The sequence below is a fragment of the Cygnus olor genome, chromosome 13 (genome assembly GCF_009769625.2).
Source record: "Cygnus olor isolate bCygOlo1 chromosome 13, bCygOlo1.pri.v2, whole genome shotgun sequence".
NCBI lineage: Eukaryota > Metazoa > Chordata > Aves > Anseriformes > Anatidae > Cygnus > Cygnus olor.
In genome coordinates, this window is record NC_049181.1 from 1,231,075 (window position 1) to 1,355,686 (window position 124,612).

The window sequence follows — 124,612 nt, forward strand, 5'->3', positions numbered from 1 at the left end:
CAGCAGCACAACTGTGTGTGTTCCTGCAGCCCCGTGTCAGCCCTGCTCCCCGCCGAGCCAGCAGCAGATGTTCGGGGCAGCGCTAGCCAGCACTGGGCCAGCTTTCCATGCTGGGAAGGAGACTCCTTCCTCTGCCAAAGTCGGGACGAAGCTTCCCCCAAGATAGGGTTAGCCAGCAATACGGAGATAATGGGAAGATGTTAAGGCAACACAGCTGGCAACCATCAGCACGCTGCTCTGCGTCGGCTGCTGCAGCCCGTTGCTCCATTGTTCTGGAGGGAAGAGAAATGCCGACCTCTGGCCGGCCGCAGAGCCAAGTTCGCTGGGAGGGTAGGGAACAGGAACAGGACAGGCTTCAGAACGAAGACCAAAACACAGCCCGGATGGGTCACAGATGATTAATCTCGCAGGGAGCCGCTCTCCCAGCTCCAAGAGCTACATGAGTCCCAGCACTAATGAGCCGGTGGGTGAATTCCCCCACGCAGACTTTAACGATGAGCTGGATGTGAGCCAGCCCTTCCTCTCGCCGTTCCCACAGCCACCCCTACCAAACCCTACCGACCCCTGCCTGGCCATCAAATCCCACCTCGCTTCAGCACCAGACTTGGGAAACGAGGGGGAAGGTGACAGGGCTAGGAGGGAGTTACCGGGGTGGCAATGGGTGGCTGGGCTCCCTCTCCTTTGTCCCCTGGGCAGCCCTCCATCAGCCAAGCCTCGAGCAGAGCTGGTGGCACTGCATGTCCCCAGCATCCCTGTCTCCAGCTCATCACCCTTTGCCTGCCCACGTGCTGCAGGTGCCCCTGGGCACTTTGGGTGCCACCGACCCAGCAGGCACACCTGCATCTGCCATCCCTGGGCTGCCCTGGGCTTGAAACCCCCCCAGATCTGCCCTTCTGCAGCAGGCAGGACAGAGCTCAGCCCTTGCTCGCTGCACGCAGGGAGGCCACGGAGATGAGCGTAATTCTTGGCTGCAGCCACAGAGGAGGAGGGAGAAGCGCTGCTACCCGGCCACCTGGCACGAGGAGCCCGCTGCAACGATGCTGCGCTCAGCGCTCTCGCCCGCGCTCCCAACCGGAGCAGGGGAACTTGGACAGGGTTCAGAAAAGAGCTGGGAGTGAGTCAAGACAGCGGAAAATATGCATTACAGTGACAGAGCGAAGAAGCTCCGGCTGTTTAGTTTATTGAGGAGACCAAGAGGTGGCTTGCTCACGGTCTATGAGCATATGCATGGGGAAGAGATTTCTGATAGCAGACGGCTCTTTAATCTAGCAGGAAAAGGCATTACAACATCCCTCGTTGGAAGCCGAAACAAGACAAATCCAGATTAGAAATAAGAAGCACATTTTTAGCAGTCAGAGCAATTAAGGGTTGGATTGTATCCCTGGGGACAGAGTGGGATCTCCATCACTCGAAGTCTCTTAATGGAGACCAAGTATCTTTCTAAAAAATATGTTTCAGCTTGAGCAAAAGTTGGGAGGTTTCTGCCAAGGCAGCGGCCTGTGGAATGCAGGAGGTCAGCCCAGCCGGTCGCAAAGGGCCCTTCTGGCCTGAACATCCATGAATTGTGCTCAAATTTTCTGATATGGGCAAAAAATTACCCAGGCTGGAGCATTTACCGCCCTGGGCATTGGGTTTTGCAGGTCCTCAGATGCTGGAGCCCATTCTGCTGCCCATGCTGGACAGGCGAGGACAAGGCAGAGCTCGGAGCCCCGAGGCCACCACGGCAGGTCTCTGCCCTGCCATGTCCCCATGCCCAGCAGCCACGAGAAGTCCCCACATCGGGGGACAGTAGCTGTCCTCCCAGGGGGACATCCCCAGCCATAGCTGAGAGATCTGGGCTCACAACCCAGCCGCCTGCCCACGGAGAGGTAAACCCAGGCAGAAAACCCGTCACGGCTAGAGGAAAGCCAATGTTGAATGGTTTCCTTCTTAATTAATTTAAATCTGGTTTTAATGGCTGTTCTAAGGCAGCTTTTAAGCCCAAACAAAAGGAGCTTTAAAGTCTCAAGGAGTGGTGACTGTTATAAAAGGGGCAGGAGAAGGTGGGAAGCCCATGGGACTTCGTTAGGAATACGAAGCCTGATCGCAAAGCTGCTGCTCAGCACGGCTCAGAGCGAAGCCTGGCAATTAGCACGATCCTCAAAAAAAAAAAAACAAAAAAAAAACATTCCCATTGTATACCCTCAGTAATGCTGAAGGAGCAGGGAAAGGAGATAGGGGGGCACAGAGCCACCCTACCCAGGGCAGTGCTCCGCTGGGACCCAGCACCTTGGTCCTACACAGCACCAACACTGGCCACGGCCACTGCTCAGGCGAGGGACGTCTTTGGCCGGGCACTGTGCATGGGAAGCTCTCGGCAGGGCTCTGGGCTCTGCATCTCACCCCCGTCGGACCCCACTCAGGCTCCGGGGGTTCAGGGACACCAATGCCCAAGGCAGCTGGTGGCTGGAGGGGCTGCCAGGGCCAAGGACGTCCACTGGCTGCAGCACGTCCTGCCACCAGCTGGGCCCTGCAGCTGCCGTGGGGACCACAGCGAGGTGGCACACGTCCATATACCCTTCCTCAGAGCGGGGGGACACCAAGGGGACTCGGTGGCACCTCGTGCTGAGCATCTGTGCCCAGGCAGCGGTGTGCCCCAAAGCATCCGTCTCTGTGGCAGGATCTGCCGAGCTGCGGCACGGCGGGCAGCAGACAGACGGCAGGACAGGACGGCAGCCCGGTGGGTGGAAGCTGAGCCTGGAACACCTGCCACTTGGCCACGGAAACCCAAGAGATGGTTATGACCCCATCAGCTAAGAATCTTCAAGCATTTGATACTTTATTTAATTTAATGCTCCTCTCTCTCATCCTTAATTGCATTTATCGTCATTAAAATATCAACAGAAGAACCTGGCTCGAGCCCAGGCTTGCTGGTGCTCGTAGGAAATTTCCCATTTATTTGATGGATTTAGCTGATGCCCTGCCACCTGCTCTTGGCTCTGCCCTGCTCTGTTTGCAGAGGGCAAAACTTAGTCAGGGGTGAAGTAAGAGCCAAAAAATAGAAGCAAATCAACACGGGCTCAGAAATTCAGCCATTTTGGAACAGTCTGAGCAGTCGCGGGGCAGGATGCAAACAGGCTTTCATGATCCCGAGCCTGGCTGAACAAGGGATTTCTGGTGGCTTCTGTCCATCTGAGCTGCTAATGCCCAGCGTTCACAGAGCCATTTTTCTCCCTCAAAAGGAGTAATAAATATGATTAAGTCTCCTGACCACTTTGGCACGACTCAGATCTTGCAAGAGGCAGAAATTAGAAGCAGAGCAGAAAGTGGCACGATCCCCTTGCTGGTCACAGCAGGAGCTGAAGAAGAGGCAGGTGAGCTCCAGCTTCCCTCCCTGCCCCGAGCCATGACTTCCCCATGCCTCTTCTGCCAGGGGAGGAAGGTGCAGAAAATACCCCTCTGTCCTTAAAGCCCAAGGGCTGAGCTGGAGCTCTCCCGGCAGACCACGAGCAGTGGTGGTGGCAGGGAGCGCGCCACGGAGAGGACACCCCAGCCACAGGCGTGTGTGCATGCACAGCACCGGTGCTCATCATGGGATGCCTTTTTCACCCATCCATATCCAGGCACCCTGCGGAGGATGACTTTTTTGGGAAGAAAGAGTATGCCCAGCCAGGGAGCAGAGACGCAGCTGTGGAACCACCGTGCCTGGGGATGGGGGAGTGCAGGGGAGAGGAGGAGATAATGAGAGCCACGGTACCTGCCCTGAAATATTAACAATTATCCAATGTGATGGGGATGCAGGTTCAGGTTTCCATCACTCCTTTAGCACACGATGCTGGAGGCATCCTCCATCCAGCCTCGCACCAGGAGGGACACCCAAGCAGAGAGCAGGCAGGGTGCTGAGGAAAGCAGCGCACCACGGCACGCGGCGCGGGGCTGCCAGCATGCCCCCGGGTGAGGTTACACCAAAAGGATCCTCCCCAAATGGGGCACCAGATCCCCAAGGACATACATCATGTGCTGCGAGGACACTGGCAGCGGCAGTGGAAAAATCCTGCACCTCGCCTGTGATGTCTGTGGGGCCCCTGAGATGGGACAAGAGACGTGGGGATGACACAGAGAGGGAAGGAGAGCCAGCACAGCTCGCCCCTTCCCTTCGGATAGGGCTTTGATTTCCTCCACATTACGAGTCAGCGGGTCCCCTCTGTTTTCTTCCCAGAAGAAAGACAATACATGTCTTCAGATTTCAGGCTTCTGCCCAGGGCAGCTCTGTTAACCAGAAAATAGGAGGCATGAAGCTACTTTGGGCTCTGAAATGGAAGCGAAAACCAGACATATTTGCATGTGAACATTTTTGCTGTCTCTGGAGCAGCAGAAATGCCTCTCTGCGGACTTCTGTGGTTTCTTTCTGTTTTTGTGATGAAATATGTGGCATGGGGAGGGGTTCATTAGCAAAGCCCCGGGAAGGTCTTGCAAAGCCCTCAAGTTCTCCAGCGCGCTCTTACCGCAGGGAGAGCCAAAGAAAACTCCCTGGCCCCATTTCAGGATTGCCTCTCTTGCAGCGGGCCTCGAAACCGCGCAGGGAGGCCCGAGCCTCCCCCATCCTGCAGAAATGCGCAGTTCTGCCAGCCCCACGTCCTGCCCCCGGGGTGGGACACCCACAGAGTGCTACCACCCGGGGCACAGCCCGCCCAGTCGTGCCAGGGAAGGATGAAGTCAGCTGGAGATGTAGGCCGCAGAGGACATGGTCTGCACCCCATAACTCACGGCCCCTCTGGATGGCGTTTGTCTTCCTTGCATCTCCAAAGCCCTTTTGTTCCTCCCCCTGAAAGGAAAGCTTTCAGGTTTTTGTATGGGTGATGTTCGTCAGACAAATCCCCTCCCGAGGAGTCCTCTGAGGGAAATCAGCATCCCAGGTTCCTGGCTCACCTCCCCGCTCCCCCGGGGCTCTCAGGCACACCGACAATTGCTCTTGTGCTCCAAAAACGCCCGTCCTTAAGCCAAGCCTCCCCTGGAGCTCACAGAAGGCTTCAGGGAGATGGGAGCCTTCGCCTGGCCGAGGAGAGGGCACGGAGAAGCAGGGGCCAGGCAGGCCACATGCCCCATGGCATCTCTCGAGCAGAGGCAGGATGGAGACCCAGCCATGCAGAAACGACCAGCTTTAAAATCGTGGCACGGCACGTAATTCACGCAGCACGGCTCTCTTCAATAATTCAGGCACCCTGCGCCACGGATGGGCCCACGGGTGCGCTCTCCCTTGGCAGCCTGGCAGAATAAGCCCAGGAGAGCGGGAGCTGAGGCAGCGGGTGGGGGTCTCCCTGTGCTCAGGGTAGGGAGATGTGAACAGTGTGGGGATGCCAGAGGAGAGGTGGGCTCCGGCGAGAGCGTCCTGCCCGTGGCATGGGGCAGAGGAGCCCTGGGGAGAGCCAGGGGTGGCCAGGGCCACCCCACAGACAGCCACTTGCCTCACAGGCAGATTCAGCCCTCCAGATGGTAGGGAGATAACTAATTACCCGCTAATTATTAATCAATTCCCTGTGATTTTATCTTAATTGGGCTCTTGCCTACCCAGCCTCGTGCAGCATCTCCCTGGCTTTGCGCGAGCGGCGCGGAGCCGCGGTCCCCTCGCTGCTGGGGTGTCCCCGTGCCCAAGCTGTGCCCCCCGGGTGGGGGGCGATGGGGCTGGCAGTGGCAACACTGGGACACGGGCAGTTGACATCGGGTCCCTCCTGGGAATACGGTGCCCTGGGGCATGGCCACCAGCTTTGTTTGCCTAAAAGAGTCCTCAAGCCCTTCTGCTGCAGAATGAATAATAAATACGTCTGAATAATCGATACCTGGAGGCTAGGTCAGGGCTGCCGGGGGGATGCGACAGCATCGTGCCTCTCCTCCCCACACAATTCCCCCCCAGGTCAAGGCAGGACATCACCTCTCCACCCAGGGCAGGGCTGGCACTGCTCTGCCACCCGCGTATGTTGGCAGCCCCCTGTGCCAGATCCCAGGAGGAGTCCGGGGGGGCTGAGGGACCCCGGACATGTGCAGGTGACACAGGCCGAGCACACACGAAGCACCTCACTGTGTCCCCACGGCGCCGAGGGAAAGGAACCCAGCCAGGGACTGCTGCTGGGATTTCCTCCCAGGAAAGAAACGAGGGCTGCAATTAGCACGCGCAGGCTCTAATGATCCCCTGCAACAACTGCGGGCAGGGAAGAGGTGTGTGGAGGTGGGTGCTGAGCGCAGCAGGGCTGGGGGCTGCCCAGCACCGCCGTGTTTTGGGGGCTGCGGCGGCTGGGCCGGTCCCCCCCAGGGCCCCGTGTGTGGTGGGGAGAGCTGGGGGACAGCGGGAATCCCTGGGAAAATCTTTTACATGATTTATTCATATTCCAGGTATTTCACTGCGTTGGCTGTAATTAAAGTTCAACATCTGAGGCAAAATAAGAGCAAAAATCTTCCAACCACTTTAAAGAGAGACTTTGAGAGAGGAAAGCAATAAAACATGCCATGCTTAAACAAATCCTCTTTACCTTTCATCATTTCCCTTCACAGCCCTGGCTAATTATCAAAGCTATCTGTGTTTTGGGAATGGGCCCCGCTCCTCCAGGTCCCTGCCCTCGCCTGGTCCTGCCTCTCACTCCCAGTCCCTCCTCCAGCATGTCCCAGTGCTCCCCAGTACAGCACCAGCCATGCCAGGCGCCTGCCACGAATAACGGAGCCCTTATAGTCTGCTCCCCGGCCCGGCTGCCATTGTTCGCCGGCAAGAAATTCGCCCCCAAAATGATTTATTTTGAAAAATGTGAACAAAGATGGGGCTCTGACTTGGCTGCGGGGCACGGCGGGACGGGAAGGGGAGGAAGGGCTGAAAGCCCCCATTGAGCGGGCCGATCCGGGCCGGCGCTGGGCTGCTGGCTTTGTGCGAGCCCCGTTCCCAGGCTGCCGGCCCCGCGTGGCCGCAGGCGCTTTCCCAGGACAGCAGCACCCAGAGTGTGAAGCAGCTCTTGTGGCAGCCACCGTCACCAGGACCCCCCGTGGGGCCACCACCGGGCAGGGCCGCCGAGCCCCGCCGCAGTTTGCAGGGGTCGGAGGCGGTGGCAGCGCTGGGAGCACGCGCATAGTTCTGCAGGAAAGGAGGTCTGGGGTGACAACGCTGGGCAGAGGGAACCACCGTCCTCCGAGGGGCTGTGCAGGTGTTGCTGGATCCAGTGGTCCGTGCTTCAAAGCATCCACCCGATTCCCAGCAGCACGGGAAAACCTATCTCCCGCACCTGCTCGGAGCACTGATTTATCTCCTTGCGCTTCCACTATGGCCTGGCAGGGAAACAAAGAGGGGGAAATATGAGAACGATCACTAAAATAACGATCGTTTTAGTGCATTATCAAGTGAAATGGTTTCCTAGTGGCGAAGGGATGACGGAGTGAGGCCAGCGGGGTTTGCGGGAAGGCGGTGTGGTGTTCCCAAGAGGCTGGGGGGGCCCAGCCAAAGGAGAATGAAGGTGCGAGTGGGAGATGCCAGGCAGGAGGGGAGCGTGCAGTGCCACCCCCCTGCGTGACACGTCCCATCTGTGATGGGCAGGGTGTCCCGTGCCCCAGCTCTGTCCCCCCCTTGTTTGCCTGCTGCACTTTTCTCCTCCTCTGTGGGGAAAGGTGATCGGGGAAAACTCTGGAGTGAGATTTCCCTTTGATCCTGAAAGCAGAACCAGCTGCCTGCTTTGGGGTGCAGGGAGGCTGTGCTGCAGGGGGGGGGCACGTGGGACACAAATCAGAGTCAGGATACCCCTGGGAAGGGGGAACGTGGGCAGAGGTGCTCCTGTCCTGGAAAGCCGCCTTCCCCTTCACGCAGAAGGGCTCCCAAATCCATCACTGTCTCTTGGCTTGCTCGCCGGCAGATGATGGGGAAAAAGCAGAGAGAAGAGAAAATACATGCAAGCCCTCGAGTGCAGAGTTCACAGAGTTTCAGCAGCATCCGCAGCAGCCTGCCAGAGTCTGGGGATTTCCCTTCCCGTTTCAAAGCCAACTGCTCAAGTTGCTGATCCCAGCCGAAGCGCCTGCTCCCTGGGGAACGCTGGCTGCGCTCCACTCCGGCGCGGCCGGGCAGTGCGCGTGGTGGGGGGGAGATGCTGCTCGCCCCCCAATAGTTCCCCGAGACCCACGGCATGCCGAGCAGGCTGCCAGAGCTGCTGGTGGTGTGCGCCCCGCTGGCTCGTTCACCCTCTGGAGCCCCTCAGCCCTGCCAGGAGCCAGAAAAGGAGCTGAAAAGGTAAAACAGGCAGAAAGGGAGGGGAAAGGGGGCCAGATGCAGAAAGAGAGACTGTTTTAGGGTGGGAACCCGCTCCCGATGGTGCTGCCGTCATCACCCATCCTGTGGGGTCCCCAGTGTCCCCAGGACACTCCTCAGACAACCCCTGGCCACCCTCTGGCAACTTGGGGCGGGTGTGCAGGCAGTATCCCGTGCTGGGTCCCGCTCGCAGGCTTGCCTTGGGGGCTGAAAAAACAGCCTGCACCCTGCAGCTCTCGTCACCCACCCCATGGCCCCCACCCTGTGCCCATCCCCAAATCCCCCACCAGCCAGCTCCGTGCCCACGTTACTGGGACACGCTGGGACCGCTCGCTGTGCCGTGGCGTAGGAGGGCTCCCAGCCGGCACGGAGCGGAAAGAGGAGAGGGATGCTGCTCTCCAAGTCAGCACGTTCTTTGGTTTGGGTTTCTTTTTTTTTTTTTTTTTTTTTATCCAGCACTGAGAGGCTTTTGGCAGGTCAGTTCTGTGGCCATGCCAGCACGGCGAGCCGCTTGCCAGCTGCGTGCTTGCCACTGGCTGCCTTCTGGTTTGAGTTACCCGGGCTGGTCACATTCCAGTGTAAAGTGCATTTTTTCCCCCTCTCTTCCCCTTCCCCCTAGCCCCCCTCGCAGGAGCCCCCTTTGATTTAGTGCTTGTGAAAAGTTGCAGGACATGGCCCCAAGCTGCGGTTCAGGTAAAGAGCAGTGGAGCGGAGCACAAATTGCTGGGGATTAACCCCCCTGGGGAAATGGGGCCTGAGCATCCCCGCCATGGGAAGCTCACACCCGGGATGGGAGCAGGAGCGCCGACTTCCAGCCATCCCAAGAGGGGCTGAGCCCAAGTCCCATCGAGATGTGCCGGGGAGAGCAGCGGGGTTCAGCACTTTTTTGGTCTCACCTCAAAGCATTTTCTTCTCTGCCCCCAACCCCAGAAGTGCAGGGTTTCCTCCTTTGGGACTGAAAGCCCCACAGAGGTGTGGGGCAGCAGCTTTTCTTCTGCACTGCAGGAGCAAAGTGCTCCCCATGATACCCACGGGAGAAAGGCGCTGGTGGGGCTGCACCAGGAGCCTCTGCCGGGCTCACAGGACCTCTCCCCAGTCTCTCCTCATCTTTTCAAGTTCCCCAAGTTACCTGCTAGTTGAAAAATTTCACAGAGACTGTGCACATGCAGAAGCCAAGAAAAATAAAGCCATCTACAGCTGCGCTGAGGAGGGCGGAGGGCACTGCGCAACCTTAACCCAACCACCTTTACAATGGATGCAAAGTGGTATTAAACCATTTTCAGGATCCGTTTTGGATTGGTAAGGAAACCCAGGAAAGCTGCAGCACCGGGCCCAGGAGCGCTGCACTGGGTGTGCCCCAGCAGGGCTGGGAGACCTGAGCAGGGAGGCAGGCGTGCAGGAGCATCTCTGCCACGCCGAGCCAGTTCCTGCGCCGCTTGCAGCCCAGCTCTGCAGCTCTGAGAGGTCGGGATCCTCCCAAGATGCAGCCACACATCGGGATGATGCTTCAGAGTGTTTAAAATTTGACCACCGCTAAGGAAAAGATGAGGAAACTGAACAAAAAATAAAAAGGGCTAATGTGAAAATAATAAATTGCAAACATTCCTGTGGTGGAAGTGGATTCTCTGCCTCCTTTTATCCCTGCATATTGTCTTCGCAGCAGCCGTCTGTGAAATTGCACTGTTATTGAAGTAATTCTGGGGGTAATTAGAGTTAATAATTCAGTATTTTATTTCTATTCTCCAGTTACTGCAGGGGGAAAAACATACATATATATAATCCAGGGAGCAAAGGCGTGGTTCTCCTTTTCATGGCAAAAAATAGCCCTGTCTGGGTCCAATCCTTCCCGCGCCCACCCACGTCCCGCAGTGCCGGCCTCCTGCCTGCTGCTGCCCGTGAGCATCGAGCATCACATCGAGCATCGCATCACGTCGAGCATTGCATCGCCTGGACCCATTGCCCCTAGAGCCACCAGGACTGAGCCCCAGGGCCACATCCATGTCCCATGGGGGATTTGGGCTGCAGAAGGACAAGAGGACAGGGCCAGGCTGGGGCTGCTCCGTGCCATTCGCAAAATGCCCTGGGCTAGCCGCGGTCTTGGTGCACTTACCCCCTTGAAACATTAAGGAACTTTTCTGTTAAATTATTTGGAATTAAGTTTGGCAGCCGAGCCCGTTGGGAGGGATCGGATTGATTTCCTCAGTGAAATGAGTTTGGAGAGGACTCAGGCTGGCTCCTCGTGCTAATTATCCCCTGCAATAATTAAGCCGTCAGCAGTTTGGGGGCTGCAGGGCTGTCTGGGGAGCAAAGGGGAAGGTGAGCCCCCCCAGGGGCTGCGCTCCGGCCCGGGGCTGGGCTCAGCCCTCAGAACAGGATTAGGGCAAGAGACAGAGAGAGCGCAGGAGTTATTAGAGCAGGAAATTTCAAATGATATGGAAATAATCTTCTGAGTGAGAGTTTATTTTGGAACTTTAGACTTAATAATTCAGCACTTCTGGGATTTGGCATGCGGAGTGACAAAGATTAAAGGCACATCCCCGGGCTCGCGATTCCCTGTTTTCAAACCTCGCGCCTCCTCACCTGGGCTGTAACGCTGCGGGACGCCCCCGGGACCCGGCTCGGTGGCCAGCACGGTGCCGGAGCAAGGGCTCGGGTTACCGAGGCTGAAATGTTCCTCAGAACATGTGCTAGCGCATTATGAAGCATAATCATAAATAATTAAAACTCTGCTACACTTGTCAAATAAATGAACAAAGTACATTTTGTGATGTATTATCCCCGCTTTCTCTTGACTGTGTTTGTCACTCGCTCGTCGAACTGGGCAAACTATTTATAGCTAGCGATTTATTCAAAGCATTTTGCCCTTTCTTCTTTCTTCCTGCTTGTGAATTGTTCATGAACAGACTCCGATTCTTTACTAATTTCTTCACTCTTCCTAATTGCCCAAAATATGTTTCATGTGCATCGACTCCAGCGTGTGGGCTGATTGCAAACAGCTTCCATTACATCCAGCCACTATTTTTGTTGCTTCCAGCCTTGGGATTGCCACTTTAGCCGCATTTTGTCCCTAGTGCAACGCAAAGGGACCAGAGTGTGGGTTTACCCGGACGCCGGAGGGAAGACGGAGCTCTGTTTTCCCACCAGCAAGGCAGCCAAGGACACAACTTCGATACGGGTCCCTCTTGGAGCTGCATTTGGTTCAGCCTCTGCAGGAGAAGGAGCCTTCCTCAGCCAGCACAGCCCGCAGGAGCGATGGGTGCAGGCTCCAGCCCCCAGCCCCTTTCCCTGCCCTGCGGGAGCTGGGGCGAAACTCAAGGTGCGCCCGGCCGGGGAGCCGCGGCGTCTGGGGGAACAGTGCTCGAGGGCATCCCTGCTTGGGCTTTGGCTACTGGGGCAGGATTTTACATGACCAAACAGTTCCTCTTTGCGGCTGGTTTCGGAGCAAATATGCAGAACGAGTTACTTGGGGAGGGAAAAAGAGAGTTCAGAGCAAGCTTTTAGCATTCAGGTAGTTCCTCTTTCATTGGTTGGGCTATTTTCATACGGAAATACATTGCTTTGTTGTGTGTGGTTTTGTTTGTTGGTTGTGTTTTTTTTTTTTTTCTTATAAAAGAGAAATCACCTTCAAAGTGGCATTTCCGTTAACCCCTCGCTGCCTGTGAGTCCCAGCACTGCGGGTAAATCTCTGGTGCAAAAGGCAACAGGGCAGCAATGATGGCTTCTGGCAGGCAATGATGAGTGAGGAGACAGAAGCACAGGCTCCCAAAATCCAGGGGAATCCCCGTAGCCTCCAGGCTGGTTTCTGCTGCTGGGGGACCCATGATATCAGCAAGGGGAGCTGTGGCCATGCAAGGCTGCGATGGGCTCCATGGGGACCCCATCAGCAGGTGTCAGTGGGGCGAGACAGAGCAGTGGGTTGACTCCGGGGACGGCCACCATGCAGCCACCAAGCCCAGAAAGCCATCAGCCACCAGCCCTGAGAGCGCATCTGGGGGTGGAGGAGATGAAAGCGGGCGGCCGGGAAGACACCCGCAGACATCAGGATGCCGACACGCCCGGTGCCGTGGTTTCCGACTCGGGTCCGCGCCCAGGAGAAGACAAAGAGCCAGGGAAGGAATTTGACTGCAGGCTGCTGTCTCGTCAGGGCATCGTCATGCCGGCCTCATCTGGGGCTCCTGGGAGACGTGTGTGCCTCCCGGGGAGCCCGCCGGCACCCGGCCCCTTCCTCGCCCACCCTACGGATGCTCCACGCCCGTCCCTCCTCATGGGCTTTCCCAACACCTTTCCCCTTCTCCTCCGCTCCAGACACGCAAATCCCAGAGGCAGCCGTCATGCTCCTGGTATTTCTGGTGCGTCTTTGCCCCGAGGGAGCTGGGGACCTTCCAGCTCTCCTGTTCCGATGCGGTTAGTCAGGAAATTCAGCCCAGTCATCGCAGCCTCCGTGCAGCCACCGAGCAGGATTCCCGGGAGCACCCGCTGCGGTGGGGCTGGTGCATGGGGGGACTCTGTTGGAAGGAGAAAGCAGGGTGTGAGGCTCCATGAGTGCTCAGCCACCTCGGTTCCCACTCTCGGTGTCCAAGAGGAAGGACACCACCAAAAAGCTGAGGTTCACCCCTCTGGGGCATGGCCAGGTGGCTCTTGCAGGCGCTAAGCACCCAGCTTTCCACCCAGCAAGACCATCGCAATGTGCAGCGAGGCTTGGCCCATCTTTGCTCAGGGCCGCAATAATGCTAAGGGATTTGGGAGGATTTTAGGCCTTTCTGTGTCTTTCACAAATGCAGAAAATGAAGAGGTACTTAAGAATCTGCTGTTTATATTGAAAGCTAAAATCCCTTCAGAATTTAATCTCCCAGTGATGGATTTAAAACTGTTACAGGCAGTTGAGTTCTTTTTTTATCTCAGGAGTCGTGGCAACTCTTTGAAGCGGGGTTTTGTTGCAAGCACAGTATTTGTCTCCGAGGCCCCATCACGGTGATGTCCATGTCTGGCTCTGGTCACAGGCACTGTGACAGCCCCAGGAGGGGACAGCAGGGACATTCCTGCACCGTGACACAGCAAGGGCACGAGGCCCAACCTGGGGGTGCCAGCCGAGCATCGCTGCAAGGACCAGACTTTTCCCTTGCCAGGGGCCTCAGAGAGCATCTGGACCCCAAGGGGACAGGAGCCTGCAGGACATGGGGTCAGCAGGGTGCGAGCTGCCCAGCACCCAGAGAGGAGCGGCTGGACACAGGAGCAGCATGGCCAGACCCTCCCTCTCCAACATGAAAGCAACCCGCTTGCTTTAACCGGGTACAATTAGCCAAAACCCTCTTCGTTTCCAAGAAGAGGCGATGCCCAAAAGACGGTGCCCGCAGCAGCTCAGCGCCTGGCACGGCTGAATCAGCCCTGACTCAGAGGAGGCAGCCTCACCCCGAACCGCGGCCCCACTGCCCGCCAGCGCCTGCTCCCACCGTGCCGCGCGGCTGACCCAGTTCCCACTTAGCATGTAGAAGCTGGTGAGATTATCCACCTCGGTCAGCACGCCACAGACACCCTGCGTGCCCGCAGGGGAGGAAGGACTGAGATCATTTTGACGTAACGAGAAATAAGGCGAAAAGGGAGAGATGGAGCCGCGGCTGCGTGGGGATGGAGAGGGAGCCCGCTCAGCCAGGCCCACAGCAGCAGGGCAGACGAAGCACGCAGCTGTCCTGCAGGATGCGTCCAGCTCCTGCAGCAAGGAACGGAGCTCCAGACAGCCCCGGGCAGCTGCAGGGTGCTGGTCTCCAGGTAGCATCAGCGCTTGTAGGGTTTCCCCCGCTGACAGCCCCAGTCCCCTGCAATAGTTAGTGCTGTCACTCGGTGCCTGCAGCATGATACAGCAGTAAAAAAGCCCACATGGACTCTAAATCAGGCATTGGGTGCTACCCCTGATTACCACGGTGTCCCCACCTCTCTGCTGTGCCCCCACAGCCCCACCGCTGTGAGTGCAGCAGCTGCAGAGGGCAGGAAGGTGCAGGGGTCAGCAGCTCAGGCAGCGTTAGCAGCACAGAAACACACGGCTGGAGAGCAGCCCTCACTCCTCCCCAGCAAGAAAACTGCCGTCAGGAGTCACCGACCTTGTCCCCATCTTCCAGATGCTGTTCCAGGAGCTCACAGGGACACACAGGGTCAGTGTTTCTGCCCCGAGGCGGCCGAGCGGCCGTTTCATTGCCGCGGAGAGGCTGGTGCTGAAGCATGGCTTGGCCCGGGGCAAGGAGCTGACAGATGGGTGCTGTGCAGGCAGGGCCAGGGAGAGACGACCGCAGCGCTTCCCAGAGGCTTCCACCTGGATTTAGGCAGCTCTTCATTTCACTCAGCAGCTCGTCCATTGCCCCCACCCAAGAGGTGGGACACGCTGTGCCCTGCGCAATGCTATTTCCCATGGGGAAGCTGCAGAGGTGTCTCCTTTTGGTGGCAGCAGTTGGACTCAGCTGCTCTGTTGCCCACATGCTTTGAAAAAGCTGCTCTAACCCCAAGCCCCTCATAACACTTAGGGGGCCTGGTCCAGAGCTTCCCACCACAAAGGAGGCAGATGTGAGGCCCAGACAGTGCCATGTGCCATCCCTGGCTGCTGCCGCAACATGCAGGCACTGAGCATCGTCCCTGCCCTGGCCGGGCACCTGATACAGGGCTCCCGACCCTCCAGACCCTGCAATCTCCTCTGACCCCAAACTGCTGCCTCGCTGTTATGCATCTGTCTCATAGGAAACTTGCTGGAATGACGTGCTTGAGAGAGCTGTCAGGTCTGCTTAAAATTAGCCCATGGACTCGGCGTTATTACCGGGGGACAGATGGACGCTGGTGCGCACACAGAGCGTGGCTGCCTGTGCCCAGTACCTCTAGGAAACCACGCTCACGTAACCACTGAGAGCCTGTCCCTTGGGAGCAGAGCCTGCGAGACACATCGGGTGGGCTTGGCGGATGGTGGAGGGATGGAAATTGGGCTAAAACCTGGGCTGGGGAGGACTGGCCCCGAGCCTGCCCAGCAGCGTGCTGTGCTGCTGCTTTCCCCAGCTTGTGGAAAACCACAGATAAGCACATCCGCGTAAGGCGCTCCTGAAACCCTCTATAAAAGAGCAGGAGGGGGCAAGCAGCCACCACCCAGCCTGGCAGTCTTTCAGCAGCTGTCATCAAGGAGAGACAGAAACACTCAGCAGAAAAACCTGTCATCTGAAAACGACCGTGAGGGACGACAACTCCCTCCTGGTTCCCCTGCCCGGGCCCTGCTCGCTCTGCCCCGCCATGGGTGACGCTCGGGGTGCTGAGAGGCTGGGCAGGCAAACTGTGCAGAGGCTATACAAGCTGGAAAGCCCATTTCTGTGTACAGGGGTTGGCGAAAATCCCAGACATCCTCCCTGACACCACCTGCCATCAGCGTGGGGATGTCCCAGGTGGGGTGAGCCAGAGGAGCTCCCATCATTTGCCCCATGCCGACTGCCCGAAGCCTGCCCAGCACAGGCTGCAAGGTGTCAGCATCCCAGGATACAGGCCAGGCCCTGCTTAGCCCCACCCAGGCCACTTTTACAAGCCAGGGTGGTTTGTGTAAAACCTCTCCGTGCTGCGGCTGTGTTCATGGGCAGTGATTACAAGCCTTGCTGCAGGGCTCCCACAGCACTGCCCTCGTCTCGTCCTACCTGCCAATGAGCAAGCACACGGCCAATCTTCTTTTCTCTCCCAAAAAGAAAGGCCTCAGATGGGGAATTACCTCCCTTGCCAGTCCCTCACGGTCTCTCCGTGCTGGCCAGTCACAGAGCCTCCACCCACCCTTGCCCAGTGACTCTATGGGTACCTGCTGTCAGCACCGTGGCATCTCGAGCCAGCCCGTGCCATTCCCACCCCCTGGCCCCGGTCCCTTGCAGGCAGATAATTACCATCTCCTGGCCTGGGTAGTCATAATGAGGCCAGGTGCTCATTTCCCATCCAAGCAATTTACTTGGCAGATCCTCCAGCGAACGAGGAGTCCCACCGAAGGGCCTCGGAGAACGGCTGCGCCTGTGATAAATGCGTAGGACATCTGAGCAAAATTACCTCCTCGAGGGAGGAAGTGAAACAAAAGATAAGAAAAAAGGCTGGAGAGCCTGGGAAGGGGGGAAGGAAGAGACAAAGAAAAGAATGGGAAAAATGCAGCCGAGGTAGCGAAGGAAAGAGAGGCTCTGATAGATGTTGTTCTGTGCCTTCCCTGTGCCCAAGCCCTCCAGCACCTTAGCAAATACAGTCCAAAAATCCTGGTAAACACAGGCCTTACGACTACAGACATAGCAAGAGCCAGCAAGCTCCAAACAGTATAAAAACACAAACACAGGAACTCGAAGGAAAACAAAAACATCCTGCTCAGCACCAGAGGCATGTGCTGGGCAAGGGCTGGGCGCCGGGGAGGGGGCGAGGGAAGGGGGAGAGCGGACGGGAGCTGCCTGGTGCTCTGCGCCCTGCGTCCAAGGGCTGGGACCACTGCCAGGAGGTTATTTCGGTTATTTCCAGCGTTATTTCAGCCAGGCAGGTAGATTTGTGCACAGCCCCTCGCTGCCCATCCGTGCTCAGACCGACAGCAAAGCGCCTGCTGCTGTGGGTAGGGCGGGGGGATCGAGCTCGGCCAGCACCCAGCTGAATCTCTTGCTCCTCAGGTGCCCTCAGACCGGGCCTTGGCAGGGCAGGGTTTGGCAGGGCAGGATTATTTCACTGACATCTGTGAGCTCTGCAAGACACTCCGTGGGGCAGGCGCTCTGGCAGCAACAGCGCGTCTGCAAAGGTGAGTAGAGGGGAAATATTATTTAAAAATAGCACCCAGCTTCACCTTGACACCTTTCCCCTGAGAATCCCAAACTGCTTTTCTCATGCTCCATCCTTCCTTCATGCATTGCAGGGTAGGAGATCTTCCCGTGTCGCAGTGTCTGTTCGCTTGGCTCTGGGCTCCTGGGTGGTGCTCAGCGTGCCACGTTTAATGCGGATGCATCTGTATGGATGTGCGCAGGGGTCCACGCCTGACTGCCACAGGTAGAGGGTAAGGTTAATGTCATGGAAGTCAGCTTACACACAAGGAGCAAATCACTTCCTTTGGATGCTTCGATCTAGCAGATCTGATGCGTGTATTCCCGTTTAACTTCCCTGTGCGTGGTGGGCACAAACTCCCCATGAAGCTGCTGAGCTCCTCCTGGGCCCAGCTGGTCCCTGGCCAGAGCATCCCGCTCCCAGACACTGCTCCGGACTCACCCCTCAGCTGGTCAGAAACCCTTTTTCGATACCTAGCCTAAATTTATTCATGACTAATTCACAGCCATTTGATCTTGTGCTGATATTATCACTTAATGTAAATGGTTTGTCTCCCTCCTTGGCAAGTGCTCCTCCAAATTTGTTTATTGAGAGTCATTACATCTGCTCTCCAGCTCCGTTTGGCCAGGCTGAACAAATCACCTCTTTTCATCTCTCGGCATGGGGCAGATAAGGCAGATCCTCTTCCCCAGCCATCCTCTCGGGGTGCCAGCCTGCGTCAGCAGCCGACACGATGCTGCCTGGGTCTGCAGCAAGGGACACCTTGGGCTTTGGCCTGGCTCCGGGGAAGGCACCCAGTCCGAGGGAAGGCACCCAGCATGAGCAAGGTCAAGTCAAAAGATGCTCTGCCCTTCACACTTCGATTTGCAAATGCAGGTGTACCCAAAAGAGACTTTTTCCCCACGACCACATTGCAGAATCGGGAAGTCTGTTAACAGGGCAGCCAGCAGTAGCTGGGGAGGCCTAGGCAGAGATAAAGCACTATTAAAAAAAAAAAAAAAAAAGAAAGAAAGAAAAACAACAAATGATCTAAATGTTAAGGGAGGAAAAACTTAATAAATTAAATGTAAATCTATTTTTGTTGCATCTGTTCGGATCCTTTAAGGAGCTTTAGGACAGATGTTTCTATATCCCATTTAATCTTGATGTTATTGTAATGAGCTAGGGCCTGGGGTCTGCGCTGGTTGTCTCCCCGGGCACATTCCTGAGCACCAGCGAGCGCACCGCCCCCAGCCCCGTGGTGCCACCGGGACCCCAGGCAGCCCCGGGTGCAGACCCTGAGAAGGGGCCGTGGGGCTGCTGGAGGCAGGGAGCAGCCCTGGGGCGGGGGGGGCGCACCCCAAACTCATCCGGGGGCAGCCCTCGCCCCCTCCCACTGCCCCCCCCATCACCCTCCGGGCCCGCCAGGCAGCCGCGCGTTGTCACGTCCCCCCTTTGCGCTCCATCTCTCCCCCCTGTTTGCTGGCGTGGTTATTACTCTGGCATTAGAGGCTTTGTTTTTAATTTCCTAAATTACAGCATAATTTAGGCTAATTATTGCTTTGTCCCTCTGATCTTATTAAACCTTTAATCCCTCGGTGATTCCCCACCCAGAGCAAAGTCTGCTTTTCTCACATTCAGTTCTGCACTGGGTCTGCTCTTGCCTCTCGCCCCAGGCAGCCTCACCTCCGAAACGCATTGCAGATGCCCCTGGATCTTCCCTCCCCGCTTCCCTCCTCTTTGGTGCCGCAGGAAGCCCTCCCGCAGGCCGGGCAGGACTCAGTGTGAATGTTTTTACCCTCCTTTTACCTTGCACCATTTGCTCCAGCTGCCTCTGGCTCCCGGGGGCTCTCCAGCAGCCGTCCCGCAGCGAGGAGGGCGCAGCTCGCTGCCATCGCCCTGAGCTTTCTACCTGTGGAGGTCTGCCCCATCCCTTCCTGCCAAAATCGATACGGCCAAGGCGCCAGGCGCAGAACGCCCGTGTTAATTTGCTTGGGCAAAACAGATTGCAGAAATGTACTTTTTATAGCTATGAAGTTGAAGGATTTTCTGACCACAGGCTGCAAAAATCCCCTTAATGAAGCCCCACAGTTCTCCGGGGCTTTAGGAAGAGCTCTGGCCCTTGGCCCCCCTTTTCCACTTGAAGTATTGTTTCTGTCTTCAGCCTCCTGCCAAGAATCTCTTCAGCTCTGCAGCTGGATTTGATACAGGGGTGGGGAGAGGAGCTTAATCACAGCAATAAAGAGAGCGGGAGAGAAGCTGCTCTGGGGGAGTCTTTCAAGGAGCAGGGTTTAAAGCATCCCCACGAGCAAAGGGGGCTCCCAGATGCACTGCCCAAAGCCGGAGGAGGAAAAAGAAGGAACAAAAATGCCAAACAAAACCTCTCCTGGGCCTTCTCTGCCTCTGATTGATCCCAGTCCCTGGCTGAAGTAGGTCACTGAAGTGGCGGCAGGGAAAGGGGTAAGGGCAGCGCTGCTGGTGTCGGCGAAGGGACAGCAAATCGCGGCCCCTGCCTTGGGGAGAGCTGCGGGCACCCATCACGGGGCAAGGGGACACGTGGGGCTGTGCTGGCTTGGAGCGAGGGGAGCAAGACAGGGGCACCGGGACCCATTTTTGAGGAGGGAGCTTCCCGCTGAGCGGGGCGAGTGGGGGCCATGGCCAGCCCGTGCCGTTCCGTGCCGTGCCGTGCCGTGCCGTGCCGTGCCGGCCCCACAACTGCTTCCAATTACCTCCTGGGGAGCGCTGGCGAGCGCCCTACACCTGCAATTACCGGGCAAAGCGCCGCCGAGCGCGGGGGGCAGCGGAGCTCGTGCTGCTCCCGGCTCAGCACAAAGGGGCCCTTACATCAACTCGGCAGCCGGCATGCGCTGGAGAGGGGGACAATTATATTTTTATTCTCTCGTTTCGGCACTTATTAACATTCCTTCACACGGCAGCCGAGGGCCGGGCCAGAACAGACGGGAGCCGCAGCGAGGCCAGGCGTGGAGGCGGATGTCCCCAAGGCACGCTTGAGCCCGGCATCTGCCAGCAGCCCCGGTCCTCGGCGAGCAAGCGCCAGCATCCCCGGCAGCTCGGCCGTCCTGAGGCGGGCAGCATCGCACGGAGCTGGGAGAGAGGGGAGCCGGGGCTCGGCCGCGGCTGGCTGCTATAAATAATAGTAAGAAACCTGCTTGCCTCGGCCTTAAAAGGAAGTGCAAGTTGGAAGCCATCAGCTGCGGATCACGGAGCCCAGACACGCTTCGCAGAGCAGCGGGGAGCGGAGGAGAGGTTGAAATCCCCAGTAACACTAATTACACCAAGCACGAAACTGCATGGGGCCTGGGAGCTGTCACCGTCTGCCAGGGGCTCCTCCAGGTCTCAGCCTGCTCGCTGCACGCCGCGGCGTGCTCTCGCCCCAGGCTTCCCGGGGAGCCTGGAGATTTGCCGGGAAGCGCCAGGCTGGGAGGCTCGGCCGGTGCTGCGGGCACAGCTGGGGCTGGGGGCCCAGCAGAAGGACCGAGGGCCCCACGGCACGGGCAGGACTCCGGGCACAGCCGGGGCTGGGGGCTCAGCAGCAGGACCGAGAGCCCCACGGCATAGGAGGGACCCTGCCGTGAGACGTGCGGCCGGGAGCATCCTGCGCCCCGCCTCGCCCGAGGGACGTTGGCCAGGGCGAGCAGAGGCTGGCTCCTACGGCAGAGGTGGGGTGGCCCTGTCCTGGGGCACCCAAAGCTGGCAGGCTGGAGCTGGGCCCGGCTCCGTGCCACGGCGTGATGCGCGTGCAGGGGTGGGACAGGGCAACCCGCTCCAAGCCAGGCTGACTGCCGGCGCCTTCCAGGTGGCCCCGGTGGCTCCTTCTAGCCGCTCCGAACTGCCAGCCAGGGAGGATGCTGAGAGCTGCGGGATCCTCCTGCTCCTCCCGGAAAGAAGATGCAATTTCACACCAGGTGCGAGCATTTGGAAGCTGGAGTGAAGGAGATGGGGGGGCTCTCCGTGCCCCCAGCCCTCAGTGCCGTCCCATTGTCCCCGCAGTGACACAGCCTGTCCCACCTCCATCCCCATCCCGCGCCAGCTGAGGGCTCCTCCCCTGGCCAGTGGGACAGAGCCGCACTGCTGCCTCCAATTCATGTTTTGTGCCTGCAGCTTGGCCAGGCCCGAGCGGGTGTTTGAATGAGAGACCTTCAGCTGCCCACGAGCATCTCCCCAACTCCCCCAGCTCCTCACATTCCCCTCTTGGCTCCTGCCTGCAGTGGGGCAGGGGGAGATTGCACGGGGACAGAGGGGGCAGAAAGGGCTGGGAACGCCTCCCTGCACCTGGAATGACTCGGAAGCATCCTGGCTCCCAGTGCCCTGGCACCCCAGCCCGAGGGCTGTCCCCTCTCCTCTCCGCCTGCCTCTGGGGCCCCTGGGGACCCTCCCGGCCGGTGCCTGTGGCTCGGCGAGACCCAGCGCTGTCAGCGCTAACAATAGCGAGGAAGAGCTGGCTCTCGCTGGCGCCACGAATCCTGGGCAGCCAGGCTCACCACCCACAGCACAAAAGCAATTAAAAGTTGCACACAGAGGCCACTGTAAAGAATGAGGGCACGTAGCCATGTCGCTGCCGCGGCGTTCACGCCTGTCACACCAGCGGAGCCGGTCCCGGGGGACGCGGCCGGCCGGGGGATGCTGCTGGAGCGGTGCTGGGGCAGTCCCCAGGGGCTGGGGAGCAGGGGCCCGACCGCAGCCAAGGCGCTTGCGGAGGACCAGGGAGCCGCCGGCGGGTGCAGGGGCTTTCCCAGAGCAGCCGCCTCCCACGGCTGCCGTGTCCCCGGGGATAAATAAATCACCTCCTGGTGCTGTCTCCAGCCTCCGCTCGTGCCAGGCTGCCTCTGCTGCAGGCTGCGAGGGGTCACGATGGGCACCTCTTCGCCCGCCCGCATACCCCCGCCACGCAGCCGGCTCTGCCGCAGCTCCAGCCCATGCTCGACCCATCCGGGGCCATCCACGGAGGGGGGGCCCGGTGCCTGCAGCCCCCCGCCTCCCGCCGCAGCCCATTGTATAACATGGCCGGGCCGTCAGGATGCATCTCGTCAGGCTGCGCGGCCCCTCGCCCCCGGGGAGCCGGCGGCAGCAGCTGCCAGCACGCATTAGGCAGCGCCGCCTGCACCCAACGGGGTGGGGGCACAGCGCAGAGAAGGGGCTCGGCTCCCGGGGGGCCCTCGGCTGCTCCCCGCAGAGCAGCCCCTCCGTGGGTGCGGGGCACGAGGAGCGAGGTGAGCCCGTGTCGGAGCCTGGCCCTGGAGGCCACATCCTTGCGAAGCAGCCCAAAAAGATCAGCGAGGGGGAAGCAGCGCGCCGAGCCACTCATCCTGCCGGCACATGAAGGCAGGCGGTGAGAAACCATTGCGGCAGAAAGTGGAAGAAAAACCGAGGGCAATGATAGCTGTGAAAATGACTGACTTTGTTTTCCGTTCAGCCACCAAACAATAATAAGAATACGAGAGAGAAATCTGTTTGAGCAGACCCGGAGCAAACGAGAAATAACCACAAAAGTGAATGCCTTTGTCTCCGCGAGGGTAAACAAACAACGCACGTTGTGTACAGCTGACGAAAAAGTCAAGTTTATTTGGGGAAGGGAGAGTTATCTTTAAAAAAATGTTCCCTATAGCTTAACCTGAGCTCCAACAAGTCTCCAAAGGCAAAGCCAAAATATTGTGCTTAAAAAACGTCAAAGTGAGACATTTTTGTATTTTTGAAAATCCGTTATTTTGGCCACGAATCCAGAATGCATGAATAGTTCAGGCCCATCCAACGCTGCATATTTCTGTCGAGCAAAGCATTCGTCGGAAATGTTTCACCAGGCTCCTCCAGAAACAAAAGTGCAGCCCGCGAAGCCTCTCTCATCACCCAAGCTGCGAAAGAGTGACAGGCTGGGCAGGGAGCGTAAACACGGGGAAGAAAATCAGCTGCTTCCAGCTCCTTTCGCCTTCCTGAGCGGGGAGGTGCCCCTTCGTGGCACAGCGAAGGGGGCTGGGGAAGTTTCGCTCCAAGAGCCCGAACACCCATCCCGGCGGCTCTTTGCAGCGGGCTCACAATGGGATTTTGGCCCCAGCTGTAGGGAGGCAGGCAGTGACCCCGTGGCCCTGCAGCGGGATGGAGCTGAGCACCGCACCCGCTGTGGGGACAGCCTGGGCACCGGGATGGCTCCCAGCCCTCAGGGTGCTGCAAGGCATCCCACTAACCCCCACCAGCAGCAATTCCTGGGCCTCCATCTGTCCTTGCTCTGCAGATTTTTCTCACCCTGGGGGTAAGGAAATCCCCCTGTGCATGCAGCTATGGTGCAGCAGAAGGGGAAAGGGGTGGCAGCATCCCCCTCCCTGCACACATCGCTCGGGGTTTTGGGGCCAGCCCCCGGCAGAGCAGCGTGCATGGCTGCACTCCCTGAAAGGCCTTTTCTCTCCCATTCACGCTGGCCACGTCAGGATTTGCCCAGTTACCACCGCGCATGCATCCCATCCAGGCTTGCACGCATGCCCGGAGGGTGCTGGGCACAGGCACGGCCGGCGGGGCACAGCCGGAGCAGCTCACCAAGGCAGAGCAGGGCTCGGGGCCGGAGGGAGCAAAACCCCACCTCTGGCAGCACATAAACCTTGCGGGACGTGGAGCAAAATGCTGCCCTTGTTGTGTTCCCTGGAGCATGGCACTTGACTGCCTTTGCTGGAGCTGCAAGAAGCTCGCTGCCTGGGCTGTTACGGGGGTGCAGGATGTGACCCCGGCCCTTGGCTGCCTTCTGGCTCTCACGGACACCCGCCCCTGCGCGCAGCTCAGCAGCTCTGCCAAGGATGGCAGGGCTCGTCTTTCCCTTTTATTAAGAACTAATTACCCCTCTATTAGTTTGGGGAAGGATGGTGTCGATGTTTGTAAAATCAGCATTCATTAACCCTTTCACCCCAGCCTGGGATTAATTTCCTGCTGACCCCGCTGGGCGATGCGCGCCCGACGGGAGCGCGGGCCGGGGCGCAGACAGTGGGGCTTTGTTCGGCCGGGTTGTTGGGGCAGGATCTCCTTACGTGCGGGCGCTGCAGCCCCACCGAGGCTGCCAGGAGCAGCAGAGCCCAGCAGGCACCAGGATCATTTCTGGAAGTCCGGGGAGGGCGAGGAGCAGGGGGTGGGAGGAGGCACCCCGTCCCACGCGCTCCCCAAACCCCGGTCCCCCTGTCCCCGGGGAGCCACCTCCCTGCAGCTCAACCCTCTGCAGGAGCTGCCGGCCCGCTCCTCCAGCTTCCTCCCCAGGCTTGCCTGTTAAGCACATAATTAATGGCCGACACCTTATTACATTAAGCAGCAGGAAGCCAAAGATCGCCACGCATCGTTCTCGCGCGCTGCTTTTTCATTTAGAGCGAGACCAAAGCGAGGGACGGGGCTGCCTGCGAGCCCGCGGGTCCCATCCTCACCAGGCACCGCTGCCCAGCACGGGGCGGGCAGGTGGAGCGAGCTGGCATCACCCAGGGCATGGGAATGGGGAAAAGAGGCTCTGGGTGCTCCCACACGAGCATCGTCCTGCGGCACCCAGGGCAATGGTGCCTTCTTTCCGAGGAGGACACACGTGCCCGGACCCACCACCCAGCCCACCCGTGGCCGAGGGCCACCGCGCGGTGTGGCACGAGCCACTTGCCAGCAGCAGGGGGAGGAAGGCCCCAGCTCCTTCCTCTCATTAATGCGAAGGGAAATAAACCCCGCAGCCACCTGCCTTCCTGCGCCTGGCTCCACGGCCCCGTCTCTGCCAGGCTTTGCCCTGCCCCGGTGCCCACCCAAGCCTTCCCTTCGGCTTTAACCCAGCAAGGACACGGACCCCGGGTCACCAGAGCCCTGCTGGGGGGGAAGAAAAGCCCAGCCCCAACATGGGCACAGCCCGGGGGCAGAGAGAGGCCAGGCACCAGCGGGGACACTTCCTCACCTGGGTCCCCCGGCCGGCGGAGGGGAGAGCGAAGCCCCCCCCAAGCCCACTTCCCTTGGAATCGCCGTCTCCCTTTTCTTTCTGGCTCAGCTGCCTTACGCAGACCCCAGAGCCGCAGCAAGAGCCAATTTCCAGCAAGAACCTGGCGCTGGGCTCGCTCGGGAGGATTACACCAGGCTGCAGGAATTGGGAGGGGGAAAGCCCGGCTGAAACCGAAGCCTCGGCCGGCCCTTCCCAGCCGGGGCAGGGCTGGAGGCAGCCCAGCACCCTCCTCCAGCCTCGGGGCAGGACGGGGGCTGCAGGATGGGTGCAGGGCTCATGCCGCATCCCCCAGGACATGCCCACCCCGCGGTCCTGGTGTCCCTGTGCCCCGTGCCCTGGGGACAGGGCACTCAGTGCAGCCTGAGGTGCGGAGCAGCCGAGCACAGCCCGCAGAGCACCCTGCCACGGCTGCACCTGGCCCAGGCAGGACCCTGCCCCGGTGGCCGCAGCGCTGACATTTCCCGTTTACCTCTCATCCTCCGTCACGGTCAGAGAAAGGAAAAGCTTTCTGTTTCCTTCAGGCCCTACTCCAGCAGCCAGGGGACCCTCTCCAAGTGTTTTGTTTCAATAACATTAAAACCTTGCACATAATTAATTTACATTTGCTGCAGAGCAATACTTGCATTTCGTTCATTTTTTTTACCAATGAAAAACTACTGAACTTGTCCTGGAGCTCCCTGTTTCGCTGGGCCTCACCTCCCTGGAAGAAATCTCTCTCCCTCCTCCACTTTCCAGTTCCTTTTCTAGGCTGCCTCACTCTTCTTCCAGCCTCGCACTCTCCCCACACCAGCCTACAATTTTCCCTCAGCTCTTGCACCCCAGGGTGCTTGCAGCCGGGCTGCTCACACGTGCGAGCCTCCACGTGGTGCCTGGTGCCCGCTGCCCAGCCGCCAGCAGCAGCAGGACACACGGACACAGGCTTGGGGATGGCAGCCTGGGGGACAAACCTGCAGAAATCAGCCAGGATGAGCGTTCCCATCCCACCCCACGCAGAGCATCGCAGGCACAGAGCGAGCCAAGGGCGGTGGCCAGCGCTGGCACGGGGACGGTCCCCAGCCCCAGGGCAGCGCAGCCCCACGGGAGGCATCCCGCTGCTGTCCGGCAGCCTCCACGATGGGCCTGTGATGAACGGCCCGCCGGTGCATTGCAGTTATTGCTCTAATTACGGAGCCCGTGGGACTCGTTGCATACCACGACAGCCTAATGGATCTTCCAGGCTCCTCTTCGTGCGCGCGGAGACCAGGTGCAGCCGAGGTGGTGCGCGCTGCGAGAGCCCGCGGTGTGGGAAAAGCCCATCGCCTCGACCAGGAGAACCTGTTAGCTATTTCGGATATCCTACAGGGAAAACGAGGATAAACTTCCCAATCCTCGTTGCAGCAGCTGGCCCGGCCAAGGCTTACTGCGAGGGATCGCTGCTCTGTGGCCTCTCGCAGGCTGGCCGGACTCTCCCCACGGAGGGGATGCTGCGCACCGCGGCGGGCAGGGAGCGGTGATGCTGCAGCCGCACGCAGAGGAGCAGCACCCCAGCATCCAGCCACGTCTCCAGCACCCAGGGCATCCCAGCAGCTGCAGCATCCCTGCCTTCCCCTGGGTGCTGATGCTCTGCGGCTCCCCGAGCACGATGTCTGTCTCTGGTCGGTCCCATCTCAGCCCGGAGCTGGGCAGACGGTTTTGCCCTCGCCCACCCGCTGAGCTCAGCCCCCTGCCCGTGGCCATGGCTCAGGGCACGCAGCCTTCACAAACACCGCCGGGCCCGCTGGGCTGGCAGCTGCCTCAGCTTTGAGCGGGATCTGGCCAAGGGCGAGTTAATAAACTCGACAGAAAGCTCCTTTTACGTTAAATAATTAAAATAACTTAGCCGGTCCTGACGGACGTCCAAAAGCATCGACGGCTTTAACGAACTTTGCAGACCCGCAGGCTCCTTGGTGAGATCCCGCCGATCCCCCCAGTGACAGCCGGCCCCGGGGAGCTGAGCCCCACAGCTCGCTGTCCTCCTGTGCCCCAGCCAGGGCCGGGGATGCTCGGAGCAAAGCCTTTCCCGTGGCCAGGGCAGCGAACAGGGCGAGGTGTGGTGGCTCCCCCGAGCCCCTGCAATGGGGGCGATGCACCAGGGACCCCCCCCCCCGGGGCTGGCCTTGCTCTGTGCCATGCCCCAGGACGCACAGAGGGAGGAAAACCCCGGGGTCCGATGTGCTCCATCCCACCAGGTGCTTTTGGGGGTGCCCCACACCCGTGCTGGGAGGGACCCATGGCGCTGCTGCTCCCCGGCTCAGCGCTGGGCTCTGGGAACCAGTTGAAGTGCTTTCCTCCTCCTCTGGCAGGTCCGAGCAAGTTTGGCACTTAGAGTTTTACCCTTCGGGCATCGGGGACCAGCAAAGCTGTTTGAAATTAAAAGCATTATTTAATTCGCCCTGGGATCAAAGCATGCAGAGGAGAGGGATTTTTCAGCCCAGCAAACCACATACAAGCAGGGCTGTCACACCCAAAGGCCCGCTCCCCCCGCCCTGACCCCGATCCCAAGCAGCCCCTGCTCGCTCCTGCAGATGCCTTGGCACCGTCCCTGCGTCTCGGGCTGCTCCCCAAGCACCCCAGGACCAGCCTGCCTCGTTTGATCTCCTCACCCCACCTCGCCTCCCACCCCCTGCTCGTTGGCCCAGAAGAAGTTCCTCCTCCACCCTCTCTCAGTGCCTTGGCCTCATTTTTCCCCTGAGACCCCGGGAACCCAGCCCATCCCAGCACCGTACTCAGCACCACAGCCCCTTACCGGGCAGCCTGGCTTGAGGCAGGCGGGGGCTGCACCACGCAGGGCCCTGAGTCTCCCCCCCGCCCAGAGCACGTCCCGCATCCCATATCCTGCATCCCGTACCCTGCATCCTGCACCCGCACACCCCTGCTGGCCTCTGCTCACCGGCAGGCTCCCCCCCCTAAAAAGACCCCCAAAAGCCCACTGCCCCCCAGGTCCTTTGTGCCCCTATGGGGTGCTGGCCGTGGCACCTCCTCCTCTGGCATTAAGTCCATGGTGGGTTTAGAGGAAACATGCTCATTTGCTGTCCATCCTATCGCAAAAAGGACTTCATCGCCCCTGACGGCAGCTTCCTACTTCATAAAACATTTTAGGCTAGGCAAGTCCTTCTCCCGGTTCTCACCAGTGACGAGGATTATTTGTAACCTCTCCACCAGGGCTTTCCCCCGGGACCTTTCTTCCTGAGCATCCCCAGGCTCCCTGCGTGCTACCCCTGGAGCAAGCCCAAAGCCTGGTCCTGTCCCCTAGGGAGCCCACAGAGCCGAAATGCGGGCCCCAGGCTGAGCACCTCGGGTGACCAGCCTCACCGGGCGCTTCCCTCCCACCTCCCACATCCCTCGCTCCGAATTTATCGCCGTGCAGTGATGCAAAGTGCCACATTAAAGCTGGTTATAAAGAGCAAGAATGATGACTACGGTGGAGCCCATTTCGGAGCCGGTTAAAGCGCCATCTGTTAAGGATTTATTGCCATCCCATTTCCTAAAACGACTTTTTAATAACTTATTAAATGAAGGTACGCTGAGGAATGACTAAATAAATATCGGTCACCAGGAGGGATGGATGTTCCTGCCCCGAGCCATCCACAAAGTGGCTCGGGTGCTCCCCAGCCTGGAAGCAGACCCCAAACCCTGTCCCCATCCCCTGCCACCCTGCTCCCTGGCTGGGGAGTGAGCACCCTGCAGCTCAGCACGCACCCAGCCGCAGGTAGGGTGCCAAGGGGGGGTGTAAGGCTCACTCCAGCACACGAACAGCTCCCCCCACGCTGTGATGAGCTGCCCTGTCCCCGGCCTCCTTGGAGCCAAGGCTGTGGCTTCAAAGGACGACCCGGGGCAGCAAAAAAGCACACGGGAGACAGCCAGGGTTTCCATAGGAAAAAAACCTTTTATTTAACAATATATCAGGTTCCATCACGGCTCCATGGGGTTCAGATGCCACAGAGCTGGTTACCGATGGCGATGATATGCTACTGGGCGGGAGAGCTGGGGCGAGGGCGAAAGGAACCGAAAGGAGGAGGAACAATGACGAGAAGAAACAAAAGCCCCCAGCGCTGGGGGCGGCGCGGCTGGTGGGGCCGGAGTCGACGGACGCTGAGCGGTGAAGGATGCTGAGCCCCGACCCCAGGCTGCTGGCATCGCCCCACGCCACGCGGCCCCCCCCCGGGGCAGGGGGTCCTGGGCACCTCCACGCCACGGCCGCCCCAAGCCCCCGCGGCCCCCCGGGGCTGCGCCAGCCGAGCCCCCTCTTGCGTGGCACCGGGCGAGGGATGCGCGCGTGGTGGCAGCACTGAAATGTGGGAGCGGGCACGGGGGTGCTGGTGTGCGGGGCGGCGGGGGCACGGCCCTGCTGGGGGCTCCCCGAGCAGCAGGGGCTGCCGCAGCCCCCCGGTACCCTGCTGATATAATGCGGATTTAATGCATGGGCTGCTGGGGGCATCTGGGACCGCGGAGCGCGCCCAGGTGCCGGGTGTGACAGTGGCACCGAGATGGCTGCAGCGGGGACGGCCGCCTCCAGCCTGCCGGGGGGGCACCAAGCAGAGAGCGGGCTGCAGCCTGCAGCTGGAAAACAGGGCAGGGGGAGAAGGGCTCTGCGACAGAGCAGATCCACAGGTCTGGAAAAAGCAGATCTCAAGATGCTGCATGGAGTTACGTGTCTTGAGGTTTTGGTTTTGCTTTGTGTTGTTTTATATTTTTTTTCTTTTTTTTTTTTTTTCTGTTAAATGAATAAAAGGAGATCAACTTGCTGCTGCTTGCATTTACTTTGTGTTAACAGGTCCGTGCCCAGCAGCTCCGCTTGGACCCAGCAAGGAGCTTTCCACGCACCAGGTCCAGCTCCCCCTGAGCACCGCGGGGTCCGGAGCTGTGCCCAGGGGCAGAGGGGCACCAGCCCCACACCACAGCGGGGGGGGGGTGGGACGTCCTCTCTGCTTGGGGCCCGGCACATCCTGCATTATACCGAGGGTACAGATCCCAATCCTGCCCCAGCACGGGCGGCTCGGGTGCCAGGAGCACTCCTGGACAGCAGCACCCAGCACCCCTCCCCTCACCGAGGGGCGTTTTGGGGCTGGGGGCTCCTGTGGCGACCCCAGGACTGGCCCCCGGGACCCCCGCACACCAGCACAGATCCCGCAGTGCGGCTCCTGGATTTGATCGCAGTATGACAATGTTTTACACCCGTTCTCGTGGTTAATTTTTTTTTTTTTTTTTTTTTTTTTAGTTCTCATTTGTTTTTCTAAGAAAAAGCAACCAGAAAATAATTCGGAGTTTATACAAAACATCTTTACATTATTTCTCCCAAAAAAGACTAGTATTTACACAAACAAAACGAAACAAAACAACAACAAAAAAAAAAGAACTTCAACGCTTCCGATGAAAAGAACAGAAGGGACACTCAGTTTCAGGACCCAGCAGACCGAGGTGCTCAGCAAAAATCAAGAGTTCAGATTTCACCCTTTCTGCACATATTTACAAGTTTTTTTTCAGCTGCCCGCCGCAGAAGGAGCTGGGCTGCCCGGGGCCAGCGGCCACCCCGGAGCGCCAGCAGGGCCAGCCACAAGGACTCACTGCTTGGCTTTTGGCACGCTGCGTGGCCAGACCCTCGGCAAATCAACCCAAAACCTGCCCCCCCCCCCCCCCACACTGCCCCAGCCTCGCCACGTGAAACTCCTGCCCCGAACCCACCCCGGCTCCTGCCCGCTGGGCTCTGCTCCCTTGGGGACCTCCAGGTCGGAATTTGGGGGAAAATTTTTTTTTTTTTTTTTAAGACACAATTTTCCGTGATGGAGAGCAGACCCCGTCCCCTTTGGCAGCGCCAGCACAGCGCAGCATCTGCATAGACACCCCGAGGGGAAGGCAAGGGGCTGGGGGCGGGGAGGAGGGGGTCCGAAAGGTGCTGGGGGGGGGGGAGCAAGGAGAAGGGCTGGGCAGGGCAGCCCCCGCTCCCGGCTCCCCTCTGCCACAGGCAGCGACTGCGTTACTGCCCCGGGGCTGCAGCCGTCCCCCCGCAGGGATGCCCAGGCCGGGGAGGGGAGCTGGGGCAGCCCACGCTGCTCCATCCCGAACTCCCACCTTTCCAAAAAATAAAAATAAAAATAACTAAAGCAACACGAACAAACGCTCTGCTCGGGCCCACAGGCGGCGCAGAGCCGAGCACGCTCCTGCCCCAGCTGCCCCGAGCGAGGGCAGACCCCGCGGGGCTGTCCCCTCCGGGGCCCCCCAAGCTCCAGCCCTGCCCTCCTGCCACCCCCGGCCCTCTCCTCATCAAGGCACTTTTGCAGAGCAGCTCTCTCGCTCTTCGGGTACGTCCCAGCCCAGCACCCAGGGCCGCCGGCGCCGGACGCGTGCCCGGGGCAAGGCGAGGAGAAGCCGGGCAGGGGGGCGCACCGCGGTGGGCAGCAGCAGCCCCTTCCTGCCCCGCGCTTGCTCCCTGAGCAAAAGCAGCTACTTCTGAAAGGAAAAGAAAGCGAGGAAGGCGCACGCAGCCGCCAGCCCCGGGCTGGGACAGGCAGGGTGGCAGGGCTGTCACCTCCAACCTCACCGCGCATCAGCTACGGCGGCGGCAGGCCCTCCCGGGCAGAGGAAGCCAGGAGCGAGCCTGCCAGAAGAGCCCAAGGCTCCAACCCTTCCAGTTTCGGGCACAAGGCGAGCCAGACCATAGCAGAGCACGGCCAGGCTGGTGACCCCCTGCAGGAGCCGGTGGGGCTGGGTGGGCTCCTGCACCCAGAGCATCACCCAGGGGAGCTCCAGGCTCGGGTCGGGCCCGGAGGCAGGGCACAGGGGGGCACCAGGGGGTCCTGGCACAGCGGGAGGACAAAGGAGAGCCTCCAGCTCAGCTCCCAGCCAGGAGGAGGAGGAGGAGGAGAAAAGAGAGGAGGAGAAGGAGAAGGAGAAGGAGAAGGAGAAGGAGAAGGAGAAGGAGAAGGAGAAGGAGGAGCAGGGTTGAGCAGACCTGTCTGGGTGGATGGTGGAGACCCAAGAGCACCGTCTCCCAAACGTTGGCTTCCTCCTGGCACCGCCGCCCCGGCCCCGAGCCCAGCACCATCGTTTTCCAGTTTCCTTTCCAAGGAGAAGCGCCGCAGGGCTGCACCCCGGGGCAGCCAACTGCAGCACCGCCCCAGCACCAGCCGCGGGACGGGACCGGTGACACGGGTGACACGGGACGTGCAGCCAGCCCTGCCCTCCCTCCTCCCCAGGCTGCCCCACGCTTCACTTCCAGCAGTCCCGGCCCGACGGGAAGCAGCAGCAGAGGCTTCCCCTGCTCCTCGCTGCCGCGGAGCCCCGGGCGGGAGGACGCCCTGGGGAGGTCCGGGATCGCCGCCGAGGCTGCAGCCTCCGCAGGGCAGGAGGAGCGCTCGGACTCTCGCGCGCTGAATGCTTGAGACATCATATATATTTTTTTTTTCTTTCTTTCTTTTTATAAAGAGACTAAAACAAGAGTCAACAGCTACGAACACAAAAGTTTAAAACGGCAGCGGCGGGCGACGGCGGGTCTGCCCCGCGGCCGGCGGGACGGCGTGCTGGAAGGAGGCGGCGGCGTGTGCCCGGAGGCGGCGGGCGGCGGGCCGGAGTCCCGCCCGGGATTCACAAAAATAAAAATGTTACAAAAAAAATTAAAATAATTATAATAATAATAATAGTAGTAGTAGTAAATCGGGTTTGCCAGCTTCCTCCCTGCACAGTTCTCTGCATCTTGGCACCTAGGCGAAGCATCCTCCTCCTCCCCCCAAGGCCGCTCGCTCCTCGTCGGCCCCAGCTCCTCTCCGCGGCCCCGGCGTCCGTCCGGGCGCCCGGGACCCTCCGGGCCCGAAGCGGCGGCCGCTGCAGCACCAGGTGCACGGGCACTTAACACAAGGACGTGGAGGTGACGAGGGGAAATCCCAAAAACATAAAAGGGGAGGCAGAGTCTGCGGGGGCGCCGGCGGTGTCCGAGCGGGCGCGGAAAGGCAGGGTGCCCGCCACGGCGGGCGCTTGGCTCGCGCCCCGGCCGGCCGCAGTCTGGAGCAGGAGAGGAGGACGCTGGCGGCTCACCCTCGAAGTCCTGGGATTACAAAAGCTGAGAACTACAAAACTAAATACAAAGGGGGAGAGACGGCGCGCGAGCGAGCGGCGCGCTGCCGGGCGCCAGCCCCCTGCGCTCCCCGCGCCGTGCCGCGGGGCCGGGGTCGCTGCCTCCCCCGGAGCCGGACCCGGCGGCCGCTCGGCGCTCCCCTGCTTGGCGGCGTGCCCAGGCTGCTCCTCACACCTTGTAGTAAATGTTGGCTGGGCTCTGCGGGGGCATCTCCTGGACGATGTAGACGGGGTGCCCGTAGTCCCCGCTCACCTTCTCGTAGTGCGGGCAGTAGTTGTTCTCTGTAGTCCGTAAGGGGATGATGATGTCGCTGGGCTCCGAGCCCGCGTTCCCGCTGCATTTGGGGCTGGCCAAGGTGCTGAGTGACAAGGCTGCGGCCCGCTGCTGCGTGTGCTTCCGGTGCCGCTTGCGGATCTTGATCAGGAGGACGACGAGGAAGATGATGATGAGGATGAAGATGACGCAGCCGGCGCCGATCGCCGCAAAAACGGCGACCTTGGAGCTCAAGAACCCGTCGCTGGGACCTTGGGTTTCCTGGCCATTTTGGTTGACGGAACCTGCAAGGCAAGGGGAGACGGGCGTCAGCGTGCACGGGTGGCCTACCCCACCTTCCTGCCCTGCTTAGCCCCTCGCGTGCCTTCACCCCTGCCTCCATGGCCAGGCACAACGTGACGGAGCCCTGGGGACCCATGTCGGAGGTGCCAGCCCATCCCCTCCTGGCTGGCTGGACCCAAATCTGGGCTGGACCAGCACACGCCCCAGGAGCCTCTGCTCTCCACAGCTGACCTGAACGGCGTAATGAAAGTGGGGCCTGGTACCCGGAGCCCTGCAATATCCGATTACTGACCCCCACCTCCTCCTGACCCCGGCCCGGGCAGCTCCAGGCCCCCGAGGGGAGGCCACTTGGCTGGCTGCACCGCGGGAGAAGAAAAGAGCAACTTTTCCCGACTTCATCTGATTTCACTTTTCTCTCAGCAGGGTCAGGAACTCAGGAAACCACCTTCAAAGGGCTTTCACACTGGCTCAGCTCAAAAACCCAAGGACCTCAACTCCTCCAAGCCCTCTCAGATGCACACGGAGGAACAGATGGGCAGCAGAGGGAGGAGGAGGAGCGGCGTGCTGAACCAGCACTTCTCCGCAACGCTGCTGCCAGCACAGCCCGGCGCTGGGAGAAGGAGCCCAGGAGCCCGAGCTGCTCTGCTCAGCAGCCTCGCGGCCGGCTCCCTGCCCCAGCACAGCCCAGCAGCGCCTTGCCCATAACACCCAGACCTGGGCGAGGAGATGCTGGGGGACAGGGGTGCAGCTGGCACAGGGGCGCAGCGCCCAGCACCGCCCGGCTCCGCGGCTCCCAGCCCCTCTCCGGGACGCCGTGGCCACGCTACCTGGCTTGCCGGGCTCCTCCACCGCGGGGACCTTGTGGCGCGGGCTCTGCGTGACGATTTTCACCGTGTTGTCGGACTCCTTGCTGGGCCGACTCGTCGTCAGCTGCTCGGGGATGACCGCATTCGGATCTGGGCGGGCAGAGAGGCAACGGATGAGAAACCTCGACTGAACCTCAACAAAGGCAGCTCCCACCCCTATAAGTAACCCCTTTCCCCATCCCTACTGGCCACCCTGCATCCAAAAAGGCTCTCAGCCTGCCATCCACCCCGGTGCCGCAGGAGGAGCAGCTGTAGCACACCGATGGAAAAACTGCCCTCCCCTGTTTAGGCCAGTCCGTCCCTAGTGTAGCACCAGCCCAGACAACCATGCTGTTTCCAAAAGCTGCCAAGAAGAGCAAAGCCCTGTGGAGCCACACGTGGGGAGACGGCGGAGAGGAGGCAGGTGCAGAAGGCAGCACGAGCACCCCGCGGCGCAGTGCCAGGAGCCGGGGGTTTCAGACAGATCGCAGCCACCAGGCGCCCCGAGGGGCAAAGCCAGCAACGCGTGGTGCACGGAGCAGAAAGCACAGGGCCCGTCTGCACAAAGCTGGGAAGGCATCGGGGGGACGGAGGAAGGGGCACAGGGCCATCAGCGGCAGACCTGAGCGGGACACAAGACTCTCTGCAGAACAAGATGCCAGCCCATGGCCAACAACAAGCCTTAGATGATGACCGAGTTGTGTAGCTCCATAAATAACAAAGCTCCATGAAAACCCCCAGTGCTGGTAGCAAGGGATGGACCCAATCACACCACAACAGAAGCCTCCATCCTCAAACCTCTGACATCCCTGGCAAACCCTGTGTTCAAAGCTCTGATTTGCTTTGCAAGCCATGGGACGCAGCCCTGCTCCTGCTCCCAGGTGCTCTGCGCCCTCCGCCACAACCCAAAAAATCACGGTGGCTTTTTGGGAAGCAAGAGGGATCCTGCCCTCTGCCGTGTCTTAAACGTGTGAGAACTGGGGCGAGCCCAATGGTAAGAGCTAGGAAAAAAGATGCAGCAGCATCACCCCAGGCTGGGCTGCCCTGGCTGCCTCCTCCCTCCTGGAAGAGACAGGAGGACGGAGGGAAGCGGCGTCCCCACCCTAATCCCGCACCCCGACGCCTTTTCATGTTTTCTGAACTCCTGCGCGTGGGCTGGAGCGAGTTTCTTGCAGGGGCAGCAGGAGGAACACGAAGGGAAGGGAGGCTGCCAAGGCTGCAGCGCTGCTTCTTTTGTTTATTATAAATACTGGCCCCAGAGTGAAAACAAAATAATGAGAAGCAGGCACCAGGAGCTCCACAGCCGAGAGGGGGCCGAAACAAGCCCAGGGCATGGCTGGGGCCAGGAGGCACTCGACAGCCCAGGAAGGGAGGTTTTGGGGGGTGATCTCCAGCAGCGGAGCCCACCCCACTGGGCAGAGGGGCAGGGGCACGGGCTCGTGGGCAGTGTCTGGCACGGAGGCCTCGGTGCTGGATGCTGTGCACAAGCCGTGGGTGTACCAGGGAGTTGCTCCTGCCTCAGTGCCCTTGCAGCACGCATGGGTCTTGTGCTCTGCTAGCTTCCAGCCTGGGCAAAAAACACCAGGCACTGCGGAACTGGCAATTACGCAGTCCTAATCCTAATGCACTAAACATGTGCCAGTGTTGGCCAAAGAAAAAAGAAAGAAAGGAAGGAAGAAAGGACGAACCTAACAATGAAACCCTGCTGAACTTACTCAGGAAGCCATCCTGGCTCCCAACAGCCATTGGCCTGGCCTCAGTTTCCCCAGGATCCCGAAACAACCACATGCCAGGACACGGGCATACATGGCTCAGATTCCCCACCGAAAAGAGGGGCTGCCGTAACACGGAGCATCGCGGCAGCGAAGCAGTTTGAGGGTGACCTGCAGCCCTGCCCTGCCTCGCACACTGCTTTTCCTCCTCGCTCCCCTGCAGCAAAGTCAGGCTGATGGGAACGTTTTGGAGGGCCAAGGAGACGCTTGGCCTGCATCAGGATCCGGAGTCTCGCCCGGTCATTCAACTGCAGTGACCGAGCACTGCTCAATACCTAGCTGGCACTAAGCTTTTTTTGGATGGAGGAGTCTGGGGAGACTAGAAATGGTGTGTAAAAGGCAGGTCTGAGATGGTGCTTGGGCAGAGAAGGATTTGGGAGGGTTTCTCTGCTCCTCTGGTAGGCATGGAGGAAAGATGGGGCATGCCGGGAATGGTGTCCCGCAGCTGGCTGCGAGCTGGGGGCTTTGGGCACTTATTGTTGAGGGGAAAAAAAATCAAATAGATAACGTTATCAAGAAATGAAACCAGCTCCTCACTCCTCTTCTCATTGCCCTGGGATAACACGAAGCCAAAAGGAAGCCCTCCTCCCTCCCGGCGTTTCAGTGCCCGGGCACAGGACACTCCCCCTGTCCCACTCCCATGCCCACAGCACACTCCCCCTGCCCCACGTTCACACCCACAGCACACTCCCCCTGCCCCACGTTCACACCCACAGCACACTCACCCTGCCCCACGTTCACACCCACAGCACACTCACCCTGCCCCACTTTCATGACGATCTTCATGGAGCGCGTCTGGCAGACCCCCCCCTCTCGGTTCTCCAGGCCATCCAGCGTCCCGTTAGAGGTGGCTGTAAGGGAAGGAGACGGGCGGTTAAGAACTCTGCAGGAAACGCAAGAGCACTGTCAAGGCTTTTTTTAGCTCTCCCATCCGTGGCTAGTCCCTTTGGGCTAGCTTAGAAAAATCCCGAGGAGCAGAGGAAAAAAAAATTATGAGTGCTTCCTCGCGTTCCCCAGCCTGAAGACCCTCGCCCCAAATGGCACCAGCGATGCTGCATTCACACGGGGCAGGTTTGTTCCCCCACGCCAGGGGGAACAAAATTCAGAGAGTTTTTACCAATAAGGCTCCATTTTTTTGGATTGCAAAGCAGCTCCTATCGGGTACAGGCAGGAGAGCACGCAAGGGTTACTCCCCACTCTGGCACGCGGAGCAGCGTGCTGCCAGCAGGCCCCAGCAGCACGGGCGCGCCTCTTCAGAAGATGTTTGCAGTGGTGAAGAAGTGATACCTCCAGCTTCCCCTCGCCGCCACATCCACACAAGCGAGCCATTCTCAGTGCCTGCGTGCTCCTCCCCCTTTAATTCCTGGATAATTTCCTTTGCTCCTCGGTGTATAATAGGAACACATGCATATGCACAGTTTAAATTATACATATATAATTACACACTGTGCCTCAGTAAAGAATGTAAACTCAGAGCCCCAATGGGCTTGAATGGCTTTAATTGCAGGGCAGAAGTCAGTTAAATTCACATTAACTTTTTTCTTTAGCCGGCACGAATTTTTTCAGGCTCTCTCTCCCGCGGGAGCGCAGCGCGCCGCCCCCCCCGATGCTGCCACGCGGGCAGCCCCCCACCCACACACCCGGCCGCCCGATCCCATGCCGGGGCAGGGGGCACGAGTGGGCAGGGGATGAGAAAACACATGGCAAAACGAGGCATTACGGGATCAAAAAATGGCTTCTGGCCCCAAAAGGGCCCCCCGGTGCCAGGTGGCAGTGAGCGCCCAGTAGGTGCTGCGCGGGGAGGAAGGGTGCTGGGCTGGGTGCCAATGGGTGCCAATGGGTGCAGGGGGGCTCTGGCTCATGGCCCCTACCGAACTGAATTGACCCCCATCCAGCCCAGCATCGCCCACCAGAACCAGGCGCGAGGATTTATTCACGCAGGGGAGCCCCAAAACCCGGGGGGAGCACGGGGACGGCGCGAGGGGGCTCAGGGGGGATGCGCAACGCAGGACCGCAAAGCCGCCTGGAGAATTCAACCGAGACAAGGCAGCGAAGCCAGGCAGGATCCGGCCACCACCTTCCCCAAGCCTCGGTGCCAAAACTCAGCCCCGGAGTTTCGGGTTACCGCAGAGCTCCGGCCTCGGCCGGCGGCACAAGCGCTGTGCCGGGGAGCGGGGCGATGACTGACGGTCGGCTGGGACAAATCCAGCAGACAGCCCTCGCTGGCTGTCAGCTCGCAGGTTAGGGGAGGAGGCCAGCTACGAAGCGAGGTCTTTGCTTTCCTTCTGGGCTCCCCTTCCAGCATCGGGGACCTCGGGGCGTTCGGTTGGTGCCGCGGCGAGGAATGGGAAATTTTTGCTTGGCGGCAAGGCGCAGGCTCGCGGAGCCAAAGCAGGTCTGGAAGGCTGTGCAGGGAGGGCTGGCGCTGCCCCTCCACGGGGCTGGATTCACCAAGAGCAGGGCATGGGCTCGGGAGCACCACGTCGCTCCCCGGCATCGCCCCTGCCTTGCCTGCGGGTGACGGTGAGCCTGGAGCAGGGCAGGGCGGGGGCTCCAAGCATGTCGGCTCCGTCTCTGCGATCCAGCCTCTCGCATGAGACCCCAGCAAATGTTTTCCTAATCAGAGAGCTGCTCGGGCGGCTGCGGAGTTATCGCCTCTCCAGCGACAGCAGCTTCGTTTGCCAGCAGCTCACCGGAGAAAGTCATATATCCACACGCTTGGGATTCGCCGGCCTCGGCTTTGACAGGAGCACTGTCAGCATAAATCCCAGTGCAAATGCAGGGGGAAACGGGAGAAACATCCCCTCAGTGCCTGCACAGGCTCTTCCCAACTCGAGCCGGAGGTAGGGCCCGAGCTCAAACGCCATAAAATCATCTTAGGGAGCTAATTCCTGCAACACAAACAGCAGCTCTGTTCTCCCAGACCAGAAGCGCCTTTTTCGGGATAAAATAAGTCAAAATAAGCAGTTTCATGAACAGCCTCCCAGCCCAGCACCATGCCACATGGAATGGGGCCACAGGCAGCACACACACATCTGGGGGCTGCTCCATCTCTGACAGACTTCACCCATTCCTGTTGCAGCCCGGAAAGCTGTAGCATCTCTCTGGGACGGACCCATTTATGCTTGCTTTCACCCCAAACTGCAGCCTACCTGCACGTCTCGCTGCCCGGAGCATCGCAGCTCCCTGCTCCACGTGGCAGCAGCTTCTCTGCAGCCAGGAGCCAGCCCAGCAGGGCCAGGGAAAACATCAGTCAGCAACAACCGGCTCCAGCAGACCTTACAGAGGTGTATTTACAAGGTAATACCCAAATAATACCAAAACGATGTACAGAGAAAGTAGGGCTTCGGTGCACGGGACCGCTGGAGATGTTGCAAAGGTGGAGCACGTGGCGGTACCGGGAGACATCTCCTCCAAAATAACTCCCGAGACATCGCATTCAGATACGACAAAAATATGAAGTGTTCAAACAATATAAAAGAATGCCAGCTGGAGAATCACATGGCCGGACTAAAGAGGACACAGCTGAGCGTCCTTTCTCCCAAGCAGCACACAAGACTTTGTTGAAGAAGCCTCTCCTCATTCTGATCATAATAATTATGAGGAGAAAAAGTAGCTCTGAAAGGGGAGCCACATAAAAAAAAATGAAGAAGCTACTTGAGGGAACATAAAAGGGACAGCTAAAAGGGTAAAACGCTTGCAAAAACCATGGCGATCGTCTCCAGTACAGCCTCTTGAAACAGGCTTGAAACAAGGACGTGAAGGGCCCAGCTCTCTCCAGGCCCGAAATAGGCCACGACCGAAGCAAAGCGAGCTACTCCTCATGCTGCAGAAAGCCGGGGCCACATCCAGACGACGAGGAGAGCACAGCTTCTGACAGGCTTTATGTAAACACCCGGCAGGGCCTCAGATGGCCCCGCAGGCGGGTGCGGGAAGGGGTGGTGGGAGCTGGTGCCTGCTGCGGGCAGCAGGGCTCCTGCGGGGAGCCACGCACAAAGCTGTTCCCGTTGAAAACGTTCCTTTTGCCCAAAAATGCAGCTGGAATGAAAAGGAAAGGGCATCTCGGGGGCACGTAACCAGCTCACGATGGACACCTGAGCTGTGCACTTTGTTTCTTGTTTTCATGGTGGAAGAAGATTTAGCAGCAGCACCTGCCCACAACCTGGGAATCGCATTGCAAGCAGTGAAACGAAAGCTCACGAGCGATCCCGAAGTACCTGTGATAACAACTGCTAGGCCAAGTGGAGAGCTGTGGCGGCACTGGGTAGCACAGAGCAACCGATTTTAAATGGCAGATGAAATCCAGTGTCACCAAACGCAAGGTGACACACAGGAGAGGAAGGCTAAATAGACAATCGTAGGCTCAGATGAGAAAACTATTGCTCGGGCACGATGCAGGAGACAGGAAGGATCGTTTTCCAAACGACACCTCGGTGTCAGTAGGGGTGGACGCTGTTAGAAACGATGCAGAGGTGACGCATGGCACCGGGCAGGTCCAGCCCGCTGGGCTCCGTCCATCGGCGGGGACTCAGGGCGGGTGGCCGATGGGGGCACTCAGCAACGGCGGGTGCAGGGCCCCGTGCCCGCACCCCCTTCGATTTCAGAGGGACTAGCACCGTCTTGTAGGAGCAGGAGAACAAAAGCAGCCTCTGGACAAACGACTTCGACACAGGCTTAACGCAGCGCAGCTCCCAGCCCGGAGAGCTATTAGATGCCTTTGCCTTAATGAAGCATTAAGCCCCAGGCTGCCGAGTGATGAGGATTTAACATTGATACTATTAACCATGTAATTGCTTGTCAACTCAGAGGAGATGCTCAGGCGGCGTGGAAGCAGAGGCAGGACCTGAGCTTGCTGGCGCCGCTCACCCCAACCCTCGTGCAGGCGCCCCCCAGGTGGCCACGCGGCAGCCCAGCCCCGGTGCCAACCAGCTGGCACGGCCCCTCTGCGGGGAATGGGGGCGAGCCATGCTTGTTCTCGTGCTCATGCTCATGTTCATGCTCATGCTCTGCTCTGCTCTGCTCCAAGGCAGCAAGCAGTACCGGCAGCTTTCTGTCGGCGCCCGCCCGCCCGCAGCTGCGCACCCGATTCATCACACCCTGCCTTCCCACCGCTACGACTTAGAGCTGCACCATCGTTTTTCTTCCTCCACTAAAAATATTTCAAACAAGAACTTGGTTTTGGCAGATTGGAAACTCTGGAAGTAATACCTGGCAGCAGATAAAGGCAAGGGTCTCTTAAACGGTCAGCTTTGGACAGAGCGAGACGTTTGGTTTCTCTTCTGGATTCCCTCTAGCAGGACTCCGTTATGATTTGGGCCCCAAAGCACAATTAATGTGCTGAGACTGTAGCGAATCCAAGTCTCTTTCCTTTTATTATTCTTAATTACTCTTCCATCTGTGTACAGCGGCCCTGCTCCAGGCTCAGCCAAGCGCCGCATGGATCCAGCATGGACGCTGGCCCCGCAACCCTTCCCTCGCCCCCGAAGTGTCAAAGACTCAAGTTTCCCTATTTTATCTCACAGCCCGCTGCAGGGCCCGTGCTCGCAGAGGATTTCCCTTCCTTTCCTCATGCCGGGGCTCTGCCGCCAGCTCCCACCTCCGGAAGGCTGCGGGAGGCCCGGGCGCAGGAGCACCGTGCCCTGCGGTGACAAGTGGCCTCGCAGCCCGTGGTGACGGCACTTCGGGCACAGAGAAGGGGCGGTGGGGAGGCACAGGCCAGCAGCACTCTGTGCATTGCATCTTCAAGCCTGCTAAGGGGCAGCTGGCATAGAGCAGCCTCGACACACGGCTCAGATCCAGCACAGCTCACCCAGGACACCCAAACCAGGCCGAAAGCCCTGTCCACTCGGGTCACCTGTGACCCCGAGCACGTTCCTCGTACACCTCCGATGTGCTCAGACACCACGCCAGCATCCTCCTGTGCAGATCTGCAAACTCTAGGAGGATTTAAAATAAAAACCTAGCTCGTGCCATCCTCCCTGTCCTCCCAGTCTTTCAAGTTGTTTTCTGCACCCTCAAAGACCACAGTGCAGGTGTTGCATCGCTGCAGGTGGGTGCCGCATCCGTGCAGGTGTTGCAGCAGCACTCAGCCCCGTCACGGAGCACCCAGCTTCTTCCTCCCAGCGGGGCCAGCGCACCCCTCCCCGTGCCCTGGAGGACCCGCAGGGACACTTCCAGGCCCCCGGGCAGCAGCACCGTGTGCTCGGCTGCACGTGAACACTCTGCGAGCGCCTGGCTGGTCGCAGCCCCATCCCTGCTGAAGCACCGGCACGCAGCCACGCGGCACCAGCCCACGCTCCCGCTGCTGCTCTGATTATTTGTGTTTCCTTCCCGGGCCGTGCTGGAGGGCGGTGAGCCCGACGCCCTCTCCCCGCACACGTCACCCCAGCACGCTTCCCATCGGCTCCGGCACACCGGCGGGTCGGCTGCCAGAGCCCCGAGCTGTCACGCTGCCAGCAGGGCCGGGAGCCGCCTCCGACCCGATCCCAGCAGCAGCTGCGCTGGGAAGGGGCCCCGCAGCCCCAGAAACGCCTGTGCAAGCCAGGCCGGCCCCGTCCCCTCCCCAGGCTCCTGCAGGAGGTGCGGGGCTAGGATTTCACACACCCTCCTGGCAGCCGGCGAGCCGCTCCAGCCCTGCTTTCTGCTTGGGAGAGAAGGAGCAGAGCAGCCCATGCTGCCCCGCACCGCCAAGCCCCCACGGTGCCAGGGTCTGCGCCTCCTCGCTCCCGGCATTGCGGCTCCCCTGGGCACCCTCAGAGCACGGGCAGCCCCAGCACCGTCCTAACCCCAAGCTTGCGTTTCACATCAAGCACTCCCCGTCCGCTCTCTGCCTCCTCCTCTTCACTCCTCGGGGTCCCCCAAATGCAAACAGTTCAGAAACCTGCGGGTGTTGGCTGGAAAACGCCATCCCAGGAGCGCAGAAGCTGGGAATTTAACAGCCAGGAATCGCGACTCCTTCTCAGTTCCCAGCAGCTGGTTTCACGTTCCCTCTGCCTGGAGTCTGTCACCCACAGCTCCTTCGTGGGCCGGGCACGGAGCTGAGGGCGAAACCCTCAGGGCAGGCTTGCGAGCGAGGAAGGAGCCTCCCAGCGCCCCCACCTCCCGCGCACACCACAGCCGTGGGCACCCCGCGTCCCCGCAGCTCCTGTTTGGAAGCGCTCGGCTTTTGCTGACGGCATCAACCTCGAGCAACAGCTGGGAGCCGCGAGCAAAGGCGGCTTTTATGGCTTCACCTGGCGTGGTGAGAGCCCCGAGACGAGGAGCATGCTGCAGACACAGTGCCCGCCGGCACAGCCACGTCTGCTGGGGACCCTCACCCCAGCCAGCGCCACGCTGCGGGGACGGAGCCGGTGCCGGCGATGGCCACATGGCTCCAGCTGTCCGGGGAGCGGGGGCAAGCGGAGAGGCCGGGCAGGGCGCGAGGCGAAGCCAGTTGCCGGCCGACACAAAGGCACCATTTATCGCAGCGGTGCTCGCGGGGGATTTGGGCGGGCAGGAGCACCACGTCCTCCCGGGGAGCACGGGCCGGCAGGGAGGGAGCTGCTGACGCCCACCAGCAGCACGCGCCCAGCCCTGGACGTACCCGGTTAAATAAATACATGTTATATAAATAAATGCATGAATGTACATTTAAAAATGAAACGCATAAACAAATAAACAAGCTTATCTATAAATAAATAACCTTTGAACCAACAAAGCCCTATATAGCGCCGGGGAGGGAAATGCAAGCCCGGACCTCCTCCTGCCCGCCGCAGCGTGGGGCCGAGCCCTCGCAGCACCACGGCCAGCCTCCGCTCGGCCTCACGCACGGCATGAGGAAATGACCTGACGGTGCTGATTCCAGCCCGGGTCGGCTGCAGTCAGCATTTCGTGGTTTTGCACTGAATTTCCCGGCTGGCGGGAGCCCTGCTCGGATTCACCCCTTCAGCAGGGCCAGGGCACGCGGCCCCCTTGGGGCAGAGGGCACCGGGGGCTCGCAGCAGCCTCGATGCCGGGTGCCCCGACCCCACCACACGCTCTCCCTGCTTCTCGTACAGCAGGGACAGGCAGCCAGAGCCACTGTCCAAAACGGAGCCTATGCTGGACGCCGGCAGGAACTTGGGACTTTCCAGGCTGCCTTTTCTGCTGCCGCAAACTGCCAGCAAACACCTGGTGAAAATCAGAAGGCTGAAAGACGCTTTGAACAACTCTAATCAAAATGGTTGCGCGGGGTCTGGCTGGGCAGAGTTTACTTCCTGCCGGCCGGGGTCAAACCACCGCAAAGATCAATAAAGGGGCACAAACGGGAGGGGAAAACCGAGGGGAAAACAGAGGGTAAAACTGAGGGTAAAACCGAGGGACCGGCGTCAGCCTGCAAACCGGGCACGTGGTGCCGCAGCCGCGCCGGGCTCCCACCTCCACCCCCCAACTCGTTCCACGTCTGTATGCAAACCACAAAGCGGGCGGTGTGCTCGATGTGGCAGAGGCAATTCTACAACAAAACATTAGTTTTTTTTAATGTTCTGGCTTGCACATTTACCTCCTCAACCGTAACGCTGCCTAGCGCTCTGCCTGCCCCCTGGGAGCGGCAGCTCCGGTGCTTTCGGACCCCCCGGCCGGGCAGCGACCCGCTGTGCCCTGCGGTCTCGGGGCGGGGGGAGAGAGCAGCAGGCCCCCCCCACACCTCGTGTGCCCCGCACTGGTCTGGGACTGCCCTGGGTGCTCTGGGGCAATGGGCAAGCGGCACTCCTATTGCACAAAGGAAGATGCTTTAACGCGGGGAATGACATCAAGAGCCTAATTTCCCATAAAAACAGCTTTTTGATGGAAAAAAATATAATCAGCCCTAATTAGCACTGCAATTAAGAGTCACAGCCACATGGCAGGTAAGCTCATCAAGGCCGGAAAGCGCTTCTCGGCTGCAAGACCACTGCTTGCTTACTCAGCCGCATGCCCTTCAGCATCAAACTCTACTGAGACGTCCACGTGGGATCAGGTCACAAAATGAAGCCTTTCACTTAAGGTCGATCCGCCCCCTTCCAAAAAAAGACAGCAGCAGCAGGAGAGAAAGGTTATTTGCAACGTCTCCGTGGCAGCCCCAAGCAGCCAGCTACATGTCAGAAAGGAAAAAAAAAAAGTGCCACGTAATTCTCCACCTGATGCTCTGCCAGAGTCATTTGTGGGCCCCGCTGGGACCCGGGGAGGAGGAAAGCACTTATTGAGTTTTAACAGGGTGTAAATCTCCTCGGTTAGGTAGCAAAACATCTGTGACTCTGCCGGGGCAATCTGCCGTCGCGGGGACGGGGAGCGGCTGGCGGGGGAGAGTGCGGGTCCCTGGCGAGCAGGAAGGTGGCACGGAAGGACAGAAGGACAGAGGGACGGAGGGATGGAGGGACAGAGGGACGGGGACGTGCAGAGCAGCGCTCCCCTCCCGGCTGCAGCTGCAGCAGCGGGGTTAGCCAGGGCTGCGTCATCGCTACCCGGATGCCGAACTGGAGGCGGTTCAGAGAAAAAAATCAAAGTTATCAGGGACCGGAGCGGCTGATTTATGTGCAAATGTCCTGGAAGTGGAATCCGCCTGGCTTGGCGGAGCCACAAGCGAGGGAGAGCGCTCGGAGACGTGGAAGGCGTAAGGCGGCCGGGGGGGAGACGAGCTCAGGGTGCGCTGCGGGACAGCCGGGAGGAAACCCGCCTGCAATTACGGGCACACTTTGCATAAGCATCAGGAACCTGCCGGCAGCGGGGAAGTTTACACGGGTGCGCAGAGGCAAACAACCCCACGGCGGGGATGGGACGCGGCCCCGGCCGCCCTCCTGCAGGTCTCAGTGCTGCTGCTGGGCGCTGCCACATGGACCTGGCGTCCCCCGAGCCACAGCACCCGGGCATTCCCAGGAGACACCGAGTCCCCCCAGCTACCCAGTGGAGGACGTGCCCGCTCGCTGGTCCTACAGCCGCAGAGATATGGGAAGGATGGAGAAGGGCCCCCTGTGCCCCCCAGGGCAGGGCCGGCCCCGTGGCAGCGGGGAGCAGGCACCCGCTGCCGTCCCCCCGCAGCCCCGCGCCGGCTGCAATTACCTGTGCCAACACCCGCGTAGCGCCGCGGGATCAAAGAGCGGCGGCGTTACACAGCAGCAGCAGCAAAATCATCACTCCTAGGGCAAAGAAACTTCAAATAGCAACTCAAAGTCCTTCTCCCCGGAAAGGCGAGCTTCCAGAGGTGCAGCACGCAACCTGGGGAGCCTCCACCGGCACAGGCAAGCCGGCCAAGAGGATTTCAAAACACAGATCATTAGAAATTAAAAAAAGATGGAAAAGAGCTACGTATCGCAACTCATTACTGCCGGAGCCAAGCTGGCTTGCAGGATGCACGTCTCGCAGCCCAAGCATTGCAATGCTCCCCGCAGCCCCAGCGTGCTCTCGCTCCACAGAATTGCAGAATCCAAATTCCAGTTGGATCTGCAGCTCCCCACCACTGCACAGCCAAGCGCCTACAGCTCCCATGCGAGCCCCCAGTGTTCCACCGCGCAGCAGAAGATACAAGTCACGGTATTTCCGTGTGAGGACAGGCCAGGTCACAGCTGAGGAGATGTTTGCAAGCCCATGAAAATGCAAAGAGGGAGAAAGCTCCGGCGGAGGCGAGCCCCGCTCCCACGCAGAGGTGAGCTCCTCCGGCAGCCTCGTCCCGGCTCCCCGGGGACAAGAAAGCACTGCAGGTGCACAGGCAACAAAGAGAAAAGCAGCAAGAGGGTCTCGAGGCAGGAGCAGTTATTTTAAAAATACACCAAGCAAGTGGTTGCCGGCGCTTATCAGCTGCACACCCTTCCCAGACGTGCCTACATGCTGTGAGTTTTTTTCAAGCCATCTTCAAGCTGAAGGCTTCTTCAGCCTTTCAAGTGTCTTAGCAAAAATTTACTCAAATCGCAGTCATGTTTTAATCTTTTCCAGCGCTGCAGAGGAAGCCCTCAGCACTGCACACCGTTGAAGAGCAGGGTCCCTCCTGACACCGCCTGCACCGCTGAATTTCTGCACCACGGAGCATCCCCCAGCTGCTGGACGAAGACCGCAGGGCTCAGCCCAAAGCCCGGTGTCACAGCCCTGCCACCTGTGAGACCTCCCGGGATCCCCGTGCCCCGGGCAGAGCCGGCTCCAGCTCCCGTGGCCACGCAGGAGGTCGGGCAGGGGCCGGGCTGGCAGCGCGCACCGGGCACGGCCCCGCGGGGCCCCCGGCCAGCAGCAGATCAAAGCTCTGGGTATTTACCTCCTGGCCGGGCGCAGGGACACTGGCCCTTTCTGATAGGGCTTTTCATCCCTATTAGCGCCATGAAAGGCTGAGCCATGAGATCAGCTGCCAGGGGCTGCGCGGGGACAACGCTGAGCCGAAAAGGTCAGGAGGGAGGAGGAGAAGAGAAAAGAGGCAGAGGCTTAAGGGACAGGGCTCAACAAAATCGCATTTACTGTGGTCACGGTCTTCAGACAAGCCCCCGAGACAAGTAACCGCGTGTTGTCTAAGGGCCATTATTTGGGTTTGACATGTCCAGCACAGGGACTTTGAAGTTCCGAGGCGGGCACCGCTAGAGCCCGTTTGTCCCCAGCACCAGCCCGACGGCTCCCACACCGCCCAGCGCCTCTCGTGGGTTGCCCCATGGCCGGGGCATCTCCTCCCCACCAAAACCACCTCCGCCACCCCTTCGCCCCCAGCCCCATCGGCCCCGGCGATGTCCCGGAGCTCGGCTCTGCTCGTGCGCCCCCGCCACCACGGCGCAAGGACGCGGAGGCTGCGCACCCGCAGCGCGCCAGCCCATTTGGGTGAAGAATGAGGAAGCTGGTTAACCGGGTTTTGTATCAGCAGAAGTTCACAGCTCTCATCGCGGCATCAAACAGCACTTTTGCTTTCAACTCATCTTCACCAAACAAGTCGTGGGACGGGAGCTGAGGAGTACATGAAAGTGGCCACATTCAAATGCAGTCAGCAAAGAAACCTGGCGGAGAGCTTGGCCGGCGGGCACCCGGCACGGCACCCACCACACACGGCACCCACCACACACGGCACCCACCACACGGCCGATGGGGAGGGAGGGAGGAGGGCTCAGTGTCCATGGGGACAGCAGGGGTGAGGGAGGAAACAGTCGGGCTGCAGAAAGGCCGAGGCTCCTGGAGCAGCTCCGCGGACACCCTCGCGCACGCTGCGACTCCCAGCTGGCTCTCAGGCCTCCTAAACCCATGGCAGCTATTTCGGGAGTCAGGGTGCAGCCAGAAAAACAAGTATGGCAGCGTGTCTCAAAGACAAAAAAAAAGAAAAAAAAAAAAAAAGAAAAAGAAAAAAAATAATAAAAAAGAAATTAAAAGAAGAAATAAAAAAAAGGAAATGAAAACAAAAAAAAAAGGAAAAGAAAGGAAAAAAGAAAACAGAGAAAAAGAGGAAAAAAGAGAAAAAGGAGAAAAAAGGAAAGAAAAGAGGAGTCTGGCACTTGGCAGTACACAGGTGACCCCCTTCTCCACATTAAAATTCCAACTAGAATAGAAATAGAAAAATGCTGAGGAAGAAAGGGCCAGGGATGAAACCCGCGTCGCAGAGGCAGCGATGGCCTACAACAATAGTTCTTGCCAGGTTGGGCCTAATTGCTTCTAAAAACAGAAATGCAAGACAAGGGGTTTAAAGGAACAGTCGGTGTAATATATCAGGGCTCTCTGGATCCCGCTGCCAAAAACTGTTAGATTGGATTACGAACATCATTACATCAAAAATGGATTGAAGGGCTTAAAGACTAACAATCAACAGGAAACGCGTGAGATTTATGGGGCAAGCGTCTACTGCAGCCTCGCCTCTGCTTTAGCGTTTTCTGCAAACGAACTGGAGGAGAAGGACGGCTAGTTATGAGTTGTTTTCCCCGCCGCTCTCCTTGGGGGTACAGGTTGGGCACCACGAGCGTGCCCGGGGTCCCCACGGGGTACCCCAGAGATGCCACCTGGAACCCAGGCGGTGCCGCAGGGACAGGGCGCTGCCCGCCCCGTGTGCCAGCGGGGACTGGGCGGGACTGGAGGGACTTGGCTCTTCTGGAGCACTGGGTCCCCACCAGACCACAACCACGGCAACGGCAGAGAACAAATTGGGCAGGCGTGCCCGAGGGTACGGCCAGCGCCGGGCTGAAGGCACTCGGCATCCGAGGCATCCCCCTGCCAGGCACCGGCGGCAGCTGGGGCACTGCTGGGCTGCGGCCAGGGCTCCTGCCCCGGAGCTGCCAGGACAGCTGGATCCACATATCTCTATCTAGGCACCTCATTACCAGAGATAGCAAAACTGGAGCAGGTTCAAAGAATAGCAGCAAACGCAATTAAGAGCTGGAGAGAATTACGGAGGGGGGTGAGGAGAGCTAAACCTGTATGGCTGGCTCGGGGACGGGGAAGCCGGCGCTGCCCACAAGCATCCCGAGAGCGCAGCCACCAGGGAGGGGGGAGGAAGGTGATTCGCGTGGGACAAGGACGCGGCGGAAGCAGAGCAAACCACAGGAAATTGGGAAAAGTTAAGGCTGAGGAGCAATGTGGTTATGGACAGGCTCCGGGACCCCGCAGCAGGTGACCTGCGGGCGAGAAGCAGGACCCACAGCGACACAGCGGAGCCCCCCCGAGAGTCCTCCTCTACCTTCCCAGCAGCCTGCCCACGGGCTTGGCTTCGCGCCTCGCAGAGGAAGCCCCGAATGGACTCTGCTAGGGGGCAAAAAGCAAAGACTCGTTCACCTTCCCACACAGCAATGCGGGAACCCCACAGGAGAGAACCCTCTCCCCTTCCCCGTCCCTCCCAGCACCGACCAGACACCCACGGCAGCGAGGGAGCCTGCAGGGGACCAAAGGCACACGAAACCGAGGATCGCCTGAACCTCCATCGGCCACGGAGCAAACAGAGGAGCAAAGCGCCCCGCTCCCAAACCGCCAGCCCTCCTCCTCCCCACGCCCCGCCGCAGCCCCAGCAGCCGGCAGCAGCCCCACCGAGCCTTTGTCTGCGGCACGGACGTGCAGCCAGGAGCTCCCGCATCTTTTTCTTTATGAAAAGGCTTAGGAAGAGGAATCACCTTCTCCTGTCCAGCCGCAGGAGAAAAGATGCTTTTAATGAAAGCCTCCAGCTGGCATTGAGGGGCTCGGCGCGAGGGTTCGGAGGATGGGGAGAGGTTACGTTTGCTTTCAAAAGCCTTTTTCATCGCTAAAGCAGCCTAAGCCGAGGGCTGAGTGTCCCTCGGTGATAAAAGTGGCCCTAAACAAGGCTTGGCATATCCAACGTGATGGCGGGGGAGCGGGGGGGGCGGCCCTGAATGAGGAGGGACGGGGCCGTGCGGTGGCCGCGGGCTCTCGCAGCGGGGCTGGGGACGGCACCGACCCGCGGCCGCCCGCTCCCGGCTGCGGCAGCGCCGCTTCCCCCGGCTTAGGGCTGCCGGCGAAAGAAAAGGAAGAAAAGAAAAAACCTTTTGTGTGTCCAGGCGAGCTTGGGGAGAGGGGAATAACAAAAAAAAAAAAAAAAAAAAAAAGACAACACGTGGGTGGTCTGCTCGGGAGACTTTTGACTTTGTTTTTTTGGCTATTTTCTTTCTTGGCAGAAAGGGTTCCTGGGGCTGCCGGGCAGAGGCTACGGGCAGATCACAGGAGCATCCCCGGCCCACCCAGGGGCCAAAGTTCAGCGCACAGCGGCCGCCCGGTCCCAGCGCCGCCGAGGCTCGCTTCAAAGCGCGGAGCAGTCAAGAGAAATTAAAGTCAGAAACGGTCCGAGACGGGGGCAGAGCAGCGGCGAGCAGGGGGCACCGCCGGGGGCAGCGGGGCCGGGGGGAGCCCGTGGGGGGACGGGGACGGCACCTGGGCACCGGGACGCGGAGGTTGTGCTGGGTTTTGTGGCGGCCTCCAGGGAGACTCCCCAGGCTGGAGTGAGAACTGGATTTTGTTATGGATATAGAGAAAATTTGTCCGTATGGGACAGGATTCAGGTTTCTGGTAGCGGAATCAAGAGTGCAGTTCCAGCTTTCTCCCTCTGCAAGGGGAGAGGAAAAGCAGGGTGGGAGGTGCGCTTGCAAAGCAAGGTGGGGGGGGAAATAAATAAAAGTGCATTCACAAGGCAGAAACTACAGTTAGATGAAACAAATGCGAGGAGTTTAAGAGGCTCGGCCAGGCCCCCGACGGGACGCACGGTGGGGACGGTGTGAGCCCCGGAGCCGGCGCGATGGCGACCCAGGTGCGCCCGCGGCTGGCCCAGCTCAAAGCCACCGGCCCGTGGGAGCCGCGCTCGCCCGCCGCAGCGCTGCCGGCTGCTTGTGAAAACACCACCGAGAGCCCCGGGCAGCTGAGGAAGCCGAGCAGCAGCTTTGGTAGGACGTGCAACGCTGCTCCGCCACCTGGGAAAGGCAGAGCCTGGCAAAGCCTCCGCCCACCCGGCCTTGCCCTCCGCTGGCACCAGGGCTTTTCCTATGGGGTGGCAAAGAGGAAACCCGTGCTCTTCTCCTCCCCGGGGCTTCCTTAGGCTCCCGAGTTCGTTCTGGAGCACGTGTTTGTCCCGGAGGGCTGCTGACCCTGCGTGCAGAGCAGCCGCTGCCCGAGCGCTTCAAGATGTTTGCCCTAAATACAAAAGGCAGATCTGCGGCGGTGCCTTGAGCCCCTCTCCCTCCTCTTCTCCTCTGCCTACTGAAGGGAAAGCTCGCAGCTGAATTAAGCCTTGCTTCAGCTGGCGAGCTGCAGGAAGGGCTGACCTTTCCGAGCCCAGAGCCACCGGGCTGCAGCCAGCCCTGGTCACTTGCAGCGAGCGAGACGGGACCGCGGGGACCTGCAAGAGGCAGCAGGAGCCGGGCAGGAGGCGAGCGGGCAGCACAGGGGGAGCCCCGGGGGAATGGGGCACAGGGCGGCTGTTGGCAGCCCCGCCTCTACCCCAAAAGCAGCAAAGATGGGGACCCCCTGCTACACGGTGCTGGGAGCAGATGACCAGAAGGGACATTTTGTTTAGAAGCTGCTGCAGCCCCTTTTCCACCATCCCATGCTCAAGCCAAGCGTTAGAGCTGAGCAACGTGTACGCTACGGATCCAAGGGCGGGCTGAAATCTGACCTGCAGGAGCCCATTTGGCTGCTTTCTCAGGACCAGGCACGCTCAAATTGTGCTGCGGTGAAAAGAAAGCCATCTCCAACACCAGACGGGGCTCACGAGGGAGCACCCAGGCTGGCAGCCTCGTGCTGCCCCACAGCCAAGCACCTCCTGCCCCTCAGCCCCGAGCCAGAGGCTGCCTGTAGGATCCTCACCACCCCCTCCAACGGCAAAGATCTCAGGCTAAAAATACCGTGTTTACTGACCCCAGTGCACCAGCCCCCACGTCTCGGCGCTGGCCTCCCACGCGGCCGGCTGACCCCTGCACTGGGCCACTTGCTGGCGAGCCCGCGGCGTGTGACAACAAGCAAGTAGGGGACAGCAGAGCCACACCGTGCCCTTTCCCTGCTGCTCACACACACCGAGCAGAAACAGCGTGACACGGGGCAAAGCTGGCAGGGAGCTGGCAGGCATCGCCCAGCCCCAGCACCAACCCCACGGCCACGAGGGAGGATGGAGATGTCCCGGCCGGCACCCACGGACGCACCCCGTGTGCACCATCTGCACACACGAACCATGGGCTCAGAGAAAATTCAGCCTCCTTCCTCCTACAAAGCCGAGTTGTACAGAGAAACAACAGCACCCGGCCCGCGTGCTGACAGCCATTTCACACTGCAACAAGTTCTGGGAGCATCTCTCCAGGCTGCTTCCCACGGCGGTCAGCGAGGACGGCCGAGCTGGTAGCATTTGCCACTATCGCTCCCAATCCCTGACTTTATACCGGGAGCGTCCCAGCTCCAGGGCAGCCCTACGAGAACGGCCCCACAGCACCTCCGGCCCCGCAGCACCAAGCTCCAGCTGCGAAACCGCTCCAGACACAAACCCACTCGGCCGTGGGCAGGTCTCACCCCTGCTGGAGGGACCACTCCTGCTCCCAGCTCTGCTCAGTGGCCAGATAAGGGCCGGGACCCCTCGGCCTGCAGCGCATTCCTCCCCTTCTCCCATCCAGCGGGAAATATTTTCCGTGCGTGTCAGCCCTGAGCAGGAGCCAAGTCCCAAAGCAGCGCCTGGCAACACTGTCCAGGCCCCCGCAGCCCCCAGCCTGCGGCGCGGGGTCCGGCCGGCGGCGAGGAAGAGTGTGGCGACTCACATGTGATGAAGTAATCCTGCTGCCGCTTGAACTCCAGGCCCATGTAGTTGGGGCTGAACTCCTGGAACTTGATCGTGAAGCGGATCTCCTGCTCGGGCCGGTTGCACGTCACCAGCACGTTGGGGTCCATGACGGTGCTGCAGGCATCAGCCTGGTCCTTCTTCACCAGGTACAGCTTGTAGTACTCGTAAGGCTTGGACGGCTCCGCCTTGGGGCAGATAATGTCCAGTTTGTCCCCGATCTCCGGGTAGATGACCAGTCCCTTCCCAGTCATGAACCTGCAAGGAGAGGAGAGGGCGAGACGTTAGCGACGCTCGTGCCCAGGCGTTCCACCCCGCGCGCAGCCCCGCTCCCCCACAATTTATTTCAGCCATAAACTCAGCTGTTCTCCCTCCACAAAACGCCTTTTTATTTGTCACCAAGTTCTCCTCTTCCTTCACCATCACTGCACAAAGAACCAGCACATCAGCCACCAGAACCAGAGGCTCGCCCGGTCCAGCCCTGCTCCAGTATGGCACCACCACGCACCAGTGAGCAGCGTGGCCGGAGAGGGAGCCGAGCCGCCCCCCCGCTGCCCTTCCTAGCGCAGCCGGCTGCAGACACCGCGGCTCTGCCCATGCGGCCGTGCCCCAGGGCCAGGCAGCGAGCTTCCTGCGGGACAGCAGGTAATTAGGGACAGCAGGTAATTAGGCACGGGAGCAGTCGTCAGGACGGGGCGCGGGGAGGGATCCCTTCCACGCCCCGGTTACGGAGGAATTCCTGTCCTTACATGGCAGGGAAGGAAGCATCTCGCAGGACAACTTCTACCCACCCGGCGGTTGCCACAGCTCAACGGCGTGCCCAGGAGCGTGGGAGGACCGGGTGGAGAGGAGCAAGGAGGGAGGAAAGCTATTTGGGGCTGGAAGGCAGGGCATTGTGAAGGGAAGGGAGGGAAGGTAATGTGCTGATAATTAACATTCAGATTTCATTATTGCAGAGCAATACTCTGACTTTTTTTTTTTTCACCGTGAAGTAGAGGATTAGGGCAACTAGGAGGGAAGCAGCAGAGCATCCACTTTGATGTAGGCAACATAATGCGTTCCTGATGGAAGATAACGTGGGAATGGATGTTCCTGCAAAGCTATCTCTGCTGCAACTCCCTCGCACAATTTAGGCACGGTGAAAAGCAGAGCACGTGCTCCGACGGGCTGCACGTCCACGGCTTCCCCTGCCTTCCTCCTGGCGCTGCCAGCCCCTGCCTATCCCCCTCCTGTGGCAGCGGGGCCGGAGCCTTGGGGCTGCCTCCTCCCAGCGTCAGCAGCGCAGGCTGAGACTGCAGGCACCAGGGAACAGGATCAAGCATACAGGACCAACCTGCTCCGTGGCTCCTGTGCAAGTCAGAGCAAGAAGCCAAGGAGCTGAAACCAGAGCCCCAGCAGCCCAGGCTCCAAGCCTCTCGCCGTGCGAGCTCCGGCACATTTCCACGCCGGCCGGGCTCGGAGAAGGCAGGCGGAGCCCGAGCCCACACACACCCCGGTGCCCTTGGCGAGGGCTCCCAGGCCAGGTTTCAGCTGTAGGGCAGCCAGGAGAGGCACCCGCCACCGGCACCTCTCCACGGGCAGAGGCCCAGCAGGTAGCATCGCCTTCCGTCCACGCTGCCCCCAGCCCCAGGGGGCTGCATTACGGGGTGCTGCCTGCCCCATCCCTCCTGCCCATCAGGGGAGCTCCGGCTCAGACCGAGGAGCTGAGGTTCTCCACCAGCAGCAGGAGAGCTGCCATGGCACCAGACATGGGGACGACCGGGACCATCCCAACCCCGGCACCACGGCGGCTCCACCGGCCATGTAAGCTTGCAGGAAGCAATTACAACTCCTGGAACCAGGCTCTCCTGCAGCAGCCCCAAAACAGAGCAGGGACCTCAAGCCCTGCGAGGCCCCGCTGCCGCCGGGAAGGTCGAGCGCAGGCAGCGCCGCTCCAGCCCCGGCTGCCGGCAGGTGAGCTACCAAGTAGGTCAGCTGGCCCCCGGCCAGCAGCGCGCTTCCAAAGCGTTACACGCGATAAAGGCTTCCCCCACCCACTGCCTGCGCCCTGATGCAATCCCCGGAGACGTTTAGTCAAAGATGCAAAGAAGCCCCGGCCCCACCCGCCCCTTGCTCACCATCCCCACCCTCTGCGAGGCCACAGACATGCAACACAAGTAAACACTTGCATGCTCACTCACAGGTTCCCACCCTAAGAGGCAGCTGGATCCCACATTCATTTCTCCGCAGTTGGGCTGAGTCAGACGTTTTCTGGCAAAGGGCTCCCAAGTGACTCAAATTCCCTCCTTCAGCCTCTGCCAGCTCCCTCCTGCCCCAAAGATGCCAAACAGGAAGCCACAAACGAGTCAAGCAGATGTCTCGCAACTCCCGAGTGAGAGCAGAGAGCTCCTATCCGCCTCCCATCTCCGCACCAGGAGGGCCGATCACACCCCCTGGGCCAGCGGGGGCATCTGCAGCGCCCGCCAGCCCGGCAGCCCGCGTGCCTTCCACCCGCGCTCACGGCGGGTCACGCTGGTTTTCAAGCACGGCGGGGCTGGAGCGACGCGGGGAGGGGAGAGCCGCTAAAGGCATCAAGACAACGCGGCTGAGAACATCCAGACGCGACGTCCCGTTGGCATTCCCTCATCTCCCAGAACTCAGCAACGAGGCCAGGGCGCGCTTTATTTGTTTTAAGGACAAAGCGATAAACCAATTTTTCTACATCGGCGCTCAGCTTCAACTTCAGCAGCGCGGAGCTTCTGCCTGGGGATTAGCCTAGGAAGGCTTTCCAGACTTCCTACGTGAGAATCAAGCACGAACGAGCTGCCGGCCGCAGTGGCCACGGAGCCCGGGGGCTCTCGCACGCCCCGGGGCCGCAGCAATCCCCGCAGCAATCCCCGCAGCTCCCCCTGGGGAGAGGCCAGGCGGGTATCTGCTTTGCATGGGTATCTGCTTTGCATCACGGCCCACCGCGGCTCAGACAATGCGCACCCTCCAACTGCTGCTTCCTGCCAGCAGCATTCCTGCGCGCGTACACATTTTGCCCTTTGTCCTTCAATTTCCCTGGTTTTTTCTCCTCCATTTCCCCCTTAGTGCACTCCCTCTCTTCGCTAAAACTAGGGCTGTTTCCAAGCTAAAAGGCTGTTCAGCATTAGCGATGATAAGAAACCCCTGAAACTGCCTTCCCAACACCTCCCTTGTCGTGCTTTGAACTCTTAACTCTACGTCAAGATTTTTTCCCCCTATTTTTTTTTTTTTTGTCACAAGCCACGGCTGGTGACAGTCATTCTAGGGAAGACTGAAAATGGCTCCCATTAGGTAAGAGGCCAGTTCTCCAGGAAAGTCTCCTGTGCAATAGCGAGGGTGAAAAGCAACGTTCATCACCAGAACCGCAGAGGGAAAGGCATCCAAACAGGCTGGGGAGTCGCCTCCGCACGTTATTACAGCAAGTTTTGCATTTGAGAAATTTTACTTCATAAGGGCCAAACCAGGCTTAGCCTCTTGGCACACGGGGACTTGTCTTTACAAGGACACATCTCCAAACTCAGGTTAACTGGGAGGAATGAGCAGATTACTTTTAAATTAAAAGGGAAACTCGCTGAGCCCTGAGAGCACACGCTGTAATTTTGGGGAGGATCTGCTGTATTCCTCATACAGACAGAGCTTGATTTCCCTGCTCTAAGGTGTGGGGGGAAATCAAATTCAATTCGACCTTAACGACGAAACTGTGACTGACATCTGCATAATAAAGCACTCTGGGATGCTCTTCGAGACATGCAGTGTATTAGACAACTTAAATTAGGATACGGCAGACTGGCGAAGCACTGAGAAGGAGGATGGCTGTTGCTCACAGCAATAACCTACTTACGTCCCAACCTCAGATGGCTCCAGCCAGCGCGAGCCAGCTCCGGGGACACGCGCGGACCCTGCGGCCACCCGCACCAGCACTGCAGGAGCAGGGATGGAGCGGGCAGCACGCAGCTGGCCAAAGCAGGCGGCCTGGCACGGCACGGCACGGCACGGCACGGCACGGCACGGCACAGCACGGCACGGCACGGCACGGCTCCCGCAAGCAGAGCAAGGCTGGCAGGAGATGGACACGCAGCCGCTGCCCCACCAGCGAGCGCGTGGTGTCCCTCTGGGGGCTAATCCTGCACCGTGCGCGCTGGCACCGGTGTTCCCCTGCCAAGCCATGGAAACCGTGAATGGGCAAGCCCAGCAGGCCTTCGCTTGCTCCTGCTCCTACAAATGTGACAGCGAGCACATCCACGTGTCTTCAGCGGGCACCCCTGGCCAGACGCACGCAGCACCTTCCCCGACACCCCCAGCCTCCCAAAGCCCCCAGCCCTCTTGGCTCTTCCACGCGAACTGCGGCACGATGGCTTGGGGTGAGTGGTGCTGAGCTGCCCGGCCACCCTGTGCCCCCCTCTCCTCTCCCAGCGCCCCGCGGGGATGCTCTCGTGCCGGGGACAAGGGGAGCGCACACAGCGCCTGTCCTGCAGCAAGGTCTGCCCGTGCCACCACGGACGCCAGGTACGCAGCAGAGGAAGCAAAAGCTTTGCAAGGCAGGAGAAGCCCGGGCTGCCGCACATGCCAAGACGTGTCTTCCCCAAGGACCTCCCAAGTCTAAAGGCTGTAGCCGTCCAAGTCGCTACAAAACCAGAGGCAGGCACTTGAAGCCGATGCGAATCGGGAAGCGTGCTCTGCTCAGCTGGGCCTCCTTTTTATCTGGAAATCTCAAGTGCTTCATGAGATCGAGCCTCGCAGCCACAGGAGACGGTTGAAGGACTTTGTCACCCCCAAGTGCACCACTGCTGTGACCGGGCAGCAGGCCACGCAGCCGACTCGAGCTCAGCTCCGTCTGTACCTGCCAGCAGGCACCTCTCCGGGCAGCATGCTGCCTGCCCACCGCAAGGCTCCTCTTCCCCGCTGCCCCCCTGTGCCCCCCCAAGGAGGAGGAGGACATTTCTGCTTTGATTCACTCGCCGTTTGTACCATCGCCGGTTAAGAGCTCAGAGAAAACATCTCAGCACCTTTTCTTTTGGTGTCAAAGGTGGGAAGGATTAACTGCAGCCATTCCAGCTCGAAAAATAAAAATAATGTACCAGTGCTGCAAGCATGTGCTGGAACAGAGCTGTTACCAGCAGGCTCATGATGTGAAGGCCCCCGGGGTGATTTGGGGGGCACCGGGAGCTGCCACCCGCAGACCCGCCAGGGCTCCCCGTGCCGCCGAGGAGCATCCCGGTGAGGCGGCCCCGCGCACCGGCCGGCCCCGCGGCCCCGCAAATTCCTGGCCCTGCAGGTTCCTTGGGAGCTATCAGGTGGCAGCGTCCAATTTCCTCATTGTTTCGGGAGGTGTTTTCTGATGGGAAAGGTGAAAAGGGTATTTGTGAGCCTTGTAAACCGATTCCTCCGAGTTGGGTAAACAAGGGGAGCTCTGTTGGCAGCCAGCCTCTGCGAGCCGGAGATGCCTGAGCAGAGAAACCCAACCAAGGGGCAGCCCCCCCGGCCCCAGCCAGGGGCTCAGGGGTCACTGGGAGAGCCCCCAGCCCCCCCGCAGCTGGAACCCAAGGGGCAAGCCCATGGGCAAGTCCCTCCAAGGGGCAAGTCCACTGGAAGCCCATGGCTTCCAGCCCAGGCTCTCCCAGGGCTACCCCCTCTCTGTGCAGGGGCTTGGGCTCCAAAAAGCTTCGGTGGGACCTCATGGAGTGACACGGGTGTGACAAGTGGGACCCGATGGAGTGACACGGGTGATGTGCTCCCCGCCTTGGAGTGTCTGGTGTCAGGTGTAGCCACGCTTGTATCGCAGAGGAGATTTAACAGGAGAGGAAGAGGACTAGGGTGATAAGGGATAATCCCTCAAAATATGCCGCTGGGCTACCTGGGGGGATTTCAGTGGCCTTTGTTTCACTACCCAAGCGAGAGTTTACACAACACTGTGCAGCCCCAGCAGCTTCCCCAAGCGAAGGAAGGGGCCTGCTACCTCCTCCCCCTTGGGTCCACACCAAGGCATCCCAGCCCCCAGCCCTGCCTGCCTGTGCCAGAACGGCACAGACCCAGCATGATGACAGGCAGGAGGGGGCATCCCAGCCGCACTCCCACCAAGGGAGGACACCTCCACCAGCAGCTGAGATGCTCAAACCTCAGCCTCAAGGAGAAGCAGCCCCACAGGAGGCTGGTGGGGCTCCTGACACGGCACCTGCAAGACCACAAGTCACACCAGCCACATCAGCCAGCCCAGGAACAAGGGGACGAGGAGGAAAAGTATGTACGCTTGACCCGAGCAGGCTCAGGAGTCACTGTGGGCACAGCACCTTGCTCCTCCTCTCCATGTGCACATGCAGTGATGGCTCTCCTTCTTCCCGTGGGCATGCACGGGCTAGCAGACCAGGTCACGTTTGAAAGTGGACTGGCTAACATGGTCAAAACAACACCTGCAAACCCCAATGCTCTGCAGATAGGGCATCTGGCACCTCTAGGAACACGTCAGTGGTCAGGCAGTTCTTCCTTAGGGAGAACATGACTGGTAAATTGCTTGAACATGTGTTGCGTGTTTTTTTAAAAGAATGGGTTAACACACTTTCAAGCAACCCATCTCCCAGCCCAGGCGCTCCTTGAATCCTGGGAACTACAAAACCTCTGGGCAGGCATCACGTTTCCCTGTGTCTGAAGAACAAAACACACCTTTCACTTTATCTCCGGCTTCGCAGAAAACAGAACAACACCGAACAACAACCCCCTCACTGGATAAGATACTCTAAAGCATTAATTCTGACATACATAGAAGATGACATATGCTAAATGCCGTTTTCTTCAAAGAAATCCAAAAATAAGCATCTTACAAGAAGGACATCTACTTTTAGCAGCCGAGGCTGCAGGAAGGCTTAGGAGGCCTGGCAGAGCCCTGGCAGAGTGATGCACAGCGAGCAGAGGACAGCAAACACCGATTTACAGAGGGCATTTACTGGTACACAAGAGCTACGGATTCGTCCAGGCTTTCAGGACTTGAAGACCACGTTAGAAGAGCTCACCATCCTAAAAGCACACAGGCATGATTTGGAGTTTTCTTCCTTTCATGAGCTCCCCAAGAATGAAATTAACAGCTGGAAGAAGCGCCCAGCTGAGCGGTGTTGGGCATTTGCTGCCATTTTGTGTGCCTCAGCTCCTGCAGGTCCCCACAGCTCGCGGGAGCTGGGAAACAAGATCAAACACGGGAAACAGCCAACAGCTCTGTAAGCTGAAATGACCCAGTAAAAACGCTGGAAAATCCATGAAAAACTTCTGAAAAGCATTAATGCAGCATACGGAATCTGCGAGAGCTGTGCAGGTGTCCAACCACAGGCAGAAGCCATATTTTCTGCAAGCCAGATGAACCAAGGGGTTGGGAGCAAGCTCTGGGACCGCCAGGGCACCTTCACACCACCCCTGCCATGGCAAAACAGCATCCTCAGAGCAGACACAGCCCGGCCCAGCGCCCACATCCATCCCAGAGCGGCAGCACTGTGCTGGAGCACCAAAAAAATCAGGTTCCTCCCTGCCGTTACCAGAGGCCAGTTCATGCACTGAAGCAGGAGGGTTCGTACAACTTTCTTTTCCAACGTCTAGTGTTATTACAGTCCAATTCCTTCCTTTTGACTCTTGTTAAATTCTTGGGAACAAAGATATGCTGTGGAAGGAAGTTAATTACAACTTGAATGAAGTGGTACCCGGCTCTCCTCTACCTCCCATCTGTGTCTGTCGCCTTCCCATTTGTGCAGTCAAGTTGTTCGTCGCTGCAAGAAAGGGTAAATAGGAGCACACCATTCCCCATCCCCGCGCTTTCAGATCCCACTTCTTTCATGTGCTCTTCTATTATTAGTCTCCTTTAAGAAGAGCCTTCGATCTTTTTATTCCTGCTAATCTCGGTATAATTATTTCCACTGCCCTTCTGCAGACCTCTTCTATTTTGGCTGCATCCGCTCTGCGAGGGGAGCAGAACGCAGCGATCTGGGTGAGTCCTGAACCAGCCCGGCAGCGTGCTCGTGCCTTTGGCCTCGGCTGCTCGAAGGGAGGTGCTGTGCACCCCAGCACCTCTGCCTGGCTTGGCTTTGTCCACCACTTGTGCCACCTGCATGGTCCACTTGCCATCCCACACGGCCTCTGCAAGTCCTGCATCGCCCACTCGTGAAGGCACGGCATGGCACAGCACGGCGAGCTCCTGCCCCTGCTCCAGCCACCCCGAGTCCTAGGGGAGCCCGGGGGGCTCCTGGGGGCCATTTCACACCACCAGGACTTCAGCAAAGGAATCACCCACCGGTTCGGCCCCGTCACCACGACCAAGGAAGGCTGGCTGGTTGCTACCCCCCGCGTTAAGTGGCCAGCTAATCTCCCCAGCCGGCTCCTTCCAGCAATTTATCTGGCTCTGTAGCAATGCGCCCCAGTCCATAATTCTCAGGATCATTCCTAATACCTTTAATGATAAACACAATGCTGGCTCCCTGCCCGCCCCCCAGCAGAGCAGCTGAATTAACGAGGGATTCCACCTCGTTAGCGGCGCAGCAGCTCGAGGGCAGGCGCTGGGGGTGACCACGTCCTGGTGCCCCCCCAGCGTCCCACTGCCCCCCGGCTGGAGGCCCCTCGCCCGTTTTCAGCATCAGCTGGGGCAGCATGAGCAGAATCCACACTTTTTTGACTTAAACACGGAGCTGGGGTGCCAGCAGCCCCTGGGAAGGGCAGCCCTCGTCCCACAGCCCTGCCTCCTCCTCTCGAAACCACCACAAGGAGCCCGCTCCCCACTCGACCCGTCCCCCTCCCAGACACACTTTAAGGCCCTTTTTTTCCCCATTTCAGGTTTAATGAGGCCCATTCAACCCTCCCAAAGACAAAAGGCCCTTCTCGTTTCTAAATGGATTTACACGACAGCATCAGTGAGGCAGAAACGGGTCGCCATGGCAACCCCCCCCCCCCCCGCAGGCGGCTGCCATTTTGTAACTCCGCTGCTCCCCCAACCCCCCCCCTGCTGTAACTAGGGGCACGCCTGGGGAAGGTGGACGGGAAAGAAAATCGGCCCTGGAGGAGACACAGGAGGGACGCCCTAGGGAGCGGAGATGCGAGGCCCCTCGGGACCCCCTGAACGTGGGGTCCCTGCTCTGTGCCCCCCCCCCCCAAAGCAGGAGCTGCTTGTCCCAGGCTCCCCCGGCCCTGAGGAGGGACATGTCCCCCAGCACCACCAACTCATCGCCCTGCGACACCTCACAGCCATGGCTTGGCCGCTGAAGGGCCAGTGTCCCCCCTCCCAGGAGCAGCATTTCCTCCGATGAACTTAAATCCGCTTGAGTAAATGTTTCTCCAGCATATGTAATCCCCTGCAAGTTTTGCGCCGATGACTGATTGGGGTTTATTACCAAACCGGAGCTAAAATGTAAGCAGCGGGCGAGTAAACACCAGCTGCAAGGGGAAAAACACGAGGAGGAGACCCAAGGCTCCCCAGGCAGAGGCTGTGACGGGAAGGCCAAGGGGGGGAACGCTCCCCTCTGCCGCCCATGACCGCTGCATCGGGGGGATGGAGGAGCCCGGCAGTGCCAGCCCCTTCCCATGAGGCACAGAGGCCTCGCCGAGGCACGGAGGCCTCGCTCTGGGCCGGCCTCCACGGCCACATCCTTGCCCAGCAGCACCAGGGAGCGTGATTGCAAGTGTCAAGTACAAGGTGATCAAACAAGCTGCCCGTCCACCTCAATTTAAGCGCGACGGGCGTTCTTCACACCTCGGCAAGTGAATGTGACAGCAGCCTTCTAATAAACACCACCAGCAGCTTTGGTCGCAAGGTGCGCGGTGGCCGCCGAAACGCTGAACAGCAAACGTGAGCGGGGTCGGGGGCTGCTCTGCCCTCACGGCCGGCTGTGCCCGACTAGGAAAAGGACAAAGAGCAGAGAGACCCTCCTTTACCACGAACACACAATGTGGAGGGTTTGCTGCAAGAGGAGGCCAGAAGGAGGGCTCATGTCCCCCCTGCCAACCTGCAGCTCGGAGGAGGCTTTGGTTTCCCCTCTCCAGGCACAAACACCTTCTCTAGGAGAAAATAAATCCATCACAGCAGCAGGCAGGCTGTGGAACCGGAGCTGACCCCAAATCTTCACCCGCTGCCATCGCCCGGCATTTCCATCAAAGGAGGTGCTCTTCATCCAGGACAGCCATCCGCCAGGCGACAGCACAGTCCCTCCAACGCGGAGGCACATTCCTCCTTGATTATCGCTGCACCAGAAGACATGGCAGAGGAAGTCTGGTTCAGGAGCAACTAGCAGAGGTCACCAGGCAAAAAGGACAATTCCCACAGCCTCGGGCTCGCTCTGTTCCCCCAAGCAGGCTTTCCTACCCACGCTCAGATCTCCTTCCACTCTTACAGTCCGCAAGCACTCGAGGCTCCAGATCGCACCACACTTGCCACCAGCAGCACCAGGCGAGTAGAAGAGGGCTCCAGGGGTCTTGGTATGAGGATGCTGCAGAAAGCGGGACGGCCGTCCAGGCTGCAGGGTGGTGGTGCCCACAGACACCCAGGCAGGCTGCGTGGCCCCGTCCCTCAGAGCTGGGGGATCTCTGGGTTTTTATTGTCTCGGGGTAACTTTGGGTTTTCCTCGTCTGGATGCAGTCGCTCTTTGATGCAAACTGGGTGCTCTTCTGATGCCCCCACCAGATCTCCAGCAAGGCCGTGAAGCAGGATGGATGCGGCTGAGGCAGCGCTGACCACGTGCACATTTCATCGAGGAGTCACAGAGCCGCTGTTACGCCTTGCAGCCGCCTCCCAGCTCCAGCCTGCACAAAGGCATTGCTCTGAAGCAGCTTATTTATAGCTACACCGCTACACCATGCCGCCTGCATGCAATGGCTGTGAGCGACGTCCGCGGCCACGGGCGAGCAGGGCAAGCCATGCCTGGGCCACCCGCTGTGGGGGAGATGCGGCCTCCCACTGCCCAAGGAGGAGGAGGAGGAAGAGGAGGAAGGCACACGGCCCTCACCAGAGCCAGGCGCTGATGTGAGCAGCCTGCCGAGGCTCCTTGCTCCCAGCTCCGCACAGCACCCCGTGCACTCAGATGCTGCACCCAAGCCATCTCGACAAATGCTATTTACCCAACCCCGCGAGGAAAATTAAAAACAAGACCGTAATTGAGGCAGTTTGGAGGAGATTTAATTGGGGCCAGGCCACTCGCGCGGGCTGCTGCTGCCACCTGCAGCGCTCTCCGCAAGCGGTGGCAGCGGCTCCGGGGGGACCGCGGGCCCCAGACCCTGCTCCAGGGGGGTCGCAGGTGCTGGCAGGGCAGGACAAGGGGACAGCACGCTGCCTGGGCGCCCAGCCCTGCCCCGCACGCAGAGGCACTCCTGCAAACTCGTTATTCCTCCAGGACAATAAGCGGCTGAACCCAGGAGCTGGCCAAAGTAAAATAAAATAAATAAATAAATGCGGGCGGCTACATTTCCCTCCCTCGAGTGGCGCCGTCCCGCACCTCCCCTCAGAGAAATGAAGACAAGCCGAGCTATCTAATTAATGCTGTCAGGCCGCGGGGAGGGGGCCGGCGGCGGCGGCCCACAAAGGCGGCGTGGGGAGCGGTCTCCCTGCCTCCGCGGCCGGCATCTCCCGCACCGCCGCCATCAATGGGGCCCCACGCTGCGCATGAGGTAAGATGCGATTCAAAGCGGGGTTTGTAAGGGGTTTTGTTTTTTAAAATGGGGGAGGGGAAGGGAACAGGGCTTGACAAGAGCTGACAGACAACTGAACAAAACCATAAGGGCCATGAATGGCAACACGGCTCTTTAATTGGCGTAGGAATGGAGAGAAAAGTGAGACAATGAGGCGCAGGCTCTGGCCGCGGGGCCCCAGCCCGGCGAGGCACGGAGGAGCAAGCACTCCCCTTCTGCTGCTCCCTGCAGCCCTACACCCTCGTTTGAGCTCCACCAGTCCTACTGAGGTCAACATCTGCATGCAACAGCCCCAGGGACCAGCTCAGGCACCCTCCCAAAAACAGAGGGCGAGGGGAGAGGCGAGCAGGAAGGGCAGGGCGTGCAGAGGCTCTCCTGACGTCGCCCCAGAGCGCAGCGAGACCACCTGGTCGGCGAGGGGGCTTCCTGCCCCCCAAAGAGCCCGGGCTCTTCTTGCAGGACCCCGGCCAGGAAAAACGTCCCGCAGCCAAGCCCCGCTCACCACCAGGAATTTCTAAAGCTAGAATTCCTCCGAAGCGGCACAGACCCAAAACCCGAGGCCTGGATGCTGCAGACATGAAGTGATCTGCCGGAAGCAGCTCAGGTTCCCCGCTCGGCTCCATTTGTTTTTCTGTTTTGCTTTGGTTTGGGGGAGACCCAGGAACGCCTGTGCCCGTGCTCTGGCTGCAGCCCCGCTCCCGCTCCGTTCATCTGGAGGCCAGGGGTAGAGGGAGAGACAGGTTAAAAGGGAACAAGGTCCAACCAGCGGGGTTCCCACTTCTTCCCTGACCCCTCTGAAATAAGACGGAGGAGATTTCGCCTCCCAGTTCCAAAGCAAAGAATTACTTTGGCATGGCACACCGTGGCGGCTGCGCGCCCACTTGGAAGGGAAGACGGCAGCAGCGCTCCTGTGCCCAAGGAAGCCGAGAGCGAGACCTCCCCGCCAAGCCCCGCACATTGTAATGCAGATGCGGCCCCAGAGCAGAAAGGAGGCGTGCTGCAGCCCTCCGCTCGCCGGACCCCTGCACAGGGGCTCAGCCGAGGGGACGGCACCGCTCGCTGGGTCCAAGGCCTGGCTCCAACCCTGGCACCTCCTGGAGAGCCCTTCCTGCCTGCTTAACTGCAAAGTCGGCCTCAAAAATTAAGAAGTGAAAGCAAACAAGGGAAGAGATGAAGTTACGGGCTGTGGTTAGGCCCCACGGTGCAGGGAAGCCATCATCTGCATCACCAGCACGCGGGGGCTCCAGCAGGCGCACGCTGCGCCCCAGCGACCGCTGCACCCCACAAACCTGCCCGGTCCCAGCTGTGGGAACCCCCAAAACCAGGTCATGGCAACAGCCAGCTCCCCGCACGGGGGTCCCGCAGGGAGAAGGCTCAGCACATCCCCGCTCCGCAGACCCCAGGGGCGCGGGAGGGCTCCCCAGGCGACTCAGCTCCCCGCGCCCCATGTGCCGACCCCGGTCCCCGGGCCAGCTGGGGCTCGGCTTGCCTTGGGTAAGCACCGCTGCGGTTCAAAAAGATTAATCCCGACATTAAGAACTGGGCACGGGGAGGAGAAAACCCCCCGACCGGTTACCCGCAGCGCAATTAGGGGGTGCTGTGCCCCACTCCGACAGGTCGCGCAGGCTCCGGCGGCCCCTCCGGTGGCGGCTGCCAGCCGGCCGGGCAGGGCCAGCGCCGCGGCCGGGGCTCCCCTCCTGCGGCTGCGGCGTGACTCACGCCCGCTCCTTTTGATCTCCTGACTCCCAGGGGTGGCGAAACGAGTTTTGTAATTTGGGCTAAGTCTGGAAGCACCGTCTTCCCAGGCAGCCGTAAATCACCGTCTCTCCGAGCCCTCGTGTCATTACCGGGAACTTGCTCGACTAGAGGCCGTGTTCTAACTTCTTCAGACTTTCTTAACCACCCCATTACAGCAAAATGCACGCATACAACAACCATAACGACTGTCCACTCCAGCCATGTAATAACTGCCCCGGTAACCAGGTCACACAATATTCCTACCCTCTGAGTCAGCCCTGTAATCTTCACGCTATACTTGGCTGTACAGGACTTTCAGCCCCACACCACAGGCTGGTTTGGATGGGTCTAGGAGAAAAAGCCGAAGATGAGTCATAAGAGCTCAAAAGACTTGTTTTTCCCCCCCCTCTTTTCCTCATGCACGCAAAATGTAGGAGATCACCGAGGACCGGTGAGCCAGTTCCACAAGAAAGCGTAAAGCCAGCCTCCACCTTGGGCCATGCTCCCTACAGTTGCTCAGCAGGGAGGAAAAATGCCCTTTTCTCCCCAAAACCCCTTCCAAGCACCGCTCACAGGCGGCAGAGCCGGCACAGCACGGCAGTGTCAGGTTTAAACCTCGCCCCTTGCTGAAGGAGATCTGGCTCATACTCGCTTTTATTTTTAGGCTGGATACACGTACGGCTGAACTTTAATAAAATGTACAACCTCCTTTTGGGAATATGAGAAGCAAGAGAGGAACAAGAAAGCGCGTTACTGTCTCAGGTGTCGGAGACGCTGCCAGACCCGAAGGTTTCGCCCTTCTTCAGGGACGCGGTGCAGAGCTGCTGGGTGGGCGCAGAGCCCCCTGCATCCAGCCTGGGTGCAATCGGGGCGCACGGCGGCGGGCGAGACCGCAGGGATTGCAGCTGGGAGAGCACACAAAGAGCTTCCAGCTCCACAGCGGACACGACGCTGAGCACGGAGACCAGCAGCAAGCCTGATGTAGAGATGTCCCTGCCCGTGCCATCTTTAAGGTCCCTTCCAAACCCAACCGTTCCTTGAGTCTCCAAGTTGTTCCCTTCGCAGCAGCACGGTGCCAAGACCTGCATCTCTGCAAGAATTCCTCCCTCACCAGCAAAGCAGCGTCTCGTCGAAAGAGACTTTTAGCAGCACGCTCAAGAAAGCTCTCCCCAGCCCAGCAGCAAGCCTTTCTTCAGGGAGGCCACCACCACAAAGCTCAGCTCTCCAGACGTGTCATTAGGAGCTCCGCGGACTTGCTCCTGCCCCACCAACCGGTCACGCTGCAGACCGGCTCGTCTGTCTTCAAGGCAGGACTTGTGACTGCAAAAGGGAAATGGGGTTGCTGGTCTCAGGCTAGTCCCAAGCGTTGACTTCTACGAAACCCCAGCAGTTCGGGTGACGGGCACCCATCAGGGTCAGCTTGTGTCCCAGGAGCAGCCTGGGGAGGGCCTTCACCTTCCTGCTGCCCTTCCAGCAACGGGATTACACCAGACACCGGGGAGGACTGTAAGCCTCAGCCCCCTGGCTGGCCTTTCCTCTGCAGCTCTAGGCAAATAGCAAAGGAGTTAAAAGCCAGCAGTCCTCTTTGGCAGAGCCTTCTGCTATTTGCTTTAAGGGGAGAGGGCAGGGAGAGAGAAATTGCCTGTCTCTTGGAAGGACAGCTTCTCTTACGGCCCCAGCCGCCCAGCATTCCCCAGGCCAAGGAGCCCGCCTGGGGCTGGCATCTCCTGCTTGTTCTTGTTCTGAACCTGAAAATGGACCAGCCCTGGTGAGGACAAAGAGGAGGAGGAGGAGGAGGAGGAGGAGCGGGGCAGAGCCACCCCAGCACGCTGCGAGCCCACCGGCTGTCCCCGTTCCCCCACCGCCCTCGCGCCACTCCCGCGCCAGCAGTTTCCAATTGCCGGCAGCAGAGCCTGCGGACGGGGAGCATGCACGATCCCCACCCCAGAGACAAAACCCCTCCAACTTGCCACCCACGTGCAGCAAGAAAGCTGATGAGATGCCGCAGGAGAGACCAGAATTCCCCCCAACCACTTCCTCCCCCACAGTTTCGCTGCCAGATGCGACTCCCCGGGGCCATGCCCCAACATCCCGCTAGTTACGGCGCTCCCGCCTGCGGTCCCCTCCCCACCACGCGCCGTGCCACCAAGCTGGGGACACGTCCCCGCCGTGCCAACGCTGCCAGCCCTTCCCCTGCCACGCTGGAGGCAGTGCCTCGCGTGTGGTGCTCGGTGCATTTGATCGGGAGCAGAACCCTCTCCTCTGCTTTACTGCAGCAGGGATTTTACCGCAACGCACCCGCTGTGTGCACGGGGACGTTGCGCAGCTATGTCACCCGGCTGTCCCCCTGGCATGTGGCACAGCCACAGCTGCGGGCGCTGGCCACAACACAACACTGGGGACATCTCAGGGCCCTCGGAAGACGCACGCCCCCTGCACACTGAACAAGGCTCCCGAACCCACCCGCCCCGGCACACGGAGGCTTTGCATTGCTGCAGTCACCCAGCGCCAGCCCGCACGCCCTGCGGCGCCTCTCCATCCTCTCGCACATGAAGAAGAGGTCACACACACACCAGGAATAACCAGTTTTTGCAGAGCAGACGCCTAGATGGCTAGCGCCAGAAAGACCTGGGCGAGGAGCTTTTGGCCGGTATTGTCTCAGCCCATGGGGGTGCACGGCGATGCTCGACGCAGGGGCTGCAGCCGCGTCCACCCAGGGACCGACCCGGCCAGCCCTGACCCACCACCACCCGGCCTCTGCCTCCGTCAGCCCCGCTCTCCGAGTGCATTTTAATCATGTTTTGCACTTGAGGTCTCTCCTTTTTTTTTTTTTTTAACTTATTAAGGAGAAAGTTCAAAACGCCTGCAATGTCTGCGACGCGCTAATTTAGAACTTACTGCGGTGTCGACATTGCATTAAGTATTTCTGTCAACCGTGAGGACAGACTATGTCTATGTAAGAAATTACACTAGCAATTATAGCTAAAGAGGCATGTAAAATTTCAAAAAAAAAATTAATGTATTCAGAAATGATAACTGACATTCTTATTAGGATTAATCTAATTTTAGTAGAGTCATTTATATCCTGCCTTTGGATAAAAAATGAATTTCAATTTTAAAACCTGGATAAAAATTGGCATTTAAAAAAGTACTTTGAGAAGTCACCCTGCGTGATTAAGGGTGATGATAATATGAGAAAGTTTAAGGGGAAAAAAAAAAAAAAAAGCCTTTCTATGAAAGAAGATATTTGTTAAACTAAAGGGAAGCAGGCACTTAACAACTCGCGCAGGCCGCTTCCGGACTCGGCGCTTTCGGGTGTCATTTTTAGTTGCGGGTTAGGCTCCGACTTGCTTGTGGCTTTTTCTAGCTCGGTGCCACGCAGCCGGGAAGGGCCGAGCCGAGGCGGCTGGAGCAGCAGCAGCAGGCAGGGACGTCTGCTGGCACCCTCGGGAGAGCCCTCGCCGTGCCGCAGCGGGGCTTTCGGACCTCCGCCGGCAGCCACGCCGCGCTCCCGCGCTTCGGATCTAAGTTTCAGGGCAGAGCCAAGTTGAGGCCTTCAGAGAAATCATCGACTTCCACCGCAAACGTTCGACGGGGAAAAAAATTATAAGCACGCTTCAGTCTCAAATAAAGCCTTTAGCATAGATTTGTATGCACACCAATTAATTGCAGCCCACACCTCCTTACAAAGAATGGCTCTGTTTGACAAACCTGACATCGCTCCGCGAGGAAATTACACGTTTAGCTGATAAGGCAGCTGCACTGAAGCACCGACTGCAGCACGGCACCGACCCAACACAAGCAAGCAGCAGCGCGGGGCCGCGGGTGGAGGCACCGGGGACCCGAGCTTCCCCAGTGCCCGGGGCGAATCCTGATTTCATCCCCAGTTTGCATCGCCTGGAAGCAAGCAGAACATCGCTGCTCACCAAAGCCAGGGAGAAGAGGAAGGTTAGCATAGCATGACGGGCGAGAGGGAGGGCTCCGAGCGTCTTTTCAGCTTCTTGGAGCCCACATCAGAGATCTGGGTGCCAGGAGCACAGGACAGATCCTGCGCCCACGATGCACACACGGGGAAACGCCGGGCCCTGGAGAGAGCAACACTGCCCGCAACCCCAGAGCACAGGAGTGACTCAAGGATGAGAAAAAAGTGGGAAAGCTTTGGGCGCACTTAGCTAATCCAAAAAATAAAAATAAAAAAAAAATCCCCCAGAAGGAGGTTCAACACCCTCCATAGGAAGAAACTTTGGGGCACCGAAGCCTCCATGCGGAGAGGCCAGCCAGGACAGGAGGCGCAGCTGCATGCTGGCTGCACGCTCCCCTTCCCCCAGAGCTCTGAAATAAATCAGTTGTGTTGTAGAAAAACGCATCACTGGCCTCACGCACCAGCCTCACCGCCGCTGAAACCAGAGGCAAATGGGTGGCCTGGGCCGTAAGGGTCCTGCCCGGCCCCGCCGCAGGCAGGCCGTCACGTAAGGATACGGGGACGGGAGTCAAACGCCAAAGAGAAGGGGAAAAAAAAATGTCCTGGGCTGATTATTTTATTTTCTACTGACAGTTTCAGCCGCGAAGGCCAATAAATCCCGATTACAGATTTTAAAAACGCTTCCTGCAGACACTTGGACCATCAAGGCAATTCCGGGCTCCCATAACTTCTGTTTTATGATGGTCATACATGTCAACTTTTCACGGAGCCCAGCATTTCAATAAAGATGACCATAAACCTAGATTAGAGATTAAAGGACTGACTCAGAAGTTTGTCAGAGGAAGAAACAAGTTTGTCTGCAGCCGCCTTGCACTTTTTAATGGCTGTTACAAATGGTTCATTTTTGACGCTTTTACGCCAGCAGTAAATTTCCCGGCTGCCGACAGCTTCACGCGCAGCGACAGCTCCGCAAAGGTGAAGGCGGCGCCTGCGTCCTGCGGGCAGGGGAGGAAAACGGAGCCGGAGCCGAGCTGGGAGCAGGCAGCAGTGAGCGGAGAGACCCCAGCCCACGAGGCTGGGCCGGTGGGAAAGATCCAAGAGCTTCAAATCCACGGGACAGGAAAGTGCCACAACAAAGGAAAACAATGCACGTGGACAAAATTCGGAGCAGGGAGGCTGCGGCGAGCCGCGGGGCGATGCGGGGACAGCCTCGAGCCCGGCGCTCAGCTCCGGCAGCAGAGACGAGAAGTGACGGGCGGTCCTCTCCCGTCGAGATCGCTGGAGACAGCACAAACGCAGCCAACCGCCAGAACTGCCCGACCTTCCCGGCTCCTCTCCCCCCACCTGTCAAATCCCCCTCCCAGGGAGCAGCTCTGTCCTCGTTTCTCCTCCTCTCCTCTTCGCAAGGTTAGCGGCTGCCAGGCAGAGGCAGGCGAGCACGTGGAGAGGTGACAGGAGGAGACCGACCGCCCCCAGCCCTCCCCTGGTCCCGACGAGCCGTGCCAAGCAGGATGGAGGTGCCTTTGCACAATAAATGCCGTGCATTTGTTTTGCTCTGGTTTACTGGATCAATCTGCTGCTTCCTTTTCATAAATGCTCTGTTGGGAGAAGAACCAAAAAAAAAAGCAGCAGAATGGAAGAAGAATGACTCACGACAATGCCACATCTCCACCAGCGCTGGAGAGCTGTGAGACGGTGCCAAGGACAAGGGCTGGGACCGGGCAAGATCAAAAGGACGACGGGGGCTGCAAAGCCAACCCTCCCCAGAGCGGGGACAGGTTTGTGGGAGCCGCTCGGAGCACGGCCAGGACGCAGCCGTGCCCTCCTGAGGTTCGGCGAATGAGGCTCTCCAGTCGTTTGCTTTGAGAAGCGGTGGGCGAGGATGAACGCGGGGGCTCTGCCCAGCACCCAGCCCCTTTGCCTTTCCTCTCTCGCAAAAACACTTCTCCAAACCAAGCCTTAAATTCTGCCCTGTTCCCAAAGCCCTGCCAGGAGGCAGATGAGGAGGAGGAGGAGGGGGAAGGTGACCGCCGGCTGGAGGTCTGTCCCTGCAAAGTGTGACCGTCCCCATCCCATTTCTGCCCGCCTGCCGGGCACGTGGGGCCACCGCTCGCTGGGACACGGGCAACGATGAGGACGGGAGGAACATTGGGTAATTGTAGGTGCACCTGACAAAGCGCCTTGGTGATCAAAAAGTGCCCTTTCCTGACCACATAAAGAGCCCCGGAGCTCTGCACGCTGAAGGGGGCCAGTGCCCTTTCTGCTGGTGTCTCTCAAAGTCCATCAAAAAGTCCCATTTACATCAAAATGCACTTCCAGACATGCTTCAGTTTTACTTTTCCTCTTTCATCTCCTTCCACCCTCCCACCCCACCTCTGAGCTCTATTGTTCGCGCAGCATTCGCGGCACCTCGTGCCGCAGAGAAGGCCAAGAAAGCTGCCAAAGTTAAAGAAACAGGACAGGAAGAATGAAGCTTTAAACTAAGCAAGAAGCCGGAATCGCTGCTGGTTGTGCTCCAGCATCCGAGCGGGGCACGAGGGTGCCCGCTGTTGGCGGCCGCCCCGGGGGGACGGCGCTGGCCGCGTCCCCAGCCCGGGGGACTCGAGCTGGCCCAGCCTCCGTCGCCGCTCGGGCTTTCTGGTCAGGCTCCGGCAGCCACAGATGGTTTTAATGAGCTTTAACAAAAGCCCCGGGCAGCGGGGTTGGAATCAGCAGCCCTGCACCTTGCACGGAGCCGCTCGTTCCGCCTCCCCTCGGCGCGGCCGCACGCTCCCGGCCCCGAGCTGGGGCTGCCGGGGGCTGTCCCGAGCCGGTGCCACCGCTGCAGCCCGGCAGCATCGCTGCAAATCCCAGCCGGCAACAAAGCGCCCAGGGCGGGCAGCGCTGGATTCGGGTCCCCCCCCCCTCCAGATCAGGCGTTAAAAACGCAGAGGAGCTGGAGCGTTTGCTTCCAGTGCCGGATTTTTCTTTGCTGTTTGGCAGCGGAAGCTGTTTCCCACCTGCCCTCCTTCATTAGGGCTTAACTAACTTCTTTCTTCCCCCAGGCCAGACCCCCGGGCTCCGCATCCCAGCGAGATGGGCGCAGCATCCACCAGCGACAGGGGAGTGGCAGGGAAAGGGAACTTCTGGGACACCCTTAGAAAAAGGGGCAGTTCCCCCGATGACTGACATCCAAAGCTAAGAGCAAAACCTGCTTCTGGTTAGGACAAGTGCAAACGAGCTTTAATTCCAGTCTGAAATCATTAAAGCCAAGCTGTAGTAGCGCAGCGTAATCCAGAAGCCTTTCACCCAGCTCCTGTCCACTTCCCTTAGCACGGAGCTTTTTCAGTCCTTCCGTCCTATTGTCAAGTGTCTATTTTTAACCCCAAGCATTATTTCTCCCCGCACGGCTTCAGAAACTCTCTGGGGATGGTCTGGACTTGCTGAGCTTGTACATGGCAAAGTGACTCAACTCTCACCTTCAGAAGCACTAGAGAAAGCACGGGAGTCGTAAATTTCTCTCCGTTCACATTTTCCTTTCTCCTTCTCACCAAGCTTTGTCGAGGGCTAAAACCAGGGGAAAATGCGGAGCAGCAGAACCCGCGCCCATCAGCCAGCAACACGAGGCGAGCCATTTTGCTCCCTCTTCTTCCCGGCACCTTTCTCATCAGGCTACATTTACCCTCATTACAGTTAGCCTGAAAAAAGAAGAAGAAAAAAAAAAAAAAAACAAAGAAAACCACAGCATCGATACCTATTGCCGGTGTAAATCAAGGTCAGAGCCGCAGCCTCAAAATAGGTCGTAGGAACTGAGGCTCTTCTCTGCCAGGCAGGGGGAAGGAGCGCAGCGGAGCTCGATAAATGCGCAGGGGCAGGCGCGGGAGGGAGAAGGCATTTTCCTGGGCTGAGAGCAGCGGCTAGCAGCGCCCCACTCCTCCCTTTCACCTGACAGCCCTGGTGCCGCACAGCGATAATTAACAGGCAGGTCAGCAGCGAAGCAGTTTCGGAATCTCTACCTTGAGGAAAGTTTATCAAAACGAGGCACCATTTGTAAGGCAACGCCACCTCCTTTGAGTAATTCATGAAGTGCTTCGAGCCCGGCGCTGAACGCCGGAGATAAGCCCGCGTCCCACCGCACCAGCACATTTGCACTGCATTAGCCAGATGTTTACATTACTTGGCATTAAGAACCAATAAATAATCATTAATACTATTGCTAGCGCCGATGCTCTGTGCAGAAAGCCCGGATGCCAAAAAGCACAGCCTCCGCAGCACAAACAGCCCGAGGCGACGGGAGCCGCAGGGCCGCGGGAGAAGAGGAGGGCAGGCTGCTTCGGAGCTCGTTTCGGAGCTCGGCCCGCGGAGCACAATGGAGCGAGCGCTGCCAATTCTGCATTTCATCACGAGTCCCACCGCGCTCCACATTTTTCAGAAAGCCCCAGCTCGGGGGCTCATGTAACCGGCAGAGGCTCAGCTGCAGCCCGCGAGCCGCCCCGCTCCCACCAAAGGGGAGCCGGCACCGCGGGGGGACCCGGAGCCACCCCGGCGTGATTCATTTCGGTTCATTTGAGATCGCCGGGGCCGGCCCCGGCTTTTGGCTGAGTCCCGCGCTCGGCGAGGCTGGCAGGGAGGAACGCACACGGCACCGGTGTCCCGGCGAGGGGAGGGAGCATCTGGAAGCAATTAGCCCACCACTTCGCTATCTGTCACCCTCTCTCAATACTTGTGTAAGGAAACCGTTCGTACTATCAACAGATCTCTTTATCTTCCATAAACGGGGAACACAATTTCCCCGAGCCCCTGCGAGACGTCGGCTTCCCAAAGCAGGGTGCGGGTGGGACCCCTCCCGCCGGGCGCAGGACTCGGGGGTGACCGGGGCGCACGGGGGGCATCAGCAGGAGAACGGCTCCTGCCACGGGGAAACGGGAGCTCCTCAGCTCTGCCTGCACGCCGGTACGAAGCCACAGCATGCTCGTGCCCTGCTTGCAAGCCCCACGTCCTACAGATCTCGAACTGCTTTGCGGGCATGGATTAACTCCGGCAGCTCCGCAGCAGGGCCTGCGCACCTCCACCCCCAACCCATGCACCTCCACGCTCAGAAAGGAGAAACAAGGAAGGGACAAAGGGCTGCTCCTCGGACAGGCAGCCCTCACCTGCCACCAAACGCCTCCTTTCCCCGCTCCTCACACCGGCACCCCCAGCACCGACGGGTGCCCCGCTCCGAAACGAGGAGGAACGGAGCCAGGAGCGGTGCGGGGACGTCCCCCCGCAAACCAAGGCGGGCAGCCCCGCTGCCGGACAGGGGGCACCCGGCACCCGTCTCTGTTCGGAGCACAACAAAGGGAGGTGGTTTTGGAAAACTTTCGTGCCTCTCCTGGATGTTATGAAACCGGTGAAGGAGCATGAAACTGCCTGCCGTGGGTGGGAACACCCAGGGCTATATGAACAGTGCTCCAGGATTCCTGCGCTGTATGGGAAAGCACGCTGCTCTCCCCCACCCTACACACACCCTGGCAGCAGGTTTTTTATTATTTTTTCCTGAGAGAGATGGGATAAGCATAAACAACCCCAACAGCCCTACACACAGGGGGTAATTATGGAAGCAGCTCCCATCACTAACCAAGTCAGGGCAAAGATCAAAAGCGTAACCAAGCGTTAAACCTCCCTGCTACCCGGAACCTCTCCTCCCGAAGGGACTCGCATGGGACCCCCCCTCACTCGCTGTCCCCCCGCACGCCACCAAGCCCCCCCGACCCCAGGAGCAGTGCAGGGCCCATCCCTGTCACACGGGACTGTCACCAGAGCTGGTCCCTGGGAGGGCTCAGGGCACCGGCTGCTCCCACCACTGTCCCCGGTGCCGTTCCCTACCCATCCCTTTGGGACCAAAGTTTAATTTCACAAAGGCGCGCACGAAGGAGCGGCCCTGGAGGTGCTTCCTTGGCCGATCCAGGGAGGAAAAAACCCAAGAGCCAAGGTGGGCAGGCTGCCTCGTGCACCAGGGTGCTGGGTGCCAACCCAAGCACCCGCAGCCACCAAAGCTGCCGGGGTTGTGCCCCTCTCCTTGCCTTCACCACCGCTACAGGGGTGGCTCCAGCATCCCACAGCTTTCCTCCATCCCCTATCTCTACCGATGAGCTTTTGTTTAAATCTGGGTGAGCAAAAAGAACAAATAAAACCAGTTATCCAACTGCAGCAACATCTGCACTCTCCCAAGAGCTTCGGGAACGCCGCCCTGCTGGTGCAGGAGCAAGCACCCGTGCTCCAGAGGGGCGGGAGACAGCTCGGCACATGATGCCTGCTCCTGTCCTTGCCTCTGCCAGCCCTGACCCTGCCACCTGGCCAGGCTGTCGCTGTCCTGAGCCCAGCAATTAGCCACAGCCACCATGGGGAGCATGGGGGGAGCACGGTGCGGGCACGCACGCCACTCCGGACACGCAGGCAGGGGCGCGCACCCAGGACGTGTCTCCGCAGAGTTTACGCCAAGTAAGAATAATACAAGCTTAAAAACAAACACAGCTGAAGGGGAAATTCCAGCCGCCTTCAGCTCTTCGCACCTCCGAGCCGCTTCCTGAAACTTTATGCCAAGCAGGCCCCCGCTCTCCCCGGCCAGGACGGGGCTTCGGGCACACCGCAGGGATGTGGGGCACAGAGCTCCGAGCCCCCACTGCCCACAGCACCGGGGGGCCCTGCCCCACCTCGGAGCAGAGCATCTCCTCCTGCTGCTGCTCCAAGGGAACCTCGAACCATGTGGCACACTGCTGCCAGCTCCGGAGGGGACAGCCCGTGACGCACGGCTGCCGAAGGACAGTGCAGGGGGCAGCCAGGTGCGGGGGGAGCGCAGCGAGCCCGGAGCAAAGCCCAGAGCCAAGCCCCCAGCCCCTGCTCCGCACAGGCGAGATGCAGCACCCTGTCTCGCCGGGCAGCAGTGCCTGCACAGAGCCCCCTGCCCACCACAGCATTTCCCAGAGCCCGGGCCACGCAGCAGACGCGTGGGCTGGACCCGTGCTTGCTCGGGGTTCGAGTCAGCAGCACGAGCTCGCCGCGCTCCGGCCCCCACGCCTCCCGCAGGAGAGGGGCTGCTCGCTGATGCATCGGCCAGGCCTTCCCCTCCCACCCCAGGACAGGTTTTCTTTCATGTTTTCTTAAAAAATTTCTTATTCTGAACTAATTGACTAATTGGCCAAGCCCCAGTTCTGTGCTCGGAGTGAATTCCAGGCTCGCTCTTGCATGAAGTGTTTATTAAATACATCAGAGCGGGAGATTAGGATAAATCACAACACCGGGCAAGCCAGAGAAACCGGGCGGTGCCCGCGCGGGGAGGCAGCGCCAGGTGGAAATTTCCCATCGCGCCCAGAGGGAGGAAGCCCAGAATTAATCCCGGCCGGCCCCCGCAGAGCTCCCCGGCCCCGGCGGGCCGTGAGTCAGCCGGGCCGGCACGCCGCGGGCCCCCACGGCACACGGGGACGCACAGCGCACGAGGTGGCCCCCAGGGACACAGCCACTGCTGCCCCCAGCCCTGGCCACGGAGGGCCAAATCCCCCTCCCCGCGCCGAGGGCTGCCCCCCTCCCTTTAATCCCAAGCGCCAAAGCAGAGCCCTTTTAGGGGAAAGTGTAACGCAATACCTGGAAAATTTCTCCCACCCGCTCTTCGCTGCCGGCTGCCAAATTTAAAACATATTTGCTGCTCCGCGCTGAAGAAATGTAACCTGCTGCTTAATTCCAGCGCATTGATTCTTTGGGGGCAGCGAAAAAATTCGCGCTGCCGCGCGCGGCTCCTCTCCTTACACACCACAGCCCGGGGAGGGGGGAGCACCAGGAGCCAGCTGGGGCCGTCCCGCGCCCCGACGGGGAGGGCCGGGGGGCTCTGCAGGGCCGGCAGCGGCGGCCGCAGGAGGGGACGCGGGTGGCAGCCACCACCTGAGCGCACGGCAGCGAGGCCGCTGGCATCGCCCTGGGCCCACTGTGCCTGGGGGAGGAAGCGGGAGCGGTGGCAGCTCAGCCGGAGTGCCGCTCGGGGACACGCAGGGACACCCCGGCAGGCTCATGGCGAGGGCACCGCACCCGCCCCAGGCACACGGGAGGAGAGAGCAAGAAGGCTGGGAGCATCCCGGGCTCCGCAAAGCATCTGAAAGAGGTACCACCAGCCCCAAAGCCCTTCAGACACAAAGTGCAGCCGCCAGAGAAAGGGACAGGAGCCACCCCAGCCCTGTAGGAAGAGGACCCGTGCTGGGGACCCTGCTCCAAGGACAGTGGCGCCCCTCCTCTCCTCGTCTCACAGCCCTGCACCCCCTCAGCCCGAGCAGCCCCCAGCCCCTGCCTGCCACTCCGAGGCTGCAGGAATTTTCCAGAGGGGCTCGGTTTGTAAGCAAAGGCTGCGCGAGTGGAAAAAGCCTGCCGAAGTGCGGGCCGGCCGGGCTGGGGGAGGGCACAATGTGTTTAGCAGACTGAGCGATCCGACAGGGCCCATTAAAGGAAACAATTTGTAATACAATAATTATTATGTCGTTTCTCTGGACTCTTTCCTAAGCCTCTCTTTAAACAGTTAGAGGCTTGACGTGCCTGTATAAAACAGACATGATCTGTGGGGCTGAGGATGCTGAAGTGCCCGCATGTGTCGAGACGACGCAGACGGCGGTGGACGCACGGGGCGCGCCCGACGCTCGCCCGGATCCTGCAGCCGCCGGACCCGCTGCGGCCACGGCCCCCGTGGAGCCGAGCCCCCGGCATCCTCCAGGCAGGGAGAAACCCTCCGGCAGGGAGAAACCCTCCCTGTGCCGCGCTGGGCACGGAGCCGTGGCCGCCGGAGCCCCTGGCAGAGCCGGCCGGGTACGCGTCCTGGCAGCGTGGCCGGGACCCCCAGCTCCCCCGGCTCGCGCTGGCTCCGCTTTTATGCTCTGAAGTCCTCGGCCGCACATCTGAAGAAAGCAGCGGTAGCGAACAAGAGAGCGAGAGGACGGGAGAGCAAGCAACACAAATCCCCAGGATAATGAGCCCGGAGGAGGGAGACGGTGGGCTCTGTCTGAGAAGGGAGCCGTGCTTTTATTGGAGAGGCCTAAAAGGGCTATAAATCCTCAGATTCAAAGGCGAGCTCGAGCTCTTTCAAGTCTGAGGAAGGCCTGGGATGTGTCAGCCGGGAGGACTAACCGCACCGCGTCCCCTGCTGAAGTGGCCTCTTCAGCAAAGCTGTTCTGCAGCTCGGGATATTACACCCAGATCCTTTCCATATGCCGCCCGGGCGGCTGCAGAGGGCTGTGCCGGCAGCCCCCCCCGCCTGCCCGCGGCCCCCCCCGGCACCGGGGCAGCCCCAGCCCCGCTGCCACCCACCCAAACCCGGCGCGCCGGAGGCACCCGCACGCGTCGCCCCTTTCCGAGGGGGGTGGACGTGAGCTGCGCGGCCCCTCGAAGCCAGGTGGGGAAGGGGCTGGATTCCCGGGGGGGCCCCCAGACCTCCCCCTCGCGTTCGGCCGCGTTACTACAGCGAGGCCAGACAAAGGAACCCGGAGCACCCGGAGCACCCGCCGCCCGTGCCGCCAGCCCGGCACCCCGGCACGCACCAGGCCGGCCGCGCGCGGGACCCACCACGGTGCCAACGCGGGCGGCACGGGGATAGAGGCACCGAGTCCTCGCCTCGCCTCTGCCACCGAGGTGTGTGCAGTGTGTGCGGCGCTGCAGCCGCCCCTCAGCCTCGGCGGGAAGGAAAATCCGCCCGCATTCGGAGATCGGTGTCAGCGGTGTATCTGTACCGATCAGCAGCACGAGCGCGCTTTGCTTCCCCGCGGCACGCACCCGGGCGCTGTCACGCACCAAAAGCCAGGTCCCTGCTGCGAGCGGGGCGGCTGCTGCCCAGCACAGGGAGAGGACACTGGTGTCCCCTCGCTGCTCGGGGTGGCCGGGAGGGACACAGGGCTTGGGAGCCCCCAACCTAGCCAGGACCCTTCTCCCCAGGGAGGGCACCTCTCTGGGTGCAGACTGGGACCGGGACAGCGCTTCCTAACCCCCTGCCTTTCTAACCCTCCGCCTAAAAGCAGGCCCAGGGTGGGGACACGAGGAGCACCCCTCAGACATCGCGCTGCTAGCACCGGCGAGCTGCCCACGTGAGCTGGGCTAACAGCGAGGCTCCAGGCATCGCCCAGCCCCTCCTGGGGCACAGCACCCCCAATTACAGCGGGTACCGCCGCGCACCGAGCAGGATGGAAGACGTTTGCTGCTCCGTGCAGAGCCAGGCGAAGCCCTCCCAGAGCCCTGCCCCAGTGCCAGGCGTGGGGCTGCCCCTGAGCACCTCCGTGCCCTGCTGGACACCGGTCCCAGCCCCGAGCTGTCTGGAGGGCACCGAGGGAAGTTCACAGACAGACACATCCAGGGTCTGGCCTCTCCTTCGCTCACACCCGAATGTCACAACACCAACAAAACCACAAAGGCTGAACTTCAGATCCAGGAAAAACAGGAAAGGACAACTTAAGACTTGGGGGAAAAAGGCATCCAGGAGGCGTGCCACCAGCCCATCGCAGCAGAACAGCCGTCACCTGCTGCGCCTCCAGCCCGTGCCTCCCCGCCTCTCCCTGGGCGCAGCCCAGGCCCCCTCACCTGCCCCCTCCCCAGCAGCAAAACCCCCGGGCTCAGGGCAGGCAGCCCACCTGGGACGGGCTGCAGCCCCTAAGGGTATTACAGAGCAGCCAAGCCGGGGTTAAAATAGCTGGCACGGTTGGAGCGCAGCTGCTCCGCTCAGCCCGAGCGGCACTGCCACGGCGGCACCTGAGCGGTGCCAGACCCCGCGCGGGGGCACCCACGGGGGGAGCTGCCACGCGCTCAGACCCAGGGCACGCCAACACCAGCATGAGCAAACCCCCCCCCGAAACTGCCCCTTGCCGCAGAGTGGGCAGTGAGCAGAGCCCGGGGTGCCCCCCAGGCACCTGCCTGCGCCACGCACCCCTCCAGCCCAGCCCAGCAGGTTTAGCCCCAGCTTGTCCAACGCATCTTGGACCGAGCCTGGATGGACTGGCAGAGCTGAAAAAGCCTCAAAAGCACGGGCATCCCGCTGCTGCACCCCCGGTACCACGCACGGTGCTACCCAGAGCCCGGCATCGGGACCCTCCAAGCAGGGACAGGGCCCTGCCGCTCCAGTATAGCTACCGGCTGAGCACCGGGGCTAAACCGGGGACAGCATGCGAGTGGCAGGAAAAGCCTCCTCGGAGGATGCTTGGTGTGCTGCCCACGCTCGGCCTCACAGCCCCCGAGAACAGGAGGGGTGGCACCAGCCCGGCACAACGAGACACCTCCTGCTCCCAGGGGGATGCTGAAGAGGCGCCTTCCCTGTTACAGCAACCGCCCGAAGCGGGGAATGGGAAGGGAAATGCAAAAAGCAGCAGAAAGCAGCAAAAAGGAGCCCGGCTCTCCACCGCCGAGCACAACAAAAGCCCCGCACCAGCGCCACATTCCTGCCCAGATGTGACGCCGCGATAGCGCCAAGCCCGGAGTCCTCCTCCTGCTCTCCTGATACAAGCAATCATTAATTAGACACAGAATGGATTTCAGCTTTGTTTCTCCCCACCCTGTTTCGGCTGCCAGACTCCAAGTAGCATGTGCTACTGATCGCTACAAGATGTTTTCCCACCGGACTCCGGCGCTCCTCGGGCAGATTGGCTTCCGAGCAGCGATGCCGCTGCCGCTGCGACGAGGGGGGTGCCGCCAGCGGGACGGAGCCGGGCGGCGGGGCCACGGGGCGTGCGAGGCCGGGGATCCCACACAGAACACGGGGTCAGTCCCACTGGCGAGCCACCAGCTCCCGGGGAACACCTCTCGATGTGTGCCCTGCAAAGGGCTGCGCAGCTCCAGCACCCTCTGCGCCCCCAGGGGCTGCTCGGAGGGGACCCCTGCCCCGCAGCAACCCTGTGCCAGGCGAGGACGCGGGCACCGCACGCCTCTGCTGTGGGGGACCCACGGGCAGCTTACAACTAGGAGACACTGACGCCAGGCCCAGGAGCAGCCCGGCCGAGCCCCGTGCAGGAACCATACAAAAGCCCCAGCTCTGTCGCCGCTCCCGACACAGCTCCAAGGAACTGCAGCAGCTGTTTTGCTCTGGAGAAAGCTACAGCTCCTTTTACAATCAATCAGCCACCCCATCACGGCTCTTTTTTGCCTTTTAAAGGAAGCAGTTAAAACCATTTTATAGAATCCAGTGGTATTTACCCAGCTACTGCAATAGCCGCAGCTCGGCATTCGCTTTTTTTTTTTTTTTTAATTTAAGTTAATGAAGCCATTCCCGAGAGACACGCAGGCAGCCCCGGGTGCCCCTTTCCCCCAGGAGGGAGCAGAAGGGGAGCTGCGCCCCGAGGACCCTCGCGGCGGCACCCAGGGCGCGGGTCCCTGCCGCTGCGCTCCTGCCGCGACCTCCAGGCACGCTCGGAAGGGGCTCCTTCGTTCCAGAGGGAAACACGAACCCGGATTCAGACTGTCCAGGCTTGCTTAATCCAAACCAGTCTTCGGAGATTAGGCAAAGCCCCTCGGATGCAGCAGGCGAAGGTGCACGCACGCCATAAGATCGGTTACGCGGCCATCTGGATGCCCTGGACCCCACGAGCCAGGGGCCAGGGCCGCAGCGCCCGGCCCCGTTCTCCCCACAAGGACAACGTCCCCAGCGGCACCACGAGCCAAACACGTTTTTTAATTAAAAATAAGCAGCGTGTTTTCAGTATTTCCCAACTCCTTACACTGCGGAGCGCCTCATGCGCCCACTAGTACGGTAATTAAATTACATCTGCTCCGACAAGTGTTAGCCCACTGATGCAAAGCTCCAGGCCAACTCTTCCCAGCGAAAACAGCTTTCCCGCAAGCACTTTGTCCCTCATAAAAGGCATTAAAAAAAGCAAAGATACACCAGGCTTCAAACTCAATGCTCACAGAATTCAATAGGACACCATAATGTCATTAAAGACAGAATAAAAATACCACAAAGGATTAGACTTTTGTCTGCGTCTGGATTGTTTTTTCCTCCCCACCCCGCTTACTTTTTTATTTTTTAAATGCATTTGTTTTGGTTTTAGAAAGTTGCTCGATGGCTCCACAGAGCTAGCAAGTGAGCAGATCTGAGTAAAATTTATATGAGAGAAAGAGAGAAAAGCAGAGCTGCAATGACCAATTCTTAAAAGCTCCATGGATGATGTGTCCCATTTCCCCCACCTCCTTATTAAAATGCTTTCTGGAAAGGCGAATTCCAGCCTGAAATGAATTTTCCAAACCATATTTTATTAGGAATGCTTCCTTTTAACGTTCGGCACAGGAGCCCACCAGGGTCAATATTTCTCCAGAATTATAGTCGAGGGATTTCAGAAAAGATTTAGTCAGAATTTCTGTGCAATTCCAGGTTGTTTAACAATAGCGAGCTCCAACCAACAACCCCGAACGCTAACTGCTAAGTAGCGAAAGGGCCGATTAAATCATTGAAACCACACTTCAGCTCCCCCCTCCCATAAACGCAGAGAATGGTTTTCAAAAAGCCCCCTTCAGACATGATGGAATAAAATTAAAACCATATTGGTTCACTGAGACCCCTTAAAGAGGCTCTGCTCACATCCCAAGGAAAGCTCGCTCAAAGGGGATCTAATTGAGCCTAAACTTGTCCCAAGCATAGGTTTGTGAAAATTGTAACCTTTTATCCTGCGAAAGCATTTCTGGGCCTGTTTTTCTTTTCTTCCCTCCCCCCCCTTTAAAGACACAGAGTTATTCACAACACAAAAGCAGCCACGATCCACTTCTGGCTTCAGAACGAGCACCCAGAAGCAGAAGGAAAGCATTTTCCCCGGCACCGAGTGCAGTACTAAAGATTAAGACATTCCTAACTCATTTAAGAACGTTAGGAAACTGCTCTTGGTATCAGACGTGTTATCAGTGCCCCTTAATAACAAACATCAGATCAGAAACCTGCCCGTGACACACCGACGGAGTCCCACACTCACACTTCACAGGAGCAGCAGCCCAGAGAAGAAAAGGGCAAAAAAATATTTTCATTATTTACAGTGACACCCTCAAGGCCGAGCGGTCCAGCACACGGCACTTTTTCCTTGTATCTGCTGGAAAATTCCACTTAACGGCGTTATTTTTAAAGGCTTTAGCTCTCCTCACTCCGAAAACAGGCAGGCACCCCGGTGCCGCGGCCAGGCAAAGCCGACAAAGGCAGGCTGGGGCTCTCCCCAAGCACCACGAACAGGCTCTGGAGAGCCCAAAGCACCCCAGAGCACACGCAGGGGTTTTGTAATGTGCCGGGCCGCGGAAAGTAATCCCAGCCTAACAAAGAGCGTGGGTTTCCGGCACGGGGCTACTCGCGGCGCACGCTGTCCAGGCCATTTCTCAGAAACGTGCTCGCTCGATTGTGTTCGCTGGCAAGAGCGGCTCTGAAGAGGTCCTGCCTCATCCCGCGCCCTGCAGAAACCTGAGGAGGAGCACCAAGGCATAAAAAAGTGAGGAAAAAGAAGAGAGAAGGAAAGAGAGGGAAGTTTGAGGGGCATTGGGTAATCTGGAACGGGAACCAGCCCCAACACGAGCAAACGCGGACGGAGGGCGCGAGGCACCGCGGCCCAGCCGGAGCTCCAGACGCAGCGGGCGGGTGAGGAACCAAGGCCCCACGGCAGGCACCAACGCCCCGCCGCCTCCCGGAGCCTCCGCTCACCTAAGAGGCCTCGTCTTCCTCGCCTAGCACAACATTCACTAGGACACCCCCTGCAGAACCCATCCTGCCCCGGCCACAGCACCCGGAGAGCCATTTCTGGGCGGCTGCGCTGCCATTTCGGGCACTTCCACCTCCTCCTGCCACCACCGCGGTGACAAATCAGGCGGCGTCCCCACGGGTAGGTGCTACAGCAGCGCGGCTGCCCCCAGACCGAGCCGCGCAGCCCCACGCTGCAGCAAGCACGACGCCCCACAGCTGCCCGCGGCTACGGCCAGGGCTCGGGGCGCAGCCACCCCGCTGCAAGCCCAGCGAGAACGCAGGGAACGAACGGGTCACCGACACCCACGGCTCCACTGCCACCCTGCCACGGGGACATCCGTGAGGCCACCAGGCCCAGGGCTTCGCACGGGGACAGCGGCGGGCAGCTCGCAGGCCCCTGCGGAGGGATCGGAAAAGCTCCCCCGCACCCAGCCCCGAGCGGAGCCGCGCTCCACACCAGCAGGGTCGTTACTGCCACAGACGCCTCCCAACTTTCCAGGCCTTGACAATTTAATAAATGCAAACGCCAATAAACCAGGTTCACTCGAGCAGGGGCAAGCCTCCCAGCTGCGGGTGAGCACCAGCAGCGCGGCGGCATCCCCAGCCGCTGGGATCGGCCGTGCCAAGCAGCCCTGGGAATTCTCGCCCTGGTCTGGGCGAAGACGACGCAATTGCCAAGCGCACGACGCGGGGAAAAACAGCCTCCCCTCGCTGCCCGGCTTCACACGCCTCTACCTGCACGTTCCTCAAGCTAACGCAACAAACTCGAAGAGATTTCTATCTCCAACTGCCCTTTTTGAAATAAAAAGGTGGCGGTTTCTGGAACCAATTTGCTTTTTCCTCGCTCCCCGCCCCCCCAGCCCTTCGTGCTGACATAGCAGACTTATGAACACAAAAGATCAATTCCTGGGGGTAAAAGTTCCTTTGCTTTTTGCTTCGAGCTAACAGACAAATCTTCAAAAGGGAGGAAAAAAAAAATCCAAGTAGGAGAATTTACTTATTGCAGTTCTTATAACCACCAGAGATCTCTTCCCAGCTTTTCCAACACACTGAATTCAGGAGTTTACGCGCAGTAAAGTTGCCCCACACACACACACCCAAAAAAAGATAAATGTTTGGTTTTCGCTTAAGTGTCCAACTGGAGAGGGCTCCCAAATCGTGTCAGTTTTCTCCAGCTCTCAAGAACTTTTCTTTTTGTTCTTGAGAAATACGGTGGGGGTGGGAAATCAAGATAAAAAGCTGGATTTTTTTTTTTTTTTTAAACTAAAAAGAGAAGGGGCTAAGATAAACAAACAGTCCGCGATTTACAAGATAAAGCCCAGCAAGAGGGCTACCAAAAACATCCTGATATAATCGGTCCCAAAACATCGATAGGTCATTAGTAACCATGTCGAGCGCTTAAACATCTTTTAAAGCTTTTCCTTACTCTTTATTCCAGGCATGCTGGAAAGGCGACGCTCATTGTCCGCGGTTTTAAGCCCCGAGCACAGCGGGCAGGGGCTGGGGGAGGCGGCAGCGAGCGCTGGAAGCCCCCCGCGCCCCCCCCTCGTTCCACCGCCCCCAAACACAGCCGTCACCGGCCGGGGGGGGGGGGGGGGGGGAGAGAAGCGCCTCTCCCTTCGCCCCCCCACGCACCTGCTTTTGGGGCCAAAAGCGCCGTTTCCGAGGCTCTGCAGGGCCGCCCGCCCCGACGGGGGGCGGCAGGGACCCCCCCGGGGCACCGAGCCCCGCCGCCCCCGCCCTGCCGGGCCCCAAAAACCGAGCCCCGCCGCTCTGCCCCCGCAGCGGGCAGAGCCCCCCCGGCCCCCCCCCAGCTCCGGGGGCGTCCGCGGCCGCCAGGCCGGGGGGCTCGGCCCGCTCCCAGCCCCGCACCTACCGCCCGCCGGCGGCATTCCGCAGCTGCCTATTTATAACAGGGGAGCCACGGGGAGGAAAAAAAAAACACCAGGCAGCCTAATATAGCCGCAGCCTTCGGCACACCGAAACGCGAGCGCGAAGCCGAGCCCGGGGTGGGAAGGGGGCGGCGAAGGAGCCGGCGGCGGTCCCCTGCCGGCGCCGCGCCGCGGGGGGCGGGTGCGGAGCGGGTGCGGAGCGCGGGGCGCGGCGGCTGGAGGCGAGGAGCGGCGGCTGCGGGACGCTCTCGGTGCCGCCGGGCTGCCTCCAGGCGGGACGCGACACGCTCCCCAGATTCCGGACAAAAAAAAAAAAAAAAAAAAAAAAAAAAAAAAGAAGAAAGAAAAAAAAAAAAATTTAAAAAGCCACCACACGCTCGGGCAGCAGCCAAGGGTGCTGCGCGGCTGGAAAGGAGCAAACCACCACCGGCTCGAGCTCTGCGCTTGTGCAGCGCTCCGCGGGCTCTGTATTCCAAGCGGGGATATTTCTATTTCTCTCCGTCCGTAGAAAGCCGCCGCCAGCTCCCGGGCGGCTCCGGCGTCCGAGGCGCGGCCGGCGGCAGGTCCGCACGCAGCGGGCGCTCTTCGCGGCTCCCCCGGCCGCTCCGCTTCCGAGGCCAGAGAGCGCGGGGCGATATTTTCTAAATATATATATATATTTTTTTTTTTCTCTCTCGCTTTGCCTCTCTTTTTTTTTTTTTTTTTTTTTTTTTTGCCACCGGGGGAGGGCGAGGCGGGCGCCCCCCCGCACCCCCCGCGCCCCCGTGCCGCACGTACTTGGGGTTGCCGGCGCTCCAGGAGACGGGCTCCAGGCTCTTGGCGAGCGGCGCGGCCAGGCGGCACAGGGCGAGCAGCACGCCCAGCAGCCACCGCCCGCCGCGGGGCCGCGCCATCGTCCCTCGGCGGCGGGACGGCACCGGGCGTCAGGCGCCCATGCCGCGGGGGCGGCTCCGCTCCTCAGCCCCGCATCGGCGCCGCGCCGCCCGCGGGCAGCGCCCCGACGGCGGCTCCGCTCCTCCGCGCTCCGTGCCGGCCCGGCCCCGCCGCTCTCCGGTGCGGTCCGTTCCGTTCCGTGCCGTCCCCTCCGGCGTCCCGGCTCGCACAGCGCCGCCGCCCGCCGCGCCGCCCCTCTACTCCCCCCGGCAGGCAGCGGCGCGGCCAACCCGAGGCGGCGCGGCCAATCGCCGAGCGCCCCGACGGGGCCTTCGAGCCGCCGGCACGCCCCTCCCCGCCCCCCCCGTCGGTTCTTAAAGGGATCGGGCCCTCGGTGCTCCCCCCGCCCCCAGACGAAGCGGGCGGGGCGGGGGGACGGGGACGGGGCCGGGCCGTCGGGGCGCCGCCGGGCGGCGGCGCCCCGACGGCCCGGCCCCGTCCCCGTCCCCCCGCCCCGCCCCCGGGCTCAGCCGCGGTCCAATGGCGCCCCCTGGCGGCCGCGCACCGCCCGCTGATTGGCCCGAGTGCGGCGCCGAGATTTGCCGGCCTTTCCCACGCCCCTCGGGACGGCACCGCGCCGGGGTGGGAGCGCTCCGCCGCGGGGGTCGGGCTGTTCCCAAAAAGTGGGATTGATCCCAAAATGAGGAACCGCACCAAAACGAGGGATTGATCCCAAAACGCGGGATTGCCCCCAAAACGCGGAGTTCCCCCCAAAACGCGGAATTGCCCACAAAATCAGGAATTGCCCCCAAAATGAGGAATTGGACCAAAATGAGGGAATGATCCCAAAATGAGGAATTGCCCCAAAATGTGGAGTTCCCCCCAAAATGCGGAATTGCCTCCAAAATGAGGAATTGCCCCCAAAATGAGGAGGTCCCCCCAAAATGCGGAATTGCCCCCAAAATGAGGAATTGGACCAAAATGAGGGATTGATCCCAAAATGAGGAATTGCCCCAAAATGTGCAGTTCCCCCCAAAATGCGGAATTGCCTCCAAAATGTGGAATTGCCCCCAAAATGAGAACGTCCCCCCAAAATGCGGAATTGCCCCCAAAATGAGGAATTGGACCAAAATGAGGGATTGATCCCAAAATGAGGAATTGCCCCAAAATGTGCAGTTCCCCCCAAAATGCGGAATCGCCCACAAAATCAGGAATTGCCCCCAAAATGAGGAATTGGACCAAAATGAGGGAATGATCCCAAAATGAGGAATTGCCCCAAAATGTGGAGTTCCCCCCAAAATGCAGAATCGCCTCCAAAATGTGGAATTGCCCCAAAGTGAGGAATTGCCCCCAAAATGCGGAATTGTCCAAAATGCGGAGTTCCCCACAAAATGAGGAATTGATCCCAAAATGTGGAATTGCTCCCAAAATGAGGAATTGACCACAAAATGCGGAGTTCCCCCAAAAATGAGGAATTGCCCCAAAATGCGGAATTGCCCCCAAAATGAGGTATTGCCCCAATATACGGAATTGTCCCCCAATGCGGAACGCGCTGCCTGTGCAACAAGAGGTTTGTCTGCACAGAGAGAATTCACCAGCCTGCTCTCCCCTGTCTGGCTGCTCTTCTTTTTCCTTCGGTCCACACTCCCTAAGCCTCAGGGCTGCGTGTTTTAGCTGTGTCTCGAGGTGTGAGGTGACTTCATCAATGAGAAATCTGAAAGGAACTCGCATTGGGTGGTTGGACCGGATGATCTTGGAGGTCTTCTCCAACCTTAACAATTCAATATTCAGAAATGCACCTGGGATTGAACGTGAGACTCTTCACCACAGCCAGTTTACTTTCTACTCCAAACATCCTTTAAAAACTCCGAAGTTGCATCATTTTCTGTTAACACAATTTAAAAACTCCTTGGTTCACAACAACCTCAAATGCACTCAACCCCATTACTTGTTTCTCATTTGGCTACTTGCGCATTTTTTTCCTCCAGCACCTCACATGGCACAACATTGCCATCAGATTTGGATCGAGCTTTATTAGGTTTCTGTGTTTAAAAAGAAATTAAAAACTGGAATGAAATGTGTTGTTAAATTGAAGCTGTGCAGATGCTTTCCTGAGAGCGCGAGTCTGCAGCACGGCCTTGTCCGAGCCGTTCCCTGGCTGCTTAAATTAGGTTATTCCGGGCATTTTACAGAGTTAGAGTCCTGAAGACAATGTCAGTTTGAGTTAGGCTAAATGAATGAGTCTATCAATTGCTTTTCCAATGACACCTTAATTCAAAAGAGACAAAAAACCTCAAGGAAGGAGGAAAAAAATATTTTCAGTTTAGGTGGGAGTATTTAGAGCCTACCGTAATGAATTACATTGCAACAACGGTAATTATTCCAAGCAAGCTGGCTGGGGAATTGAGAACCGCATTAGAGCGTCGGTGACTTCCCTCCTGCGCCTCCCATCGCTGCTTCCCGTCGGGAAGCCAAGCGCCAGGCAGGGAGCTGGCACGTCCCCGGCGGGGCGGTGGCACAGGGCGCTGCAGCCCCGATGCCCCCGGCCCGGCCAGCTGGCGGGCATCCCTGGGCGCCCCTGCCCAATAATCTCTGCAAATGACATCACGATTAGTTGCCATGGCGACGCCGGCTCTCACAGCACTCGGGCTCAGGTGGGAGATGGGGAGCCGAGGAATTCAGAAGCTGGAGGACGGCGTTTCCACGCCTCCCTCGCGCCAACGGGACCGCGGTGGACAGGCAGGGGACGAGGCAGAACAGCTCGGGAAGCTCCTCACCCCCTGCACTGGGCTCTGGCACCCACCACCCTCCTGGAGCCCTTCAGCCACACACACGGGACCTGGCACGGCACCCACACCACGGTGCCACCGCTGCGCCCCCCTGGCCAATAGCTCCGGCAGTTCCCCCAGGGGCAGGCCTGTAGCGCACAAAGGCGCCTTGCGCTCGGCATTTCACGTGGGTTGTCCCAAGGGAAGCAAGGCACGGGGTCTGTTTGCAAAGAACCCTGGCATGCCGTGTTGTCTCTGCATCTCTGAGGTCTCCGTCACCTCAGACCAGACCAGTGGGGACCAGTTTGGTGCTGATCAGTGTCGGTGCATCCTGAGAATGGGGGAAAACAAAGCCATGCAAGTGGGGCGAGCGCCCCGAGCAGCGCAAGCACCGGCTGTTGTGGGTACTCTTTACAAGTTTAAGATAGGCAATGTCAACAACAAGCATCCAAAGGTCAGCCAGTGCCTCTTTATCATGGATTAAAATGGTATGTACATACCTGACACACCAGTATAGCCGTATGCTTAAATGCTGTGTAAATATCCAGTTTAACTTCATGTTTGCATCATTTCTTCCCCTGTTGGAATTTCTCAGTGGACAATGGACACGGGGAAAACCAAATACTTCTGGCATGGGAAAGGTACCGGGGCTCAGGGAGAGGTTTTGCTCGTTGCAGCCTGCTGGTGTGGAGGGATGGACGCCCGGCTGTGGGAACAGCAGAGCACCTTTCCAGGGTCACCCTTACCGTGGAGGGCACCCACCCATTAAAGTCACTCAGACACAAAATCCCGCTTTTGCAACCCGGACCAAGCAAGGAAATTTGTGATGCCAAACAAAGCTGATTCCTCAGAATTAATTGTTAAGAAATGAAAGCCGCTAAACCCACTGAGAAATGGTTCCTAACCTCGTCTGTGCTGGTGACTACTGGCAACCAGTGAAACCAGTGAAATCAGACGGCCACGAGCGGCGCAGGCGGCAGGAGGAAGGGCTTGCTATTTTGGAGCGGGCGGAGGCAAGGATTTTTAGCAGTTGCCAGGAAGAACATTAGCTGGGCAGGTGCAGTGGAGGCAACGACACCCCATCCTTCTCCAAAAATCCCAGGCTTTGTGAGATCTCCTTGTGTTTTGACAAGTAGCTGGGAGAGGGAGAGAAGTTGCCGGGAAGCTGTCGCCTTGCCCATCCCTGCCTGTCACCCCTGGGAGCGACGGTAATTCAACTCTCCCTTCCCTTTTTCCTGCCTTTCTGCTTCTCCCCGGAGACACGGAGGGCCCCGAATCGAAACTGTGGGGTGAAATGCTGAAACAAAGGAAGAGCTGAAGCCCTGCTGCACTCACATGGGGAAGGGCAAAAGGGAGAGGGCGTGCGTGGAGCGTGTGTGTGCCGAGCGTGCGTGCATGGAGCGTGTGCGCACGGCGAGAGGGTGCACAGCTCGGGCACACCTGCTGGCCAAAATTCGCTCACTTTGCCACGGCAGCGAGAGATCAGAGGGCTCACGCTGCGCTGGACCGAGCCCCCCACCTGTCAGAAGGATTCACATGCCATCCATCAGGGAAAGCAGCGCTTATAAGATCCCATGCCAAGGGCATGTATGTGCACACAAGCGTGGGGGGCAAATATAAATACACATGCGGCCCAGACCCGGGCCCAGCTGTAAGAGGCATTCCTCCATGGCACAGACACACAAACACACACGGAGAGCAGACCCAGAGGCAGGCACGCAGCGGGAGCGCTGCGCCGGGCTGCGCTGCGGATACAAAGGCGCGACGCGGGGCTTGGCCCGCGCTCCCCTGCTCTGGCAGCGAAGGGCTGCTCTCGCTGCCTTTGATGTCCTGAGCAGGGACAGCTGGCGGGCGTATTGGGTGTCACCGGGTGTCACGAGTACCGGGGAGCTTCAGCTCCTGCTCTGCAGCTCCCAGGACCGAAACGAGCCGCAGGAGGCTCCCGTGGGAGCCGAGGGGTCTCCAGCAGACCTGGCGCTTCTCCAGGGTGGTCGCGCGTGGCTGTGGGAGAAGAAAGGGCATCGCCCCTTGGACGTGCTCCGTGCACGCGGGCCTAGGGCTCGCCTTGTGCTGCAGCACCACGTGCACTCGCATGCCAGTGCTTCCTCTGCCCAAACACCGCATGCCCCTTCCAAGCGGCGTCAGCCCGTCCCCACTGCTCCCTCCCTGCACGTGCACTCCAGCCTCTCGGCTTCCATCTCCCCCTTCTCTCCCCTCCCTTTAAACCTGATTTTAAAAACAATGCGATTCCTGGGAAGATTCACCTCCACCTGCCCCTTTTTTATTCCCCAAGCGTTTCGTTCTGCAGGGACAGGGCAGGACCCGAGTCACTTCATCCCCTTGGTCAGGCCCAGCAGCACCCACATTCCTGCAGCCTTCCTGCAGCTCACCGCCCCCCGACACCCCCCTGCTGCAGTGTCTTATCGTGCACAATCACACCCTCATCAAGTAACAATCTGCATCACAAAATGTATTCCACAGCCACTTCATATTTAAATTACCTGAGACATTTTAGAGCAAAAGAGTAATGGGATAAAACAGAGCAAAAGAAAAATTTAGGCTGAACACCAGGAAAAAGTGCTTAGTGCAGAAATCTGTTCGGCTGTGGGATGGCTCCCCCAGGGAAGCCCTTTGGAGTTATTTAAAACTCACCTAAATAAGAAGCTGTAGGGAATAAACTCCGCTTGTCCCACAGGCATGGCCACAGTGGGACCTGGTAGACTTTCCCCCAAACTACTTTCTGTGATGAGACACGTGAGATAGGAGACCTCACGCAGCTGAACCCGTGCGGCACATTTATCCCGAATGCTTCGCGGTCCACCCGTGGAGATGCACGGCCCCGTCCCTGAGCAGAGCCTTTCCAGAGAGAAACCACCATGCAGTGTGGGCCCTACTGTTGGTAGCAGGGGAATCGGGGCTGAAATTCGGGGTTAATCCAACCCTCTTCAAGAAAAAAAAAAAAAAAGAAAAAGTGGATTTGTGAAATGCCAGGATACCGGCTGCATGGAGATTTCTGACAAGCCTTCTACCTATTAAATAGCAAAGAGCCAGGCAAAACGGGTGCCAGAAAGCTGACATTACCCTGCTAAACCAGAGGATCAAATTCAGAAATGAAGGTGATGTCAAGGATTTTCCTCCACTGTGATTTATACCATCATTCTGGTGCTCAGGCTCCTGGAAACTTGCACCTTCTGCAGATGTGCCGGCTGATTAAAATGACGCAACTTAGTCGCTAGCTGTGCAATATGATTTAAATTAAAAGCCCATATTCTAACCGAAAATCTGCTACGACTGCCTGCAGCCTTCTCACCGCCTCCCCTCTTCCTCCCGCCTGTGTCCCATCCGCACGGGGCCGCAGGTGTGGGCGCTGCGGGAGCCCAGCCACAGCCCTTCGCGTGCTCCCCGCTCCAGCGCGGTTTTTCCAGCCCTGGGAAAAGGCAGCTCCCACCCGCTGCGGGTGCTGGGCCGGGGGAGAGGCAAGGTGCTGGCCGCAGGCGCTTGAGTTGTCGGGGTAAGGAGCGAGCGGGGTAACGCAGCAGCTCAGGGCGGTTGGGTTCCAGAAGGCACGTTTTATGGGGCTGAGCAGTCTGCTGCATAATGGTCTGGGGAAGGAAGTATTAAAATCTTTAACCAGTTTTCAGAGACGCGATAATGAAGGTGTTGTAAGCTACAATTGCCTGGAAGAAAAAAAAAAAAAAAAGGCAAGGAATACGATTTTTATCACTCCAGAAGTGGCCACTCATGGACTTGAGGTTTCAAAAAAAAAATAAATAATAAAAGGATAAAAAAAAAAATCCCAGCAAGAAAAAGAAAATGTAAAAAAGGCGCCTGAACAAGGGTCTGGCCAGGGGCTCCGGGGGAAGAATGGTGGCAGAAAGCAGGAGCTCAGTGTGCAGCCGCAGGCACTGGGAAGTCAGGGAACCTGATTCAGGAAAGCACTTAGCATTGTCCCGAGTCCGGTCATTCACCGCTTTAATCAGGCACTCTAATGGAACTTGAGCACAGGCTTAATGCTTAAGCATCTTCAATAGAGCTGCTCTCTTTCATCGGGACCTCTGGGGAGGAAAGAATATTGGCTTAAATTAATGAGGCCTCAGAAATGGGTGAGAGATATTGAACTCGGTGCTTTGCCCCCTCTCGGGCGCGGGGTTGAGGCACAGAAGGCAGCAGCTGCTGCTCCCCGGCACGGGCGGTGGGACGGGCAGGCATCCTAGGGCAAGAGAAACCTCTCCCCGTTTCCAGAGCTGGGAGCAGATTAATTCCTCCGGCTGTGCTCTAGAGGAGGGGAAGGCCAGCAGGGAGCAGAGCCTGTGGGAGGATCTGCGACCGCTGCCCTCCTGCATGGCCAGCCAGCATCCCCCTGGGACGCTGAGCGGGGAAAGGGATGCTGAGCGCCCAGGAGGCAACCAAACACAGGCGGAACAAACGGGGGGGCCTGCCAGAAATGGATCGCCTTGCCTAAAGATTAATGTCAAGTGGTAGGGAGGTATTTTTAGCTCTTTTAACAAGATTGTAGAAAACGTAATGGGAATTGCCGGAGCTGGCTGGAGCACGAGCGGCCCTGAGCTGAGCGTGATGGGGTGGGGATGGGGGGGGCGAGGTGAGGACCTCCCCAGCTGGAGCGCGGCGAGGAGGTGGAGCCAGGAGGATCTCATGGGGTTCTGCGGGGGTCATTCGTTAACATCTTCCTTAATGACCTGGCAGAGCGCGTAAACAGCATGTTAATGATCTGGCAGAGAAGATAAGCAGCTTGTCAATGAAATTCCCGAGGATACGGCGAAGTGAGGGACGTGTGGCTTTCCACAGTCGGGGCAACATGAAAGGGGCCTAAGTGGCTAGAAATATGCACAGGAAACTTAATGATATTGTTAGGGGAAAAAAATCTAATCTGATCTATCTGGGGCAAGTGATTAAAAACTTGTCTGGGGTGGGGGAGGCGAGGAGACTGTCACAGCAAGAGCTGGCAGGCGGCAGCTTAGCGAGGGCTGCTGCTGAAGGCTTTAATATGCAGCTATGCCAGAGCTGGCTGCACGAGCTCTTCTCATCTACCTCTCCGAGGGAAAACACAGAGTGCATTTTCAGGTCACTGATCCACCAAAAGAAGGAAAAGCCCCAAAAAGGAGCAGAAGCTGGAGGAATGGTATGTAAGCTGAGATTTTCAAACACATGGACCTGTTTTCTTTGGACTGGTAATGGCTAAGGGAAGTCACAACAGCATGCAAATATCCCGCAAGGTTTTAACACCAAAGGAAAGATGATTGAGGGTGGCAGAAGAACAGAAGGCGACCTCAGGCCGTATCCTGCCCAGGGGGAAAAGGCCGGGGGCCTCAAGGCCGTGCTTCACAGCACGGCAGTGTTGTGCTGGGCACTTGGCTGCAGGTGGTGGTGCCTGGGGCTTTGTGCCATGCCCGGAGCTCACAGCAGCCCATGCCCTCATCCCGCTGTCCCTGCTGCGTCCTGGCACCACGGCGGGTGTCTGCCATGCAGTTGGGAGAGGCTGGCTGGACGGTGTGCACAGCCACGTAGTCACGCTGCCACAGCAGGAGGAGATGGGCTGGAAGGGATGAATTTTTCTCCCCTCTCCCCCTGGGCAACCCCCAGGCAGGCTGGGACGGGGCAGCGTCCCCGCAGCAAGCTCAGCGCACACGTACCCGCACAAGCGCCCCGACCGCCTCGGTGATCTCACGTGAATGAGCTAAGAGCTGGCCGGGTCCTGCCAGGATTTACATGGGAGGCTCCAGAGAGTCTGTGTGTACTCAAAACCCTCCTGCGAGAGCCGCAGCGCTCTCCCCGCGGGGCGGAGGAGCGGGGCTCCCTTTCCTGCTTCCCCACCCTGCGCTGCCAGCTCCGGCTTGCTGGCAGCCCTCCTGCGCCGGGCGGCCCACGCGGCCTCCCTGCCCCGCCGGCTCCATCCCCTGCTGCCCCGGGCCAGAAAGCCCCTGAATCCTGCACCCTGCACCCTGGGGTCCTGCACCCTGTGGACCTGCACCCTGCATCCCTGCACCCTGCGGCTCTGTAACCCTGCGGCCCTACAACCTGCGCCCTATATCTCTGTGCCCCTACATCTCTGCACCCCTGCACTCCACGGCCTATCCTCCCCCCTTCCATGGGTCAGGAGGGGACCCCAATTTCACCCACTGCACCACGGGGATGAAATCCTCCCATCGAGGCAGTGTGGTGTCCCAGAGCCTGTTTGGGCCGCTGCTCCATGCCCCATCACAGGGTGTGTGCCACGAGTTTCATCCCCACAGCCCGTCTGCCCGCACACCGGGGAGCGCTGGCTCACGGCACGGAGCAGGACGGGGCAAAAGGCGGAAAGAGGAAACTGCAGGAAAGATGTTTTATCTCAGCAATCGCCAAGAGGGATAAACTGACATCATGAGTAGTTGCACAGCAGCATTTCTTTTGTGGGGCTGGTAATTTGTGACACCGAACATCACTGAAAATATCTTAATTAATGTTTATTTTGATGGCTGTGTAGGTTTGGGGTGACGTGTCCCTGAGTCTGGAATGGGGAAGGGGGCAGGGTGGCAGGAAAAAAAGCAGATTTTTTTTGACTTGCTGCCCAGAACCACAAAAATGCCTTTTAAAGACTCACTCCCTCGCCCTAACAGGCTCATCGGGAGAGGAGAGGAGATCACGGAAAGAAGGGAGATAGAAAGATAGAAATTCAGAGGAAGGGGGAGAGGGGCAAAGACATGGGAAGGAGACAGACAAACACACACTGAGCAATTTGCATGTTTTATGAGTCTTTGATTTCAATGTATTTACAACCCCAGTGCTAACACCCCGGTGGGAAGTTCTGGAGATTACTGTATTTACCCTCTATTTCTCTTTACATCTTTATCGAGCGATCTGTCTGTCTCGCCTCCAGCCAGTCGTTTTAACAAGCTGCATCTCGGGGAGGGACCGGCCCCATCGTGAGGAGCCCCTGCTCCTGTCTCCGGGAGCGGTTCCCAGGAGCGCACGCAGCCGGCGCTGCCCTGGCCGGGGTGCACGGGGTGGCTGCCCACAGCCAGCACCCATGGGTGCCCCGGCTGCCCCGGCCCTGCTCCGGGCCTGCGGGTGGAGGAGGCTGTGCCCCTGGAAACACGGAGATAACCTCAGGAAGCAGCGCAGCTCTTGAGGTCTTTGGTTTTTTTCTCGAGGTGCCTCATCTCTCTGCTGCTGTTGGCGGTTTTCCCCAGCTCCAAGGATGCGCCACAGCACTCCTGTGGGCAGGCTGGGTGGCTTCTGGTGGAGAGGCGGGTTTGTTCCGCAGAGGGAAAGGCGAGGCTGAGGGCAGCACTTTCAGTCCCTAAAGCGAGACAGACAAGGCTGCCTGCCCCTGCTGCCTCCTTGGCGATCGCACCCTGCGCTGCTCAGCTGCTCAGGCCGTGCCCTTCCCAGCACTGACACCAGCTTGTCTTTTTCTCCTATTTCTTTCCCCTTTCTCCTTCTCTTTGAGCCATTTTCTCCCTGCATTCCCTCCAAAAGAACCGAGTTCCCTAGCATGCCATGGCCAAACGAACGGGCAGAGACGGCAGCTCCCGTTCAGACAGCAACGCGCAGCCAGCCACTTTTTTTTTCCATTTGACATTTGAAATAGTGACATCCAAATTCTGTACAGCTCCGTGCAGGAAATGTCTTTTCTACCAAGGACATCTCTGCTGGGAGAGCCAATTTTCTGCAGGAATTTCGAGATCAGCTGGAGATCTGTCATCTCTCCGGAGAGCCCCCGTCACCCAGACAAAAGTGTTTGCTGCGCAAAGAGCAATCGGCTCGCACCGGGCGTAGCAGCAACATCATCCCAGAAATCACGCCGTGACCCCAATTAGCACTCCGGAGGAGAGATAATAAGCGCTTTTTCTAATGCCCTTTTCAGCATGTTTGGTTAGCATGAATCTTATGATCTGCCCCCATCAGTCAGCGCGCACCCGTAAGTCAGCTATTATTCCCCGACCCTCCGAGCGTGCTGAGTTGTGATCAAGGGAAGATTTCCGAAGGATCTGGCTTCCTTTTGCGCTTGGATTTCCCCCAGATAAGCATGATTTCTCTCAGATTCAGACACCCCCACGCACACACAAAGGAAGGATCTGCCAAGAGAAATCAGAGGGTAGCTCTGCGCCTGGAAGTGGTTCCTCCCTGGCTGGCAGGGGGCTCGGAGCAGCGTTTTGCAGTTTGAACCATGAAATCTCGCTCCAATTGGCTGCAAATCCCCCAGCATCATTTCCATGCCTTAATTGGGCAAGCGATGCTCTTCATATCAGACCTTCAGTGCAAGCGCTAACTAGTGCCTACAAGTCCAACGGCTCTTCGGTGAATAATAAGGAATATTCAAGGAAAATTTTGTACTTTTTCTCATCTCGTTTCTGCCAGGAAACTCATTTTGGGGGATACCTGTGGGAAGCGAAAGCAGCTGAAGCAAAGGCAGCTCACAAGCACAGGCAGTGCTTGCATGACTATTCATGGGCAATCTTCGGAGTATTTGCCTAAATGCGAAGCAGATTTGGAGGAAAAATAGGAAACCTGCAACCCTCTGAAAGCTGGCGCCAGGGGAGCAGCGCGACAAGCCTTTGCCTACGACTTCTTGCCATAGCTCTGCCTCTGCGAAGACTAATCATGGCACTAAAGGAAGCTTCTCTGCGAGCTCATTCAGCTCATTTATACCGTGCTTTTTTTTTTTTTTTCCCCTGACATTATTTAAATCTTGTTCCTTAATAACTCTACAACTAAAAGCAATTAAGGAGTTCAGTGAGCAGCATCAATTTCAGCCGTGCCTCTAAAGCATGTCCAGCCGAGATAAGCCGTCGCTCGCAGGCGGCGGGAGGGCAGGCAGAGACCGGGGGGGCACCGGGGGGGCCATGGGGGCCATGCTGCCCCCAGCCCCAGCCGCTTCCTTAGGGCAGCCCTGCTGAGGACGTCTCTCCCCCAGGCCATCACCCGCTGCATCTCCCCTCGCCCACCCGTGTCTGTGGTCCCAGGGGTTGCTCCACCCCCCCCCCCCCAAGGTTTGCAGACTCCTCAGCAAGGCGGGGGCTGTGGGGGTGCAGCCCCTTCCCCCTGCCCACATACCCTGTGACCAGAAGGTGCTGCTTCCTATGCATTTTTTTTAAACATCATTTATTCCCAACGAATGATGTTTAAAACAAAATGCATAGAGAAAAGCCAATTTTTTGTCAGTGGAGCAGCAGACCCGAAGCAGCTGTATCTGCGAGGCAGACGACAATTGCCAGCAGTAAGCTCCCAAGCAGGGGTTTGGTGACAAACAGGGACAATTCAGCTCTTGGGGAGCCCACTAAAAAGCTGGGCCATCCAACAGCCCAAAGGGCAAAGCTGTGGGGACCTGGGTGCCAGGGACGGGTGGCCAGGAGGGGTCCCCTTGCCTGTCACGCCCTGCCCCCATGCCGCCAGCTGGTACGGATGCAGCTGGGTGCCCAAGCACCAGCACAGCCCCGGTGAGGCTTTCTCCTGCCCACTGCCTCTCCTGGACCCAGGTACAGGAGGCCCAGTGGGTTCAGAGCACCCGGAAAGCTCTTTCAACCCAAACTGCTTTACACCCTCCCTAACAAAGGGCTTTTGCTTCCATCTCAGCAGCAATAAATGTCGAGGCAGGAGAGGTAACCTCTTCCCACAGCATTTTAATGAAGAAAACACCCACTGAGATGGAAACGGCAGCCGCGGCTCGCTGCCTGGCGGTCTTCCTTCCACCTTGGGCTCACCGCCTGCCCCGGCCACACAAGGAGGCATGGGCACACATGAAACAACGCCCGTGCAGCCAAGTGTCCCCAAAGCAGGGCGATGCCACACGTGGCGCGGGCTGGCACAGGTTAGAGGGGCACGGCCACGAGGGCACCGGGCGGCAGCGGCGAGGGAAGGGGGAGGGAATCTGCATAAATTAGCAGGAGGCAATTTTGCGCTCCTCTGCTAATCACCCACTGCACATGCCGCTCCACAAAGCTAATAACAAAGCAGGGTGGTTTTAGTCCGTAAGCATGCTTAAACAAAGTAGAGATACTGGGCTTTTAATGTCAACATGTCCTTAATTACCAGGAGCAGGTACTTGATCCGGATAAGCGAATGCCAGCTCCCCGGGAAGCAGGCTGCCTGCACCCCAGGCAGGAGCAGCCCCACCACGGTGCCAAGAGCTCGGGGCCGGTTCCTGCCCTCCATCCCCTGGGCTCGCAGCCTCCCCTGGCCCCACTCCTTCAGACGGCACCAGCCCGGGCTGCTTTAACTCTGCAGCTCCATCCCCGTCCCCATTATCCTGGCATCGCTCCTGGCTGCTGCCATCCACACCGCAGCAAAGCACTCCTTGTCCTTGCAGTGTCACCATTGCTGATCAGAAACTGTGCTGAGCCTTATTTCCCCTGGGGCTCCAGTCCCTCGAGATCCCATCCCATCCCATCCCATCCCATCCCATCCCATCCCATCCCATCCCATCCTCTGAGCTCCCGCAGGCTTTGCCAGCCGGGGCACATCTCACCCAGCTGCCCCCGTCTATGTCCCCGCTGCCTTTCCTCCACAAGCAGCCAGCAGCTCCCGTGCCATCTTTGTGTTTTGTCTGCAAAAGAATCGAGTAAAAATGGGAGTGATTTATTGAAATCTTTTGATTTTCAGTGAAAAAAAAAAAAAAAAAGTATTTTTGGTCTCAGAGATGTAGTTTACAGCTGGGAAAAGTATGAAATGGATGTAAGTGAAAGAAAAAATTGGGAAAAAACATAAAAAATGGCTGAAAGCCCAAATATCTGTTGGAAAACCATTGCTGGGAAGTTCTGAAAGCCCCACTTCACCAGGCAGATAGAAGCTGCCCCACACTTGGCAGCCTCTTAGGGGAAGCAGCTTCACCCCTGCAGAAAGTGGCCCCAGGAGAGGGGCTGGGTGGGCACCCGCCCGACCCATGGGGGAATTTTGTCCTGCTGCACCTGGAGTCACCCAGCTCCTAGTGCCAATGATAAGAAAACCAGAACTGAATTAAAAGCACTTGGGCACAAGCCTGAGCCACCCTCGGCTCCTTCCACCCAGGTGAGGAGGGAAGCGGAGAGCCGAGAAGAAGCCGCGTCCCTCTGCCCTCGCGTCCATCCCGCCTGCAGCATCGCACCCAGGGGGGCTCTGCTCCGGGTCCGGATCTGTCCCCACGCCATCCCCACAGCATTTTCCGTGATCCAAGGGGACAGCCCGGCTATCTGCACGGCTCCCAGCCTTCCCAGGGCCCCGGGGCTCCCGCAGCCCCGAGATGCGGCTCCCGCGGGGGAGCCCAGACGGATGAGGCTCGCTTCTGTCAAAACATTTCAGAAAAATAGTCATAAAGCACGGCCAGGCTTCAAAACAAGTTAAAACAGAGCCGCCAAGGTCTGGTCACCTCATAAACCACAGATAAAGCCAGAAAGGCCTCGCAAAAGCAGGTTTGATCTTCCTCCCTTCCTGTATCTCTTTCATAAACATCTTGGGGAGCCACAGGAGAAGAATCTTATTGATGAAGTCCGAAAACTAACATCCTATGGGTGCTGGGAGAGCCCCGCTCGCTATCCCACACTTAATCTTGTCTGTCCGTGGCAGGGCCGACCTCGGCAGGCTCTGCCAGCGCGGCACACCGCTGCCCATCCCGCCCCGGTCCTCCTGTTTATGTTAGCCCAGTTCCTGCCTAGCTCCTCACTCGAGGAGAGGGAAAAAGAAAAAAAAACAATAATAATAAAATAAAAAACGCCCTTTAGCCTCCCTCCGTGCTGTCTGACCTTGCGGGGTGTTGGCCAAAGGAGCGGGTAGCGTGGACACCAGGGGAAGCATCTCAGGGGTTTTTGTCGAGCCCACGGTGCCTTTCCAAAGCCCCCCTCACCTCCTGGTGCTCTCGTGCTCATGAAGTCAGAGCTTCCAGAGTCCAGCCCAGCTCCTGGCACCGAGGGACGGCTGAGAAATGTAACGACAGGGCATGACAGGGCGGCAAAATGGCAGACAGCCTCGCCGTTCAGAACTGTAAAGTGATGGACATGAAAAGCTTCGCCCGCGCTGTCCATGCACAGAGACAGGCTCTGTCCCGGCAATTACTGTTCTTTGAAGAGATCCTGGAGACGTTGCCGAGCTCTTTGAAGGCATCCTTTCAGTGATTAGCCAGAGTCAGAAAAGGCAAGTGGGATATGAAGGGCTCTCGGAGCCAGAAGAGAGAACAAAAGAGGAAAAGTCATTATTCCTCCGTCTGGGGCTGAGGAGCTCCTGCAGTTCGGCCCCAGCTGACCCATGAAACGAGCGGAGGAGAGGGTGCAGAAAATCGTTGCAACAGGGATCAAAGGTTCAGGAAAGCATCCGTACGGAGTTAAAATGGACTGGGTCCCGTCTGCCTGGAGAAGATGAAGAGGCAAATAACTGAAAATTACAGAGGCCTGCAGAAGCGTGAATAGGAGAAGTGACAAAGAGCTCCTCGGGTGGCAGCTTTAAAACAAACAAGCAGAAATGCTTGTGGCTTCGGTGGGTTTGGGGCTCATCCCCGCAGGAGTCTCCCCCTGGGCAGCCCTACCCCTGGCACCGGGCAGAACCGGGAGGGCTCCTGACAAACCTCTTTGTCCTTGTTCAGAGCCAGCCCGCGGACACGGCGCCGGGGCTCGGCCATGCTGAGGCTCACACCGACCCCGGCCCAGCTGCCTTCCCGGCCGAGCCCTTTGATGTGCGGTGTCCGTCCGAGCGCGGCCGTCAAACAACACGTGGGGGCTGCGAGATGAGAGAGCCCTGTCCCAGCAGCTCGGCTGTCCGGGAAGGATGGAGAGCTCACAAGTGAGGAAAGAAAACCGAAGGAGATCAAGCACCACGTCTGAGCCCTTCACCTGGAGCCCCTTGGGAAGCAACTGGAGCTTTCTGGGGACCCAGACGTCAGTGCTCTCTAGAGGTTTTTTTCTAGGGCAGACTGTGAGTTCGGGGAGGGGGTGTTCCTCATAAATCCTTCGTCCAGCTCCTTTCTTGCAAAGCTCCACTTTTGTCTAGGAATTTTCCAGCTCCTTCTAGGAAATCCTCAGTCTAAATCCTTTCTATGATGTTCACAGGTTGTTCTTTGCCTTGTGTCTAGCACTTTTCCAGGAATATTCAAGGGCTTCATGGGACTTCTCCAATCAGGAACACTCCAAGGAGCGCCCCAGAGCTTCATTCACCTTCATCCATCTCAACCTTCTCAGGAATTTTCCAGGCTTCCAGGGAGTTTTCTGGCATTTCCTTATCTACAACCCACCCAGGAGCATCCCTTTGCATTTCAAGAAGCCCACAAGTGCTCTCAAGAAATTCCTCTGTCTAGAATCTTCCTATTAAATTCTCCAAATGCTTTTCAGACATTTCCCCACTGAGGAAATCCTTGTTCTAGGGCTTTCCCCAGACTCTTCCACTGTTTCCCAGAAGTTGCACAGCCGCAGACCTTTCTAGGACTTTTCCCGCTGATTTCTAACCATTTCCTTTGTGCTTTCTAGAACTTTTCCACCCGCACTTCAGCAACACCCCCAAAGTTTCAAGGAACTCCGCCAATGCTTTCTAAGAGTTTGCCCCCCGCTCTGGAGGAGTCTCCCCAAGCCCCCTGGTTCCTGTCTCATGCCCGCTGGGGTGCCAGCAAACCCGCACATCCCTCCCAGCGTGGAGGAACCAAAACTCCCCAAAACTCGGTGCTCTCCCAGGACCTCCCCACGAGTCCCCACCGCCCGTGCCGGGGCAGCGCAGCCCAAGGTCCCTGCTTGGTGGCAGGAGGCCGATCTGTCACTGTCACACCAAGCTGTCCTGTGGGGTGGGAGCCACGTTTCTGCTCCTTCCCTCATCCGTCAGCGCCAATTAGCGGGGCACACATGGGCGGCAGGCACAGGGGTGCAGCCGGCAGCCGGAGCTGTCACGGGGCACTTGCGGACAGATGTGAGGAGAGAAGGGAAAAGCAAAGTTGTGACAAAGGCGAGATAAATCACGGGGCTACACACCCGGCTTACTGCTGAACATCTCCCACCCGGGCCTGCTGCTCTCACTACTGCCCTGCGGGGTCACCATGGTCAGACCCCGCTGAGGTCCCCGGAGGCACAGCGGGGTTTTGGGGTACAACCAGAGGCAGCTGTGAGCACTCAGGGCTCCTCACAAGCCCTCCTCCCCAAAGATCTGGGAGCCTGAAGCTGGGATCCTGGTCCCACGAAGTCAGCAACAACTGAGCAAGCACCCCCTTGCTGCGCAGCTTGGCACCAGGAGCTGTGGGGCGAGCAGCCCCCTGGGGGAGCTGGGGGCACCCAAGGGTCCTGGCACCCACCCTGGTGCAGGGTGACCTGCAGGCTCTGCACAATGCACAGAGGAAGAGTGGGGCTGGAAGAAGCAGGGGCAGGAAAAGCCGGGTGCTGCTCACCCTGCACCAGCTCTGGGGAGCCCCCACGGGTGCAGGCAGGATCCTGCCACCGTCCCCCCCCAGCACACCCTGCCTGGCTGCTGACTCACGCCGGGCGGGATGGGCACGTTCCTTCTGCAAACATTTTCTGAAATGAACTAGCCAAGGCCGTATTTACTCTGTTTATCTTTCTGGCATTATTTATTTCCTACCTGTCGATTACAGGCCGGGGTCAGCCAGCGCTGAATGGGTCGCCTGGGCTGCGTTGGCTTTTGGCAGGGCAGGATGCGAAGTGTGGCTGCGGTGTGCAGCGAGGAAGAGGAGGCGAAGAGGAAGGCTGGGCTGTGGTGACAAGGGGAGACAGAACCAGCTCCGGGTCTCCTGGGAGGCACCTGGTGGTGTGCGAGCGGCTTAGAGAGGAGCCGGGGGATTTGTGTCCTGTTTCTTGCTTAATTCCCCTGATATCCGATCCCCGGGAGCGGGGCCGGGGGGGACGACAGTCGCTGGTGGCCACCTGGCCCTGCACCATTTAGGAAAGCGGATGGCTAATGAAGCTGAGATCGCCTTGCTGCTTAATGAAGGCCATTTTCTCTCCAAATCCTTTCTAATTCCTCGCAGATATTAATTATAGCTTATTGTCCCCAGGCCTCGGGAGCGGCAGCTTCCCGCCGTCCCAGGCCGAGCGCCTTCCCGGGGGCCCCATTTGCAGCCAGCACTCCCCGGGCTAAATAAATCCCCGGCCTAATGCGCCGACTTAAATTAGATTTGGGCCCTCCACCTCCTCTCCGCCACTTTCTTCTCATTTCCCTAAATACGTATCACAGAGAAAACAGGAGGGATTTGGAGAGGCAGATTTGGCCGCCTCCTCCAGCGCTGCGGATACGAGGCCAGCCTTGCAGAGGCGTGCCAGCGGGCAGGATGCTGCCCTGCTGTCCCCACCGTCACCCTGGTGTCTCACAGCCCCGGCAGTGCAGAGGTCGGGCTGTCTGTCTGCACGTCTGTCCCACCACGAGCACAGCCTGAGGCTTGAGCAGGGTGGGCTGTGCCCCCTCCCAGCGCAGCGAAGCTCGGCGTGGGCAGCTCGCGGGGGCTGTGGCGCGGCGGTGAGCTCAGGAGGGGTTTGCGCTGACCTTTCGGCTGAATTCCACTTTAATGAAAAGGCAGCTTCACCGGAGGGACGGGAGCGAGCTCTCAGCCCATCTGCAAACAGATCGCTCCCCTGGGCCCTGAGCATCCTGCATAGACAGCTCTGGGGCACAGCAGCTCTCCCCAGCCAGGGCATGGCTCCTGCGATGCTGCCCAAAACGGGTGCACCCAAGGGTGCTGGAAGCACTTCATGGTGCAAGTGGCCACTGGCCGAGCATGCCCGACTGGTACGGCAACCATGCACGGGACGGTTGCAGAGATCCAAGGAGAGGAGCCCCGATGCTGAGTGGCAGCCCCTGGATTGCTTTGGACAAGCCCCCAAACCCCCACAGGGGCTCTGCACAGTCCTGCTGCCTGCAGCCCCTGCTCAGAGCCATCCTGCTGCGGGGCACAGCGCGGGTTCGAGCAGCTCAGGGCTGCTGGCGTGGAGATGTGGGTGCTGTCAGCGCGCCTGGCCGGCACAGGCTGTTATTGCAGATCCCCTTCCCAGAGCAAACAGGAAGACCCCCGGGCAGCGCCCTTTGCCCGGCGCCGCTGACCTGTGAGCAACACCTCGCTGCTCCCCAGCTCCGGCCACGCTCCGCAGCAAGCCGCAGGCTGCAGAGCCCCCGGCAGTGATTCATGGCCGGCCTCGCCTGCAGAGCCCCTCCGCACCACGGCCACACCTGGCCGGGTCAGGGCTGGGGAGGGGGCTGCCCCCCGCGGGCAGGAAGGCATGAATCAGAGCTTCAGAAACGCTCCGAGGGATGTGCGGGGGGTGGGGGAGCCCACAGGGCTGGGGGGGTTCTGCCTGGGGACTGGGTGCCTCAGCCGTGCCAAGAGCACTGAGCAAGCCAGGGTGGGAGCACGGTCCCATTACGGGTGCACGGCCCCAGCGTGGGTGCACAGCCCCATTATGGGTGCACGGTCCCATTATGGGTGCACGGCCCCAGCGTGGGGGACGCCAGCACCCAGGCATTGCCACAGACCCCCCCCGGGCTCAAAGGCACCCGTGCTTTCTGCTCCCTCCCCCTGGGGAGCGCTTTCATTCCGTTTGGGGTTTTAGTTTCGTGTTTTCCCTTCTGTTAATGTTTGCTCCGCTCGGTCCCCGGGGTGGGAGGGCAGCCAGAGGTGCTCCCTGCCACCCCCAGGGCTGTGGGGGTGCAGGAGGCCCCCTCCCCATCCTCCCTCCCCTCGTGCTCGGGGTCAGGGTGAGCCCCAGCGCCCCCCACCCAGCAGACACCGCTGGTGCTTGGGCACAGCCCTCCAAGCAGCGCTGCTTCCTTCGCACCCAGGTTTTCCCAGGTCCCAGCTGGTTTCTGCCAGGTTTCGGGCAGCTTTCCTGCCAGCCTGCCCCCCCCCCCCTCCCCCCCATGGCTGCACCCTGTCCCAGCTGGTGGCAGCAGCTGAGCTTCGCCCTGGGGTGCAGCCCTTGGGCTCCCATGGGTGCGCCCAGCCGGCCGCCCCCTCACCACATCCCCCCGAGCCCGCCTGACCCCTCATTGCTCATTAACCAGCTCGTGTACCGAGGAATAATGAGTCATAAATCACACCTGCAGCCTGCCCGGACTTTACCCACCAGCCCTGCTGCGCTGGGAAGTCCCCGACCCGCGGCACCCACCCGACCCCGCTCCTTGGGCCTGCCTTGGTTTTTTTTTTTGTTTTTTTTTTTTTGTTTTTTTTTTTTTTTTTTTTAGGCTCTGCCCTAATCTTGGAGCAAACAGGCGCTGGAGATAAGGCAGCCGAGCGACCCGCCGAGCCCTCCGGCCCTCTGTTTTCCTTTCGCCCTGCCCTGGCGCGGAGCCACCCAGGTGTTTGCTGCGGGATCGGCCCTATGGCAGCGGGGTGCCGCAGCGGGCAAAGTCTCCTGGGGCAGACGGGAAGCGCGGCCGCAGCCCTTGGCGCCCAGCCTCCACCCGGTTCTCCTCCGAAACCCTGCTCTGTGCTCCCTGCACCCCCTGCGTGCCCTTGGCTGCTGTCCTGAGCTCTTCCCCCCGGGCTGCACCAGGTGACGGTGGCCAGCCGCCTGGGACTGAGGGGGATTTTGGGGCCACGGGGAATACAAGGAGGAACTTCCTGGCTTCCATCCTGGGTGATAAAATCGCTTTCTTCCCTTCCCGTGCCTCACGTCTGCTGCAGGGCACGCGGCCTGCCCGCAGCCACTGGCATGTCGGGCTCATGAAGCCAGGGAACAGCCGTGCCCGCCAGCCCTGCGCTCCCACACGGCTCCGGCAGGGCTCCCCGGTCAAATAAAGGGGTGGTGGAGCGGCTGCAGGACAGCCAGTGCCTCCCCCACGTGTAGGAAAGATGGAAAACTGTGTGTTTTCAATGTCTCCTGTAGAAACTGGGGGGAAAAGGGGGAAGTTGGACAACAGAAATTCATTTACTGATACGTAATATAGAGGGAAAAAATAAAAATTCCTCCCAACATTTTTATTTTCAAATTCTTTCTCTCCCCACACAGTTTCCACGTCCAGACCGACAAAAAGGCTGTCCCAACACCAGCACCCCCCTGGCTTGGCACTGCGCGTGGCAGTCCCGCAGAGGACGGACTCGGTTCCCATCTGGATGCCCCAAAGTCCCGTCCCTGTGCCCCCGGCCTTGCGCACGGAGCCCTCGCGCTCCCTTTGAGCCTCCCCCTCCGAGCCTCCTCCCGAGATGCGCCTCTGCTGGGCCGCCTGAAAGACATCACCCGGCAGATGCTCAGCGGGAAGGGAGCGCTGGGTGGCTTCAGATGTGTTCGTGGGAGTGACCTGCCTTTGATCGGGACCTTTGCTGCCCCGGCTCTTTCCTCCCCGGTGCTCAGCAGAGCCCTGCGGGGCTCTCCGCACCCGGGGGTGCTGAATTCACCCAGGCTGGGGCTTAGCAGCCCTGCCAGCCCTCTGCTGGGGTGTCCCGCGGGGTCCCACAGCCCTTACGCAGGTGGCACTTGTGCACCAGGAGCAGCTCCGCGCTGCAGGTGACAGCCCAGTGGCACATCTACTCTCCCCCCCATAACACCTAACAGAAATGGGGTGGCACTGCGCTTCGGGCTTTGCGCTCAGGACCACAGCAGCAGCCCCATGTCACTGGGATGGGCTCAGCACGGGAGGGGGGGCTGAGCGAGGGGGAATTCCTCCAGGAGCCCCGGGGACAGGAGGAGCCGCATCTCCCCCCATCCCCGTTTGCACCCCCGGGGGCTGGGAGGCCGTCAGCAGCGGGCAGAAGGACGGCTGCGCTAAATCGTGCGTCCCCGCCACACAGGCTGCTCCGCTCCTCGCCACTGCCTGGCCCAGCCCCGCGCATCCTCCCGGCCACCCCCTCCCAGCCGGGGCTGCGCAAACGCTTCCAGACACGGTTCAGGACGCCGGGGTCTTCCCTGGCCCCCCGCCGTGAAGATGGGAAAACAAGACCCTGGCCTGGCTCTGCTTTACCCCGCCACATCCAGCACCGGGTTATCAAGCGGACCAGTGGGACAGGATGCGGCCCGTGGCATCAGCACCCTGCCTGCTGCCCTGCTGCTCGCAGCACCTGTGGGTAAGGTGGTCCCCAAAATGCAGCAGGGGCTCTGCCCCCAGCTCCCAGCACCCTGCCAGCTCCGGCTGCCAGCGGCGATGCCGGCTCCATCCGTCCTCCTGCCAGCCCTGCACAGGCACCGCTCCGGGCACCCAGGAGCAATCACTGCGCAAACGCCTCTTTCAGCTTCCTCTTCAGCACGAAAAATCCCTTTTCCAGAGGTGCCTCGTGAAGCTCCTCCAGCCTTCGGGTTCACCTCTGTGTGTAGCAGGAATTTGTCCCATGATTAATCTTTGCAGGAATCCTCTGCAGATCCGCTTTGCGCTGGGAGAGGACATTTCAGCCATTGCCCCGAATTTCTCTGGATTAGCAATTAAGACATCTTTTCTCACTTTAAATCCAGTGGAGGGAACTTCTGCTAGAGCCATTACTGCCTTCACACAGCCTCGCTCTTTGTATGGCAGAGATTTCCTCTACGGTATTTTCTCAAATCTTTCACTAAGGTGTCTTTTTTTTAGGGACCACAAGCTTAATTAAAACATTTGTTAAAACTTTAGCACCTGGTAATGCCTCGAAGGCTTTGCAACCCCTCTCTGAGAGTCCTGGGGGCAGAACACCAAATGGCTCCCACGTTGCCTTGAGATGAATCAAGAGGAACAGTTGTGTTCCCCAGCTTGCGGCGTGTCCCCCCCAACACTCCCTGACCCTCGGTGCCCCCCCCAGGGCTCCTCACCCCTGGCCAGCCACCACCACCAGCCCGAGCTATAGGGCAGGATGTGGGGAGCCAGAGCTCAGTGACTGAAATAGGGACGTGGGGAAGGGGAAAAGAGGAGCTGAGGACAGTCGAAACGTCCTCTCCCAGTGTTTTCATAAGCTTTTGTTTCAGTCGTGAAGACCATTTATTTCTTAATAAGTTTTCCTACAATTAGATTTAATTTCAGGATGTTTTAGAGAGAAAAAGCTAAACATTCAGTAATTTGGACAGTTTTTCTCTTTTTTTTTTTTTTGCAGCGGAAAAAAAAAAAATCACAGTTCATGACAAAGTTGATGAATCGGCATTTCTAATAGAAAATTCTGTTCCTTGGACAGTTCCCAGCCTGATGTATTTAGTTTAGCAGCTGAGCTGCTTCATCCTTCTGGGCTCTTGGAAAAGGCCGCCTGTCCTCGGCGCTCGCTGGCTCTCCAGTTATTTTGGGAGCCCTCATCGGAGGCGGCGGCTCCCTCTCCCCTGCGCGGCAGGGCCCTGTCGCAGCTGCACGCTCTGCAGAAGCCTGCGGAGGAGGAATCACCCCCGCCCTCTGCCGTGCCCTTCCCTCCTTGGTTTTGCTCTTACTGCCTCTGGGTTTCTCGTGACTGCCCAAATCCTCCTGCAGGATTTCTCCCCCTGACGTGCTGGAGCGCTTTGTTCCGTACCCTCGCCTCAGCCTCCCGGCATCCCCCTACGTGCCCCGTACAAGTGACCTACTGCAGCTTCTCCTGCCTTTGGGCAAGCTGGGCTCCTTGATGTGAAAGAAGCCTTTTAGCTGCCTCCCCGCGGGCCCCTGCCCTCTGCCTCGCCAGCCGAGCCGTGCCAGCCGCTGCCGGGCTCCCCCCGTCCTCCCTGCCCGAGGGCTCTGCCTTTCCCAAAGGGCTCTGGCTCCCGAGCCCCCTGTCCGAGCACTGCCGCCACCAAAAAGCCACTGCCAGGAGCCCCTCCAGGCTGCCCTGGGGCATTTCTGGGATGCTGGTGGCTCATCCCAGGCAGTGTGGGGCTTGGAGGACCCAGGTGTTGGGGAGGCTGCGACCCCCGGTGTGGCAACAAAGGGTTTGGGAAACAATGCCATGGTGGGCGCATCACATACCCAGGACACTGCTCTCTCTGCGTAACCACGGATTTACCTCCCCAGACACTTACATCGGGTGGCTGGGAGCAAGAGCAGCGGACACCCCGGCTCTCCCCTTGCCACCAGCTCCAGGAAGTGCCCACCTCTCCTCCCCAGGTCGAGAGGGGCTGGCGGGGGCAGCATGTGAGCACGCAGCCCCATACATCAGGAGAAGCAGAGACCCCAAGGGTCCCTGACCTTTCAACAGCCAGATGCAAAATACCCGCTCCTGTTACCCAGGTACTTACTCATTTCCAGTTGATTGAAACATAAATACAGGTCCTCAGCCTGATGAATCGCCTCTGCTCTATGCGGCATTTACCTTTGAGGGGGAGTAAAAAGCAGAGGAAATGGTTTCCTATGCGCTTTCCGTACAGTGCACTGCGCAGGGAGGGCACAAAGCACATGGAAAACATCATTGCTCTGTGGATAAGATACTGATTTGACTTCTAGACCTGCTGCTATGGTCTTAGGAAAGTCATTTATTTCATCCCTTTCTACCTCGGGTTTATTTTTCACCGTTTGTCCTTTCTGTTTAGATCTCAAGCACTTATGGCTGGCTTTAACCGTTCGCTCCGAGCGCTGCTCAGCAGCCCTGGCACCAAAGGGGCAATGAAGACAAGACAGAAAACCAAGGAGCCAAACCCCCAGGATCCTTGCCCCCCAGGATCCCTTTCCATCCCCAGCACGAGGTTAGCCCCCAGCCACCCGGGGAGGGAGGCAGCAAGCCTGGAGTGCATCGGAGCGAGGAGAGGGACCCTGGCCGGAGAGGCGATAGCGGGGCTGAATTCCTAGATAACCCCCGGCAGATATACGGCCGGGCTGAAGGGACCTGCCCTCCTTCCTCCCGTGAATTAAAGCAGCCCTGGCAGCCCCAGCCCCAGCACATAAATTACCGATGGAGACCAGCGATAGGAGCCAGGCTGCACCCCGAGGGGCTGGGGGTGGGCAGGGAGGCGCGGGGCGCTGGGGTGCTGCGACGCGGGGATGCTCCTCGCCTCCCCAACATCAGCCAACTCCTCGAGGGCTGGCTTCTCGCTCCCCGCCAGGCATGAGGAGCTCGTTAATACCTGCTGACACCGAGGTCACGGGTCACCACGACACCGTCCCGCCGAGCGGGGGGAAGTGGCCTTTGCAGTGACACGCAGCCAGCCCGGCTCCGCACAGTCCTGCGGCTCCCCTGGCTGCGGGGCTGTGGGAAGGATGCGCCCCGCGAGCAGCCCTCTGTGCCTGCTTGCCCCGGGCTTTCTGCAGCCCCTGCCTCCCCGCGGCCACGCTCCATGCCTTGTCCTAGAGGCCAGGCAGCGAGGGGGAAATGTTTCCTGCACACACCTAGTCCTCTTCTCCTTGTCCCGTCCTTGCTAGCGCACATCCCTCCGTCAATAAAACCTTCCACCATTCAGCCTGAAATTTCCCAGTGCAAGAAAGTGTGGGGAAAAAAGAAAAAAAAAAGACATAAAAAAGTGTTTGCATCCTCTGCCTGTGCTGCTGGCTGGCCCTGGGGCATCGCAGTGGGATATCAGCCCATGGAGGCGCTGGGGAACTTCTGTATGGCACAAACCCCGAGGTGAGGGCAGAGACTCCGCGGGCAGAGGCAGCCTCGCGGCTTCGGGATCAATTTGCCCTGGAGGGCAAGCGTAAAATCCCAGCAAAGCGCACCGTGAAGTCCCCCTCACACCGCTGGGGTCCCCCCGCACCACCCGGCTGGCAGAGCACTAATAACCACTGGCGCCAAGCTCGGGGCAGCGCGGCCGCCCTGCGCCGTGAGCGCGTGGGTCATTAATGAGCCCGGCCCTCATTAGCCCCAGCTGCGGGGCCGGGGCCGCGCTCCCGGTGCTGTCAGCGGATGCGGGGGTGTGTGTTCGATTAGTGCCCCACGGGGCCGCCCCCGATAGCCGAGATGGGGAATAAAACATCCCACGAGTCCGGCAGTGCCCTGCGCCTGCTGCTGGGCAAGAGCAAGGACCGGCCTCGTGTACCTGGCCGTCGCTCACCGGAGGGATGAATGCTGCTGTGCCGAACCCAAAATGGAACAGGGTAAAGCTTAAAAACAGCCCCCAACCTTTCCCAGCCACCCTCCCCGGTGTTAACATTTTCCTGAGTGCACGAAGCGCAGATAAGAACAAGTTAAATTTATCTTCAAAGAACCCCCAAAAGCGGCTCTCTCTTAACCCCCTGCTCGCCGCCTCCCTCCTCGCCCGTATAAATCTTCCCCTTATCTGAACTTCCAAGGAGCGGGGCTGGGCGGGGGGAAGGAGTGGGAACACGGCAGACTTTTTTAAGCCAAAAAAATCTCTGGTTCGTATTAAAGAGGCAGGATAAAAGAGCGCGAAGGGTCCCACTGCGAGCATAAATAACGCAGGATGGGCCGTTTGCGGAGATTTACACCGGGCGGCTTTCTCCGGGAGACACAAAGCCCAAAACAACAACAAGAACGGGACGCACCAGGGAGGTTTGTACCCAGCTGCGCCCGGGGCTCGGCACGGGGGGGCCCGGCCCTGTGCTCCCCCCAGCACCTCCAGCCTGGTGGCCTCGGTGGCCGGCCGGCAGCGTGGCCGTCCCCAGACTGGGGGTATATTTGTCTTAAAACATGAAATTGGGTCTCAGGGAAATCATATTCTGAGAAAAAGGCAATGGCCGAGACAAGGTGTGGATGGGATGGCATCCAGTGCCCGTCGCCCCCCGCCCCTCCGCCCATTGCAGCCTCCCCCCATGTGGCCCCCACATCCAGGGAAAAAGGGGAAGGGGAAAAAAAGGAGACAGGGAAAGAGAAGGGTAGGGGGGAAAGGGAAGGGGACAGGGAAAGAGAAGGGGAAGGCACCCACGCCGCAGTGACCTGCAGCTCACACGCGAGCATGTACGCACCCCTGCTGATCGGACAAAGGAAACCGGGCAGACAGAGCCAAATTCCAGAAAATTATTTTTTCATTTTCTCCTTTATTAGTTTTTTATTAGAGGAAAAAATAAACGTAAGCTGACTCTGCCCCAGCGCTGTCTTCACCAGAAAAGCTCCTGGATCCTCAGCGGCTCCCTTGGGGCTCGGAGCGCTGTGGGGCTGGCTGCCCCCGACCCCGCACCTCCCCTGGCCCCCTCCTGCCCCCCTGGCCCCCCGGGGGGGACACGGCAGGGGCTGCACCCCGTCCTGCCTGGGGATGCCCAGCGGGTGCCAGGGAGCACAGTGCCTGCGCGCAGCCGGAGCGCAGGGCAGCGAGTGCCACGGTGACATCCAGCCGCACCGTGTGACAAACCTCCCGCCCGGGGGGGTCCCTTGGCTTCTTGCTGTGTTTATTGCTCTTTTGGGTCACTTCTGGGTCAGGGCCGCTTTCCCCTCCCAACAGCCTCCTCCACGTGGATCTCGTCACTCCGTCGGTCGGTCCTGTCCCCCTTTCTCCCGTCAGTGGCTGTTCCCTTGGATGAGACACCCCTGGGGACAAGCAGAGGACGAGCCACAGCTGCAGCCGTGGGGAGGGCAGCCCTGCGCACCCCTGCAGCGATCCCAGCCCCACAGGAGGGCAGAGATGGGGCTCAAGTTGCCGTTGGGACCCCCAGTTCTGATGCTCACGCAGGGGGCACCCGCACTTGCAGGTGCTCCGACCAGGGGTCCCCAGGAGGGCAGACCCGAAGCGGCCCCCGGGATCCGTGGCAGATGGGTGAATAAATCCAAACAGGACGGGAACATCCCGGCCAAGGGATGAGCTAACTGCGGGGCCAGGCGCGGCGGATAGCGCGGTCTCTCGGTCTCTCGCGTTGATGCAATCTGGGGAAGGTGCAGCCCGATGGGAACCGTCGGAAAAAGTCTTTGACCTCCCTGAACCCTCGGAAAGATTGAAGCAACACCTCCGGCCTGGGGAGCTGGAGGCAAAGAGAAAAGCATGAGCAGATGTCCCCCACGGCGGGGGGCACGGCCAGCGGCCAGGGAGGATGAGCAGCAGCGGCAGGCGCTACCCCAGGCTGCATCCCGCAGCCACCAAGGGCAGAGCAGCATGCACTGCCCAGGCCCTTCCCCGTCCCTGCTGTGGGCAGGATTGGGCTCGGTGGCAGCAGCTCGGGGAGCTGGGGCCGTCCCCGTGCCGTCCTCCCGCAGCACGAGCCGCGCCGTGGCCCCGCCGCAGCTGCAGGTTCCTGCTGGAGGTGGGAAGGGCTGCCAAGAGCCATCACCCTCCTGCAGAAATGCTCCAGGGTCTGGAACCAATTATTCTCTGGGCCCAGGAATTAGCACATTACAAAGGCAAAATGACTTCAAGAACCTGGAATGGGATCAGTTTTTGCTCAAATTGTCACCTGCTGACCCTGCCCCTACCCTCGGTGTGGGGAGGGGAGGCTGCAGGGCAGCTGCGCAGGGCGCGGGGCCCTTTGAGGGCAGGAAAACCCTCGCCTGCACCCGGCAGCTCCGGGCCGAGGTGACGGAGAGGTGTTGGTGCTCACTCCCCGCGTCAGAGGAATTTTTCTCGTTCCCGGCTGAAGCTCTCCAGAGCTCAGCCCCAGCTGAGAAGTGACCCAGGGCTGCCACACGCGCCCTGCCCAGCGCCCAGGCGCACCCGGGTGCTTCCCACCCACAAACGCCCGTGCCTTTCGGAAAAGCAGATCCTGCCCCGGGTGCTCGGGGTGAGCTGCCCGTGGCTTCTGCAATCCCATCCCGTATATCCCAAACATGCCTTCCTGAGCCCAGCGAACCCAGGGGCGGCTGCCTGGGGGGCACAAGGCGGCCCCGGTGGTCTCACCCCCACGCCACCCGGGGCAGTGCGTGGGTGAACCTGGGGGCTGTGCTGCCCCATGCCCTGTGTGACCGGACCCCCCCCCGCTCCCCCTGCCTCCGCAGCCACCTCCTGGCTCCAGCTGGAGAGAAATCCTGCTCTCGCCTCGCGACCGAGCTAAGCGAGCTGGAGAAAATCAACACGGGATTTGCATTAACAGCAGTCGCTACAACAAGAGTGCAGCCAAGCACAATACTGGGAACTCAGTTTCCCCTCCGTCCTTAGTGCTTCCAGATGGAGCCCCTCGCGCAGACCAAAGGGTAGGGGCACAGCCACAGCTCGGCTCTCAGCACGGATGCTTTCTGCAGCCCTGGCCCCGGGGGGGGGTGAGGAGGGACAGATCTGCCCTTTGTTCGAGCTCCCAGCCCCACGCCAAAGCAGCAGAGAGACCTGCAGCTTCCCCAGCTTCCAAAGCAGCAGATTTATTTCCGCTTACATCAGAGAAAATTTAAAAAAAAAAAAAAAAAAGAGAGAGAGAAAAATAGATCAGGATATTCTGTAGGTCCCGTGGGCTCTGTATAGGGGAAGACATCCTTGGAATAACATCACTGGCCCCAGCGCTGCCTGCTGAGGCCAGCCAGGACCCGGCCTCTCTGGGTACTAAAATCGCTCTAGCAGAGTGCTAAAAATATTCACGACCCAGGAGGGAGTCGTCACCACCGAGCGGGCCCCAGGTATTAAGTAGGTAGCAAGACCTGGCACGGGCTGCTTGGCTTACACCTAGGCACACGCGCTTGTGTTTGCCATCAGAGCAAAGACGTTCCCGAGGAAGGGGCCAGACCCCGCCGGCTGGCTCGGCCCCCGCGCCCCCCGCCAGGAAAGCCCTTCCTGGCCGAGCTGTCAGCCCGTTTATTTCAGGCTGCCTGCGATAGGCACCGAGCCTCCCCGCGCAGACGTGGGGTGTGCGGGTGCAGCCCTGCCCCGCGGCACCCACGGTGCTGCCGTGCCGCTTTGTGCCTCCCCTCCACGGCTGTGCTCGTGTCCTCATCCTAAAACGAGCAGGATAATTTGTGTCCAGGCTTTGCATGAGACCTCTGTTGCCTTGGGCGGTGGCTTCTTCTGCTCTTCCCAGCCACCAGCACACGAAATGGCTTTCACTGCTTCCTCCGGGCAGCCCGAGAGCGAGCGAAGGGCTCGTCCATCAGCATTAAGCCAGCCGGCTGCTGTCTCTGGGACAAAAAGCCCCGAGCGTGAACAAAGCACCTTCAGACAGACGTGAAAATCAGATTTGAGCCACGGGTTTCTCATTTTTTCACCAGCAGCCCCTCCAGGCTTTCTTCACCACGGCGAGAGGACCCGAGGCAGCCCGTCCTGGCGGAGCTGGGGACGGATGCGACCGTCCCCGTCCTGTTTAGGCTGGGGCTGTTTACGGACCGCCGGCGGTGTTTATCGGCCCACCCGGACCCGCTGCAGACCGGAGGCAGCTGCAGCTGTGGGGAGGGCCGGGGAGGGGGGCTCCTTTCCGAGGATGCTCTCCGGCTTGCAGCTTGTTTATGGGGCCGCGGCTTCCCCCGCTGAGCCCCCGCAGCTGCGCCCTGCACGGGGGCGCTCGGGGCCGCCCCAGCCCGCTTGCTCTCAAGGTCTCTGTGCACGTGGAGGTCTCGAGGCCCTAATCCTGGGCGGGAGGAGGACGGACAGGAAGGGGCTGAAGGCAGGAACACGGCTTGGGTCCTTCGGCCGGGAAACCCAGCCAAGTTGTAAGCCGCCAGCTACTTCCAGTGGCACTTTTTACCCAGAAGGGCAGCATGGGGTCAGGCTGTCGGAGCATAGAAGCACCTCTACCCCAGGTCCATCTGCAACGGGAGCAGAAACCTGACGAAGAGTAAGAAGAGCACAGCACGTGTGATGCTTCCCCAGGTGCTTCCCCAGCCTCTCATTGTTTCCAGCCCAGGCTGGTCTGGGAGCAGCAACCCCACAGAAGCTACTTTTCCATGCACTTTTCAAGTCTCCTCTTGCATTTGTGTAAAGTTTTAGGCCCATGGACTTTCAAAATGGGTTTTTGCTGGGCAGGCAGAGCCGCCACAAGCAGGAGGTGTGAAAGCACACGGCCAGCAGAGAGGAGAGCTGGCCGCGGAGCAGGCCGGTCACTGCGCACTTTCCATCACAGCATCTTCTCGCAGCAGATGCAATGCAGGCAGCCTGGGGGATTGTGCAGGGCAGGGCTACGAGGGCAGGACTGTGAGGGATCACCAGAGCTGTGGGGCAGAACCGGAGCAGCAGGCACAGAGGCCAAAGGGCAGGTGCTGGTGGAGCCACAGGGAAGACCTGTGCCACCTGGGGAGCGCCGGGGAAGTGCCTGCAGCACGTGCTGCACCTTACACTTATGCTTATATACCATATACTTATATACCATATACTTATGCTTATAAACGCGGGCTCCGCGTTTATAAGCAGCAGATTTGCTCCGCGTCCTAAAGAAAAGCCCCTCGTAAAATCTGCCAGCCCTGAAGATGGATAAGTGGGGAGATAAGGAGAGATGGGACGCCGCAGGGGGGTGTGCGGGTGCCTGGTGGTCTGGGGGTCCGGACCCCAGAGCGAGGGCATGGCCGGGACGTGGCTGAACGGTGAGGGGTGAGGGCTGCAGCTTCGCTCTGTCCACGGGTTTCCTGAGAGAGGACCGAGGAGCTCTGTCAGCCTTTGCTTTCATCATTCAAAGAAGCAGGACAAGCCATCGGCCTGGGAGCCACGGAGCGGCTTCTTCCTGCTCCTACCAAGGCCACCACCAACACGGGGCAATTCCCCCTGCTTTCTTATCAGGGCCCAATAAAGCCCTGCCTCTCACTGCAAACACTCCCGGCTCCTTTTCCTGCGGTGCCTGCGGGCGCAGCGCTCGGCCAGCCCTGCCCAGCCTGGGGGACACCGGCCCTTGCACCCCGGGAGCTGCCAGGGGCGTTGCAGGAGATGGCTCGGTGGAAATACCCACAAAATGGGTCAGAAACTGCTCTTAGCAAATGCCCGTGCTCAGGACCAGCCCGACCCGCAGTTGGTGCTGCCCGGAAAGTGCCCGAGGCAGAGAGGTCGGGAGCACAGGGCAGCGCGGGGCAGCACGGGGAGCAGGCAGAGATCTGCGCTCCCCGCAGATAAGGGAGGATGTAATGGCTGGTTTTACACACCGAGATACAAAAAGCCAACTCGGGGAGGATAATTGCTCGGAAAACAAAGGGGCGCTTCATATTTCTTGGCTCCCTGACAGAATTAGCGCAGCGAGCGCTCCCTGCTTTTCTTTCATTCTCCTCCAAAAACATCACTTTCCTCGGGGAGGGCGAGGAGGAGGCAGTGGGAAGGCAGCGAGCACCGCGTCCAGCTGCAGGCAGGGAGCGGGGCTCTGCCGGGACCCCTCGCCTGGCAGGATGCTCGTCCCGGGGCCAGGGGATGCTCGTCCCATCCCGCACCCCAGAGGTGGAGCCCCGAGGCCGGGGTGCCCGTGGCAGCTCCGCCAGCCTCCTCCGCGCTGCCCGGGCTTGTGCGTGTCCGCGGCGGGGAGGCAGCGTGCCAGCGGCGCGGGCTGATGGGCGAGTGGCGGGGAGGCGAGCAGCTGGGGAAGAGCCTCGGAGGCTTTTTCCCAAGCTCGGCGAGCTCTCTGAAGCGGCGTGGCGCTCGCCCCCGTACCCAGGTGTCCTTTGAAATGGAGCTAGGCAGCCCCAGCGCCGAGCAAGCCGCGGCAGGGCAGGGCAGGGCAGGGCAGGGGCAGGCAGGGCAGGGCAGGGCAGGGCGAGCGGCCGGCCCGGGGCACCGTGCCCAGGCTGCGGGGCGCGGATGGGCAGACGGGGAGGTTCGTTGTGAGATGTGGAGGTGGCACTGCCCGGCCCCGCTGAGCCCCAGCCTGGCAAACCAGCAGTGAGAAACGTGCCCCGTGGGGGTTTTACCGCCTTGGGGGAAGAAAGGAGGAGGAGGAGGGTGGCAGGTGAGAGGGGAAGAGAGGAACGGGATGGAAAAGGGGAAAGGGGTGGATTAAGGAGAAGAGGAAAGCGGCTGTGCTGGGGACCTCCACCTGTAGGCACTCGGCCCCGGGGTGACGTCCCCAGTGCCACCATCCCAACCCAGCACGGGGACCATCACACCCAGTCCTTGGGGGTACCAGAGCTGCCTGGGATCGAGGCTCCCCCTGCTTTACCCCAATAGATGGTGCACGTGAGCCCTGTTATTTGTCAGTCCCTATGGCTGGGGTGCCGGGAGTGGGGGTGACACCCAGTGCTCCCCCCGTGCCCCCCCATAACCCCCCCCCCCGGTGCTCACCCCCCCCCCCCCCGCCCCAGCTGCAGCTTTTCAGGCCTCCCCATAAAGAGTGTTATTCAGGGCTGGAATTAAAAAGCTTAAGTGTAAAAGAACGCTAAAGGGAGCAGTGGAAGAACCGGATTTTCTTTTATTTGATTTTTTTCTTTTCTGAAGGATGCTGTATTGAGCCGAACATGACAAATATGCCAGGAATGTTTGCCCTCGGGGCTTGGGAGAGCAGGGAAAGGCCCAGAGAAAGGCACCGCTGGCACCTTATCAATGCACCGGCCCCGCTGTTTGTGCAAAAGCAAAGCACCGGCAGCAGGTCCCTGTGCCCCGCGGGCAGGATGCCACCGAGCGCGGGTGCCTGCCGTGCCGCGGGGCCGTGCCACTGCTGCAGTGATGGGTGACCTCCCCTCCGGCTGCGCGGCCACCCTGGGCACCGGGCAGCCCCGTGCCCTGCCCCGCCTCCTCCTCAGGAGACGAAAAAGCAGCAGAAAATGTCACAGCCTTCCCAGGAACCGGGATGAGATGCGCCGTGGTGAAGGGGAGAGCACTGCCTGCCTCGGGGGCTGCTCCAGCATCGTGCTGGTGTCCTCCCTGCTGGCCTCCCATTCCTCTGCCCCATCCCAAAGAAATCCTTCCTCCCGAGGAGCCTTCTTCGAGCACAGATCACGCACTGACTGCCAAGGCTCCCCCACTGGTGTCTCCACACCAAGGAGAGAGCCCCGGCCCCGCCGCCCCGCTGCGCCGCACAGCCCCGGCCCGCGAGGCAGCCCCGCGCAGCAGGCTGGGGCCGGGGCTAATTAACAGTCCTCGTTAAAAATATATTGTGGTTGGTTTAAACGAGGTTCCCCCGAGCCAGAGGAAGCTGGTGAGGGACTGCGGAGAGATAGCGAGCGAACGAGGCGGCCAGGGAGGGGGAGGCGATGGCTGGGTGCATTTATTTCTTTATTTACTTCCATTTCTAAAATAAAATAAAGTGTCTCTCTGTAGCTGTAGGCGCCCTAACGTCTATTAAAGTACCACATAGGAAATTGTAAAGTACAGGAAAACAGCCCAATCAGCCTGACCCCTTAACAAACTCCAGCCATAGCCAAAGTTGCAGAGTAAACAAAGCAAATCCTCCGCCGCCGCCAGGCCTCGCCCGGGCGCTGGGGCTGCTCTCCCGGCCACGCCGGCAGGGAGGGCCCCGCAAGGATCCCTCCAGGATGCTCCCACCTGCCCCAAACCCGAGGATGCTCTGCCTGGCTGCAGCCCCTTGGCCAAAAGGCTGGTGGGGAATGACCCAGGAGCTTGGAGGGTAAGGCTCGCTTTGAAGCGCGATGCTTCCTCTCCTCCGCGCTGCAGGGCACGATGCTCGGGGCCAGCCGTAGGTCCCGTCTCCCCCTCAGTCTCCGGCTGCAGTGCCCCTGAGCCTCAGCTTTGTCCCAAGCCGCCGGAGCCCCTCAGACACCCACGGCAGGGCACCGGCCCCACAGGCAGCCGTTAGCATTGGTCCCACCCAGGTATGGCTCCGTTTCCCTGGACACAGATAATTCAGCCAGAACCTGAGCAATTTTCTGCGCACAATAGCCAGAAATTTGCTCTCAGCGGCAGGCTCTGAAATCAGCATCCCAGCAGAGACAGCCTGGATTAATCAGGCCGGCCACAACTCGGAACAAACCTGCTGATTAAGTCTTGGCAGAGGTGCTCAGGGCCTCCCCGCGCCTCCTGCCCCGGCACAGCACGAGCTCCGAAATCTCTCCGAAGAGACGGACTGCGTTCCTCCAAGCCGGCTGCCACCGGCGCTCAGCCTCTGTCCCCCACGTCCCTCGTGCTGGGGACATGGCCTGAGTGTGCCAACCCTGCCCGTCCCGGGGGGATCCCCCCGGTGCCACCCGGACCCGTGGCAGGGGAGGCCGGAGGGGGAGGCAGGACGCGTCCTCCCTCGCCGTGCGCTCTCCGCCTGGCGAAGGGGCCGGATGTTTACGTGATGGTTTCTGGCTGGTGAAGGACACGCAAAGCCTCGGAAAAAAAAAAAAAAAAAAAAAAAAGAAGAAAAATGAAATGGAATAAAGCAAAACAAAACAAAAAAAATCCCCTGTTGTTCCCTCCAGCGGATGGAAAGTAAACACAGCTGCTCCGCTCACCCCGAGCAGGGGCTGCGCGCCCCGGCCCCCGCCCTGCGCCCCGCGGTGGGGACGTGCACCCGGGAGGCCCCTCGCCACGCGGGGACACCCGGCCCCCGGCTTCTCCAGCACAACGGGATGGAGCAGGAGGTGTTTCTGCAGAGGGCCACGTCTCCACCACGGCCATGCTGTTAGCGCTTTCCTCTCCCTGGCTCATTTTTCCTTCCTTGCTGTGATGCCCGGAGCCGATGCCAGGCTTGGCTGGGCTGGGGGTGCACAGTGGGGTCACCCCCGAGGATGCCACGGGTCCCCCAGGCAGAGCCAGAGCCCAGCAGCGGCATGGCACGAGGGCCGCGGGCACCACCCCAGCCAGGATTTCCTACCTTCCTTCTCCCTTCCTTAATTTCCAAGCAGCGGCAGCTCCCTGCGGCGGGGCTCGGCGGCCCCCACCCTGTCTGACCCGAAACCGGGGAGCTCCCAAAACCTTTCCCATATTTCCTATGCAACGGCAGCAGCTGCGGGGCAGAGCCGCAGTGGGAACCTCCCCGGGTGCTTCCTGCCCCCCGAGAACCGCTCGGGGCTGGGATGTGAATCCCGCCCCGGCACCCCGCAGCCCCCCGCCCCAGCGCCGGCACCGAGCACACCCGAGCACCCCCCCACACACACCCGGTTCCACCCCACTCGGGGGGGGGGGGGGTCCCGCACGCAGCCCCCGGCCCCCCACCCCCGGGAGGCCGGCGGGAGGCTGCGGTGGGCTGGGGGCTGCGGGGGTGCCGGGAGGGACACGGGGGTGCTGGGCTGGAGGCTGCTCCCGACCCCTTCCGTGGAGCTCGGCTGTCCTCTAGTGCCCGCCCGGCTCATGGCACACCCAGGCAGCTGCGGGAACTGCGGACCTCTGCCCCGCCACGCCCGACCTCCCCCTCTCAGCCTCCCGCCCCACTTCAGCCTCCCCCCTTTTTTTTTTTTTTTTTTTTTGGCCCTCCGCTTCTTGCTGGCCTCCCTCTCCTTTTCGGACTCCAATTTTTCTGGTCTCCAACACCCTCCAGCCTCCCACACCCCTTTCTCTTCCCCTCTCCTTCAGGCCTCCCTCCGTTCCTCAGCCTCCCACTACTTCTCAGTCCCGACCTCTTTTTCAGCCCCTTCTTGGCCTCCAACCCTTTTCCAGCCTCACATCCCGTTCAGGCTGCCCATTTCTCTTTTGGCCTCTATTTTATTTTATTTTTCCCTCTGGGCTTCCAACTCTTTTCGCCTCCCACCTATTTCAGTTCCCACTTTTTCTCAGCCTCTGTGTTTCTTTTTTTGTTTGTTTGCTTTTTCCCTACCACAATTTTAATTCTTTTACTTGCCCTCCCACCCCTTTTTGGCTTCTCCTTTTTGTCTGGCCTTCCCACCCCTCTTTGACCTCTACTTTTTTTTCCTGGGCTCCCCACCCTTTTTTGGCCTCCGGCTCCTTTTCAGCCTCCGCTTTGGGGAGGTGCAGGACACAGTGCCCCTCAGAGCAGGTATTTAATTGCACAAAATAAGGTGACGGACCTCTAATTCAGCTCACACCAGCCGAACCCCATGGTCAGGCAGGGACCCCAGGGCTCCGATGCTCACACAGAGGGAGGCAGCAGCGAGGCCCGAGGCCGGCAGGAGGCTCAGCGCTGCCCGTGGGGACCCCTGGCCAAGCAGCAGAGGGCCCCTGGGACCGGGGCAAGCAGCCACCGTGCTGGCCCCAACCTGCCTTGCCGGGTTCAGGTCTGCCCTAGCCGAGGCCGAAGGCTCCTGCCCCTGTCCCTTTTGCTGTGCCTCCCCT

At 59.6% G+C, this 124,612-nt stretch overlaps 1 protein-coding gene across 1 annotated transcript; it reads right to left on the reverse strand.

The window, feature by feature from the left end:
- Positions 1-28,855: 28,855 nt before the first annotated feature.
- Positions 28,856-88,386, reverse strand: EFNB1 (ephrin B1). Its single transcript, XM_040572099.1, has 5 exons — positions 88,084-88,386; positions 53,407-53,684; positions 36,988-37,080; positions 34,440-34,568; positions 28,856-33,614 (listed from the first exon to the last, which is right to left on the reverse strand). Exons 1-5 carry the CDS (start codon positions 88,197-88,199, stop codon positions 33,226-33,228), a joined length of 1,005 nt encoding a protein of 334 aa, XP_040428033.1. The 5' UTR covers positions 88,200-88,386; the 3' UTR covers positions 28,856-33,225.
- Between the last annotated feature and the right edge of the window lie 36,226 nt (positions 88,387-124,612).

What these genes read in the sequence shown, in the direction of transcription:
- EFNB1 (XM_040572099.1), bottom strand. Translation starts at nt 88,199, where the DNA reads ATGGCGCGGCCCCGCGGCGGGCGGTGGCTGCTGGGCGTGCTGCTCGCC. An exon ending in TGGAGCGCCGGCAACCCCAA is followed by an intron (nt 53,685 to 88,083) that starts GTACGTGCGGCA and finishes CTCTCCTTGCAG; the next exon opens with GTTCATGACTGGGAAGGGAC. An exon ending in GGAGGAGCCCGGCAAGCCAG is followed by an intron (nt 33,615 to 34,439) that starts GTAGCGTGGCCA and finishes CTTGCCTTGCAG; the next exon opens with GTTCCGTCAACCAAAATGGC.